The 144,179-nt window shown below is 43.0% G+C and overlaps 2 protein-coding genes and 2 long non-coding RNA genes across 4 annotated transcripts in view; 3 read left to right on the forward strand and 1 right to left on the reverse strand.

Annotated features, from left to right (window-relative positions):
* Positions 1-2,791, forward strand: part of LOC131697946 (uncharacterized) — a 3,300-nt gene extending 509 nt beyond the window's left edge. The window contains exons 1-3 of the long non-coding RNA XR_009307571.1: positions 1-14; positions 1,165-1,398; positions 1,546-2,791. The exon at positions 1-14 is cut by the window's left edge and continues 509 nt beyond it. This is a non-coding gene — a long non-coding RNA (uncharacterized LOC131697946). The remainder of the gene's footprint in view (positions 15-1,164; positions 1,399-1,545) is intronic.
* Positions 2,792-13,465: 10,674 nt separating this feature from the next.
* Positions 13,466-16,225, forward strand: LOC117423022 (uncharacterized). Its single transcript, XR_004547720.3, has 3 exons — positions 13,466-13,535; positions 14,336-14,403; positions 15,603-16,225. It is a non-coding gene; the product is annotated as an uncharacterized LOC117423022 (long non-coding RNA).
* Positions 16,226-16,643: 418 nt separating this feature from the next.
* On the reverse strand, positions 16,644-112,378 carry acsf2 (acyl-CoA synthetase family member 2). The gene is made up of 16 exons (XM_058989996.1): positions 112,047-112,378; positions 88,815-89,010; positions 87,491-87,619; positions 86,574-86,627; positions 86,013-86,131; positions 85,438-85,600; positions 85,050-85,145; positions 84,688-84,836; positions 83,847-83,938; positions 81,777-81,853; positions 33,615-33,722; positions 26,689-26,840; positions 26,206-26,347; positions 25,237-25,347; positions 24,927-24,995; positions 16,644-17,140 (listed from the first exon to the last, which is right to left on the reverse strand). Exons 1-16 carry the CDS (start codon positions 112,157-112,159, stop codon positions 17,090-17,092), a joined length of 1,821 nt encoding a protein of 606 aa, XP_058845979.1. The 5' UTR covers positions 112,160-112,378; the 3' UTR covers positions 16,644-17,089.
* chad (chondroadherin) lies at positions 61,294-78,942 on the forward strand. The gene is made up of 4 exons (XM_034038862.3): positions 61,294-62,149; positions 73,058-73,221; positions 73,997-74,142; positions 76,393-78,942. Exons 1-3 carry the CDS (start codon positions 61,370-61,372, stop codon positions 74,136-74,138), a joined length of 1,086 nt encoding a protein of 361 aa, XP_033894753.3. The 5' UTR covers positions 61,294-61,369; the 3' UTR covers positions 74,139-74,142; positions 76,393-78,942.
* Positions 112,379-144,179: the final 31,801 nt, after the last annotated feature.

A 144,179-nucleotide genomic window follows, 5' to 3' on the forward strand; every position in this document is an offset into this window, starting at 1 on the left:
CACCAATGCTGCAGGTAAGACTACAGTGTACACTCCATTGCTGTTCCGCTGTCTGGAATGTAAATACCCAGAAACAAAGGAAAACACTGGGATGCATAGCGCCTTGTGTGTTTACGTTCCTTTTCTAAACACTGTATTAATAAATGACCTCGCTGTCGAAGTGGACTGCATTGTGTTGCACATGTCCAGGAGACCCTCCTAAACATGACCTCAGGTACTTTTTACTGCTTTAAAAAACAATTCAATATATTGGCAACATTTTACCATATATATTTGTAAATCCACACCCAAATAGATAGGAACCACTGTTTAACAGTGCCATGGGAGGATGCTGTAGATGAGAGGCGTATGAGAGGAAGAAACTGCGGTATGCTCAACTAGCCACTGAAGTGGAACAGCGAAGATGGAGAGTCCGGGTTTGCCCAGTGGAAGTGGGTTGTCGAGGATTTGTGGCACACTCTACAACCCGGTTTCTCAGAGACGTCAGATTCAGTGGCCAAGAGTTACGTCGCACAGTGAAGAACTTATCTGAAGCAGCAGAGAGGATCAGCAACTGGCTGTGGTTGAGACGGAAAGATTCTGGCTGGGGATCTCAAGCACAATAGAAAGAAAGAAACACTGATGTACAGGTAAGTAAGCTGGGCTGAGTTAAGTGGGGGACGGAGGGGGGTGATGCTGGGATGCCAGAATCACCGTCGAGCCCTCTTGAGGTGTCGTGGGCTAGTCGACGAAACACTGAGGATGGAAGGTGCCCACTTGAAGACCCCAGAGATGTACCCTACTTAGCTCAATCCAGACGGTTGTCATGCTGATGCGCTGGGGAGGCCGCACTGTGCTTGATCCCCGGAGCCAGCATAGCCGTTGTGTGTGCTGATGCGTCAGGGAGGCAAAATAAGCTGATCCCTGGAGCCAGCATTACACTTCAGCCATTAACACCAGACAGAAGGATATCTACATCATCATATGGAAGGAAACGCAAATGGATGGAGACACATATGGATCACATTAGTTTACTGTAAAGCTACGTCTTAGTTGGTGCTTATCTTGGCGAGAGCCAAGTTCAAATCAGCATGAAGTTTTAACATCTACTCTCGTGTAATGGAAATCATTTTTAAACCTTACTGTAAGGCCACCTGTGACAAAGAGAATGAACTCTTGTTTTAGATCTCCCTCCCGACCGGTGAGGGCGCTAGGGAGGAGGAGCAGACATCCCCAGGAAAGGTGGAAGTCGGCCACCTGGAAAGGGGGCGGAACCACGGTGCGCAACGTCATCAACCCAGACGGGAAGCGCTGTGGCAATCGCGTATTGGCTGACGGCGGTTGCCCTCTCTGACCAATGGGGACAGGATGGAGCGTACAAAAGGGGGCGTGGCACAGGGTTCTGTTCCTTCTGGCAAGGTACTGTGTGTGAGAGAGAGAGAGAGAGAGCATTTGAATGCAAGAGATACAAGCAGGGAAATAGAGAGAGGAAACGGAATACGGAGAGTTCTTTTAGTGTGTGTGTGGATATACCTGCTAACCCCTGCACCTTTTGTCTGTCCATAGAGCACTAACGGGACGCTCCGGGAATACGTCGGAGGAGCACGGACCCGGAAGTGCCGGACTGTTTACTGTGGTTCACCTCGTTTGGATTGAGGAAGGACAGACTGTGTTTTGCTGATTCTAGTTGTTTTGGTTTTTCGTTTCATTTGGGACTGCAACCCTTTTCCCCTTTGTTTGGTCGGGTTACACATTGTTGTGTATCCCGGCACTATTATTATTATTATTATTATTATTGTTTGATCGGGTTACACATTGCTGTGTATCCCGGTATTATTATTGTTGGTTTTTTTGTGTGACGAATTAAAGCCGGGAGCTTATACCAACAAACCTGGACTGGTCTGACGATCAACTTTTTAAATCAATGTGACAGGTAGCTGAGTGGGTGACGTCACGGCAGAAACAGGAACACAAACGACAGAGAGAGATGGAGTTTGGTGGAGCTGAGCGAATGCTTTCGCTCAGCATTTAATGAATAAACAGACAGAAAATAAACGGTTGTAACAAAAACACAGGACACGGCACTTTAGGCCAAAATAAAATAGATAAACAAAACAGACTATACAGACAAACAGACACGGACAGACACACAAACACGGTGAGTGAAACAACTATCAATTTACTTTGCTTTATTTTACTCTTCTCCACACCCGTTCTCCACTCACCGAACACCCAACCACCAGCGAGTGAAAACATGCAGCTTTTATGCAGTTGTACCGAGACTCGATTGCTAGTCAATCATTCAATTGGAATCTCGGTAGAACTGCACGTGAATTAATTAAAGTGCAATTCCCCGTGCTCACATATTATTACTTTTTACTTGCACGTGATGTGATGTGCCATCCCCGTGCCTAAATACAAATATACAATTTACACACACGTGAAACACAGATCCGCTTATATCCCGTGTACCAATGCCTATACACCAACATTTACACACAACACGTAACATATAACATACACAGGGGGGCACTTTGCCACAATCAATAATATTATATATATATATATATATATATATTACAAGCAAGTCTATATTTTGATGGTCCCTTGACTGGGCTTAACACTAGAAGCCCTGCCGCGGCCATTTTTGTGGTTTTTTGTGTAACACATATGAGGCTGTGCGTTCATGTACCTTTCTGTCTGTATGTATTAAATATTCTCACTAATCATGAAACATGGGAGTGCAGAAATAAAGGAGATATTACATTATACCTAAAAGCCCCGGGAGCAGTCACATTGACGGCCACACAGAAACCAGTTGTATTTTCATTATACAGAACTGGATGTTCAGATGTTTTACTTACATTTTCTTATTTTGATTTGTAAAATAAATGTTCATATGTGTGTGTGTGTGTGTGTGTGTGTGTATATATATATATATATATATATATATACTGTATATATACAGTATATATGTAATATGCTTCAGTTTTTCAGATGTTTATACTCAATAAAAAAAAAAAACTATTATATCCGACTGTTTCTCCTTTCGTTATCCTATTGACAGTGTTTTGAATACAGCCGTCAGAAAGACTGCTGTGGGGCTTCTAGGTATGAGTATATCTCCGGTCCTTCTAGTGTTAAAGGTGTAGAGAGTCTAACTCTTGCAGGTTCAACACAAACCAGGCGTTGTTGGAAATAACATACCTTGCTTATAAATTACCTTGTTCCGGTCTGAATGTGGTGTGCTATATCAGAGTTTGACTGTACTTTCTCTTTTGTAGAAAAGGAGAAACACACCCAGAAGTTAAGGACACTGGAAGAAAAGCATCCTTGTCTAACAAGTGAGACGGACTCCGGTTTACAGGCTGATTAAAAAAAAAAAAATCCTGGAAAAAACGTGAAGATCTATTTAAGTGGACTAAGTGCTTCAAAGAATTGTACACAGCAAATTGGCCAGCGTTAAATCAGTAGGAGTCAAACCAAACACTTTTCCAGTGTGCATGTGGCTCCACACTCCACAGTGTAAAAGTTAAAAGAATAACACTTTCATAAAAACATGTAACACTATGGGAGTTCAAACTGACATCTCTTTCAGTGTATAACTAGCTCCCCTTTATTGTAAAATTAACTACCTAAGTTTTGGTAAATAACACTGGGAGAGTGACACTAACACTGCTGTACTGTCAATTTAACTCATACGAGTACACAACTGTACTCTCTGTAAATAAACTATGTACACTTAGCAAGTGTAAACTAATATCTTCATAATTTGTCATATATTGTTCCATTGCCTTGAAAGTAAATGAAAATATTGTAGCGAGTACAGGAATGATCAGGGAGGCACTTGCCAAGGCTCACAGATACAACATGGTTTATTTAGGGAGCCTACACCTGCACCATCCAAAGACTCAAATGCACACACAGACCGCCCTTTCCCCACCCCAGAGCACTACCCCGCCCCTCAAGGTGACATTCACATAGTACATAAAACAACACAGGAAGGGTTCAACAGTTGCAAGGTATGGTAATAACGAATAAGGGCACTTACAATAATCACAACATTTATAAGAACAATAACAGCAGTATTTCCCTTGCCCTATTTCCCACTCCCAGTGTCCTCTGCTGCTAATTAACATATTTGTGAAGGCCAGCCCGTTACAATATATTAGCCTACCTTGAAGTTCTGCAGCACAGACAGAAGTGGTGCCATTACAGAATCCGCGGACTGAAATCCCGGATGTTGATAATATTACTCTGGATTAGTGTACAGTATTTTATTTTACACTGTGAATCATACCATGGTTTAGATACGAAACAACGCCACGTGGTGTCAAATATGAAAATCTAGCATCTAAAATCAACATTAAACGTTAAACTGGGATTTCAACACTGGCTGTGTTTGTTATTGTGACAGTGTACCCCACCCCTGTGTGTATTTTGTGTTTTATGTTGTCAGTTATATGTGGATATTGTGGTGCACGAGTGATTTAAAATATATAGTTGTATTTAGGCACGGGGATTGCACAATCACTTCACGTGCAGATAAAAGTTAGTTATACAGTAGTTATTAGTTTAATTTTAGTTATAGTTATCATTACAGTTAACAGTTAAAAATAACTTGTGTAATGCCAGGCTGTACACCTCTTAACAGGAAACACATTGAGGCAGCGGTAAAAATCAGCTAGGTACATTTTTTTTAAATAATGTGCCCACTTACATTTTTAAGACTGGCATATAAAACTGGCATTTAATTTGCCATGTCTTCGTAACATTATTATGATCTTAGGCTGTATATAAATTTGACCACCGGGGTATTGAAATTTTGTGCCAAACAGATATGTTCGCTTTGCGTTCTCATTGGTCAGTTTCCCTAGTTACGCCGTGTGTAGCTCCAGAATTGGATCCAACATCTGTTTATGACTCCAGTGAATTCGGATCCGATCCAGTTTTTTGTGCTCATAACTATGAAAGTAGATGGCACAGGCAGCTGATACTAACACTGAAATGTGTGTTCTATTGTCTGGAACTCAACCATCTTGTAATTTGAGGTCAATTCTAACATAAAGGTTAGCACATATTTCAATTTTTTTTAATACCCAAAGTAAAAAATGTATATCTTGTTATTTATGTTATAACTCTTAGTAGTATTGGAGTTTGTTTGAACTGATGGCCATGTTAATAGAACCAGATACTGGCTATTTTTGGTGTAAAAACAAACCCAGTAGGTTCTCCCAGTTGTACTGAGGTAATTCAATTATCATGTAAAGTCTGGTTGGGGCAGGTTCTCACATAGTTTTTGGGGTTGATTGTCACATGTAAATCCTATAGGAAGAAGTCTTATATTTTTTTTTACACCCACATGTGGGATGTGTCACCATATAATGCTTATTTAAGTTATTTACTGTTTGTCCTTCGGTTCTGTGGAGGCTGTGGTATTATTTTGTAGCATAGGTCAACATTTCAAATATATATATAGGTCTATATTTTTTATGTTCACATAAACAGTAAAAATACAACTTTTTCTGTCATTGTACACAGTAGAAACTTTATGTTATTTAAAAAAAAAAAATGTTGCATTGTAGTCTGCTGTAAAACCAAGAACATACTTTGTGACAACCAACCCCAGTATGGAGCAGGTTGTGACAGGTGACCGGCGCATTTTCAACCGTCTAAATATCATATTTGGAATAAAGTTACACTGAAATAAAAAAACATCAATTTGTACGTGAAGAGTTATTCTTCAATATAACGAGGAACAGAACCTCGCAGAATGTCACCAGATTGAGGAAAATAAAAAACAGTAAAAAGTGTGACAACTAGCCCCAGACTCCGCTACTGAAAGATGAAACGAAGAAACCAATCTGTAATGCATTTCTTTCAGAAGAAGCCAACTCTGAGTAAGAATATTTTGTGATTGTATTTGTTATATTAATATTGTTTTTCTGCTGACAGTCCTGTGCAATGTGATGTTTAGCTGTGAAACGTTTTCATAAATCGGTATTTTTCTTGCGCAATGGCAACACCTTCCCTCTCCCTCGATATAACGATTCATAGCTGTAGTGCTTTTCATGTATTGTATTTGATGTCATGGGCTAGAAGAATTTATGATGCTGAAGTTGGCTTCTTATTCGCATCCCAGCTTCTTATTCGCATATAGCAAATGTAAATTGAATAAGTAAGCTCTGGGTTACACAGAGGGGGAGCCCCTCTACGTCACCCATGTGTATTTATCCCAGCACAGGAAACAGGTTTTTTTTTTTTGTTTGTTTTAGTTGCAGTAAGTGCAGTTGATCTGCGCTGTGTGCTGAAATCAACAAATATTTAATGTCTAGTTGTTCAGCGCCCATATCAAATATCAATGTAAATAAAAAGATTCAATGTGCATTTTACTATTGTATCGTCATGCTGCCTCGCGGTAATTAAGCAACACTATCAATGTAGGGAAGGTTTTACACTTCATTACAGACTCATTTCATTCAGTTTAGGGTCAATTTTACAAACTTATCCTGTCTTAAAGAGTCTCTGGGATTATGGGGCCAGTTGACTTTAAATTTACCTCTGTCCATCACGGTGCTGCTTAATTACAGTTGAGCCTGAAGACAAACACAGACATTCATGAAAAATGGGGCAACTAGCAAAAGCGGGACAAAAATAAGATTTGACTAAACTTGTGGGGACACCGGAATATTCTTCCTAAAATGAGGACGCTCCTGGGAAAACCGGGAGGGTTGATAGCATTACTACTACCAGTACTACTACTGCTACTAATAATAATAGTAATCATATTATAATAACAATAACTTTTGAATATTTCTGAATATTGTATTTCTCTACCCCGTTCACCTTTTATGCCTTATTGGATATTGACAATAATTGATAGTTGTACGCACCTGAATATAAATAGCACAAAGGGGTTTATGTCTGTCTGTCAGTCTTTCATTGTGGTTTTGTTTGTGCAGAAGTGGGAACACATGTAGTGTTTGGAACGGAGAGTAACAGAGAGAAGTGAAACAAGCCTGGGCTTTCCTGATGATAAGTGTTCAGCTGGTGTACAGTTTTAGCTTGTCAGTAGCTGACTGGAGCCTATGGTATGGAAAGTAAAGAGATGTTTTGTGATAGAGATATTTTCCCTCGCTCTGAAGTTCCCTTCCCCGCACAGACAACGTGTCAAATGTTTGTAGGTTTTTTTTAGCAGTTTTTTTTTTTTTTTTACAGTGGTTTGTTTATCTTGTATTTTAAGCCTGGTTAACAAACAGTACCTTTCCTAAATGCACTCAGCAGTATTGCAGTTTGCACTGTGCTGTTGTGATAAATCTTAATTGTGATGGAAAGTCTAAGTGACCACTTGTATATTTTAACAATGTGTTGTTCCTACTTTTAACCGTGCAGTCCAATAAAAACCTTCTCATTGCTTTTATATGTGTCTTTAGACTGTTTATTTTCTTTTTTTTTCTTGGTGACATTGTTTCCCGTGTTTTAACTCTGTATCCGAATGAAAAGAACCTCATCATTTATCTAATATTCTATATCACCCATGGGATAAATACCCATGGGTGACATAGAGGGGTTCTCCCTCTGTGAGAATCAACCTTTAAATAAGTGGCCCAAAGTGATTTCATGCACGAAATACCCCAGTTACTTATTCGATTAGCGTTACATTTACTGTATGTGAATAAGATGCTGGCCGAATAAGAAGCCAAATCAGTGGCCGAATAAGAAGCCAACTTCAGCATCATCAGGCCAAGTGACAGTGTGACCTGTACATGTATCAGAGACATTGACTTAGTAAACTGTGCGCCCCACTAGTCTATGGAAGGCGGGGGGGGGGGGGTCCTATTCGCAGACATTCGACTGATACTTACCACACCCGACTCTGCAGCCAGTATCCACCAGGGAGCCACCGACTTTTACTTACCTGTCTGCATAGACTGTTCTGGAGAACAGTGCGCCTGCCGGCCCTGTGAAAGAAGTACAAACTGATTACTTTGGTGTTTTTTACACTATCCTGTGGATTATGAAAAAGAAAAAAGAAACCGAACACAAGGAAACAAAATAACAGTTGGTTAAAGCGTTTACTTACCTTAAAAATCCAGTTCTTGAAGGGAGTGTTTGAACTGTGGAAGAGGCTTACATCCACAGGACTATAAAATAAAACTGTTTGTGTTATTTTATTTCATATTGAGCCCTGAGTGTTTTCATGTAATAAAACTGGTTGCACTTAACCCCTGGTGTCCTGCTCAGTACTTACCGTCACACTTCATCACCCTTAGATACCTACAACACAGTGAACTAATCCTTCTGCCCATGTATAAACAGTTTGCCATGCAGACAAATGACTGCATAGCCCCAGACTCGGACACACTCAATAACTTGTGCTAAACAATGTCCAAAACAAGTTTCATCTCAATTGATGAACGACTAGGTTTTTTTCACTTTATTTCTATCTGTAGTTCTGGGAATGCCATACATACATTTTAAAATATATCATTAACATGGGAGGGATTTGAATAAAGTAATTTGGACAGGTAAGTCAGTTCTGCAGCTAGTTAGAAATAGTTTGAGGGATTTTGAATTATGTCATTACAGGTCAGTTTCCTACCGAAGCGTCCTAGTGCCAATTAAAAAAAAAATCATTTTTATTTTTTTATTTTTTTATTTTTTTAATTGGCACTAGGACACTTCTGCAGTTTCCAAATCCCACCTGCATGTCACTGACTTTTATTCTGAAGAGCTGCTGATTTCACATGCAATTAACCCTGAGAGAATCCTATTGCAACACAATAAACCGTGATCAATAAGACACCTTGCATGATCTGCACAGTGCACTTGTGATCAATAAGAAACCTTGCATGATCTGCACAGTGCTCTTGTGATCAATAAGAAACCTTGCATGATCTGCACAGTGCTCTTGTGATCAATAAGAAACCTTGCATGATCTGCACACTGTTCTTGTGATCAATAAGAAACCTTGCATGATCTGCACAGTGCTCTTGTGATCAATAAGAAACCTTGCATGATCTGCACACTGTTCTTGTGATCAATAAGAAACCTTGCATGATCTGCATAGTGCTCTTGTGATCAATAAGAAACCTTGCATGATCTGCACACTGCTCTTATTTGTGTTTCATGCTAATGTATGTCTACATGGTAACCCCCAAACACTTTGTTTTAACTACGAAAACAGATAGCTAATGCCCACTTACCAGTAAATAGCTGTATGATACAATCCAGCCATCTCCTCTATTAGCTAATGTGTCATTTGCATGGCTCCCCTTATCATTGTGTAGTTGAGCTTTTCATTTCTGACACATTTCATGACCTTGGAAAGCAGTGGACTCTGTCAGGTAAGACAGCATGAAAACTCCAATACTTGTGGATCAACAGAGTTTTGTCCACATGATTTTTCTATTTGCAATGCACAATTCAAATGTTGCCTGAATGATACAACCGACTTACCGATCAGGAGCACTGAAGCTCACCGAGCGACTTTCCTATTTTCACTGGCTACTGAACCCTCCCTGTTGTAATTTAAAAATGAAGTAATTGAAAATGAAGAAGTTGTGAATTTTTTTATTCATTTATGAGTAAAAATAAAGTAAGTCGAAGGCTTGGTTGCAAAGTTACAACATAGATTATTTTAATATGTTCTTTTAATAGAAAGTTGGGAACTCTGTCCCTCCAAGCACAGAGAAGACACAAATCAACAAACAGTACATTATTTGGATTATTAGTCTTTTTCCCATGACATAATTTTTTCCTTTATCCCAGTCAGAGGATTATAAGTTTATTTTAGTTAGTTGTACAAATCTCTTCTCAGCCCTTGAAGTATCTGTCTCTGTATAGATCTCCCTAAAGGGGCTAGCTTTCATGACCCCCTCATAAATCAACTGTATTTTCTAAGCAAAGCCTGTTTATATCTAGTTTACAGTGGTCTCCCCGAAAGGCAAACATATTTCATGTTAGGGCTGGACATCAAAGGACTTGTTTTTACAACATTGTCCTGTTGGTCAGGCTTTTGCTCACAAAAGCCAGGATACAATCAGCTTCCCAGGTTCTAACCTGAATTCAGGAGACTAAGAGATGTTAATCAGAGCCCTAGTCTCATTAGAAATTTAACCAGAACTCAATTTGCTCAATTTGTGAGTTGTATTCTTAGACCTAACATTTTATTTATCTCAAAATAAAATGAGATGCTGAGGCCAGCACAAGTGTGTGTCTGCTCTGATGCAACTTTCCTAAGGCTGACACATACTGCTGGCATTCTTCTCCTGTACTGTTGGGTACTTATCAAGGGGAACTCCAGTGCGGAAACTACAGAAGTAAGAGACAGATTGAACCACAAGCAGAGATTCCCAGTGTCTAATTGGGGCTGAATAGCCCATATAGTATTAACTATGGAAACAGCTATGGAAGCACCTGCCAACTGAGCACCTATGGTCACTCCCATCTGCATTGCTGTCCCATTGTGAGTGAGACTGGGAGATGCAGCTTCTATATAGATACATGCATGCTAATTTAACTAGTCATGTGGGGCAACGCATTTACACACAAGTATGTGCTAGATATTGTATGTATTCTGTTTGTTAGTCTGTGGCAGAGGCTGTTGCAGTTCTTCATTGTGGAATGGTAAGTGAACTGTGATAGTGACTGCGTAATTATTGGAAATGATGAAAAAATCAGGAGGCTGTGTGGTCCAGTGGTTAAAGAAATGGCCTTGTAACCAAGAGGTCTCACGTTCAAATCCCACTTCAGCCACTGACTCATTGTGTGACCCTGAGCAAGTCACTTAACCTCCTAGGCTCTGTAAGTTGCCTTGGATAAAGGCGTCTGCTAAATAAACAAATAATAATAATAACTTCTTGTGACAGGCTGGCTGCAGGGAGGAACTCAGACCAGAAAGAGAAACACACACAGACGGTGGTGATGAGAAGCTGAGTGCAAATGGTAGCACTCAGCGTTTATTAACAAAATAAAAGGTTTAAACAGAACACAAAAACAGGACACGGCACTTGAGGCCAAAATAAATAGACGAACAAAAACAGACTAAAACAGTAAACAGACAGACAAACGGTGAGTGAAGCAAAACAAACGTTTCTTTCTTTCTTACTTTCTTTCTCCTCTCTCTCCCGTTCTCCACTCACGAACACCCAACCCCGAGTGAGTCAAACGTGCATCTATATATACTGTTGTGCTGGGATTCAATTACTAATTAATTATTCACTTGAATCCCAGCACGTGAATTAATTACGTGCAACCCCGTGCTCATATATTAATTACTTTAAATGCACGTGAAGTGATGTGCAATCCCGTGCCTAAATACAAATACATCTTAAATAACTCGTGCTGCACACACCCATTTATATCCCGTGCAGCCATCTCTATACACCAACATTTACACACAACACGTAACATACAACATATAACACAGAAATGCACACGGGCGGGGCACATTGCCACACTTGTACAGACGTGCTCAAATTTGTTGGTACCCCTCCACAAAAAAAAGAAAAATGCACAATTTTCTCTGAAATAACTTGAAACTGACAAAAGTAATTGGCATCCACCATTGTTTATTCCATATTTAATAGAAATCAGACTTTGCTTTTGATTTTTTATTCAACATAATATTGTAAATAAGAAAACAAATGAAAATGGCATGGACAAAAATGATGGGACCGCTAACCTAATATTTTATTGCACAACCTTTAGAGGCAATCACTGCAATCAAACGTTTAGCTCTCAATGAGACTTCTGCACCTGTTAACAGGTAGTTTGGCCCACTCTTCCTGAGCAAACTGCTCCAGCTGTCTCAGGTTTGATGGGTGCCTTCTCCAGACTGCAAGTTTCAGCTCTTTCCATAGATGTTCGATAGGATTCAGATCAGGACTTATAGAAGGCCACTTCAGAATAGTCCAATGTTTTGTTCTTATCCATTCTTGGGTGCTTTTAGCTGTGTGTTTTGGGTCATTATCCTGTTGGAGGACCCATGACCTGCGACTGAGACAGAGCTTTCTGACACTGGGCAGTACGTTTCGCTCCAGAATGCCTTGATAGTCTTGAGATTTCATTGTGCCCTGCACAGATTCAAGGCACCCTGTGCCAGGCGCAGCAAAGTAGCCCCAAAACATAACCAAGCCAATCCATGTTTCACTGTAGGTATGGTGTTCATTTCTTTGAAAGCTTCATTTTTTCGTCTGTGAACATAGAGCTGATGTGACTTGCCAAAAAGCTCCAGTTTTGACTCATCTGTCCAAAGGACATTCTCCCAGAAGGATTGTGGCTTGTCAATATGCATTTTAGCAAATTCCAGTCTGGCTTTTTTATGTTTTTCTGTCAAAAGTGGAGTCCTCCTGGGTCTTCTTCCATGGAGCCCACTTTCGCTCAAAAAGCGACGGATGGTGCGATCAGAAACTGATGTACCTTCACCTTGGAGTTCAGCTTGTATCTCTTTGGCAGTTATCCTTGGTTCTTTTTCTACCATTTGCACTATCCTTCTCTTCAATCTTGGGTTGATTTTCCTCTTGCGGCCGCGCCCAGGGAGGTTGGCTACAGTTCCATGGACCTTAAACTTCTTAATAATATTTGCAACTGTTGTCACAGGAACATCAAGCTGCTTGGAGATGGTCTTGTAGCCTTTACCTTTACCATGCTTGTCTATTATTTTCTTTCTGATCTCCTCAGACAACTCTCTCCTTTGCTTTCTCTGGTCCATGTTCAGTGTGGTGCACACAATGATAGCAAACAGCACAGTGACTACTTTTCTCCATTTAAATAGGCTGAATGGCTGATTACAAGATTGGAGACATGTGTGATACTAATTAAAGAAACTAATTAGTTTGAAATATCACTATAATCCAATTATTTATTATCTTTTCTAAGGGGTACCAACAAATGTCATTTTAGAATATCTTTGTAGAATAAGCAATAATTCATCTCTTTTCACAGTTTCTTTGCTTAATTCTATGACATACCAAAGGCATGCAAGTATACATGATAAAATAGCTTTTAATTTCATCACTTTTCAGGAGGAATGAAGCATTATTTCAATGAGCTGTAAGGGTACCAACAAATTTGAGCACGTCTGTATATACAGTATCTTGTTTTTGTTTACCAGCTGTTTGTATTTGCATCAGTGATTTTGCAGTTTTCCCATGGGTATACTGGGTTGCCATGTTTTTAGTATGCCTTACCATATCTCTCTGCACTTTACAGTGCTTATCCATGCTCTCAATGTTTAAATAATTTTTCTAGGCTTTACTCTGGAAAAATGTTATAAGCGTGCCTGTAACTAGCTCCATCGTCACAGTGAATCATGTTGCACAATGCTGGGGATTCAGCTGTTTCTATTGTCCGCTTGAAACAAGGAAGTAATACTGTGGCACAAATATAGAATTTCCATAAAATGAAGTTGTGGGCGAATAGTTATTTAGACGGAGTTAGTGCAGCATATATAAAAGGAACCAAACGACAAACATTGTTGACTGTAGACTGTAGACTGGTGACTGTAACTTTGAGAACTGCAGAGAGGTTGTGTACAGAAGGGTATTGAAAAGGTTTGTACCTGTTTATTTTTATTTATTTCTTTTAGATCAATCCAAATTAACAAGGAATAACACAAGCTGACGGCATCCACTGAAGCTACTGAATATGGGGTAATCATGACTATATTGTATTGTCTCCTTACCTACTAATGATTGAGTAACTTACAGTCTTAATAATGGGGTATCACAATAATATCACATGTGATGGGGTGGCTACCTGATGTGTAAAATGATCAAATAGACATGCAGAGGTGAAGGGGGTGGGAGCAGGGTTAGACTTCTACAGAAAATAGTGAGTGGACTCTGTAGGGTTACGCAATGTGGACCAACGCTGCTCGTTTTCCTTTGTGCAAGGGGTCTGGGACCTATAGGCCCCCAGCGGGGTCCAGGGACATTTCCAGTGTCAGTGCAGTCAATTTTACACCTAAAAAGATGACGATATTAATAATCGGGGAGACAGGTTCATGAAAAATCACACTGTTAGTTGGATGGGGAAATGCAAATGCGCTTGTAAAAAATTATATTATGTGAAGACTGTTTTAGGCTACATAATTAGAACTAATGGTAGCACATGCTAAACTGGAAAAAGCTGCAATCTCACTGTTGGGTAGATTGTCTATGGAAAGTTTCCAGCCCAGAATAAAGAAAAGGAGACACTCTCTAAACTAGATCACAAATAAAAAATAACATGACACAATGTATGCAATATAATAAAGAACAGAAGGGTTTATATTATAGCCTAGTACAAACGGGTGTGCAGTGTCTTATTAAACAATTATATGATATTAAATAACTTTCACAATTATTTTCAGCAAATCAAGAGATCTTGCTAGGAACACAGGATCGATGATGGAGGCAGTCTTGGAAGGAAAAAAACAAGGTCAGCTGTTATGCTAATTTTCACTGAGTTTACTTTAGAAATGTCTTGACTGACTCAGCACGTTATCATGTGAGAACATTCTTTACAAAAAAAAAATGTATTTCGCCCAAAACAGTTGTCATGTCAATTTCAGTTCATAGTGCCTCCAGAGAGCAGACGCACACGCAATACAAGGAGAAGCTGCGTTGGGAACATTATAGGATGAAGTATTGGGGAGAAATAAAATAGGCTACTGTTCAAGATATATAACAATGACGAGAGTGTAAAAAATGCTGTTTCATCAAAAACAGTGGGTGGACTGAGTCCACCCTTCCAAAAAAGTATGTGGACCGCGTCCACCCGCCAGTCTAACACTGCTCTTGTGTCTCTATCGTCTTACCGACAGGAACAAAAAAATCTTCTATACTCCTCCCCGTATATTAATGGTCATAACAGTTAAATATTCTAACGTTCATAAAATACACGATGCCGGTTTTATGGTTGTTGACGAAAATTAAAAAATGGACTGTTCTCTTTCTTATTGGTGTGTGTGTAAAGGGGGGGGGGGGGGGCGTGTTCACTTTGTCAAGACTCATACAGAAGTCAGCATGGAAAATAGATGCAATTTGAAGTTATTTATGGTGGGGGATGCACTTCATATAGTGTTTTATATTTTATTAATTGATTTTTGTTAAAAAAAATCATAATGAAAAATTGCACTCACCCCCTAAAAAAGTAGGTGGCGTCCACCTGCGTTCACCCTCGAGTCTAACCCTGGGTGGGAGCTTTACTATAGCCTTCTGCAGGGGAATCTGTTCAGATCTAGTGGGTGAATAACAATCACAATTGTGTGTAAACGTGTACTGCAGGGTTAGGGACAGCAGAGGAGATAGATAGCAGTGGGTTTGTTATAAACAGCACAAGAGCTCCCTGAAATGAAAGATGAATCCTGGAGGATGGAGGCTGATTGAACACAGTCAGGAGGCAGATCTGCTCATCTGGCTTCCTGAGTTCAGCGGGCAGGTACAGGGATGGCATGAAGACTCCTACTGCAGTTTGAGCCACTCCAGGTTTTCCAGTAAACTCAATATAGCTCTTCTGCGCCTCTCCTCTGTAAAACCTGGCACGGCTCAAGCAACTATACAATGGGAGTCTTATTTCCATCTCTGCATCGCATCTCAAGAACAGCAGAACTGTAAATTTTCCTTCCTGTTTTGTAGGTTGCTTCCTGAGCTCATCATGGACCCAACCTGGCCTCCATAGGCAGGACCCACCTTGAATCTTGAAACTCTACTGGCCATGAGACCAGACTTTATTACCATCATGTGCAAGAGGCAGCATGAGCCCAGTCAGCAGAGGAGCTGTCCGTGATGTGCGAGAGGCGCAGCAGAGTGTGCGGAGATCTCAAGATCACCAGGGCGGGGCACTGTGAGCAGGACGCTCTCCGCTCCAGTGTGTGATGGTTGGGAGAGGACGGCAGTGTGCTCCCTATAAAACTCCTTTGCAGCTCTCCAATCAGAGAGCTCAGAGGACTGACGTCCAGTTATAGCCATAGAGATCGGGAGCCAGATCAAAAAATCACAGACATACAAAATAATCCCACTAGATTTTACCTAACGTGTATTACATCATTTCATAGATCTCGCTATTAGCTATTATTTTACTAACACATATTAAAAACATATCTTTCAAAATAAATACACGTTTAACATAATGTGTACATCTTCCCTATAGGAACAGGTTTGGTCTATGAAGTGACACCGCATACCAGGTGAGACTTACTGGGATTGGTTCGTTAGCTGTGTACTTTAAAGATCCTGAATATTGATTGCAGCTTCCTCATCATTATGACCATATATATATATATATATATATATATATATATATATATATATATATATATAACTATTTGCATTTAAATTATTATTTAACAAATTATTTTTAAATGCCTATTTTGTTTGTCTTCAAAAAAATAATAAAAAAAACATCTTTAGAAAATGCTTCACCAAAAGGCATCCCTGACTTACCTTCTTGGTTACACTACAAAACTTACCACAAGTATTTACACTATCGCCACCTGCTGCACATTTTATTATAGTATACAAATAAAAAGAAAAGCATCTAGACTTATTGAAAACATTACAACTTACTAGAAAGCAAACTGATTCTAATAAATGTGTGCATCATTCCTACTAAGATGCACAACATACACTCAGATACTAAAATATAAATAAAAGCCCTGAAGAAAAAAACAACCCCGCTTAACTTGAAAAGTCATTTATTTTCAAATCAATTGTATAGAAAATCTGCAGTAAAACATTTAAATTTTGTATTTGTAGCATGCGACAGTTATCATTTAGGAGGAACACTTGATCATCTAATGTTTAAAAAGGTGCTGGAATCTGAGAGAGTATCAGGTTTATGACTGTCAATTGTAGTGACAGATTCTGCGCAAGATAAATGAAGAATAAAGCTACTGTTGCAGTGTATATTTAGTTAGTCCTTACTGAATTGAAATGAGCACTGATAACAAACAGCAGGATTTCACCCTCCTTAGGATACACTGATTATAAAAAGTTTAGGAGCTGGATTCGTGAGAGCTGCCCTGTCCTTTTTAACGCTGGTCTGGGTGGGCTCTGATAGGAATGGGAAGACATGTCCAAGCAGACTGGTTTCTCTTGAATCCACAGAAGATGGCCGGATGCGCTCACAGCCCCAGATCCTTTTCCACGCTCTCCCTTAGTTTATACTTCTGAACCTGGAAGAAGAGCAGACAGGATTAGGAATATTGCAAAATGATACTCAAATGTTTTTTTTTTTTTTTTTTTTTAAAGTGTGGTAACTTGTGTTGTGTAAATCAGTGTTAATTAAGTCCTTTAACTAAAAAGGCAAATTACATTTCGAGAAGAATTACTTAAATATACAGTATAATAGTGTCTACTCTGAACACAGCACACTGTTCTGTACATAGTAGTATCTGCTCTGAACACAGCACACTGTTCTGTACATAGTAGTATCTGCTCTGAACACAGCACACTGTTCTGTACATAGTAGTGTCTACTCTGAACACAGCACACTGTTCTGTACATAGTAGTATCTACTCTGAACACAGCACACTGTTCTGTACATAGTAGTATCTGCTCTGAACACAGCACACTGTTCTGTACATAGTAGTGTCTACTCTGAACACAGCACACTGTTCTGTACATAGTAGTGTCTACTCTGAACACAGCACACTGTTCTGTATATTAGTAGTGTCTACTCTGAACACAGCACACTGTTCTGTATATTAGTAGTGTCTACTCTGAACACAGCACACTGTTCTGTACATAGTAGTATCTGCTCTGAACACAGCACACTGTTCTGTACATAGTAGTATCTGCTCTGAACACAGCACACTGTTCTGTATATTAGTAGTATCTACTCTGAACACAGCACATTGTTCTGTACATAGTTATGTCTACTCTGAACACAGCACACTGTTCTGTACATAGTAGTGTCTGCTCTGAACACAGCACACTGTTCTGTACATAGTAGTATCTGCTCTGAACACAGCACACTGTTCTGTACATAGTAGTATCTGCTCTGAACACAGCACACTGTTCTGTATATTAGTAGTATCTACTCTGAACACAGCACACTGTTCTGTACATAGTAGTGTCTACTCTGAACACAGCACACTGTTCTGTACATAGTAGTATCTGCTCTGAACACAGCACACTGTTCTGTACATAGTAGTGTCTACTCTGAACACAGCACACTGTTCTGTATATTAGTAGTATCTACTCTGAACACAGCACACTGTTCTGTACATAGTAGTGTCTACTCTGAACACAGCACACTGTTCTGTATATTAGTAGTATCTACTCTGAACACAGCACACTGTTCTGTACATAGTAGTGTCTACTCTGAACACAGCACACTGTTCTGTACATAGTAGTGTCTACTCTGAACACAGCACACTGTTCTGTATATTAGTAGTGTCTACTCTGAACACAGCACACTGTTCTGTATATTAGTAGTGTCTACTCTGAACACAGCACACTGTTCTGTATATACAGTATAGTAGTGTCTATGTGGCAAACGGGAAGGCGGTTATGCTAACGACATTCATTCGGGTAAAGTTCAGCAGATAAACGGAAACATGTATAATGATTTTTGCAGCAGCCCACCTGAAGGAGCTCTCACAAGCAGAGTGTTGCTGTGGGGTTGGTTCAAGGAGGAAAAAACAGTTTAAATAAACAGGAAAACAGCGGGGCCTTTGAAAGTTGTTCTTATAGGAGTGATGCTGCTGCTATCTGCTGCGGGTTTTGCTAGATTGTATCAGTGTGGAAATCCTCTCTCCAGCAGTGCTGCACAGACATGGGCTTTTACGGAAATGTTCTGTAAAAAATAAAAAGGCTTTTTTCCCAGTCAGGGACGCCTCACTGTCACAACAGCAGCGGTCCTTCAATCTCTTTCATTGCTCCCACACACTGTCACAACAGCAGCGGTCCTTCAATCTCTTTCACTGCTCCCACACACTGTCAAGACAGCAGCGGTCCTTCAATCTCTTTCATTGCTCCCACACACACTGTCATGATAGCAGCGGTCCTTCAATCTCTTTCACTGCTTCCACACACTGTCACGACAGCAGCGGTCCTTCAATCTCTTTCACTGCTCCCACACACTGTCAAGACAGCAGCGGTCCTTAAATCTCTTTCACTGCTCCCACACACTGTCAAGACAGCAGCGGTCCTTCAATCTCTTTCATTGCTCCCACACACACTGTCACGATAGCAGCGGTCCTTCAATCTCTTTCACTGCTCCCACACACTGTCACGACAGCAGCGGTCCTTCAATCTCTTTCATTGCTTCCACACACTGTCACAACAGCAGCGGTCCTTCAATCTCTTTCACTGCTTCCACACACTGTCAAGATAGCAGCGGTCCTTCAATCTCTTTCATTGCTTCCACACACACTGTCATGATAGCAGCGGTCTTTCAATCTCTTTCACTGCTCCCACACACTGTCACGACAGCAGCTGTCCTTCAATCTCTTTCATTGCTTCCACACACTGTCAAGACAGCAGCGGTCCTTCAATCTCTTTCATTGCTCCCACACACACTGTCAAGACAGCAGCGGTCCTTCAATCTCTTTCATTGCTTCCACACACTGTCACGACAGCAGCTGTCCTTCAATCTCTTTCATTGCTTCCACACACTGTCACAACAGCAGCGGTCCTTCAATCTCTTTAATTGCTTCCACACACTGTCAAGACAGCAGCGGTCCTTCAATCTCTTTCATTGCTTCCACACACTGTCACGACAGCAGCGGTCCTTCAATCTCTTTCATTGCTCACACACACTGTCACAACAGCAGCGGTCCTTCAATCTCTTTCACTGCTCCTACACACACTGTCACAACAGCAGCGGTCCTTCAATCTCTTTCATTGCTACCACACACACTGTCACAACAGCAGCGGTCCTTCAATCTCTTTCACTGCTCCCACACACTGTCAAGACAGCAGCGGTCCTTCAATCTCTTTCATTGCTTCCACACACTGTCACGACAGCAGCTGTCCTTCAATCTCTTTCATTGCTTCCACACACACTGTCATGATAGCAGCGGTCCTTCAATCTCTTTCATTGCTTCCACACACACTGTCACGACAGCAGCGGTCCTTCAATCTCTTTCACTGCTCCTACACACACTGTCACGACAGCAGCAGTCCTTCAATCTCTTTCATTGCTTCCACACACTGTCACGACAGCAGCGGTCCTTCAATCTCTTTCACTGCTCCCACACACTGTCACAACAGCAGCGGTCCTTCAATCTCTTTCACTGCTCCCACACACTGTCACAACAGCAGCGGTCCTTCAATCTCTTTCATTGCTTCCACACACTGTCATGATAGCAGCGGTCCTTCAATCTCTTTCATTGCTTCCACACACTGTCATGATAGCAGCGGTCCTTCAATCTCTTTCATTGCTTCCACACATGTCACGACAGCAGCGGTCCTTCAATCTCTTTCATTGCTTCCACACACTGTCACGACAGCAGCGGTCCTTCAATCTCTTTCATTGCTCCTACACACACTGTCACGACAGCAGCGGTCCTTCAATCTCTTTCATTGCTTCCACACACTGTCATGATAGCAGCGGTCCTTCAATCTCTTTCATTGCTTCCACACATGTCACGACAGCAGCGGTCCTTCAATCTCTTTCATTGCTTCCACACACTGTCACAACAGCAGCGGTCCTTCAATCTCTTTCATTGCTTCCACACACACTGTCACGACAGCAGCGTAACTGCACAAACTAATTCTTTAAGATGGCTAAAGCTTCATTAAGGTGGTAAGGCAAGCTGAATCTCCTTGTGATTTAATTTATCAGTGCTGCCGTCCTAAATCTGAAGGTATCGCAGCATCACTACAATATAGATTTTCTTAAACAAGAATGTTTATACGAATTCACATTTTATTTGTATACTTCTACTAACACATATAATAGGGAATGCATTTATCTAATTTCTGCAAGTATTTCCAGTGTCTTTCTCCATCCTGTCTGAATGCTTTACTTTATGTCTGTGTGCTAGAGGCTTAGTTTGTGTTTGGGTCCACGGTTGTAGTTGATGTGCTGTTGCTGTCATCTTTATCAGCATTTTAGCCATCTAAAATTTGTTTGTAATAGAAGAATTTCCAAATGCTCTTTTCATTGCATCATGAGGACTATTGATTGAATCAGACAGCTGTGAGGGAGATGCAAGTCTTGTGACTTAGTTTCCCTATTATTCCAGTTCCCACTCGACTACACCACTGCACCCTAGTGGACATCAATTTGGCCTGCAGCTTGCTGGTCCCTTCCTGATTCATCGACTTCATGCTCAGCTGGATTTAGATCAGAGATTGTTAGGTTATTATCATAACCCTGGTTCCCTGAAATAGAAATGTAACCATTACCCTTCAAGGTCACTGCGTCCATGATTGCAGCAGACTTGAAGAAAAAATAACACTGTGATCTGTGCATGCTGTCCTTTTGTACCTTTGGGAGCGGGCATGACTGTGTCACAGGCTCGGCTGAGCAGCTTTGGTATACAATATTCAAGTTTCAGGAGGTTAAAACACCAATTAGGTAATGGTTACATTTCCAACTTTTCATCCTGTCAACATAATACATTAGGGCCCGTACTGGACACAGCGTGTAGAGCTGCTCCTCTGTGTTTGACTGGAAAGGAGCTGGATTGAAGCCTCTAATTCCACAGACTGGGTGACATGAAATGCTAAGAAAAAAAAGCAGGATTGGTACGGAGCGTAACCTTTGTCCTGGCTTCTGAAAGAATTAAGCAGGCTTCCGCAGTTGAGAATGCCTGCATCTCGCTCATTCGCTTGCAGAGATGATTGCAAGCAAGAAAGTTGCTTTGAGCGATAAAAATGTCAGCTCAGCTGAATGCAAGGACTCAAATGGAGGCTTCATAAGTGCATCAAGCACCAGGTTAAGCCTCCAGCGAGGAACAATATCCGTTCAGGGGCCAGACCTAGGTCCCCCGTGCCTGACTGAGCAGGTCGTGGCTCTTGAGCAGTCTCCGCTGCATCAGGGTTGAAAACCAGTCTCCTGGGCCAATACAGGGCTACTAGGAGCACCTAGGCCCGGTCCTGCCAGACACAGCGGGAGCAGGGCGAGCGGTGGGAAGGCATATAACAGAAGCCTCGACCATTGGTGTGCCAAGGCATCTACTGCCACCTCCTATTATGGAGAACCAGAGGGGGCAGTGGGTCGATTCCTGGGAGGCAAAGAGATCTATCTCTGCTCTCCTGAACCTCTCCCAAATGTGGTTCACCACCTCAAGGTGAAGCCTCCACTCTGAGGCACTGGGAATTCTCCTTGAGAGGAGGTCTGCTGCCCAGTTTGTCACCCTGGGCACTGCCCGCAGTGAGAAGCAAATGCTTGTGGGCCACACCATGGAGACTGGGTGACCTGAGGCCGTCCTGGTGGTTGATGTAAGCCACCACTGTTGTGTTGTCTTTACGGACAAGCACATGTCTCCCTCGAACCTCCTGCAAAAAATACTGCAAAGCTACTTAAACTCTTATGTGGAGACCCTGCCAAGGGAGGTTCCACACACCTTGTGCACCCCTGCCATTCTACACAGCGCCCCAGCCCAGGCTGTATGTGTGTGTGGTGACAACCTCCCTTCTGGTGACACTGCCCAGCGCTATACTGAGGCGCAGATGGGACAGTGGTTTCCACCAAGAGAGTGCCTTTAGACAGTGATGAGGCACAGTCAATAGTCCATCACAGTTCAATGCAGGCTGAAAAACCATGCTGTTGTACCAGGATTGCAGAGAGCGCTGTGCAGGAGTGAGGGACTGTGACAAAGATCGAATGAGTCTTAGTGTTAGATCTCCCTCTCGACCTGTGAGAGCATGGTATACGAGGAACAGAGTACCCTTAATGAAATGGCACGACAATTTATTCCGTAGGGTAGATGGAAGTCGGTCAGTTCGGAAGGGGGCAGAGCCATGGCACCCGAGCTCAGTGACCCAGACGGTAAGCGGCGTGGCATCCGAGGACTGGAGGAGCGGATGCGCTCGTTAACCTCGGGGTCATGGGCGAGGGTATAAATAGGGGGCATGGCTTGAGTGATCTGTTCCTTTGCATATGGTTAAAACATATAACCGAGAAGGGGCCCGAAACGTGAAAGCGACCATGAGTGTTTTGTGTCTGTGTCCTAACACTGTGTGTCTTGTGTGTTGTTGTCTCACTAAGATTACTGAGCATGATCCGGAGCTGCAGCCGCAGGCCAGCGAAAACCCGGACTTCACCACTCACCTGTCTCACTTTCGGAACTGTCTCTGTGTTTGCACCTTTTAACACTTGTATCACGCACTGTCTTTGTGTTCGTGTTTAGTGTGGGTGTCGGAACGGGACTTTGGGGTTGCGGGTCAAACCCGTAGGATTACAATTAGAAGTGATACACGCCGCTGTATCACTTCCAGCACTATTATTATTTACAGGTTTTGCCTTGAGGCTCTGGACATTTATTAAATTAAATAAACACCCTTGCACCTGTACTAACGTCTGTCTGTGTAATTATTCTGCACTGCACTCACCTGCACGTCATTACCACTTTGCCACAGGGACGCAGAGCGCTGTGCAGGAGTGAGGGATGCAGAGCGCTGTGCAGGAGTGAGGGACGCAGAGCGCTGTGCAGGAGTGAGGGACGCAGAGCGCTGTGCAGGAGTGAGGGACGCAGAGCGCTGTGCAGGAGTGAGGGACGCAGAGCGCTGTGCAGGAGTGAGGGACGCAGAGCGCTGTGCAGGAGTGAGGGACGCAGAGCGCTGTGCAGGAGTGAGGGACGCAGAGCGCTGTGCAGGAGTGAGGGACGCAGAGCGCTGTGAGGGACACAGAGCGCTGTGCAGGAGTGCGGGACGCAGAGTGCTGTGAGGGACGCAGAGCGCTGTGCAGGAGTGAGGGACGCAGAGCGCTGTGCAGGAGTGAGGGACGCAGAGCGCTGTGCAGGAGTGAGGGACGCAGAGCGCTGTGAGGGACACAGAGCGCTGTGCAGGAGTGCGGGACGCAGAGTGCTGTGAGGGACGCAGAGCGCTGTGCAGGAGTGAGGGACGCAGAGCGCTGTGCAGGAGTGAGGGATGCAGAGCGCTGTGCAGGAGTGAGGGATGCAGAGCGCTGTGCAGGAGTGAGGAGTGAGAGATGCAGAGCGCTCTGTAGAGTCGCGGGAGAGATGTTTGCATGCGTCGCAGGGATAAAACCCAGGCATGATGCAAGTAGCAATGCAGTGTACAGGAAGCAATGAACAAGCCGGTTTGGTGACTGTAGCACTGGGTCGGAACCGGGACTGTATCAGGCTGGTCGGTTACCCGTGCGGTCCAGTGCGATAACCTCAATTCCGGGTCCCTGGGGCGCAGTCACCATGGGTAGCACTTTACAGGGATACCCACCTGTGAAAGCTACTGGCAAAACCACTCAATCAGTACTCACACGAGACTGAGGGAAGCCTGCTTGTTAGAATGAACTAACAGCCCTCTTAATGGTGATGCAAACGCTGTCACCAAAACATGTTTGTCTGAGTTCCACTTTCCCTTAGAAAGGTGTGCGTTGCAAATGATCCTGCGTTTCAGTTAAATACCCCAGTTTAAATGCAATTGAAGAGTAAGAGGAAAACGAGAAGCAGGCATCATTACACAAAGTGGGATTATATGGTAATTTTGGATCTTCCTAAATTAAATAAACCCTGCACAATGGAATATAAGGCCCCATGTTCTGTCTTATATAAAACAACTTTGTATTCATATCCTTGTTGCCAATGCTGTGTATTGTGTTCTCCAAAACATTCTGGCTCGTTTGAGTGGTACATTAGCAGCATTGCACAAGCCCTGTTCTCAAGCCTAAACACCACAGACTTGCCATTGTGCAAGACAACAGGATACCAGTCTTCTCAGGTCAGGCCGCACGGTCCTGGTCAATGTGGCTCAGTGCATTCTCTAAGCACACTGACCAGAGACAGCGTGGAAGCCTCCAGACACGCAGAAGCAAGGAGGACCTACCTTTCCAGACACTGTGAGCGGGAATTTCTTCATGAAAAGCACGTACCGAGGGATTTTGAAATGGGAAATCTGCATAAAACACAGGAACATATCAGTGAGCACAAAACTATTAGATGATAAACATGGTTTCAGTGTTCTAAAATAATAATTACAGGGCTGTTCTTATGTTAAGCAGTTTGTCATAGATGAAGCTGTGATCAATTGAAAGGGAACCTCCTTCAATCACAGTGTGGAGCAGACTTTAATACACAAGAATCCAACATGGAAATGATTGTCTGATTACACTCCCCCCCCCCCCCCCCCCTCTCACCTGCCCTTTGCAGAAGGCCTTGATCTCCTCGGCTGTGCACTCCACCCCCTCCATAAGCTTGATGCAGGCACACACCTCCTCTCCCATCCGCTCGTCCTTCACACCAATCACCTGGGAAGAGTGATGAGAGAGTTATCTTAAGAAGTGCCTTCAGGATCTCCAGTGACTCCTTCAGTAAAGGCACGCCCTTGCTGGAGTACAGAGGGAGTGGCACAGTAACATTGAAATCATTAAGGCGCAGCACTGGCCTTCCCTAATCACTGCACTGCACTTCAGTGCCCCCTACTGATCAGAATGAGCCTTAACCCCCCAGGATTCACACATTTTGCTGCTTTGGTTGGATTCTGCAGCTTAATGGTAGCACAGAAAATATGAAGTTATCGTCTTTTAGTAAGCTTTCCAAAAGCAAACATGTCTTAGTTTTTTTGGACACCAAAATAAAAAAAAAAAAAAAAAACATTTAAAAAGTTTAGTTACATGTGTTATTGCAGCTCTATCAGTTCTATGCCAACGCATCGGCCGCCTGACAGACTCTGCACAGAGCAGCTGCATTCCAGACCTAGAGTCTAACCTTAACCCTCCTAACAGACAGACTCTGCGCAGATCAGTCCTGCTGCTTTCCAGAGCTACAGCCTCTCTTAGCCTGGTCTATCAGTCCTGCTGCTTGGTGCTATTGCTGTGTTTTGTCTTCTTATAGGAGAGATTTTTTATGTATTATATGAGTGCAGGACAGCTGATGCCAGGCTATTACTCCATGGATGGATTTTCTTTAATGGCTGAAATCAGAGCATGGCACATTTACGTCTTGTAAACAACACGACAGTCCAACACATATGAAGCTCAGCAGTCCCTGACCCCCTTCTCACTCCTGAGCAGTCGGCTGGGCAGAAGCAATGAGGATCTGCTTTTCTAGACACTGTGAGCGGGTATATCTTCATGATAAGCACCATGCAGTAAGGATTCTCTTACCTGGGCCTCATGGACCTTGGGGTGTGTGTGGAGGAACTGCTCGATTTCGGCTGGGTAGATGTTCTCTCCTCCACGAATCATCATGTCCCGAATGCGGCCCTCGATCTTACAATAGCCATACTCGTCCAGGGAGGCAATGTCTCTGCAGGAGGGAAGCACAGTCACCAATGCAGCCCGACAGCAACACGCTTGAGCAGATCTTACATCAAGAGCTGCCTCCATCTCATCACAGCTCATTCCAGTATCCAATCTGGGGCTGCAGTCTACCTGCACCACTGTCTATAATGTCTATAATGTCTGTATATCAGACACAAGCACAGATCCACAAGGGCTTCAACAGAAAATGTGATAAAATTGACTGTGTGGACAAAGATTAAAATAACCTTGGTTCGCACTCCTTTAACTACTCAGGACTGTGGGGCTTTTAAAAATGAGTAATAAACAATGTAACTTGCATTTCAATTCCTGCCCTCTGTCACTCACCCGGTTTTGTACCAGCGATCGGTGGTGATGCTCTCCGCTGTCTTTGTAGGGTCGCCCCAGTACCCTAGCATGACGCAGTACCCCCTGATCAGCAGCTCTCCGGCAGTGTTCAGGGGCACAATCTCTCCCGTGTTGGGGTTCACTACTTTAGCCTGCAACACAGCGAGGTCAGGAAGGATTCTGTTCAGACACGGGCAGGAGGAGGCCTCAGGATGCCGGTAGCTCTATGGTTTCACCTCACAGACAAACTTTTTCATAATGCTTTCCTCCGTGCCATAATACTGTACACCAACTCCCAGTTTTACTTCACAATGTATGTTTGTGTGTTGGAAGCTATGGTTGTACTGAAGACTCAACAGGGAAAAGTAACCCTGTTCTTCACTGCACTGCACAGAGGCACTCACCACGATTCCACAGCCAGGACTTCCTTCACTGCACAGAGGCACTCACCACGATTCCACAGCCAGGACGTCCTTCACCGCACAAACAGAGGCACTCACCACGATTCCACAGCCAGGACGTCCTTCACCGCACAAACAGAGGCACTCACCACGATTCCACAGCCAGGACTTCCTTCACTGCACAAACAGAGACACTCACCGTGATTCTACAGCCAGGACATCCTTCACTGCACTGCACAGAGGCACTCACCATGATTCCACAGCCAGGACGTCCTTCACTGCACAAACAGAGACAATCACCACGATTCCACAGCCAGGACTTCCTTCACCGCACAAACAGAGACAATCACCACGATTCCACAGCCAGGACATCCTTCACTGCATAAACAGAGGCACTCACCACGATTCCACAGCCAGGACTTCCTTCACTGCACAAACAGAGACACTCACCATGATTCCACAGCCAGGACATCCTTCACTTCACTGCACAGAGACACTCACCACGATTCCACAGCCAGGACGACCTTCACTGCACAAACAGAGGCACTCACCATGATTCCACAGCCAGGACGTTCTTCACTGCACAAACAGAGACACTCACCACGATTCCACAGCCAGGACGTCCTTCACCGCACAGAGACACTCACCACGATTCCACAGCCAGGACGCCCTTCACTGCACAGTGACACTCACCATGATTCCACAGCCAGGACGTCCTTCACTGCACAAACAGAGACTCTCACCACGATTCCACAGCCAGGACGTCCTTCACTGCACAAACAGAGACACTCACCATGATTCCACAGCCAGGACGTTCTTCACTGCACAAACAGAGACACTCACCATGATTCCACAGCCAGGACATCCTTCACTTCACTGCACAGAGACACTCACCACGATTCCACAGCCAGGACGACCTTCACTGCACAGACACTCACCACGATTCCACAGCCAGGACGACCTTCACTGCACAAACAGAGACACTCGCCATGATTCCACAGCCAGGACTTCCTTCACTGCACAAACAGAGACACTCACCATGATTCCACAGCCAGGACGTTCTTCACTGCACAAACAGAGACACTCACCATGATTCCACAGCCAGGACATCCTTCACTTCACTGCACAGAGACACTCACCACGATTCCACAGCCAGGACGACCTTCACTGCACAGACACTCACCACGATTCCACAGCCAGGACGACCTTCACTGCACAAACAGAGACACTCACCATGATTCCACAGCCAGGACTTCCTTCACTGCACAAACAGAGACACTCACCATGATTCCACAGCCAGGACGTTCTTCACTGCACAAACAGAGACACTCACCACGATTCCACAGCCAGGACGTCCTTCACTGCACAGAGACACTCACCACGATTCCACAGCCAGGACTTCCTTCACTGCACAAACAGAGACACTCACCATGATTCCACAGCCAGGACGCCCTTCACTGCACAGTGACACTCACCATGATTCCACAGCCAGGACGTCCTTCACTGCACAAACAGAGACTCTCACCACGATTCCACAGCCAGGACGTCCTTCACTGCACAAACATAGACTCTCACCACGATTCCACAGCCAGGACGTCCTTCACTGCACAGAGACACTCACCATGATTCCACAGCCAGGACGTCCTTCACTGCACAAACAGAGACTCTCACCATGATTCCACAGCCAGGACGTCCTTCACTGCACAAACAGAGACTCTCACCACGATTCTACAGCCAGGACGTCCTTCACTGCACAAACAGAGACACTCACCACGATTCCACAGCCAGGACATCCTTCACTGCACAGAGACACTCACCACGATTCCACAGCCAGGACGACCTTCACTGCACAAACAGAGACTCTCACCACGATTCCACAGCCAGGACGTCCTTCACTGCACAGAGACACTCACCACGATTCCCCGGATTTGAAGAGCACCATTTTGTGCACAGTGGGTTGGGGAATTATTTGTGTATTTTTGTTTGGGTTTTCAAGCCCGTCGTGTTCCCCCCCCCTCGATAACATTGCTGGTACAGAGACGGCTCTTATGTTTTTTTTTAATAAACATGGACGTTTTGGGAGAAATATTGTCTGGACAGTCAATTTATACACTACACCACTGGCATCGGTTTCACAGTTTGATAAAAAAAAAACAAAATTAAAAAGCCTTCTTCAATGCTTTGAAGCCCATGACAGGTCGAATCACAGCCCCGTTTCCACTGGGTGCTGCTGGTATCAGTGGATACTGCAAGTGGGTTTGGGAAGCTTCCCTTACATGCTGACTGTGTGCATCCATAGCCTCCTTCTGCATTCATGTAATCCCAACAATGCATTCCAGCTCTCACAGTCCTTACCCCTTAACTCAAAGCCTGCTCACAAGTGCATATGCTTTTCTATATGAATTAAGTGCTATATAACAAAGATAAAAGGGAAAAATCATATATATTGAATTTCTACCCCACCCCACCCGTAAAACAGTTGAGTGTAAATCGCTGGAAAATGTTCGTTTCTTGTTTGGTAATGTTTCGTATTTTGCGGTTGTCACCTCCATCATGGAAATGTTCCTCTTCTTCTGTTTAATAAAGGGAAGTGCCCCTTCAGAAACTGGCAGTGACATGGTTTAGTATGCCAGAATACAACAAAAAGAAATGAAGTCTTCCTGAGAATGGCTTTCTTGTGGATCACTCCTCCACTCGTCCCTTTATCAAACAGAAACTGAGTTTAAAATGATTCCTTTTGGCTGCGGATACATCCCTGGAGTGAAAAGAATCAAAGAATCAGTAGCATGCCGGTCATTGCAGCACCACAGCGCCACCTACTGACTGAAATCAAAAGGTGTCTAGACCAAACCCTCCAGCAGGATTTTCAAAAGGTCGTAAATGATAATGAATAAATCGGTATGTAGCATTGATTTTGGCACTTTCAAGGGGTCGTTATGTCTATTTCGTTATTAAATAATCGTGCCAATGTGATTTCCGATATTATGTTGATTTATGAAATAATGTTAACATCTTAATGAGCAGGGCTTCTTGTGACTATTTCTTTATGTTTGCTTGGGAATTTAAAAGCAAATCTGTGTTAATTATCATAATTGACCAGGAGTTAATTTGGACATGGAAAAGGAGGGTTTTAATTAACGAAACAGGATATAACTCACCTTGAAACAGAAATGTAACAGACGATAGAGAGAGAGAGATTGTACAGGACCAGGGTTAATTTCTTACAGACTACCTAGATAATCCAATAGTTGTAGTTATAAACATATTTAAACCTTTTCTATACTTGTGGTTATGAATGAGATTTATTCACTTGTTTGAATCATTTGTAACTTTATGGAACGTTTGTTGTATTGCTAAAATGATATACCGTTATTTGCACCCAGTGTACTGTTACAGAAATGATCAATGCAACCCTATTTGAACTCTGGATACGTACATTATGTGGCAACTGACCTCTACTGTAGATTGTATATAATGTAGTGTATAAATATGTGTTACATACAGTGCCTTGCGAAAGTATTCGGCCCCCTTGAACTTTGCGACCTTTTGCCACATTTCAGGCTTCAAACATAAAGATATGAAACTGTAATTTTTTGTGAAGAATCAACAACAAGTGGGACACAATCATGAAGTGGAACGAAATTTATTGGATATTTCAAACTTTTTTAACAAATAAAAAACTGAAAAATTGGGCGTGCAAAATTATTCAGCCCCCTTAAGTTAATACTTTGTAGCGCCACCTTTTGCTGCGATTACAGCTGTAAGTCGCTTGGGGTATGTCTCTATCAGTTTTGCACATCGAGAGACTGAAATTTTTGCCCATTCCTCCTTGCAAAACAGCTCGAGCTCAGTGAGGTTGGATGGAGAGCATTTGTGAACAGCAGTTTTCAGTTCTTTCCACAGATTCTCGATTGGATTCAGGTCTGGACTTTGACTTGGCCATTCTAACACCTGGATATGTTTATTTGTGAACCATTCCATTGTAGATTTTGCTTTATGTTTTGGATCATTGTCTTGTTGGAAGACAAATCTCCGTCCCAGTCTCAGGTCTTTTGCAGACTCCATCAGGTTTTCTTCCAGAATGGTCCTGTATTTGGCTCCATCCATCTTCCCATCAATTTTAACCATCTTCCCTGTCCCTGCTGAAGAAAAGCAGGCCCAAACCATGATGCTGCCACCACCATGTTTGACAGTGGGGATGGTGTGTTCAGGGTGATGAGCTGTGTTGCTTTTACGCCAAACATAACGTTTTGCATTGTTGCCAAAAAGTTCGATTTTGGTTTCATCTGACCAGAGCACCTTCTTCCACATGTTTGGTGTGTCTCCCAGGTGGCTTGTGGCAAACTGTAAACAACACTTTTTATGGATATCTTTAAGAAATGGCTTTCTTCTTGCCACTCTTCCATAAAGGCCAGATTTGTGCAGTATACGACTGATTGTTGTCCTATGGACAGAGTCTCCCACCTCAGCTGTAGATCTCTGCAGTTCATCCAGAGTGATCATGGGCCTCTTGGCTGCATCTCTGATCAGTCTTCTCCTTGTATGAGCTGAAAGTTTAGAGGGACGGCCAGGTCTTGGTAGATTTGCAGTGGTCTGATACTCCTTCCATTTCAATATTATCGCTTGCACAGTGCTCCTTGGGATGTTTAAAGCTTGGGAAATCTTTTTGTATCCAAATCCGGCTTTAAACTTCTCCACAACAGTATCTCGGACCTGCCTGGTGTGTTCCTTGTTCTTCATGATGCTCACTGCGCTTTAAACGGACCTCTGAGACTATCACAGTGCAGGTGCATTTATACGGAGACTTGATTACACACAGGTGGATTCTATTTATCATCATTAGTCATTTAGGTCAACATTGGATCATTCAGAGATCCTCACTGAACTTCTGGAGAGAGTTTGCTGCACTGGAAGTAAAGGGGCTGAATAATTTTGCACGCCCAATCTTTCAGTTTTTTATTTGTTAAAAAAGTTTGAAATATCCAATAAATTTCGTTCCACTTCATGATTGTGTCCCACTTGTTGTTGATTCTTCACAAAAAATTACAGTTTCATATCTTTATGTTTGAAGCCTGAAATGTGGCAAAAGGTCGCAAAGTTCAAGGGGGCCGAATACTTTCGCAAGGCACTGTACATGGTATACATGTATAATAACTAACAACTACTAACTAACAACTACAAACACAAATGGCACTTCAAACATAAAGCCTACAATCGTACATACTAAAATACATACAAAAGTAAATGTCAACATGCGAAAATAAATTCCAAGCAATATACAAAGATGGCTTACCCCCCGTCCCATCCAAAAAAAAGGTATTTTTTTCTTTTTAACCAAAAAAAGATTGCTAAATGCACATTAAAAGAGTTGTATATAGTAAGCTGTGTCAAAATATCCCCCCAAATGAGGGGAAATGACTAGTGGGGCTTAAGGTTTTTTTTATTTTTTTTAATCCGTGCCATCCGAATTTTACTCACATGCCAGTAATCGTAAATCAGCATTCTATATAAATTTATATTCTGGATGACAAAATGCCCAGTTCACAAATTATACACAAAATAGATATTCCCATTATTTTTTACTTCCATTTGGATGCTGCTCACTGGTGGGAGAGCCATCTCCCTGTACGCTACTAGTTTCCATAACAGCAAATTAAAATCATTAATTTTTCTTGATCTCGTTAACATGCATTTTGATTAATGAGTTCCCCTTATCTAGTCATTGAGACAGGAAGTGATGTACGTGACCTGCGACAATTAAGCTTTAACGAGAAATGCATTAATTAACAAAGCATTTCAAAGCATTAACGGATTGATTTAATTATCACATTCCGTTTGAAAATCACTTGCTACTAAAGCTGTCATTACTACACTGCAAGTTCAATACAATAACACTGGTTTTGAAAATCAGTTGCTACTAAAGCTGTCGTTACTATACAGCGAGTTCAATATAGTAACACTGAGTCTTCCCTGCTGGAGAAAGTAGGGTAGCAGTGCCCTTCCTGAGTTCCCTCTGCAGTGAAAGTCGCCCCTAGAAGATGATCATTGGGTTTGAGGTGCACCACTCACCTCAGTGTGCGGGAGGACGTATCCCACAGTCTCGGAGCCGACCCCGACACCACTCACCTCAGTGTGCGGGATGACGTATCCCACAGTCTCAGAGCCGACCCCGACACCACTCACCTCAGTGTGCGGGAGGACGTATCCCACAGTCTCGGAGCCGACCCCGACACCACTCACCTCAGTGTGCGGGAGGACGTATCCCACAGTCTCGGAGCCGACCCCGACACCACTCACCTCAGTGTGCGGGAGGACGTATCCCACAGTCTCGGAGCCGACCACGACACCACTCACCTCAGTGTGCGGGATGACGTATCCCACAGTCTCGGAGCCGACCCCGACACCACTCACCTCAGTGTGCGGGAGGACGTATCCCACAGTCTCGGAGCCGACCCCGACACCACTCACCTCAGTGTGCGGGATGACGTATCCCACAGTCTCGGAGCCGACCCCGACACCACTCACCTCAGTGTGCGGGGTGATGTATCCCACAGTCTCGGTTTTCCTCTTAATTTCATCCATTGGGAAGCCCAAGAAGGTCACTGGGCTGTTTTCGGTTGTCCCGTAACCAATCTGGAGAAATTAAAAACAAGAAAACTTTCTTTAGTATTTGGTGATTAATGCGATGCATCAACCCCCCCCCCCCCCCCCCCCAATAATGGACTCATAAGAATGGTGCAGTGTGGTAAACAGTGTCTTTATTGATATTGTAATCATCTGGACGTGTTTAAGGCAAGGCATTCTATCGGAGTGTTCTGAGTGTTCTGCTGTCATGGAACATATGGTAGTACCCTCAAATTAAGCTTCCTAACAGGTGGAGAAAAAAAGTTCATAACGTGGCTGTAAATGCAAAACTGGCTGTGAGTGTTACCCCCATGACCTACCTCTATATACTGTACATGTAAAAATAAAAGAGATGTCAATAACCTGAAACGTGCACAAAAAAATTCTGTACCTAAGGGTTACTAATCCCTAGATATAAGTACAAATGTAAGCGTGACAGTAAAGACAGATGGAAAGACACCTCCTTACACTGAAGCCCCATAATCTGATACTCTTAAAAACCTATGCCAAACATTTCCCAACCAAGGTTTATCACAACTGTAACAGTGGTTCTCGAGATGTGTAAATCTCTTAATGAACCTGTGACAGAGATCAAATGATTCTTAGTCTTAGGATCTCCCTCCCGACCTGTGGAGCAGCTGCATAAAGGGAACAGAATACCCTGCACAAAATGGCACGACGGTTTATTCCCAGGGCTAGGTGGAAGTCGGCCATCTAGTAAGGGGACAAAGCTATGGTATACAAACTCAATGACCCGGACAGGAAACAGTGTGGCATCCGCGGATTGGAGGAGCGGATGCGCTCGTTGACCAAGGGGTCATGGGTGACCTTATAAAAAGGTGACGTAGTGATGTGATCTGTTTCTTTGTGAATGGTTACGTTAAATGACCAGAAGGAGAACCTGTGCTGTGAAACGTGAGTGTTTTATTTGTTTTTGTTTGTCGTTAATAATATTGTTTGTAATTATTTGGACGGCTAACACAATCCAGAGCTGTCACCAAAGGCCAGCACTAAACCTGGATCAACAACACTGCACTTTTGTTGTCACTAAAAAACTGTATTCATCACGAGCACTAGAGCACGCACTGTGGACCGGTGTTTGTGTTTGTGTTTGTGTTACGTGTGGGTGAACTGAAATGCAGATTATAAATAAGCAATACACGCCGCTGTATTGCTTCATTAACATTGTTATTGTTTACTGCCTTTAGCCATCAGGCATTGGATTATATAATTAAACGTTCATTGCACCTGGATTATCGTTGTTTGTCTGATTATTGATCACCTGCACATGCACACTGTTAACCACTTTGCCACAGAACCCCTGCCTGCTGAGAGTGTGTGTGTGTGTGTGTGTGTGTTATGAAGCGGGAACCACAGCTGCACTCAGCATTCAGAATCAGTACACAGCCCCCACCGGACAGACTAACCTGCAGCTGTTCAAGGGACCGTACTGTGATGTGCTGTGATGCACTGTGATGTGCTGTGATGCACTGTGATGTGCTGTGAAAAGATGTACTGTGATGCACTGTGATGTGATGTTATGTACTGTGATGTTCTGTGATGTGATGCACTGTGATGTGATGCACTGTGATGGTGATGTGCTGTGATGCACTGGGATGTACTGTGATGCGATGTAGTGTGATGCACTGTGATGTACTGTTATGTACTGTGATGCACTGTGATGTATTGTGATGGTGATGTACTGTGATGCGATGTACTGTGATGTGCTGTGCTGTACTGTGCTGCGCTGTGATGCGATGTACTGTGATGTGCAGTGCTGTGCTATGCTGTGCTGCGATATGATGTGCTGTGCTGTGCTGTGATGCAATGTACTGTGATGCAATGTGCTGTGCTGCGATATGATGTGCTGTGCTGTGATGCGATGTACTGTGATGCAATGTGCTGTGCTATGCTGCGATATGATGTGCTGTGATGTGCTGTGCTGTGATGATATGATGTACTGTGATGCAATGTGCTGTGCTGTGCTGCGATATGATGTGCTGTGCTGTGATATGATGTGCTGTGCTGTGATATGATGTGCTGTGCTGTGCTGTGCTGTGCTGTGATGCGATGTACTGTGATGTTCTGTGCTGTGCTGTGATGTGATATACTGTGATGTGCTGTGCTGTGCTGTGCTGTGCTGTACTCTGATGTGCTGTAATGTGCTGTGATAAGATGTGATAAGATGTACTGTGATGTGCTGTGATAAGATGTACTGTGATGAGCTGTGAGTAGGCAGGTAGGCCTACTGTATAATGGAATGAACCCAACAACTCAACAGAGACAAGGAACCATTGCTTTCTTCACACTATAGAGATGAGTCTACCTTGATGTAATGTTGCTGACTTTTTACATTTTTCAGTCGCACTGAAATTCACAACGAGCAGTCAAACGGGGAGGCAGCGGGAATGCTATAGAATGAGAAGAGGGTGAGGCATGTGGTGGCTAACTGAGAGATGGCACAGCTGGGCTCCAGAAGCACAGGGACCCACTGCACTCTTAGTTACATCTGAAACAAAAACACACTGAAAATGTGAAACAACACCAAGTTATCAAAAGTGCCCAGCACAAAGCAAATAGACACAACTGTAAAACCGATGGGGACCAAGGTTGCCCCAATTGTTTCTACTAACTTTGCTTGTGTTTTTCATGCACTTGATCCACTTTTATTGTGCTTGAAAAAACAAAATTTAAAAGAACAATACATTTAATTTAATTTATTGTTTGCTTATTAAAAATAAATTGCACATGTCCGTTTATTGTGAATTTCTGCATCAAAAGTGGCATCTCACTAGAAACTAGAGGACTGAGCACATGCTGAAAATGGGTGAAGTTTCAAATGACACAGAGCAAGTAAGGGGAGCAGCTGCCATGGATGCTGAAGCCGTGTCTGCAGGTGAGTTTGTGTCCCCGTTATATGCAAGGTACACATATTCAAGTCTCTTTTCATCCTTTCGGATCTCAAAAGATGTTTTTGTTAGTTGTCAGTCACCCTCACGTCCAAGTCTGGCCTTGTCTTTACTTGCTTTTCTAAAAGTTTTCATGGCTGACAGGAATACGTTCTTGTTGATTTTATACTCACTGTCAGCAGTGATGTTAAAACTATTCAGTCGAGCTCAGCGTTATAAAACTGGAGACTTAATACTGGTCCCAAGTTGAACTTCTTGTTTTTTTTAGTGTTTTTTCAATCTTTTTTCTTCTGTTTCATTTTGCTGTTCCTCATCTACTCCTGACAGTTGCTGGTGCACTTATTTTATTTGTATTTTTATTTTCAGGTGGACTGCTGTCTTCACTCAGAAAGTTGGTGTTGTACCAGTTATCTGGAGTTTCTTCCTCAAATGTATTAAAGGAAACAGGTGGAATGTCACTCATTTTTTTGCAGTGGTTTTGTAACTAATAACAAATAAAATGGCATCATGTTATTTACATTTTAAATAGTGAGCAGATAGGTTTGTTGATTGCTTGAGTAATATTGTTCCTTGGGATAACAAAATACTGAGCTCAAGAGTCATGTGGTTTCATAAAACCGCCAGGTGCTCAGTGTTTGATATTTGAGTTGAGTTCATTAAGAATCTGTAGAATGAGCCATTCAAAAAGACATGATTTTAATTAACGCAAGAGCAGTGAAAGACACGACCGTGCCCCGCTTGAATAATGAAGATCGCCTGGTTGCTATCGGCATGATTGAAGGCAGCCTGTCTGTGAGAGAAGTTGCCCGGAGAATGAGATGTTCTGCTTCAACAATCAGTGGACTAGTCCAGGGAAATCAGGAAACCGGCTCTGTTATGCTGACTGTTGCTTTGTTGAAGCCATCCAGTGGGGCAACCACGACCAGCCAACCTTCACCAGCAAATAAAAGTCTACATCAAAAAAGTGTGTCAATTATTCATACTGTATTCATTAAAACAAGGTAAAAACAGGTACGCTGACGTGTTTCGACATGTTGTCTTCATCAGAGCATATTGAAAGCAGGACTCATTAGATCTATTAAATGCACCCGGTACTCATTGTCATTTAACACCTTATCTGATTACTAGAAATAGTAATCTAACAATCAATGCAGTTTAAAGCAGTGAAAACTGCTATTTTTACTGAAGCGTTGGATAGACTGCTCCAGGACACACAGCTACATGAAAGTCATTGTATTGATCTTGCTCTTAATTGTATTATTACTTGTACTGTGATTCTTGAAATGTATTTTTGTTTACGACTGCAAGTCGCCCTGGATAAGGGTGTCTGCTAAGAAATAAATAATAATAAAAATAATAATGAAAACCACAACACGACCCTGAGCTCCACGCAGGCAGATCCTAAATAGTGATTCCCCCGAGCCCTATCGGCTCACACACACAGGGGTATGTTTACATACACACAGTCAAATCACTCAGACTCTCGGTCCCGCGCAAACAGCTGGTTGGTGGAACCAAGCACAAATCACAGTGCAGCCAACAAACAAAGACCCCCATCTACATACTGTGCAGGTGACACCCCAGGCAGCTTGCCAGCACTGCCTAGACACTTCTACTCACAGCAATACACTAAACAGTCCCAAACTGACCCGCCGTTACACCGCCCCCCACTCAAACGCTTCCCAGCCCGGGAAGCACTGACCTGGTCCCGGTGTTGCAGCCTGTGTGGTTTCCAGGGCAGAGGACAGCAATGGTCGGTTCCTGGCAGCATGTTTGAGGGAGACACAATGTGACGACCACTTCAGGGTCTGGGCCGCATCACGGGGCTCCAGGGCAGCCACCAATCCCAGACCCCCGTGCCAGTCCTGGATGGCAGTCCCTCCTGGGTCAGTGCTTCCTTGGACCGCTGCCACCCTCCACACAGCGAGGCAGAGGCTAGCTAGCACAGCCCCAACAGCAACCTTGTAACCCAGCTGCTGTTTGGCAAGGGCTGGGTACTGCAGCTACGGCCTGGGGCACACTCTCGGGCGGTGATGCTGGGATCTCTCTGGGTCTCTGGTGGTGCAAGACTCTCTCACTGGGGCTCTGGCAGCACGGGGCTCTCTCTCTCTGGGGCTCTGGCAATGCTAGGCTCCCTCTCTGGGGCTCTGGCGACATGAGGTACTCTCTCTCTGGTAGCGCAGGACTCTTCCAGGTGGCGGGAGGTACTCTTTCGCTGGTGTTGCTGTGCAGTCTCTCACTGGCGGCGGCGTAGCGTGCTCTCACTGGCAGCGTGGGGCACTTTCTCTTGGGCGGCGTGGGACACTCTCTCCCAGGCAGTGCAGGACACTCTCTCTCAGATGACGGTTGTAGAGCACAGCTCTCTGGTGGCAGCTGTGGCGCAGGGTTCTCTTTCTCAGGCGGTACCGCTGGGCACTCTGGCGATGCTGGGCTCTCTCTCTGGGGCTCTAGCGCTGGCAGCATAGGATGCTCCCTCCTTGGCGGCATGGGGTACTCTCCCTCCGGTGACGCGGGGCTCTCTGGCAGCGGCTCTTCTGATTCGCAGGGTGGTAGGAAGACAAACAGGAAAGAAAGAGCCGCCGAATTTAAAGGCGTATCTCCCTGCCTGTGCTTTTGGTCTCCATTTTGTCATGTATGTGTTTTTAAACTAGTATTTTAAAAGGCATTGGGGTTTTAGAGGAGTGCTGGAGACGGGCTGTATTGGTTTTATTGCTGTTTTTTTTTCGTGAGCCCCATCTCTGCCCTTTAGTTTTAAATTGTTATTCTGTGTTTAGTTATTGTTTTAATTAACAGGCAGTGCAAACCGTTTGCTGGGACTGTGTATTCTAGATCTACCCTGTTTGTTGAGAATAGTTTACCACCTGTATTTAATAAAAACAATGTTAATTGCCTGACATAGTAGTGCTGTCTAGTTTATATTTTCCTTCTGGTATTCTGCCTGGCTGATCCCATCCTGATCAGAAAGAATGAGAGCCCTCCCCAGTGCAACATATGTTCAGCAGCAATCTGCCACATAAATTAAAGTGTATTTTTTTACATAAATATAATAATTGATTCAGCATAATGCAATTGACATATCCAAATTTGACCCATGATTTCATATTATTTCATCAACAGTATACCACAAGTACATTCAAGGAATGATCACTTTTTAGTACCTGGCAATGTTTTAAAAATATTCCCTTTATATCGTTAGACAAATAATTAAATTCAGAGGTAAAACACACAGTTAGATCACTTTTAGCGTTTTTCACTTTCTTTTTAAGAAGTATCTCTCGATCACAATCTTTAGCTTTGTACGTTGTTCTTTAGAATACAGTCGTCATATCCTCGGGTAATAAATTTGGAGAGCATTTCTTCAGATTTTATTTCAAATTGTGACTCTGTGCTACATTTCCTTCTTGCCCGTAAGAATGGACCTTTCGGTATATTTCTTATCAGTGAGCGAGGATGTTGACTTTTTACCAGTAAGAATTCCAATCCAGTGGTTTACTGAATACAGTAGTTTAAAGTGCTGTTCTTACCTTTAGATATTTTAAGTCTAAAAAATGTTTTCTATCTAGATCAGATTCATATATAAAATTTTAAATGACTACACTATGTAACACAATTTTTGTTCCTGGGTAGTAAGTGTTATTTCCTAATTGCTTATGCCTCAAAAGAACATGATGGGAGACTACATTTGGGGGCTGATTCGTGAAAGTGATTTACAGTATAATCGTAAATCTCGAAAAACTACTCACTTCTAAATCTTTTGTAGTCATTTTTGTATTACTTTAGTATAAATACATGTTAATTTGGATTCATATGTTGTTTTTTTCTGACTTTATGTGAATGAAAAGACACAAATTTGCCCGTTTTCTCATTGGAAATAAGTAAATTTCAAAATATCACTGTCCTGGTCACAAAAGCAAAGTTTGTGGGGAATAATAGCCATTTTCTATACTTTTGAGGCATAAGCAATTAGGAAATAACACTTACTACCCAGGAACCCCAAAAAAAAAAAAAAAATTGTTACACGGTGCTATTTGTGGAATTAATAATCCACAAAATGATCAAGTTGAGTCTTTCATTCTAACCATATTGTTAAGACATCATCAATGTACCTAAACCACAGAGAGATACATGGTCAAAATATATTATTGTAGATTAATTTCTCCTCCCAAAATCCCATGTACAAATTGGCATAACTGGGAGCAAATGCTGCACCCATTACTGTACCCTTTATCTTGGAAAAATATTGACCTTCAAAACACAAAATAATTGGAATTTAAGCACAAATCAAGTACATCTATAATTAATTGAAAGGTGGAATAACCTTAGTGGGTCTGTAATTGTATTAGAAAGTGACAGCCTCAATGCCTCCTGTATGTGGGATGTTGGTGTACAAACTAGTGACATCACGTGACACAAGAATATTAATCGGGGAGCACCCTGATTTCATTAATACGGTTAAGAACATCACATGCATCAGAAACAACTGAAGGGAGTTTACAGACAAAGGGTTGTAAATAAAAGTCTGTATATTGATATAGTGGTTCAATAACTGAACCTATACCTGTGACAATAGGTCTTCCGAGAGGATTAGTGTAATATGACAAATGCATGATGCTGAATCAACAATAAGGTTAATAAGATTGTTAAGTATCTGGAATGTGAATTGAATGCTAGATTACTATTTAACGAGTACCGCATTTAATAGATCTAATGAGTCCTGCTTTTAATTAATACGCTCTGATGACAACATGTCGAAACACATCAGCCTACCTGTTTTGACCTTGTTTTAATGAATAAATTATGATAATTGAGACACACATTTGAGATTTGCCATCTTATCTCTTCGGTGGTGGCAACATCTAAGTGTTTCCTATATAAGTTATGTGTGCAGAAGTATGTATGTTCAATCAAAGTATCATTCATATCAACACATTTTTTTTCACATACAAAATGTTTGTTACACCGTGGCGGAGTGTCCCGCCCCTATATATTTATTATTATTTGTATTTTTGTTTGCGGCGCAGTTCAAAGCGCTGCGTATTTGTTGTTTATTTTTATAAATTAAAAGCCTTGTGAGGATGCGTGGCTGATCAGCTACTGATTATTTAACTAGCTGACAGTCACGCATCCTTACTAAACACATGCAGACTGTGGCCGAGGGGTAATAAGATAATTAACAGCTAGTTAACCCCTTGACCAGAGTATAAGAACCTGCAGCTGTCCGTGCTGCGGGGAGAGCGTACAGAGGAGAGTACGGGGATCGGAGAGAGCGAGGAGAGAGAAACTACATTTAAAAACAACTGCTAAGTATCGTGCTGGTGCTAAAACCAACACGCTTATTTGTTTGATTATTTGTTTGGCCAACGTGCCCTTTTGTTTTGTGCAAGTGGTTTTGTTTTGTTTAAACTATTTCTTTATTATTTAATAAATACACTGAGCGCAGTTGCGTTCAGCTTCACCCGCCCATCCACTGTTTTGTTTCTGGTACTTCCTGGTCCGTGATGTCACCACACACGCCACTCAACAGCTGCTCGGTCACATACACATAAATAAAATACATAAAAAAAAATGTTTAAAGTTTGCAATATAAACCGTGTGTGGGAATCAAACCCAAGACATGCTTCCAGTGCAGCTTGCAATGCAGATGCCCTGGCTTTCACACCACAGTTTGTCCTTCCATTTCACAACATTTGCAAGTAGTATAGCAGTAAAGTTTTTATGAAGTTTTTATTAACGAGATGAACAAGATTTTGTAAATAATGATTATGTATTATTCCAATTGTATTGAAAGCTTTCATCTGATTTTGCAAGCTATCATAATAAGCTTGATCTGTTCATTTATTATTTTGTAATGTGTTCATGTTTAGAAAGTAGTACTCGGTAGGGTTGTCACCTTTTCCACAGACTGGTATTTCTCAGAATATGCCTTTACTGTTAACAGAATGCATTATGCTACATTTATTATTTTACTGAACTAATATGAAATCACGGAAACATCATCATTTATAACATATTTAAAAGTTCAATAATTGCAAACAGCATCCATCTACCTGTATTCTTCTTCTTCTTCTTTTTCTTATTATTTGTTTATTTCGCAGACACCTTTATCCAAGGCGACTTACAGAGACTAGGGTGTGTGAACTATGCATCAGCTGCAGAGTCACTTACAATTACATCTCACCCCCAAGACGGAGCACAAGGAGGTTAAGTGACTTGCTCAGGGTCACACAATGAGTCACTGGCTGAGCTGGGATTTGAACCGGGGACCTCATGGTTACAAGCCCTTTTCTTTAACCACTGGACCACACAGCCTCCAAAACTGAACAGAAATCGTTATGCATCGTCATGCATGTACCTTACATATTGTTAATGTTGTACTCCTTTTTGCGCAGCATAGTCATTTTAGTAGTCTCCTTAGAGAAGTTGATTTTATAGGAAATATACAGATTCTAGTTCCTGACGCATCGTAGAACAAAAGTTTCTTTTTTTTTATCCCCGTACAAAGTTATGATACTCTTATACCAAATATGTCATACATTGTTTTAACTGTGAGTCTATTTAACAAAAGATGTTAAACGTTTTCCATTTTAAAACAGAAATAAATAATTTAATAAAAATAACAGTCGTCAAAATAAATGCATTCCCCATTATATTTCCATAAGTTAATTGTCATTCAACGTGTATGTTCTGTAACATACATATGGGTGGATAAAAGTGCCTGGGGTCTGTAAAAATACGGTGGAAGAGCAAAAAAAAGAGAGAGAAGGAGATGGACATGTTTACTTCCTTTGGTGACTTATTTCTCTTACTGTATGACAGGTATTGACTTGTTTTTGTTGGGAACAACACATTAAAAGTGGAGTGGAGATTTAGTTTTGCCTCCCCAATACCCCAAAAACACATATCCGTGCTGTATAGACAGTCACTGGCAGTTCTCGTGCTTTGCTGTGACTTGGCGCGAAGAACTACCATTCCTCTCGATAATATTAATGCCATATTATTAAATGGGTAGAAGCAATTGGCAAAAACATTAGATTCTGATTGGCCTATTCCCTAGCCATTAGATATCTGGTGATCACACAATGGTGCTGAACTTCTTTCCTGAAGCGGCCTCATCACAGTAAACAAAATCAATAGGCCAACTGCAACTGTACGCCTGGGTAAACAAAACCACTCGAGTCAGTCTGTATGACAGCAATCCCTGAGATTAACTACAAAACCACTCGAGTCAACATGACAGCAATCCCTGAGATTAACTACAAAACCACTCGAGTCAGTCAGCATGACAGCAATCCCTGAGATTAACTACAACACCACTCGAGTCAGCATGACAGCAATCCCTGAGATTAACTACAACACCACTCGAGTCAACGTGACAGCAATCCCTGAGATTAACTACAATACCACTCGAGTCAACATGACAGCAATCCCTGAGATTAACTACAACACCACTCGAGTCAACATGACAGCAATCCCTGAGATTAACTACAACACCACTCGAGTCAACATGACAGCAATCCCTGAGATTAACTACAATACCACTCGAGTCAGTCAGCATGACAGCAATCCCTGAGATTAACTACAATACCACTCGAGTCAACGTGACAGCAATCCCTGAGATTAACTACAAAACCACTCGAGTCAACGTGACAGCAATCCCTGAGATTAACTACAAAACCACTCGAGTCAGCATGACAGCAATCCCTGAGATTAACTACAAAACCACTCGAGTCAACGTGACAGCAATCCCTGAGATTAACTACAACACCACTCGAGTCAACATGACAGCAATCCCTGAGATTAACTACAAAACCACTCGAGTCAACGTGACAGCAATCCCTGAGATTAACTACAAAACCACTCGAGTCAACGTGACAGCAATCCCTGAGATTAACTACAATACCACTCGAGTCAACGTGACAGCAATCCCTGAGATTAACTACAATACCACTCGAGTCAGTCAGCATGACAGCAATCCCTGAGATTAACTACAACACCACTCGAGTCACTCAGCATGACAGCAATCCCTGAGATTAACTACAACACCACTCAAGTCACTCAGTATGACAGCAATCCCTGAGATTAACTACAATACCACTCGAGTCAACGTGACAGCAATCCCTGAGATTAACTACAATACCACTCGAGTCAACATGACAGCAATCCCTGAGATTAACTACAACACCACTCGAGTCAACATGACAGCAATCCCTGAGATTAACTACAAAACCACTCGAGTCAACGTGACAGCAATCCCTGAGATTAACTACAACACCACTCGAGTCAACGTGACAGCAATCCCTGAGATTAACTACAATACCACTCGAGTCAGTCAGCATGACAGCAATCCCTGAGATTAACTACAACACCACTCGAGTCACTCAGCATGACAGCAATCCCTGAGATTAACTACAATACCACTCGAGTCAACGTGACAGCAATCCCTGAGATTAACTACAACACCACTCGAGTCAACATGACAGCAATCCCTGAGATTAACTACAACACCACTCAAGTCACTCAGTATGACAGCAATCCCTGAGATTAACTACAATACCACTCGAGTCAACGTGACAGCAATCCCTGAGATTAACTACAATACCACTCGAGTCAACATGACAGCAATCCCTGAGATTAACTACAACACCACTCGAGTCAACATGACAGCAATCCCTGAGATTAACTACAAAACCACTCGAGTCAACGTGACAGCAATCCCTGAGATTAACTACAACACCACTCGAGTCAACATGACAGCAATCCCTGAGATTAACTACAACACCACTCGAGTCAACATGACAGCAATCCCTGAGATTAACTACAATACCACTCGAGTCAACATGACAGCAATCCCTGAGATTAACTACAAAACCACTCGAGTCAACGTGACAGCAATCCCTGAGATTAACTACAATACCACTCGAGTCAGTCAGCATGACAGCAATCCCTGAGATTAACTACAACACCACTCGAGTCACTCAGCATGACAGCAATCCCTGAGATTAACTACAATACCACTCGAGTCAACGTGACAGCAATCCCTGAGATTAACTACAACACCACTCGAGTCAGCGTGACAGCAATCCCTGAGATTAACTACAACACCACTCGAGTCAACATGACAGCAATCCCTGAGATTAACTACAACACCACTCGAGTCAACGTGACAGCAATCCCTGAGATTAACTACAACACCACTCAAGTCACTCAGTATGACAGCAATCCCTGAGATTAACTACAACACCACTCGAGTCAGTCAGCATGACAGCAATCCCTGAGATTAACTACAAAACCACTCGAGTCAACATGACAGCAATCCCTGAGATTAACTACAAAATGAGGTAAATGAAGCAGATTTAGACAACCTAGAAATGACCAAGAGCCAGACAAAATCGGCTATGAAAGTTTTCTGTGACTGGTCAACTGAAAAGAACATTGACATTGATTTAAAAACAAAACGTCACAGCAGCAGCTCCCTCTACTGGACAAAACCCAAACATACATGTTGAAACAATGAATGGTAACACCCACTTCAATATCTACAAAGCCTAAAGAAGAAACTATTATTGAAGCCCCAAAAAGTTAAATATTATCCAAAACAGTTTCAAATCAAATTTGTATTGTTAAGATAACAATTTTAGTTACTGTGGAGCTACTTTTTCTCTCAGTGGAAGGATACACGAATAGAAATTATAAAAAACAAAGTTAAAAGTCTTCTTTATTTTACCAACAACAACACACTCATAGACCCATTTAATAATAGCAATAATACACTCCAGAGTCTGTGTTATCATGAGATATCACCACTTCTTGGGTGGTTGAAGGCATGAGCACACTCACCCTGTCGTATATTATTGCTTAATTAGCAGGGCTGGACAGTTTTACAGTGTGGCTAATCACTCCTGGTTATACAGTACCATATGAACGGGCTGTTTGGTTGAAGAAACACACTAACTTCCACATCCTCCTCTGCTGGGTTTAATACTGTACTTTTACTACAAAATAAAACCACTTTTGGAACGCCATTTGCATGTAGGTGATCCTTGAATACAGGGGTACAGATAAACTCATTACCTGAGGTGGGTAATGCCAGCAAGACAGGACCAATTAAATCAATTCTATGAATATATATCTTCAGCCAAACAAAGTGGAGCTGTGCGTCTGTCCTTCAAACTGCGAATCTCAGTCATGGATGACCTTTTCACTCACAAGGACTAAGGGAACCCTTTGACTTCCAGGCCACGGTCACAGACACTGGGCTAATCCTCTTGCTCTATCTCCAGTCTTTTTAAAAAATGAATGAATTGTAGCGAATAAATCTTATTGCAAATCTCACCCATTCTGCACTTCCATTAGCTACACAGGTCTCAAATGTACAGTCTTGGGGTTAGGGTTAGGGTTAGGGTTAGGGTTATAGGGTTATAGTGTTAGGGTTATAGGGTTACAACAAACAATTTGAAAACATGACATTTGGCACAGCACCCGATTAAAGAAAACTGCCTTTGCCTTCCAGGAAGTCTGTTACTGCTTTACTTCCTTGGTCATTTCCTGCCAGCAGTGTCTTCTGTCAAAGCACGTTACTGGCTGAAACTGTCAGTAAGGGAAGCAGCTGATTGGTTTTGACAGGAAAAAAGCCAGTGAAGGGGTGGAGACAATTTCACCCTCCAGGGGACCAAGGAAATGCCAGCCAGTCTAAAAGCATGACTTGTAAACAGGTTTGCTTCACCTGGGGCAGTAGCAGGGAGCACGTTTGAATGTTTTAAAAGGAAAATCCATGTTTGACAACAAGAGTTCCTTTCAAAAGTGGTGGAGAAAAATCTATGGAACTATTCTGTTAGCTACAATTACGTTAAGGAATAATTTGATTCAGGCAAAAAGAGGTTCAATGCTCTGTTATAGATATCTTGCCATCCTTATTATCTCATGTGTATGTGAACCACAGCCCGCTGTCCCTCTTCCCATCACGCAGACACTGGGGGTCATAAGAAGACTCTCCACATTTATACTAAATCAGGTGTATGTAATCTGCTACAGAAAGGAAACCTTATATCATGCATGGTCTGATCAAGAGCGGCACATTGCACAACTTCACCTGTGCCTCGTCAACATTGCTAATGTCTTTATATATTTTTTAACTCCGTTCTACCCCCACCCCCCGTTTAGATTGCCATGTGACATCTTGTTTGTAGTCTCACACTTTTATACACTCATAAATAAGCAGCTTTTGCATTTCAGTGATTTTATTGTCACAAATGACTCTGAAGTTCCTCAAGCTGTGCTCCTCCTATAGCCCTGGAGTGTTGCTGGCTTGCAGTTTAAAATTTCCACTTCCATCAGCCTGCTGGCAAAAACAAGAGCGAAGCACAGTGATCCAGCAGGGCCTCGGTCAGGGCAGCGCACACAGAACCTCATTCCCATACAAACGTTACATCTGTTGACTAAATACCAGATTCCACCAGCCAGCTAGAGGCCAAGCAGCCTCATAAACACAGACATCTGAGTCCGAACACCTGGGAGGGGAGCCAGGAACCGCAGAGCAGACAGGCCTTTAACTCTTAATGGCAATGTAGCGGGCATTACCGGAGAACACCAGCTGCCTTAGTGTGACCCAGATGGCTTGTGGGTGATGTCAGACCAGAAAGAGATTGACACAACAGGCAAGTACCACGGGTGAAGCGATGCTGCGCACGTTTAATAAATAAAAAGGTTGAACAAAACAAAAACACTTCACAAAACAAATAGGCACAGTGGCCAAAACAGACAAACAAAAACAGACAGGGAACAAAATTGCAATTGTGTCTATATTACTCTCTTTACCTCACGACTCATGTCTCTCGTTCCGCCTCTGAACACACTAAACCCCAAGTGAGAAATTTGTGCTGCTTTTATCTACAGCTGTGCCGGGACTCGATTGATAATTAACACCGTGTAACAATTTTTTTTTTTTTTTCTTCCTGGGTAGTAAGTGTTATTTCCTAATTGCTTATGCCTCAAAAGTATAGAAAATGGCTATTATTCCCCACAAACTTTGCTTTTGTGACCATGACAGTGATATTTTTAAATTTACCTATTTCCAGAACATTCCAGATAGATTCAGTGCTGCGTATACTTGGAGTAACTTCTAGAACTTTCTAGGACTTTCCAGTAATATAAATAGTAGTATAAATACAGGGGCCTTAAGCCCACCAGTTCAGTTAGTTCCAGCTGCCTAAGTGGATACATATCTGCATTTTTCTGAGATGGCATCAAGGTCATAGGAGACTTCAAAATGGTGGCATTCCTGATGGGTCTCCAAGGCGGTTTTACCAAGTTTCCCTGCTATCTTTGCCTTTGGGACAGCAGGGACACCAAGGCGCACTACCACAGGCGGGACTGGCCACAGCGGACCGAGTTCTCTGTGGGGAGGAACAACGTCAAGTGGAAGCCACTGGTGGACCCCCGGAAGGTGCTGATGCCACCACTGCACATCAAATTGGGCATTATGAAACAATTTGTCAAAGCTCTAGATAAGGAGTCGGCAGCCTTCAAGTACCTTCAAGACTTCTTCCCTAAGCTGTATGAGGCAAAGATCAAAGCCGGTGTCTTCGTCGGACCACAGATAAAGAAGATCCTGGAGTGCAATGAATTCCCCAAGAAGCTCACTAGTAAGGAGAAAGCGGCTTGGAACAGCTTTGTCGCAGTGGTTCGGGGCTTCCTGGGCAATCACAAGGCCGAAAACTATGTGGAGCTGGTTGAGACTCTGGTGAAGAACTACGGCTCAATGGGCTGTAGGATGTCCCTCAAAGTCCATATCCTTGATGCTCATCTTGATAAATTCAAGGAGAACATGGGAGCGTACTCGGAGGAGCAAGGCGAGCGCTTCCACCAGGATATACTGGACTTTGAACGCCGCTACCAAGGACAGTATAACGAGAACATGATGGGAGACTACATTTGGGGGCTGATTCGTGAAAGTGATTTACAGTATTATCGTAAATCTTGAAAAACTACTCACTTCTAAATCTTTTGTAGTCATTTTTGTATTACTTTAGTATAAATACATGTTAATTTGGATTCATATGTTGTTTTTTTCTGACTTTATGTTAACGAAAAGACACAAATTCGCCCGTTTCTCATTGGAAATAGGTAAATTTCAAAATATCACTGTCCTGGTCACAAAAGCAAAGTTTGTGGGGAATAATAGCCATTTTCTATACTTTTGAGGCATAAGCAATTAGGAAATAACACTTACTACCCAGGAACAAAAATTGTGTTACATAGTGTAATCATTCAACTAAATCCAGGCATAGTCTGCACATGAACTAATTTGTGCATTCCCTGTGCCCAAATACCAATATAACCTTTAAATCACCCATGCTACATAGCCCAACAAAATAAACCAAACACACGCCGGGGCGTGGGTACCCTGTCACAGGGCCTCATGCACTAAACTGCGTAATGGTGTCTTGCTTGACCCAAAGACTCACAGCGTCCTGCGAGACAGTCAAAGCGGAGAAAGTAATTATTAATTATTAAACGTATATGTTTAACTCTGCAAATCAAATAAATATGTGTTTGTTCAACTTGATCTCCCTCTGATTCATTTTGTAATATCAAAAGACAGCAAAGCACTCGCTCAGTCAATTAAAAGTTCACTATTTACATTTCAAAAGGTGTTTGGCGAAACGTCACTTCTTTAAATGTTAATCATACTGCAAACTAATACATCAACAATATCTAAACAACCCTTTCAAACTTCCCACCGCTGACTCGCATGTCATTGTACAGTCTGAGGAATTCACTAATCATGAAGCCGGTATTTGTTTTACCCCGTTGCCGTAGCAACCAAATGCACAGCATTGACGCCGGATCGTGTACAGCTACTGTAGCGCCGCTTCCACTTGATGAAAGTATGACAGGTGAAGAGTAATGGAAAATACTGTAAGGAAAATAAAATGCATATTTTGCACGGTAGGTAGTCAAATACACGATTTCTATGAAATTCGTGATATTGTGAATTGTCCAGGGCCCTATCGTATATATAAGGCTAGTATGATCTGTGCTCAATCTGTATCTAGTTATTACCTCCTCCTAACACAGCCCTAGTAACGTCTGCCTGGTCTGAAATACTCTCTCCCTGACTCTTCTTCTCGCTCTCCTGTGCAGCTCTTCTGCTGGTTCTGTGACACCGCCTGGTTTTAATAAGCGGTGCTTTTAACACACGCTGAGGCACCTAGTAAAGTTAGCGCCCTTAAGTGAATATGGTTTGCATATCAAATACCTCCCTCGCTGTATTTTGTGACATAATTTGATAAACTTCCACCCATTAACCTTATTCATTCTATTTAAATGACTCGAACGCAGTACTTTTTCCACACGCTAGGTTGCCTGCCACTGGTTAGTGAATACAGCAGGTGTACAAAGCATGCAGTAAAAGAGCTTACTCAGTGCAAAACACGTTACCGCTGTTTAGTGAATGAGGCCCTGTGACAAAGAGAGAATGAATTCTTGTTTTAGATCTCCCTTCCGACCGGTGAGGGCTGTGGAGAGGAGGAACAGGCAGAGCCACGGTGCGCAACGTCATCAACCCAGACGGGGAGCGCTGTGGCAATCGCGCATTGGTCAACGGCGATTGCCCACGCTGCCCAATGGGAGCGGGACGGAGCGTACAAAAGGGGGCGTGGCCCGGGGCTCTGTTCCTTCTGGCAAGGTACAGTGCGTGAGAGAGAGAGAGAGAGAGAGAGAGAGAGAGAGAAACCGAGCAGAGAAACAGAGGAAGGGATTTGGATAGCAGGTTCTTTGCTATTTTGGATTTGTGTGCTAACCCTTCTGCACTTTGTATTTTTAGAGCACTAACGGGACGCTCCGGGAGTACGCCGCAGGAGCGACAACCCGGAAGTGCTGGGTTTATTACCCCCCCCGTGTTTTGGATCACAAGAGGAAGACGGATTGGTTTTTGTTGTTTGTTTATTTTTGGGACTGCAACCTCTTTTTCCCTTTGTTTAGTCGGGTTACACATCGCTGTGTATCCTGGCGTTATTATAATTATTAGTTTAGCAGGTTACACATTGCTGTGTATCCTGGCGTCATTATTGTTGGTTTTCTTTGTGTGGCAAAATAAAACCAAGGCGCTTAACGGCATAACGGACTGGAGTCTCTTGATTTACACCACATTACGCCTGTCCTAACATACCCACTCAGCTACCTGTCACACGTGGTGTCAGAAGTGGGATGGACCCCGCTGCTTTATCGGCGATTCTGGAGGCGTTGGACAGCCGGAGGGAGGCTGAGGAACGGAGGAGGGAGGAGCGGTACACAGCCCTCATCGAAAGGGTCGGGATGGGGATGACGTCGGCGGCAACCGGCCCCGTGATGGTGGCCCGTACGGGGAATGTGAGTACCCACGCATTAGTGGACACAGGGTGTGAGCAAACTCTGATTCGAACAGCTCTCCTTGGCGGTATGTCGTGGCAGCCACAAGGCCAGGTGGCGATCTCCTGTATCCATGGGGATACGGCGACATACCCCACTCTAAAAGTATACTTATCGGTAGGTCCGATAAAGCGCCACCTAGTAGTGGGGGTGGCCGAGAAGTTACCACACCCAGTTATTCTGGGTCGAGACTGGCCGCAATATAAAGATTTACTAAAAGTACCGGCAGTCTCGACCACACGTGTAAACACGGCAGATTCCCGAGGAAAGGAAGTCATTGGTACCGTTTTTCCTTTCCACGCCGAACTGTTTTCTCCCCTTTTCCGTCCTAGGAAAACACGTAAGGAGAGACGGAAGGAAAAGTGGGAGGGCGCATCGATGAGACACGGCTGGGGACTGGCGGGGGAAGGTTCTGATGGTCCCAAACGCCAATCGAAGGGGGTGGGGACACAGTGTGACCGGGCGGGCGAGGTTACTGGACCCTCGAGGGCAGACACTACTCCAGCCCCCGTCGATATCCCGGACGTGTGGGCCTCAAGCGCGGACCTAGTGTGGGAGCAAAACAACGACCCCACACTGGTGCACGCTTGGGAACAGGTCCGGTCTATTGAGGGTAAGGATGTTGATGGCATTGGGGCGCTGGTATATCCTCATTTCGTTGTAGAGGGGCACTTGCTATATAGAGTAAACCCCGCCCCGGGCACAGGACAGCCTGTCAAACAGTTGATGGTTCCCCCGTCCTGTCGACCAGAGGTCATGAGGCTGGCGCATGACGTCCCCTTTGCAGGACATCTTGGTGTTGACAAGACGAGGGACAGGATACTGGCTCGATTTTATTGGGCAGGGCTCTACACCGAGGTGGCGAAATATGTAGCTACCTGCCCGGACTGTCAGAGAGTAGCGCCGGGTCGAGTGCGCCCCGCCCCTTTGGTCCCACTGCCCATTGTCTCCATTCCCTTCGAACGCGTTGCAATGGACATAGTTGGGCCAGTGCTGCCTTCTGATTCCGGGTACACACACATATTAGTAATGGTGGATTATGCGACGCGGTACCCGGAAGCAGTTCCGCTGCGGTCCACTAGTGCCACTGCAATTGCGAAAGAGTTAAGTCAGATTATGGCTAGAGTAGGGATCCCAAAAGAAATATTAACTGATCATGGAACGAACTTTTTATCGAAAACGCTACAGCAAGTGTATAAAATTCTAAAAATACGTCCCATCAGGACATCGGTTTATCATCCCCAAACGGATGGACTGGTGGAACGTTTTAACCAAACTTTGAAGCAAATGTTGAGACGGTTTGTAAGTCAGGAGCAGAAACATTGGGCTACTCTTCTTCCTTATCTCCTCTTCGCAGTGAGAGAGGTGCCTCAGAGCTCAACGGGATTTTCCCCCTTTGAGCTGCTGTATGGCCGGCAGCCACGGGGCATCCTCGACCTGTTGAGAGAAGGTTGGGAAGAACACAAGGGCTCCTCTAAAAATGTAGTGCAGCATGTGCTCCTACTGCGGGATCGCCTCGATTTAATTGGTCGATTGGCTCAAGACAATCTTAGATCGGCTCAACATCGGCAACAGCAGCATTACAATACTAATGCACGAATTCGAACCTTTCGGCCAGGAGATAAAGTGATGCTGCTTCTTCCGTCATTGGAGTCGAAACTGTGTGCTAAATGGCAGGGGCCATATGAGGTGATACGGGCTGTAGGAGTAGTGAATTATGAAATTAGACAGCCCGATCGCCGTAATAAAACAGAAATTTATCACGTCAATTTATTAAAGCCCTGGAAGGCAAGGGAGGTCTTATTCATAGCCCCAGGCGAGGTGGAGGATGACTTAGGACCCTGTATAGAGGCCCCTAGCCCCAGCCAGATTTCAATGGGGGAACAGTTACTTCCAGATCAGCAAATAGAATTGCGTAAGTTGATCGGGAAATTTGGGGATGTGTTTTCTGATGTGCCCGGCAGAACTAACCTTACCAAATATGCTGTTATTACTCCGCCAGGGGTCACTGTTCGGGAGAGGCCCTACCGGATCCCAGAAAGCCGGCGGAGTGGCGTCCAGAATGAGGTGAGGGCGATGCTTGAACTTGGGGTCATTGAGCCTTCCAGAAGCGAGTGGTGCAGTCCCATCGTTATAGTGGCCAAAAAGGACGGCACTAATCGCTTCTGTGTTGATTTTCGAAAGGTCAATGCTATCGCCAAGTTCGACGCCTACCCCATGCCTCGGATCGACGAACTCCTCGACCGACTGGGAACAGCCAGGTTCATCTCAACTCTGGACCTGACGAAGGGATATTGGCAGATCCCTTTGACCCGTGATTCATGTGAAAAAACGGCATTTTCAACTCCGGATGGGCTGTTCCATTTTAAAACCATGCCGTTTGGGCTACATGATGCGCCCGCCGCCTTTCAGAGACTGATGGACGAGGTGTTACATCCCCATCGTGAGTATGCAGCAGCGTATATTGACGATGTGGTTATATATAGCTCCACCTGGAGAGAGCATGTAATTCGACTTGAAGCCGTCCTTCAGTCTCTAAGGGCTGCCCGGCTGACAGCTAACCTGAGAAAATGTGCGTTTGCTAAATTAGAAACGCAGTATTTAGGATTTATCATGGGAAATGGACGGGTGAAACCTGTAGCCACCAAGGTCCATGCTTTGGTGGATGCAGCTGTCCCCAAGACCAAGTCCCAGGTGAGGTCACTATTGGGATTGGCTGGTTATTACCGCCGCTTTATCCCCGAGTATGCCACCGTGGTTGATCCCCTGGTGGACCTCACTAAGAAATGTGCGCCAAATTTAATCAAGTGGTCAGAAGAGTGTCAGGGGGCGTTTGAGACCATTAAACAAAAACTATGCCAGGCTCCTGCGCTGATAGCACCAGACTTTAGCAAGAGATTCCTCCTCCATACCGACGCGTCAGAAAGTTAACGGGGTGGAACACCCCATTCTCTACATCAGCAAAAAAATGCTTCCTCGGGAGCGCAACTACTCGGTTGTGGAGAAGGAGTGTTTAGCCATTAAATGTGCTACCCACTCCCTCAGGTATTACTTACTGGGACATTCATTTGATCTGGTCACGGACCACGCCCCACTCAGGTGGTTAAGCACTATGAAGGATAGCAATGCTCGAATAACTCGGTGGTATTTGGCATTGCAGCCTTATATGTATCATATGGTGCATCGTGCGGGGAAAGATCACCAAAACGCGGATTATTTTTCCCGGGAGGGGGGAGTAATGGGGATGGTAGGTTTGGCCGAGTGTTCCTTCGGCTCCACTCTGAGCGGTGGGATATGTGACAAAGAGAGAATGAATTCTTGTTTTAGATCTCCCTTCCGACCGGTGAGGGCTGTGGAGAGGAGGAACAGGCAGAGCCACGGTGCGCAACGTCATCAACCCAGACGGGGAGCGCTGTGGCGCATTGGTCAACGGCGATTGCCCACGCTGCCCAATGGGAGCGGGACGGAGCGTACAAAAGGGGGCGTGGCCCGGGGCTCTGTTCCTTCTGGCAAGGTACAGTGCGTGAGAGAGAGAGAGAGAGAGAGAGAGAGAGAGAAACCGAGCAGAGAAACAGAGGAAGGGATTTGGATAACAGGTTCTTTGCTATTTTGGATTTGTGTGCTAACCCTTCTGCACTTTGTATTTTTAGAGCACTAACGGGACGCTCCGGGAGTACGCCGCAGGAGCGACAACCCGGAAGTGCTGGGTTTATTACCCCCCCCCCCCGTGTTTTGGATCACAAGAGGAAGACGGATTGGTTTTTGTTGTTTGTTTATTTTTGGGACTGCAACCCCTTTTTCCCTTTGTTTAGTCGGGTTACACATCGCTGTGTATCCTGGCGTTATTATAATTATTAGTTTAACAGGTTACACATTGCTGTGTATCCTGGCATCATTATTGTTGGTTTTCTTTGTGTGGCAAAATAAAACCAAGGCGCTTAACGGCATAACGGACTGGAGTCTCTTGATTTACACCACATTACGCCTGTCCTAACATACCCACTCAGCTACCTGTCACAGGCCCACACTTGGGTATTGCACTTAGTTATAAACCTCAGAGATTGTCTTGCACCGTACTCACACTCAATGTGTGAGGAACACACAACTTTCATTCCAGGATCAACGAGCACAGCCTCACTGTGTGACCTGCATTGACATTACATTAGTCGTTAGCCATAACACAATCACAAAAAATAATAGCGTATTAATCACACAATTCGAGTCCCAGCTGCATGCATTATTTAACCACTGACACTTGATAGAGGTCGAGAAATACACAAAGGTTCTTCTATCTGTGTAACACAAAAATAACACTATGTAACACAATTTTTGTTCCTGGGTAGTAAGTGTTATTTCCTAATTGCTTATGCCTCAAAAGTATAGAAAATGGCTATTATTCCCCACAAACTTTGCTTTTGTGACCAGGACAGTGATATTTTGAAATGTACCTATTTCCAGTGAGAAAACGGGCGAATTTGTGTCTTTTCGTTCACATAGTCAGAAAAAAACAACATATGAATCCAAATTAACATGTATTTATACTAAAAGTAACACAAAAATGACTACAAAAGATTTAGAAGTGAGTAGTTTTTCGAGATTTACGATTATACTGTAAATCACTTTCACGAATCAGCCCCCAAATGTAGTCTCCCATCATGTTCTCGTTATACTGTCCTTGGTAGCGGCGTTCAAAAGTCCAGTATATCCTGGTGGAAGCGCTCGCCTTGCTCCTCCGAGTACGCTCCCATGTTCTCCTTGAATTTATCAAGATGAGCATCAAGGATATGGACTTTGAGGGACATCCTACAGCCCATTGTGCCGTAGTTCTTCACCAGAGTCTCAACCAACTCCACATAGTTTTCGGCCTTGTGATTGTCCAGGAAGCCCCGAACCACTGCGACAAAGCTGTTCCAAGCCGCTTTCTCCTTACTAGTGAGCTTCTTGGGGAATTCATTGCACTCCAGGATCTTCTTTATCTGTGGTCCGACGAAGACACCGGCTTTGACCTTTGCCTCAGACAGCTTAGGGAAGAAGTCTTGAAGGTACTTGAAGGCTGCCGACTCCTTATCTAGAGCTCTGACAAATTGTTTCATAAGGCCCAATTTGATGTGCAGTGGTGGCATCAGCACCTTCCGGGGGTCCCAGACGTACTCATCATACTTCAAGGCGTCCAGCAAGGTCCTGATGCTGTTGTAATCCTCTTTAAGGTGCACCGAGTGAGCCAGGGGAAGAGACGGGTACTTGTTACCATTATGGAGCAGCACGGCTTTGAGGCTCCTGGATGAGCTGTCAATGAAGGATAGTATAACGAGAACATGATGGGATACTACATTTGGGGGCTGATTCGTGAAAGTGATTTACAGTATAATCTAAATCTTTTGTAGTCATTTTTGTATTACTTTAGTATAAATACATGTTAATTTGGATTAATATGTTGTTTTTTTCTGACTATGTGAACGAAAAGACACAAATTCGCCCGTTTTCTCATTGGAAATAGGTCAATTTCAAAATATCACTGTTCTGGACACAAAAGCAAAGTTTGTGGGGAATAATAGCCATTTTCTATACTTTTGAGGCATAAGCAATTAGGAAATAACACTTACTACCCAGGAACCAAAAAAAAAAAAAAAATTTGTTACACGGTGTAATCAATGAGTGACCAGAGACATAACCACAAAGACAGAACCACAAAGACAGAACTACAAAGAGAGAATCACAGACAGAACCACAAAGAGAGAATCACAGACAGAACCCCAAAGACAGAACCACAAAGGCAGAACCACAAAGAGAGAACCCAAGTAGATGTTTGCGTGACCCGTACACATGGTCGTAATTAGCTACGAGGTTGTGTCCTCGGTTGGTTTTTTGCCGTGTCACACATAGATTTGCAGGTGGAATAGTAAATACCAGGCAGTCATATAAACACTGCCAGATTCAGCTTGAAACCTCAGTTTGACCTCGGTAGAATGTCAGCTCTGGTCACGACGCTGCCCGTGCACAATCAAAGTGTTTTCTCTTTATCGAAAATGTACGCAGATATTAAAAGCTGTGCCTTTTTCTACTTGAACTTCAGGAGTTAAGGCAAAAATACCAGCTTACACATTGCTTTAATCCGAAACACCCACTGAAACTCAGCTAGCTAGTATTTGAGACAGCTTTTCTTCTCAGAAGCGGAACATTCCGTTTAGGGAAGATAATTTGGCTTTGGAACCTACATGCAAAGGATATGATATAATCTGACAGCAGGGTAGTTAAAGATGTATATTTTATAAACAGGCACAGTATTTTACTAATGTATAACAAATAATGTTCAATGGCACTGCAGGCAGACCATGGTACTGCAATGATTATACAGCAGTTCTGTATCAAGGGGCAATGGTACCACACAGACAGCTACATTGTAGGAGGCTGCCATTGAGAGAATGGCACCATAGTTGTAACACAGTGGTAAATCAGTGGTATCACAATGGCATGAGCCAATGCACACTGCTGGCAATTACAGTGCCAGGCATACTGTACATACTCTGGGGCCTGCTAGTGGTCCTGCTAGGGTTTCATCAGGATAATACTGTTGAAAATTGTCTTTACACTGGCTCCCTGAGCAGTATAGAATTGATTTTAAGATTTTGCTATTGATTTACAAGGCCCTGAATGGATTAGCACCTAGTTATTTGCAGGAGTTACTGACCCCGTATCTTCCAAACTGCACTCTGAGATCTCATAATGCGGAGCTGTTGGTTATTCCTAGGGTCAACAAAAGCAACAAGGGAGGAAGGGCTTTTTCTTGAAGAGCTCCTACATAATGGAATGCTCTGCCTTCGTTTGTCAGGGACGTTGGGACCGTTACAGTTTTCAAGTCAAGACTGAAAATGCACTTTTATAAAATGGATTTCTTATCTTAGTGGATTTTAATGTGACTTTAAAATGTATTATTATTATTTGCATACTGTTATTTAATTATGTTATTTCAATTGTCTGACTGTGGCAGTTGTATGTGTGACATACTATACAAATGTATTGTGGTTTGTTCTTTTTTTCTGCTATGTACTGTACAGTGCTTTGCGATACTTTTGTATAAAAGCGCTATATAAATGCTAAAAAAAATATAAACTTCTAAAGACCTTGGCAAAAGGGCAGCTAGACGGTATCCCCAATATTTCACAATATCTCAGACTACAGAAAAAAAGACTGAACTTGCAACATGTGCTCATCGGCAGTACTGCAGGTTTATTGTATCATCTTAGTCGCAAGCAGATTTTTCTTTTTATTCAACGTATTTAATTTCAAACCGTATGAGAAAATTAACAGCTATATTGTACTTTTTCTTTAGCTAACTAAAATAACATAGCGCTCAGTAAGTTACCTTTGTTAGTCTGAAACTAGAAAGCCTATGGTTTACCAAAAAAAGGATCTGTTAAATCCATTGTCCTAGGCCGTAGTGTGCCTGGTAATTTACAGTAATAGATACACTTGATGTATTTTTCATTTTTTTCTTTTAGACATGGCATTTGGCTGAAGGAAACGTAAACTGGCAGTACACATCAAAAGAAAATGTCAGATTTCATCACTAAAAGTGATTACTTGTAATTGTCTTTCAATACAATTTCATATCTAGAAAACAGGTGTGATTAATCGATTTTTTCGATCAATAGAAAATGTCAAGATTAAAACCCCTAGATAATGCACCAGAATCTGGATTATAGTTAATAAAAAGAAATGTCATTATTTATTCCGATTCAGTTCTGCAGGAATCTGGTCCATTACATTCTGGAGTGTAGAACATATGTAAAAAAAGACAGGAGAAACTATTCCCTGTGTTCTGCAAAGTTTTAAATCCCAGCCCTTAGGATATTGGAATATCGGGGAAACAAAAGAGTAATAACAGATTAACAAACAAAGAAAACTCCAATTATTTCAGTACGGCTGCCAGCATCACGGTTATTTCAGTGCAGCTGCCAGCATCACAGTTATTTCAGAATGGCTGCCAGCATCACGGTTATTTCAGTACAGCTGCCAGCATCACGGTTATTTCAGTGCAGCTTCCAGCATCACGGTTATTTCAGTACAGCTGCCAGCATCACGGTTATTTCAGTACGGCTTCCAGCATCACGGTTATTTCAGTACAGTTGCCAGCATCACGGTTATTTCAGTACGGCTTCCAGCATCACGGTTATTTCAGTACGGCTGCCAGTATCACGGTTATTTCAGTACGGCTGCCAGCATCACGGTTACTTCAGTACGGCTGCCAGCATCACGGTTATTTCAGTACAGTTGCCAGCATCACGGTTATTTCAGTACGGCTTCCAGCATCACGGTTATTTCAGTACGGCTGCCAGCATCATGGTTATTTCAGTACAGTTGCCAGCATCACGGTTATATCAGTACAGTTGCCAGCATCACGGTTATTTCAGTACGGCTGCCAGCATCATAGCTATTTCTTACTAGTTTTGTTAAATTACCATAAATCTTTTTCCCTTTCAGTTGTCTGCACAGAATCTTATTATCTTGGAACGATCTAGAAATAGTGTTTGTGAGACTATTTTGGCTATTGGTACAATGTGTTGGAAACTGAAATACTTGTTCTGTGTCCTCCTCCCTCTCTCTCTTGTTCTGTGTCCTCCTCCCTCTCTCTTGTTCTGTGTCCTCCTCCCTCTCTCTCTTCTTCTGTGTCCTCCTCCCTCTCTCTCTTCTTCTGTGTCCTCCTCCCTCTCTCTCTTCTTCTGTGTCCTCCTCCCTCTCTCTCTTCTTGTGTCCTCCTCCCTCTCTCTTCTTCTGTGTCCTCCTCCCTCTCTCTTCTTCTGTGTCCTCCTCCCTCTCTCTCTTCTTCTGTGTCCTCCTCCCTCTCTCTCTTCTTGTGTCCTCCTCCCTCTCTCTTCTTCTGTGTCCTCCTCCCTCTCTCTCTTCTTCTGTGTCCTCCTCCCTCTTCTCTTGTTTTTCTTCTACAGTCTATTGCATTTTGCTTTGCTGCATTGCATCGTATTCAGTTTGTTTGCATTTATTTATTTTCTTAAATGATGATGTTTCTTTTTAAATAAAATGTTACAAACTATAAAGAAGTAAAGATGATGAGAGAAATGCAACTCAGATGCACAATGAAAATCCACACCAGGGAGGTTTCCCTTATAAAAACAATCACAGAGGTTAGTCTTTAGCAGCATGGAAACTGTTAACACTCAGAGAGCAGGCACAACCCTTCGGTTCCACGTAACATGTTGGCTCTGCTTTTAGGTGTTTTCATAACGTTATAAGTAGTGCTGTGTTCTGTCAAGCCAAAGCACATTCCTTCCTCTCTCTCCTATTTGCTCAGCCACAGACCAGACAGAGCAACCAGCACCAGACATGCAGAGAATGAGCTTCCTAGTTGCCTCTTTGCTAGCCCTGGTGGCCAGCGTCTCTCCTGCTCCGAGTCAGTGCCCCAGCCCCTGCCACTGCCATGGTGACCTGCAGCATGTTATCTGTGATAATGTGGGGCTCAAGAAGATCCCAGAAACATCCGACGCCACACGCCTCCTCAACCTGCAGAGGAACCAGCTGCCTGTGATCCCCAGCGGTGCCTTCAGCAGCTCGCCGGGGCTCATCTCCCTGCATCTGCAGAATTGCCACATCAAGGAGATCTCGGGCAAGGCCTTCAAAGGGCTCAAGAAGCTCATCTACCTCTACATATCCAACAACGAGATCAGCATCATCAAGCCAGGAGCCTTCGAGGACCTGACCGAGCTCACCTACCTCTACCTGGACAGCAACCGCATCAGTGACCTGCCCCGCGGCATCCTGGCCCCCATGATCAACCTCTTCACCCTGCAGCTGAACGACAACAAGATCCGCGAGCTTCGGGCTGGCTCCTTCAGCGGCGCCAAGGACCTGCGCTGGCTCCACATTAGCGGCAACGACATGACCTCCATCCAGCCCTCTGCCCTGGAGGACGTGGAGAACCTGGCCATCCTGCACCTGGAGCAGAACCGGCTGTCTTCCTTCCCCAGCGCCGCCCTGAGCAAGCTGCGCGTGTTGGAGGAGCTGAAGCTGTCTAAGAACCCCATGAAGAGCATCCCAGACAACGCCTTCCAGTCCTTCGGGAGATACATGGAGAAGCTCTACCTGGACAGCATGGGCCTGGAGCGGGTAAGCACGTCTGCTTTTTACAGGGGGTGGGGTATAGTCCAACACAGTGGTACTGGTACTCGCTTGTGGCTCTTTCAAGCAATGTCAGTCCAGGATTTTTTTTTCCAAGCATGTCCATAATTACTGAATTGAGCCATACACAGGTGTATTCCAGCCAGGTCTTGACCAGATCCAGGGAGTGTTGGAACAATGTCCTGCACTGGCATGGGCTGAACTAAAAGTACCACAAATGCTCTAATCTTTGGCAAATAGCTGATTATCTATATAACAAAGTGGTTATGCGTTTGCCAAAATGTTGTGCTAAATACCTAAGCCTTTTGTTAAAAGACCACAGATGTAATCACAACTGATGTAGTTAAAGTATACCTTCCATACACCAATTTCCATAGTTTTGTATATTAAAGTTCCATCTCTAAAGAAGCTGCAACCTTTTTTCAGCATTGTTACTACATCTTGCCAGCTTCTTGTTACAGTAATAACAAAGGTAAATAGATATTTTTTTTGTTTAAATATTTGTTTTCGTTCTCTAAGTACCACCTAATAAAAAATGCAAAAGTACCACCTCTAACACATCAGCATTTACTCTACTGTAGGAACAGTATAGAGCAGAGCAATGTTATTAGCCCAGCTTTTTATTAAGTGAGGTTGAGGAAGAAGCCTTACAAGGGAAAATACAATCCAAGCTAAAAATTGAGGTATAGATAGGGGGATTGAAAACAACAGCACACTACAGGCTGCTCTCTCCAGAGTTTCACTTCAGCCTCCTTTCATCTGGAGTATACTGTGCATGTGTCCTTGAATGCGTAAAACCAAACAGCAATAAAATAGCCTAGATGCATGCTTTAAAAAAAACATCTGTACTGCTTTTGTGGATCACATCTGGCTCTAGAAGGTCTATATGTTGTTAATTATTTATGTTTGGTTGTTTTATCAGAATCTTTCAGCACAGTGGTTGCTGCGGTAAAATGTTTCTCCACAGCAGAAGTGGCAAACTGACTGCCAAATTACACTATGTACTGGAGAGAGATTAATTTATCGATCTGATTACTGTTTTCTAAATTGTGCCTATGGGACCAATTACTGTGTTATCAATATATTGTATTTCTTCATAATCATGATTTCCCTTCAAGAAAATGCAATCTTGAAAAGAAGTGCCAAGTTGTTGTTTGTTAAAGCAGCCCCTGACTGCTCCACACTGTCTGCAGCACCCTAGCAGATAGTACTGAATCTGGAATCCTGGCTAGGTAGAATCATGTTCCTGTCTGCATGCAACTCAGTGCTGATCAAAGTGACAGAGATCACTCTGTGGGCAGGACCCCTTTAATACAGGTTCCATTAGTAGCCCCTAGACCAGGCTGGGTGGGCTTTCTCCCTGTAGCGAATGAATGACCAGTGTAGTCCCTGCAGTGGCTAACTGGTCGGTTCTAACCAAGCTAAAGGGCATCATCCAGTAAGTGGTGAAGACAGTCCTACTTTGCGGTCATTTGCGAATAAGCCAGACATTGGTTGTGGGTGGAGGCACACAGAATTTGCGTGCATTTGCATGACATTCATGGCTATATGCTGTTGCAACAGCAGCTGCTCAAGCCTGAAAACACAACACCGTCACAAAAGGTAAATGTTGCATTGCAGCTTGTGGGACATGGTCCAGAACTCCATTAGTGAAGCTGAATTGCAGAATTGTATAACCCAATGTAGAGGCAGTGATTGAGGATGGAAGTCCAGTATCTGGTTCAGAGACCAATGCGCTACCTGTCTGTCTGAGGTGGTATAAGAGCAGGACGCAGTTTGTGGAGGAGACAGGCAGGACTCAGTCAGTAACTCATCAGAGTCTAACACACAGACCTCAGGGATGTCAGTCCCTCAACACATTTAGAAAAAGCACAGTCCCCTTAAGATTCATAAAGGCCAACTGAAAAAAGGCTTTCCAGACCAAATCATGTATTTTTAGGCATGCTTACTGGCCGCCATCCAAGCGTGTCCAAGCTGAGTGTTATTTTCAGATGCAGTTTATTTTCTCAATAGAATCCCCTGTAAACAGGCCACAGAGGGCTCCGGGTGGATAAATATAAGCACAGTGTACTAGGCTGCATGAGAAGAGGTAGTTTTAAGTTGCCATCAGCCTGCTGAATAGACAATCAGGTCCTTTGCAAGGCTGCTGGCAGGACAGTCTGAGAGGAGACAGAGAGAGAAACAGCCGGGAATCTGGAGAGCCCATCTCCCAATCCATCACATGATCAAGCAATCCCTCTCACTGAGCCCTCGTTCTCATGCAGTGGAATTTTCCATCTTCTCTCTCCTTGGTCTTGCATAAAACGTTTTTATTTCTCTTTTTCGTTTTATAAGAAGGGAATCACACATCTTGCAAAGATCCAATCTCTTGGCACTACCCCGAGAGGTTTCGCATTTTAACGTTAAAAATGTTTGACGGCCAGTGCCAGGGGGATGATCTGCTCTCATAAAGAACAACGAGCAAAGTCTTAACCCTTTATAAACAGGATGCACGGTGGGATTTGCATTACCTGGTAACTTTCATCGATACTGTGTTCTTCAGAGCAAATGTATTTTTTGGAGATCTTGTCTTATAAATAGGCTTGTTCTTTTTAAATGTTTATTTCAGTAGCTCAAAAAATGAATCGCTCACCTTTTAGATGCATTTGACTGGGTTCTTATTTGGAACGAGGGATGCAATTCGGCTCATCGGTTCAGTTTTTTATCAACTCTTTCAGCTGCTTCTGACATCCAGACGGTTTTCAGTAACACCAAAATCAAAGTTTAAAACCGAAAAACCGAACTGCCTTTGTGCAGCCAAGGGAACGGGACATAGCATTATTTTTTTTTTACTGTGACAAATAAACCAAGCACAGTTTTACTGCATCACTAAGACCAATGAATGATGCAATTAGAAACCCTTTTCAGTCAGTTTATTTACATTGTTAGGTGACATCATTTATTCAACGTTTTAAATCTCTGCCATTTGCAAGTGACTTCTGAAATGATAGTGATTTACAGTTTAGTTGTTTTATAAGCAAGGTTATAAAAAAAAATACAAAAGCTACTACAAAGTAAACAATGCAGCCCTTTGCAATAATTCAATAAATAAACAATGCAGCCCTTTGAAAAGTACAGCAAGGTTTGTTTATTCTTTATACTTTTATTATTTTCATGTTTTATTATTTTCTGTCCCTTAGCACTAGAAGCCCCGCGGTCATTTTGGTGGTTTTTGCTTTTAAAATGTAATTTTCTCCAGTCCTGTAACACATATGGGGCTGTGCGTTCGTGTACCTTTCTGTCCGTATGTATTAAATATTCTCACAAAGCATGAAACACGGGAGTGCAGAAATAAAAGAGATATATTACATTATACCTAAAAGCCCTGGGAGCAGTCACATTGATGGCCACACAGAAAACAATTGTATTTTCATTATATAGAACGGTATTCTACTTTATTATTTTTATTTACCAGTACTTTCAGTACTTTCTGCCTGAGTGAATGGCTGACAGTCTATTGTTTTTCGATCAGCCTTTTGAAGGCTGGCGCCTGCTTGCCAGCTGCGCTGCTTTGGTCAGTCAATTAGCATCGTGACTAGTGAAAAGAAATACCAGAGACCGTGGAGTTTTACAACGCAACAAAATATGAAATTGATGTTTGGATCAGATGGCACAGAAGTATTCAGTGAAAGCTGGCTCCTGACGGTGGCCTGTTCAGGTGTTTTACAATGTATTGGACCTAGCAGCCATCAACTCCTAGGTATATTTTACAATTAGCACAGGAACTAAAGAAGCATTTGGAACAGAGAGAAACTGCCAAGCGTGTACCCACAGCTGAAGCTGGCAACCCCACTGAGAGCCGCAAGAGATGGCAAGGTTGGCAAGTGCAATAAAAATAAAACTTCTAACAGCTGTGCCCTGTGCAGAAAGGCGGCGTGGAGAAGCGCATTATCTGTGTTGATTGTGAACAGCCTTAGACTCAAGGTAAAGGAATACCATTTTGTCGAAAAAAAGAAAAATAAATTAGAGACTTTGTTTTATAACTTCTTGTGCTGTGCGCTTCTGTAAAACATTTTCTTCTAAGTTTATTTATCTACGTTGTTCAGTTGCTTTGCGCATCTGATAATAAACCGATTGCTGTTGAAAAGTAAAAAATGTATTGCTATCGTTTCAGTTTTATAAATATGTATGTTGTAAACCGATGTCTGTTCAGATGTTTATTTACTTACATTTTCTTGTTTTGATTTGTAAAATAAATGTTTGTGTGTGTGTGTGTATAATATATATATATATATATATATATATATATATATATATATATATATATATATATGCTTATGTAACATACTGAATAAAAAAAAAATTCAAAAACTATTACATCTGACTGTTTCTCCTTTCACTATACTATTTATAGTGTTTTGAATACAGTCGTCAGAAAGACTGCTGCGGGGCTTCTAGGTAAGAGTATATCTCCGGTCCTTCTAGTGTTAGCAGTAATAAAATATGCAATTCATGTTACACTAGCCTTAAGTAGCATCTATCATGGGTACCTGCCAAGAACAAAAAGCCTGTTATACTCCAAAATGTATTAAATTAGCAGAGCTGCAAATTAGTGCCAGAGGTCTCCTATAGTATTGCTGTGGTCTACCTCAGCACCAGGCTTGAGCAAAGATGAAGTAAAATCTCTTAAACCTAATTCATTCATACGGCAAGATTTATTTCGCAAGAATGAAAACATGAAAAAAAAACATGTTGGTTACAAGAATTAGTTGAAAGACAAATATGGGGCTTAACTTTAGCGTGCTGCAAGATGTACAGAACGAAGTTCCAGAACGTTACAAAAGCACTCAGGTGGATTACCATGCACTGAGGAATATGTTGAACTCCTATAGGCTGCCAATATACTGGACCCACAGTAACAAACAATAACACAACATTCTACTGGCGAGATTGCGGGATTTGAGCTCAGTTTGTAGACTACCATCAGAAATGCTGAATCTATATGTACATGCTGAATCTAATTTCTCACCCTAAAAGAAAACTTCATGTAAACCCAAATTTCCCGAAAGGTACGACCAAAATAGCAAGACAAAAATATGAGACTTATTTTTGCATGTAAACCAAGCCACTGTTACCTGAATCGAACTCTTCCTACCAGCATCTTCTACCATAACATTACTTTCCATCTGCATCATTAAACCCTTCTGTAAATAACATCACTTTCCATCATTTCTATTTACTTATTTATTGCTTTTATATAGCGCGTTTTATACAAAATATCACAAAGCACTGTACAGTACTGTGGCAATGTGCCCCGCCCGTGTGCATGTGTGTGTTAAGTGTTGTATGTTGCGTGTGTGTATTTAAAAATGTAGATTTGTATTTAGGCACGAGGAGGGCACAAATAATAATTAATAATTAATTAGTAATTGAATCCCAGCACAACAGTATATATAGACACATTTTCATTCACTCGGGGTTGGGTGTTCGAGAGTGGAGAACGGGGGAGAGAGAGAGAGAGAGAGAGAGAGAGAGAGAGAGAGAGAGAGAAGGAGAAGGAGAGAAAGAAAAAGAAAAAGAAAAATGTGAAGTGTCTGTTCTCACCGTGTTTGTTTGTCTCCGTGCACCGTTTGTTAAGTGTTAGTTCGTTTTGTTCGTCTATTTATTTTGGCCTCAAGTGCTGTGTCCTGTTTTGTGTTTAAAACCTTTTATTTTCTGTTTAATTATTAAATGCTGAGCGCGATCACGCGCTCAGCCTCATCAAAACCCCAAGTCTCTGTCGTTTTATTTCCTGGATCTGGTCTGACGCCACCCACTCCGGCCGTCTTTGTGACACGTGGTGTCATCGTGGGATAACAGCGCCTCCAAGCGTCAGACCAGGAGAGGGGGTTTTGTGTTTAAAAAAAAAAAAAAAAAAAAAAAACACAGGACTGTTCGCCAAAAAAAAAAAAAAAGGAAGGCTGGAGAGACGGCTGCCGGGACCTGGAGGACCTCCTCGGGGACCTCGAAGACCAAGGCTGGTGCATGGCCTGTGGGGTCTACGGACACACAGTGGCGATCTGCCCCTTCCAAGGTGAGGAGGAGGAGAAACCGTCCCAGGAGAGGAAGGTAGGGAGGAGGAGTAAGAAGAGAAGGGGAAAGGAAAGCTGCAACAGCAACCATATCACCAGCCGGAGGAACAGCAGCCCGGGTGTAACTGCTGCTCTGAGCCTGGGCATTCCAGCACCAACTGCCCCTGGTACCCCCTCGGACAGCTACCCCAACTATGCCCCATCTGCAGAGGTGAGCACTTCGTGGCCCGCTGCCCTGTCCATCAGGAGAGGGAGGAGCAGGGGTCACCTCAGTCTCCACCACCAGCAGGGGGAGGTAGACTGCTGCTCCCACCGCCCCAACCACAACTGCAACAGCGGCCAGAGGAGCCAGAGAACCTGTTCCCCTGGTGCACCTGGTGCGGAAAGGTGGATCACCGCTGGAGGGACTGCTCCGAGGTGCCACCGAGCTGGTGCGGGCGATGTGAGGAAGGGGGACACGACTGGTCGGGATGCCCCTATGCCAGCTCGCCAGTACCTGAGTGGGAGGAGCCTGAGTGTCCACAGCCCAAGCGGGAGGAGCCTGAGCGTCCACAGCCCAAGCGGGAGGATCCAGAGCATCCTACGCCTGAGTGGGAGGAGCCCGAACGTCCTACGCTGAGTGGGGGGAGCCCGAACGTCCACAGCCAAAAAGGGAAGAGTCGGTGCGTCCAGAGCCCAAAAGGGAGGAGTCGGTGCGTCCACAGCCTAAAAGGGAGCTGTCGGTGCGTCCACAGCCCAAAAGGGAGGAGTCGGTGCGTCCACAGCCCAAAGAGAGGGAAGTTGGGGCTTCCACAGCCCTAGGACCCAAGCTGCCAGCAGAGGGAGAATGCCTGCTGTCCCCATCTCCACCAGCAGAGGGAAAATGCCTGCTGTCCCCATCTCCACCAGCAGAGGAAGAATGCCTGCTGGTTTCCCCTTCAGAGGCAGAGCCGCACCAGTCCCCTGCAAGAAAGACAGAGCTGCACCAGTCCCCTGCAAGAAAGGCAGAGCCACACCAGTCCCCTGCAAGAGAGGCAGAGCCACACCAGTCCCCTTCAAAAAGGGGAGACTACACGCTGCTCCCACCTCCGTCGCCAGGAGACTACACGCTGCTCCCACCTCCATCGCCAGGAGACTACACGCTGCTCCCACCTTCACCGGCAGGAGCAGAGCAGCCGGAGCTGCCTCTGCCTCCGCCACCTTCACCGGCAGGAGCAGAGCAGCAGGAGCTCCCTCTACCTCCGCCACCTCCACTGCCAGGAGCAGAGCAGCAGGAGCTGCTTCTGCCTCCATCACCATCAGGGGGAGAGGAGCAGGAGCTGCCTCTCCCTTCACCAGAAGGACCAGGACTAGATGCTGGCGGTCCTCAGCAGCCCTTGCATAGGCTGCTGAGGGAAGCACGGGGAAGAACCGCCCGGCCGCAGAGGCCGAGAAGAGGGCCAACACCCGCACCCCAGCTTGTCCTGACTCCCTGTCTTGCTTCGCCCAAGGATGCCTGCCTCGCTTCGCCCAAGGATGCCTGCCACACTTCAACCAAGGATGCTTGCCACACTTCGCCCAAGGATGCCTGTCTGGCATCGCCTGGGGTTGACAGCCGCTCCGCATCGCCTGGGGTTGCCAGTCGCTCCGCATCGCCTGGGGTTGCCAGCCGCTCCGCATCGCCTGGGGTTGCCTGTTGCTCCGCATCGCAGCAGGAAGTACTGTGGCCGGAACCCCACCAAGGGGAGCTGCCGGCCACGAAGAAGGTGGGGGAGGTCAGGAGACCTGCTCCCACTGCAGCAGTTTTGCTGCCGGAGATCGTGGGGGAGGTCCGGAGACCTGCTCCCACTGCAGCTTCTTCGCTGCCGGAAGTACTGTGATCGGAGCCCCACCAAAGGGAGCTACCGGCTACAAAGACAGGGGGAGAGGTCAGGAGACCACTTTCCCCAGCAGCAGTTTCGCTGCAGGAGTGGACCAGCATGCTGTCAGCCGTGCCACTACCGGCAGGGGTGCTGACAGCATTGCCAGCCATGGGCCCACTGAAGCCTCGCATCCCAGCCCGAGACTGTCCTGGACTGCTGGGTTTTTAAGGGGGGAGGTGGCCGTTGAGGCCATGTGTACTGCGTACAAGGGGGGGTATATGTGGCAATGTGCCCCGCCCCTGTGTGCATGTGTGTGTTAAGTGTTGTATGTTGCGTGTGTTAATGTTGGTGTATAGAGATTGGTACACGGGATATAAACGGGTCTGTGTTTCACGTGTATTTAAAAATGTAGATTTGTATTTAGGCACGAGGAGGGCACAAATCACTTCATGTGCTGGTTAAATGTAATATGTGAGCACGGGGTTGCATGTAATGAATTCACGTGCTGGGATTCAAGTGAATAATTAATTAGTAATTGAATCCCAGCACAACAGTATATATAGACACATTTTCATTCACTCGGGGTTGGGTGTTTGAGAGTGGAGAACAGGAGAGAGAGAGAAAGAAGGAGAAAGAGAAAGAAAAAGAAAAACGTAAAGTGTTTGTTCTCACCGTGTTTGTTTGTCTCCGTGCACCGTTTGTTAAGTGTTAGTTCGTTTTGTTCATCTATTTATTTTGGCCTCAAGTGCCGTGTCCTGTTTTGTGTTTAAAACCTTTTATTTTCTGTTCTGTTTAATTATTAAATGCTGAGCGCGATCATGCGCTCAACCTCATCAAAACCCCAAGTCTCTGTCATTTTATTTCCTGGATCTGGTCTGACGCCACCCACTCCGGCCGTCTTTGTGACAAGTACATAGCAGAAAAAAAGAACAAACCACAATACATTTGTATAGTATGTCACACATACAACTGCCACAGTCAGACCATTTAAATAACATATTTAAATAACAGTATACACATTTAGTCTTGACTTGAAAACTGTAACGGTCCCAGCTTCCCTGACAAAAGAAGGCAGCGCACTCCTTATTTTAGGAGCTCTACAATAAAAAGCCCTACCTCCCGTGTTACTTTTGTTAACCCTAGGAATAACCAGCAGCCCAGCATCCTGTGATCTCAGAGTGCAGTGTGGAAGACACAGGGTCAGTAACTCCTGCAAATAACTAGGTGCTAATCCATTCAGGGCCTTGTAAATTAACAGCAAAATCTTAAAATCAATTCTATACTGCACAGGGCGCCAGTGTAAAGAGGCCAAAACAGGGGAAATATGTTCACTCTTCCTGGTTTTAGTCAGAATTCTAGCGGCGGTATTCTGAACAAGCTGCAAGCGGGATACCACACGTTTTGGGACACCAGAAAAAAGTGCATTACAATAATCAATTCTAGATGAAACAAAGGCATGCATTAGTCTCTCAGCACCAGATACGGAAATAAATGGTCTAAGTTTAGCTGTATTTCTCAAATGGTAAAAAAGATATTCCCTAATATGAGTCTGAAATGAGAGATCAGGATCTTAATTTCTAGTTTAAGTTTTGCAAGGGCTGAGTTTATGTAATCCCACATTTCCTTTTAATTGGTTCTGTGAGCCCACTAGCATAACCTCTGTTTTATCTGAATTCAAAATTCTGTGACATCCAATGCTTGATGTCTAAGGCAAGTAGCTGATAACACTCAGGCAGAAGAAATTCCTGGCTTTAGGGAGAAATATAGCTGGGTATGATCAGCATAGCAATGGAAGTTCACTCCGTGTCTGTGGATAATGTCACCTAACGGTAGCATATATAATGAAAACAGCAAGGGACCTAGAATGGAGCCCTCTGGAACACCACAGACAACTTCCAATAATGCCGATTTTACCTCCCCAATAGAGACGAACTGAAACCTATCAGAAAGATAAGATTTGAACCAGGATAGGACAAGGCCAGACAGTCCTACTGTGCTTTTAAGATGAAGATTCATTAAACCCTTCTGTAAATAACATGACTTTCCATCATTAAACCCTTCCATAAATAAAAATAAAGCCATTCTCATCTTGTTCCAATAAGCTGGGGTATCCATTGGTTCACAAAACAGGAGTTTTCAAGCGTCACAATTTTGTATAGTTCCCTTTTAACAATGTTTCCATGATAATATCAAATTAAAGCTAACAGTTTTTTTCTTAAGCTGGTGGCTTAGAAAAGTAACGCTACTGATCTATCAGAGTGCGTTTGAGAACAAGATTTCTGACAAACAAGACTGATTTCAAAGCGTGCCAGTGGCTGATGGAAACATAGATGGACCTTGGAGAGATCAAAGGGCTTGTACCTAACAAAATCATTTCACAAATCTTACCTGCTCGGCACTACTTTTAGCTACATAGGTCTGGAATGTGCATTTTCATTTGAAAACAGGACAGCCCAGTACTACTTGAGGTCAAAGAAATATCTATGTTTCTATGTCTTATTCTCAGGTTATGTGCACTTCCTGGCCAAAAGCATGCCAGTCAATAGTGGAAGCAACTGATTGGTTCAGGACAGGAAAGGAGCCAGTGAAGGGGGGACAATTTCACTCTCCAGGTGACATGACCCAGGAAGTGCAAGGCACTCTAAAACAGTTTCTTTGACCTCGTGTAGTATCAGATATCATGTTATTTAAATGAATATTCGTGTTTGGTAGAACAGGTGTTTCCATTAAAACTGCGCATTTGAGACGGATGTAAATGGCATGAAATGTTATGGAACAAGATGCATTTTGTTAGCTGCAATCACTTTAATTCAATATAGTGTTTTAAATACGGGTAACTTCCTTTAATTTTGCTTTTGGAAAAGGTCTGCCGGTTAGCAAGCTGTGCCCATAATGTCTGCCTGCCCTGCACTGTGCCTGCCTGCCTGCCCTGCACTGTGCCTGCCTGCCTGCCTGCCTGCAGACAGTACCAGGGTCCTGGGGAGCAGTGCAGACAGGCCCCTCCCTATCATCATGTTCCTGCTCAGTTTTCAGACGGCGCGTTTAATGGAGTCACAGCCCTCAAGTCCCTGCATTTGGAGAACAACAAGCTCAACACCCTTCCCAGCAGCCTCTCCTTCACCACCATCCAGAACATGACGATCGCCAACAATCCCTGGATGTGCAGCTGCCCCCTCGCCCCACTGCGCAAGTAAGTGACTGCAGGCAGTGCCAGAAACACACTGAGCAATACTGCCTGCAACCCTCCAGCACTTACGGTAGTTCCACGAGCCAAGTTATCAGCGATAACTGCTATACAGCAAGGATAATTTATGTGTTTTCAGGGCATTGGTGCAGTAAAAGTAAATCAGTCAAAAGCACCATTTCACTTTTAATCTGTAGTTCACAACACTCTTAGGTGAACTGTAGAAAAGTCAATACCAAATAAATTGCTGAAATAAATAATTCTTGTAACTTTTTTCCCTCATCCACAAAAGCAAAACTTTTGATACAAAATATTTTTCCTATAATTAGTTGTTTGAGAAATTTCTAGAAATTTTGACTACAACTGTATATAAACTACAGCCTCAACCCGTCCAGCTCCGGTAAAGCAGAGAAAAAACATATATAAACTACAGCCACAACCCGTCCAGCTCAGGTAAAGCTCTACCTACAGCAGAAAAGTTGTGCATTGAAATTTGGACACTATCAACCTTGATATGCCTCAAATCATATTAAATCTGTAATCACTAGGTTACGAACAGTACCAGAGACAATGCACAAAGTTAACTACTGTATTTTGTTTTTAAATCAATGAAACTTATTCACCTCAACTATTTACCACAAACTATGATGCCACTCTCAATTTTACAGTCTGCGTTGTAGTAACAACGTCAAAAGCCAATTATTAAAACTGCCCTATTACAACCAAATTGCAACTTGCATCCCCACAGTGTTAGAATGACAAGGCTGTTCTGTGCTTGCAGGTGGATGGACTCTAGCCGGCTCCGCCCAGAGGGTGCCTGTGCCGCCCCTTCTCAGTACCGAGGCCAGCAGATCAGGGACAGCGCTGCCTTCAACGGCTGCAGACAGAAGACAAAGAGGGCCAAAAAAGGGACGCGCTTTTAAAGAGGTACAGGGTGGGCCTCTCTCAGGGGGCTACTGCAATGCACTTCATATTACATTAGCATTCAGTTACAGTTACTGCCAATTCATTTTGTAACACAGTACATTTCCGTACACATTTATTTAAAAGCATGCACATTCTTATTACACCTTGCGCACCAAGTCTATATTGCACAAAAGTAATGAGATGAAAATTATTCTAAAATAATTTTGACTCAAAATCAGACTGTTGCAGAGTGAGAGCTCCGCCTGTAAATATTGTGGTGGTGTGTGTGTTTGGCGGTGGGGTTAATTCCAGAGGTACAGTGTTTGTGATCCACTTTTAAACAATAAATGTCTGTGTTTTGTTTTACCAGGAAACAGCTTAGCTGTCTGGTATAGCTTAGACCTGCAACAGTTTTGTTAGCACTCCTGGAAGGAGTTAGGTTTTTGGTTTTGTTATTTTGGAGTTTAAAATAAGCATGCAGGCCTGTCCTGTTGAAAACCTACCTGTGCTTGTGTGTGCTGTTGCTTTTACACAAAAGACAAGTGAAGACGGTCCTGCATGTGGCAAGCTCCCCCTAGTTTGTAAAAGGAACAGAACTCCACACAAGCACAGGTTGGTTTTCAACAGGGCAGGCCTGCATGTTTAGGAGCAGCCACATTCTCATGTGTTTTTGTCAGGAACAGAAATTAACCCCATCCCTGCCAACCACTACCAAACACACAATATTTACAGGCAGAGCTCTCGCTCTGCCACACAGACCAGCAATATATATAGTAGGGAGACACCTGCCCTTTATACAACAGTAGCGTTGTTTAAAGCAGCCTTCTTGTGTGCAATCAGTTTACATGCAGCACACACACGACTCATTATGGATGGTACAGGGCAACCGTGTGGAGTAGTGGTTAGGGCTCTGGACTCCTGCCTGGAAGGTCGTGGGTTCAACCCCAGGTGGGGTCACTGCTGTTGTACACTGTCTTGAGCAAGTAAAAACCCAACTGTATAAATCGCTAATTGTATGTAAAAAATGTCATATCTTGTAACAATTATAAGTCACTCTGGATAAGGGCGTCTGCTTAGAAATAATACAGAAATATGTCTGATTTAATGGCCTTAAACTCGCCGAGTAGCAGGAAGGAGCATATTGTTCTGATGAGTTTCTTGCGAGCCTATCACTGTTGCAAACACTTTATTCCTTTCTATAAATGTGCCTTTGTACTCGCTTCGAAACTGTCTTTTCTTCCTCCTCCCTTTTAATGTGATCCAGCTGCTGCTAAGTCCTGCGAAATGAATCAAGATGCTGCTGTGTCCTAGTGATGCTTTTCTCATTCGCTGGCTCTCAGATCTACGTTTCTGGCTTGAGGACCTGCACAGGCTGTCTGCTCTGAATAGCACCTTGGCTCTGCTGTTCGAGTGTGGATTCTTCTGGTTAACTCCCTTCATTTTCTTCCAAAAGCTTAATAATTACCAGACAGCACAGAAGCACGGAGTTAAGTGCAATGCAAAAAGGGTGCATTTTGTTTTATTTTGAATACATGCACTGCCAGGTTACTAAGACCATGAAGATCATTACGCAAGGTTCTGCAAAAACCCATTCACAGCACACCTCCCTAAACCCACTGGTGCAGATTATAAATCCAGGTTGTTACTCATATTACCTTTTATCCATTTGTAATGACTATTTAATCTAATTGCACAAGTAGCAGCCCATTAGTACCACTGCATGCACAGTGAATTGTATTGTAATCTACAGTGCCATGAAAAAGTAATTTTCCCCTTGTCTGATTTTCTGTATTTTTGCACATTTTTCACATTGTATTTGGTCAGATTTTTTATGGGTTGTAGTAGTATATAGAGGGAGTCTGAGAGAAAAATGACACCAAAGTTTGGTGCTTCTTTTCATTTGTTTGGTGTGCAAGGTAATCAAACATGCAATCTTCAGATGTGAAAAAGTTATTGCCCCCCCTAGTTAACTCAACCCAATTAAAGGGATAATTAGGGCCAGCTGTTTGAGTAATTTGGTTAACAACCAGGCCTGATTTAGGCCAGCCCTGCCCAATATAAATCTGACTAACTTTGGCCCTTACCATCAGAGTGAAGTTGTCAGCATACATGACTCTTGGGAAAAATTCCCCACATTTGCCCCACTGACCCAGGAGTATCCAAAGGGGTGGTGCAGAGGCCTCTAGTCCTTTTCCACCCTGGCCCTCCACCTCCTTTCTCCCCCCGCTGCAGGCTGTTTGATTTGGCTTTTCTCCTTGTGTTTTTTCACAGGAGACAGTGAAAAAGTCTGTCCAGGTGACCGGCTATTTGTGTGAAGAAAGAAGCCATGCCAACTGCTACTCTCAACTCAGCATCTCTCTAACCCCTCTTTCCCTCCCCTCTCTCCACAACCCTCGCTCTTTCCCTCTCGCCCCCACCACAATGCCAAAGAATTTCTGACCCCATTGCCAGTCTCCACAAATTCCTCATCCCCACGACAGCCCCACGCTTGCCAGACCCACTCGCTGTTTACTCTAGGACATGACTTACAGCCTAATAAATAAGAACTCCATGGATTAGCAAACTGGGTGCGAGGGTGAGAGACGGGAGAGGTTTTATTGAGGGGATGCTCTTCGTTTTCCATTGGGAAATCCTTTTTGTGCATTTTGTCAGAGGTTTTCTCAGATATTCTTCACCTCTTCAAGGGTATGATATTTTCACACAAACATAGATTAGCGGATCAACTGGGGAAGGATTATAGCAGGACTGGAACAATCTCTAACAGCGTTTTCACACTAGGATTTAATAATTCAGGGCCAGATTACCTACTGGATATCAGGGAGCAAGTTCATGTAACTTATCCCAAGTTAACCCAGTTGCTGTGTAAGCATTAACTTGGTCGATAGAGAGGGTATGCAAGAAGGTATTGTGTGTGAAAACGGTGTTAGAGTCCAGACATCAGAATTACTCATCCTGTAAGTGCAAGTGAGTGCCAGTAGAACCGTCACGGCCAACCCCTTTTCATTGCTGTACAGCCAGTAGAACCTTCACGGCCAACCCCTTTTCATTGCTGTACAGCCAGTAGAACCTTCACGGCCAATCCCTTTTCATTGCTGTACAGCCAGTAGAACCTTCACGGCCAACCCCTTTTCATTGCTGTGCAGCCAGTAGAACCTTCACGGCCAACCCCTTTTCACTGTTGTACAGCCAGTAGAACCTTCACGGCCAACCCCCTTTTCATTGCTGTACAGCCAGTAGGCAGAAGCACCTCAATACTTCAGAACAAGCATCCTTCAGAACTCTGGCAGTATATATGATGTAGCTTCCAACGAGTGTGAAGTTGCAACGGATTATGTGGGTGGTAATAAAGCCATTATTAGGGGTTTTGAGGTATCATTTATTGCCTATAAAAAGTTGACCTATTTGAAGAGGCGCAATATCGAGTGAGCAGGAGGTCAGACAAAACGACTACAAGGTACAGATTCCAGCCCCAGGGATTTGGGGCTTTCAGACAGAATTGGGGTGGGTGTGTAGGCACAATGAAGTGTGGGGTGGGGGTCAGGGGTTAGAGTTTGGGACCAATCCTGACTGGCAATCCCGTCAGTAACTCTGTAGGCACGTCTCCATTTACAACGTGAACCAAACTTCGGAAGATTAGGTTAGGGCGGGTCACATAGCGGTGAACCAAAGCCGCTGGGCATTTTAATGTCAGGACGAATATATTTGAAATCAACCCTCTGTACAACCAGCAGCCAGTATAGGTGAACTGATATCGGAAATATACTCAGGTGGCAGAAGAGTAATGTTTAGCAGGGAGTTTCAATAGCCAGCCAGGAAACAATGAGTTTCAACAGCCAGCCAGGAAACAATGAGTGTTGCAGGCTAACTCACTCACCTCTCGAGGCCTGGCTTCAAAGCTCGTTCAGTGCCGCTGACTATCGAAGGGGAGACTACCTTCAGCTGGGCTTTGCAATGCAACCAACAGGGCTGAAGTACAGGGCCTGCATTTACCTTAATGGTAATTAGAGATTCAAACTGATGCTTGAGACTCACTCACACCGCAGTCTGATTCAAATTGGCCTCCCTCCACCAGTTTAGCCACAAAAAAAAAAAATCGGTAAGAAATGACAGTGTGTTCCAGCGGCCAGAAAAATAAAAACATGTTGTAAAGAAACGATTGTACATTTTGCTATAACTATTTGAACCATTTAAAGACATTTTTAGAAAAGTGGAATGAATGTCCAATTTAATTTTATGAAATCCAAGCCCATTTAGTTGTGTTCCTGGCTTCTCTAGATTAAAATCCCCCCAACCTCCCCATCACTGCGGTAAAGTCAATACAAAGTGTAGTAACCCATTGGGAAAGCATGGTAATGCAGACAAAAACCAGTGAAAAAACAGTCAAGCATGGGGTAGGCATGGTGGAGTGTATCTTTACTGTGCCAATGCATAGCAGGGTAAACTTTTCAAAGGGCACAGCACATGGGAAAGACCTGTTTCTGTGCAGTCTCTGCTGTGCTTGGCTCTCCTCCAGCAGGTGTAGGGTTGCTGCTCCATGCTGATGTGGATTATGTGAGGATGGGGCTGTAGGTTGTGCAGGTCACTTTACTATACAGCTCTGAGAGGGCTGTGAAATCCATTCATTCTGTGTTTCTGTTTAATACCATTTAATAATGCAGCAGGTGCCCCCAGTACATCAGTCTTTATATAACTCTCTCTGCTAAGATTCTGTTCATTCTCATTCTAATCTTTACATTTGGTTCTAGTAATAAATACCTTTTTGTTGCATTTTATTTTAATAAAGTTTGTATGCTTTAATAATAAAAGTGTGTTGCACTTGTATTGTTTTCGTGCCTTTCTGCTGCCACACAAGCACCATGATCTGGACAAAAAATTAGAAACACCGGCCATATGGAGTACATAGGACGATCCTGGTCTGGAGTTCCTTCTCTTGAGTGCCTACTTTAAGCAGTTTAGTCGAGAGACATCCCATTTACACAGAAGTGTGTGCTAAAGTACTTACTGCATGTGTTCCTCATTGTTCTGTCCAACCCTGTAAAACACATCATTTATATCCCTCTGTTTGTAAAGGGTTGCCACCAGAGGAGGTTTCTCAGGGGAGGCTTTTTAAAATATGTATGTGTGTGCGTGTGTTAACAGTGCAAAAATAGAGATTGCAAGCAATATATCGCCCTTTGCAGGTGCAATTCTAATGGTGGCGCTTCCTCCATGGGCTTTGCCTATCTCGGTTTCTTCCCATTGAAATTACATAAGACACGTGGTACTTCAAAAGCGTTCTCTTATTGGATTAAGCGCAGTAATTTTTTTAGTACAGGGAGACAGCGCCATCGATCCTGTATTGCACATGTGCGAGAAAGCGAGCATTGAGAGAGAGTGCGAGAGAGCGCGGAACAGTGAGAGAACGAGAGATACAGACAGAGTAAGCTAGATGCAATTGGAATTTTGAACTAGACAATTTTAATTATCGCAGTTACACCAATTAGGAAACATTAATATATTTTGAGGAAGCCTTAATAAGTAGGGAGGTAGGAGAGGAGCTCCTTGTTTTTTTAATCAACAACTTAACTATTATAAATTTAAAATGGTCATTTTTACTATTAGATTCTTAATAAAGCCAACTTTTGTTTGTATAAGTCAGTTAGTTTTCAATGTTGTCATAACATTTGTGCTTAATTGTTATGTTTACTATTTATTATGAAATGATTACAATTCTACTGAGATGATAAAGGATACAGTTGTATGCTTATTTCTGGACATTTGTATGTGATCTACATTATAGTTCAAATACATTTATAACTGGGGGATTCTCTTTTTTTTCTTCTAATTACATTGGTGGTTAAATGCAGAACAAGGAAGCACTAGCTATGGTGTAGCTCATGTAATATTAATGTATCATTTAATTATACTTAATTAACTATAATTCTCCAAAAAACTATTTAAAATTGCCAGCAGTGAAACAGTAAAGAAAGGGAGAGAGAGAGAGAGAGAGAAAGGAGGGATTGAAAAAGACCTTTGAGTAGACCTCAAACAGCCATCCACCCAGTCTGCCCTGCTGTGTGATCAGAGAAAGGGAGGGAGAATAATACGTCTTTTCCACACTAACACCATCAACCTGTGAGCTGCTCTGTGACACCCTTATATACACAGGGAGGCTCCTCTGACACACACCAACACACATAAGAGTGCCGTACAGCTGGGTTCAGCAACAACTCAAACTCACTAATTCTCCACTTGCGCTCCCGCCTCCCCTGCCACAGACCTCACCAGCCGCCACTGGTTGCCACCTCACTGTCTGTGTAATACTGTTTGCAGCTCTGGTTCACAATATATAGTTCTGGAACTCCACCTAGTGGCCAAACAGGTGTTACACAGGTACACAAAAAGGGCATTCATAGAAAAATTTTCCAGGAAAAAGCAGTTTGGGAAATTATAAATTCATTCAACTGAACTAATACAGGATAATGTGTATGAATGAATTAACACATTGTGAGCAGTCTCCAAAGTGTTGCTTTTTCAAGAAGACTGTCCTTCACAGAAGATGAATGTTATTTCAGGTTTTATAGTATAGTGAAGGAGTTACTGGCTGCATATCAGTATCAGGAGTCAACACTCCTTCACTGACTGGGAGTCATGTCAACACCACTACTGTGCTTGCAAACTGCACTTTACTTGCTACAAGATCACTCAGGTAAACATTCATATTGGTGCTATCACTATTGAAGTTAATAATACTAAAACATAACTTGGAAAAGGGCAGGTAACAGTGAAAATTCTAATGTTTGAAAGGAGAAAACCATCTATTCATTTAGCAAAATCAGAACCAAACAATAAACAAAAGTGATATTCAACGAGTCCTTAACGCTTTGAAAACATGGCAACAACTTTCTAAACAAGCACTTAACCAAAACTGCTCCCCAGTGTTCTACAATTCCCACAGTACAATTACATCCTGTTTGTGATTTATAAAACCTGATCTCTCGCACTGTCCATCCCCTTGCTCACATCTCCCGTATCCCCTCCCTACCAATAGCACAATGGAGAGGTTATCCCTGCTGCTGCCTGACCACCTTGAACCTGGCTGACACTGCATGTACATGATACTCACGTACTGTATGCTGGCTGAAAGCATATTCACAACCCTGCTACTGCCCCTCTGAACCTGTCCGGAGCGAGCAGGCAGGACAGATGAACCAATCAAAATGTTCAACTTTGAGACGTCGGGAACCAATTAAATGTTTCTGATTGAACAGGTTGGATTTTAGCAGATGTTATGAATTTAGAAGACATTCTGATAGGAAGACACTATGCATTACCGAAGTGAAACAGCAATAGCTGGGTATGTTAATAAAAATATCAAAACATCACAATTATGTAATGCACTGTTTTTAAACTCTACAGCCTGGTCAGTAACGCTTATGTTACTGTAAAATTCAGTTTCCACTTGAGTATCCATTAGAATGAACTGTATGACCATGTAGCTGCTCTGACTAGCTAAGCCCAGCAATGCATTGCTAAAACTCAGGTGTGGATGAGGAGACTGGCTCCAGTGAATTCAGTGTAATGAGGTGCTGCAGGGGGTGTGCTGTGGATGAGGAGACTGGCTCCAGTGAATTCAGTGTAATGAGGTGCCGCAGGGCCCCAGCGCTGGTACTCACAGACAGCTCTGGCATGTTCATGGTGTTCATCACCTTCTTCATAACCTCTGCAGGGCAGGATGATCCGGCCATTATGCCTGCAATCACAGACAAGAACTCTTTCACTCCTCATTCCTGATCTCTACACGATCCGTCCACTGTACAGACACAGCTACATATCCCACTTATTTTTAATGCTGGGGAACACACAAACCCCTAACATACAGGAATTCTGTCCCATGGGTAAGTAACACTCGACCCCCTCCGATTCACACCAGGGTCAAGGGGTCAAAATGTGGATGATTTTGGACCCCCATATCTTTAAAAAAAACGACTTGCGCTAGAGACTTGTGTTAGGTGTCTTTTTATTGGAAATTGCAGTAGTTATCCAAAAACAAGTGTGAAGATATCGTGGTCAGGTGTAAACAAGTGTGAAGATATCGTGGTCAGGTGTAAACAAGTGTAGACAGGAAGTAGTCAGGAGACACAAGTAAAGCGCAATGAGAGGGTTTTTTTAAGGCCTTTGGAGCAATAAAAAAGGTCAGTTTTCTGATTCAGTTTTCCAAAAACATTAGTTTTCGGAAAAAGCTTTGTCATGTAAACGTACTGAATGTCTGTTCACAGAGTACACCGCTACTCTTTCACAGGTCTTGTCAGAACCTCTCTCTCTCTGGTATGAGTAATATACCTTATTTTTAAATACCTGGATTTGTCACTTCACAATAATCAATTACTTTCCCTTTAGTTTTTAAATCTTGGTAAACATACTAAGGCGGTTGTGTGGTCCAGTGGTTAAAGAAAAGGGCTTGTAATCAGGAGGTCCCTGGTTCAAATCCTGGCTCACTCACTGTGTGACCCTCAGCAAGTCACTTAAGATCCTTGTGCTCAGTCTTTCGGGTGAGACGTAGGTGTAAGTGACTCTGCAGCTGATGCACAGTTCACACACCCTTGTCTCTGTAAGTCGCCTTGGATAAAAGGCGTCTGCTAAATAATAACACTATAGCTATAATTATAATATAACTAGGAGCTCCCAAGTGGCGCATCTAGTAAAGGCGCTCCAGGTGGAGTGCAGGATGTGCCTAGTCTGGACGTCGCGAGTTCAAGTCCAGGCTATTCCTTTGCTGACCGAGGACGGGAGCTTCCAGGGGGCGGCGCTCAATTAGCCAAGCACCGCCCGGGGGAAGGGAGGGTTAGGTTGGCCAGGGTGTCCTCGGCTCACCACGCACCAGCGACCGTTGTAGTCTGGCCGGGCACCTGCGGGCTTGCGTGTAAGCTGCCCGAGAGCTGCGTTGTCCTCCAACGCTGTAGCTCTTGGGTGGCTGCATGGTGAGTCCACAGTGTGAAAAAAAGCGGTCGGCTGACGGCACACGCTTCGGAGGACAAAAAATAATAAAGAAATAAATAAAAATAATTGGCAACGATTAAATTTATATAAAAATTTATATTTATATATATATATATATATATATATATATATATATAAAAAATACAACTCATAGTTTTAAGTCCCATAAAAGGGATGCAAATCTGCGCATACCCTCTCATCAGGCCGGTTTGCATCTAAACCACTGTAGTAGCAGCAGCATCTTTTAAATGCAAGCAAGCGATTTCATTGATTTTTACCCTAATAAAAACACCTGACTTTCAACTCTGTCACTGGTAACAAGTCCAGTTATTGTACACATTGCAAACCAGAAACAATGTCTCGCCACTCACCCCTACGGGTAAGTTATTCACTGTTCTTTCTTTTACTCAAAGTGATTTGTTTTGGTTGTTTTATGTTTTCAGGTTTACACAGGTTAAAATAACACTTAAAAGAAACATTGATTTGCACAACATCCTTAGGTTAAAACAGTGATGTAGTGTGTTATTTTCTCTCCATCACACAAGTTAAAAATAAGTTAACAAAGGTTTTGACCTTTGACCTTTGGGAAAACCCCTAATAAATTATCATCTTCACATATACAGAGTTACAGGACTGTCATATTTTTTGTTTTGCTGTGGAAAAAAAAACATCCCACCCCCCCCTCATTCCAAAGAAATACAATTATTTGTTATCATGTGTTCTCCTGTGAATGAGCAGCCCCTCACCTGCAGACAGTGAGGAGAAGTCAATGCTACCAATATCTGGCTGCCCAAGCATATCGATGAACATGGTGGGGGTGCCGCACAAAAGGTTACATCTGGGAGGGGGGGGGAAGAGAACTGGTTAGTGACAGAAAAACAAAACAGGTGTTGCTTTAATAATGGGTTCCAGAGCTGTACTCATTCCCCTTGTCTTACCTCTCAGTGCTGACCCCCCTCCCCTCCCCTCTCAGTGCTGACCCCACCCCCGTCCCCTCTAGGTGCTGACCTCACCCCCCCTCCCGTCTCTGTGCTGACAACCCTCCCCTCCCCTATCAGTGCTGACCCCAACCCCCTCCCGTCTGTGCTGACCCCCCTCCCCTCCCCTCCCCTCTGTGCTGACCCCACCCCCCTCCCCTCTCAGTGCTGACCTCAGCCCCCTCCCGTCTCTCTGCGGACACCCCTCCCCTCTCAGTGCTGACCCCAGCCCCCTCCCGTCTCTGTGCTGACACCCCTCCCCTCTCAGTGCTGACACCCCCACCCCTCTCAGTGCTGACACCCCCTCCATGCCCCTCTCAGTGCTGACCCCAGCCCCCTCCCGTCTCTGTGCTGACACCCCTCCCCTCTCAGTGCTGACACCCCCACCCCTCTCAGTGCTGACACCCCCTCCATGCCCCTCTCAGTGCCGACACCCCCTCCCATCCCCCCTCAGTGCTTACCCCCCCCGCCCCCCTTCAGTGCTGATCCCTCCTCCCCTCCCCTCTCAGTGCTGGCACCCCTCCCCTCAGTGCTGACACCTCCTCCCCTCTCAGGGCTGACACCCCTTCCCCTCTCCATGCTGACCCCACCCACCTTCCCCTCACCTCACCTCTCAGTCTGGATGGCCTCCAGCGAGGCACGCCCCTCGAAGCTGGGGGAGGGGAAGACGAGGGTGCAGCCATGCAGAGCCATGACCATGGCGCCGCCCACCATGGCGAAGCAGTGGTACATGGGAACCGGCAGACATACACGCAAGTCCTGAGAGAGGATTATACACAGAACAAGCATCAGAACTGTCATGACAGAGTGCATCGCTATCACCTGCACCAGCATGTACATGTACAGAGACAGTCTCCTTTCTGCTGTGTCACTGTGTTCAGATAAAGCCCTGTGCTGGGAGCCGGTCTCCTTTCTGCTGTGTCACTGTGTTCAGATAAAGCCCTGTGCTGAGATCGCAACTCCAGAGCTCACCTTCCAGTGGTAGCCCAAGCGCAGGCCGATCAAGTTGGCGTTGTTCACGATGTTGTGATGGGACAGCACGGCTCCTTTGGGGCTCCCCGTGGTCCCCTGTATCAGAGTCACACACACAGGGCAGGGCATTACAACCACAACATCACCACGAGCCAACACTGCACTGTGCAAAACCATACAGACCAAGATGGGAATTTGCTCGAATGGACCAAGAATATCATACAATTGTATCCGGTTCTTAAAGCTTTGCTTCAAATCGTCTTTCAGAAAGAAGTAGCACACCCTCTGCATCAGTGAACGTTTGTAATGTTTGCAAACCCTGTAGGTAAGAAATGGGTGTGTGGCTGTATGGGATGTATTGTGTGCAGGGGCACTCGGGGGTGTGTACCGAGGTGAACTGGATGTTGATGGGGTCGTCGCAGGACAGCTTCCTCTGCACAGTGCGAAGCTGCTCCAGGTGCTTGCTGGTCCCTGCCTGCATCACCTCCGACATCTGGAAGGCTCCGGGCTGCTTACTGTCCAGAATGATGACCGTGCTCAGGTCTGGCAACCTGTAACAAACACACAGACACACACAAACACAAACACACAGACAGACACGCACACACACACAAACAAATAGACACAAAACACAGAGACACACACAAAACACAGAGACACACACACACAAAAACAGACACACACACACAAAAACAGACACACACAAAAACAGACACACACACACAAAAACAGACACACACACACAAAAACAGACACACACACACACACACACACACACATACACAAAACACAGAGACACACACACAAACACAGAGATTCACAAACACACAGACACAGACACGCACACAAACACACACAGAGTTTAGAACAGTGAGTCTGCACTTCATGTGATTCAATACAATAGTCGCTTCATGCCACAGATATGCAGGCTGGATTAGCACTCTGTGCTTTGCTGTACCGTACCTGCTGCTTTTGAGGCCCCCGGGAGAGGCCTTCTCCAGCTCAGGACAGACCTTCTTCAGCATGTCGTAGTACCGCTGGGTTTTGAACTGGGTCGGGCACACCACCGCAGTACAGCCAACCTGCACACAGGAGCAGTCAGGCACTATATTATAGCAGCAAAGCAAAGACAAGATCATGAACCACACCCTTCTAAATGTGTACTGCCGCACACCCTGGTGAAAGCACAGCAACGTGTAGGAAAGTGAAAGCATGGTCAATGAAAAGACCTGGAACAACTACTTGATCAAGCGTAATGCTGTTTACAATTGTAGTTACTACTATCCCAAGAGAGGTGTGTGGAGAAGGAGTTGAAGAGTTGATATTGTTTATTAGATTAACAGTGATATGCAAACACTACAACTCAAAAGGGTTTAATTTCAGGTGTATTTTCCACTTCCACTTTTTGACATCTTGAATGCTAGTGTTTGCATTTCACTGCCTATCTATGTGGGCATCACAGTATCAACTCTCCCAATCCTCTTCAATACTGTACTAAATAAAAGTCAAGAGAACGACCCCTACCTTCTGGAGAACAAACTCTAGCTCCTTGACCTGGTAGGCTGGATTCACAGAGACCTGTGGGAGGAAGTGGAGAGACATGCTGAGGCAGCCTCTTCCATTTCAGTGCAGTCAGTCAGTGTACCCTGAAACACAATGAGCCCTGAGCCTCGGACAGGGGCTCATAGTAATGAACCAACACCGCACCCGAGCTACAACACTGCACCCGAGCTACAACACTGCACCCGAGCTACAACACTGCACCCGAGCTATAACTGCACCCGAGCTGCAACACTGCACCCCATCTATAACACTGCACCCGAGCTACAATGCTGCACCCCATATTCCTTCCTAGTGAATGACCCTTCGAACACAGCCACTTTTTGGAACTCAGAAGATGAAATCCCCCCTGTTGCCTCAGGGAGGGCTTTCAAGCAGGTCTACTCTCTAAGTACACCTGGTACACCAGAGTGGAACCATTAATCTGCCCCCCTGCAGCAATGTGTCCACTGTGGAAGTAGGAAGTACAGTACAACCGCAGAGTTACGAACCCCTTGGAATGGAGGTTGTTCTTAAGTCTAAAATTCCTGTAACTGTGAAAATGAGTTTTCAATGGTTTTAATACATGTGTACACCTGCTATCTACACCCTCAATCTGAAGAATAATACAAGGATACAGCACAGTAATGCAATACTCATATTGTTACAGTTCTAAAGTCATTAAAACAGTACTATAAACGACTTCTGAGATACGACTCTGTGGCAGCTTTGTAAAATGACTGCTGTGAAGTTTCTCTGTACGATACCGCTGATCGAACTTGACCAGGAATCATGAAATCCAGTTATGTATGGGACACAGAATGAAGCCAATAGCTAAGCTTTAGATATTAGCCGAGGTGTTGGTTTTACAAGAACACAAAACCTGCAGAGCAGCTTCTCACCAGGATGATCCCGGTCTGCGCCGTGGCAAACTGGATCAGCAGCCACTCATAGGTGTTGGGGCCCCACATTCCCAGCCGGGCCCCTCTCTTCAGCCCCAGGGCCAGCAGCCCTGCAGCCAGCTGGTCCACCTGCCAAGAGACAAGGAGGCCTCAGACAAAATAGTGTGGAGGTGTCCCTAAACCAGGGCGGCCCTAGCTTGGATGCTATTTGCAATACTGGGTTGCAGTTTCATTCCTAGTGTGACCACAGAGGACAGGAAAAGGCTATGCAAGAAATCACTTGTCACAATTATGAAATTCGCCATTTGCTGTTTTTTGTACGTAAACCAATGTAAAATGTTAGAACCACACAATTCCTCTGATTTCACCATAATCAGGAGTTGACGTATGTCCGAGATGACTTGCGTGTGATTCGACTGTGATTTGACAGTGCTTGGGCTAGCCTGGTTTTGGGAGGAGTTGTTAGTATTAGTTAATAATAAAATAATTTGATTTTACTTGTAGGTTGCTATATATAGTATTGGAATGTTCTGACATACAAAACCTTGCAGTGTGTACTGTACGTCTTTTACATGTACAACAACGTGGACAGTAATGATTTAAAATACTGTACATGAGTCATAAGTTATTCTAATCACTGCAAACCGTAACACATCTGTGTTTATCTGATCCAGTCTTAGTCTCATATGAAGTGTGTTGAGGATGTGACTGTCAGGGTTGGGAATCGAGCTGCACCTACCCAAAGGGGTTGTTTCTATGGCAGCCCCTGACTCACGAGACTAGTGGCAGCTTTGTGTGTGTGTGTGCCAGTGAGAGTGTGTCAGTCTGTGTGTGTCACTGTGTTTGTGAGTGTGTGTGCACGCATGTGTCAGTGTATGTGCATGTATCAGTGTGTGCGTGTGTCAGTGTGTGTTCCTTGTTGAAGCTCTGAAGTGATCAGTCAGGAATCAGCAGTTTAAAGTTTCAAAATATTACATTGTACTTGAAAATCTACACATATTCATGAACACAAAACTTTTTAATCAAAAACAGACTGAAGCCAAGAGAGGCACAGAGCTTTGGGTCAATCCATTGGGACCTTCTCAGACCTTATAAAAATGGTAATAAATAACACAGGACCTCCTAACTGCAACTGTGTAATGTCTTTCTTGTTCCAACGTTGTATAATGTCACATTCAAATATGTCATTTGTTTTTTATCCTTTAAAGAAATCTTTAGTTGAACTGATGTTATGCTGCCTGAGTTCTGTTTACCACCTATATCACGAAGGTAAGGCTGCCAGCTGCTGGGCGTGGCTTGCTCTCAGCTATCTCCCTTCACTCACGTCCTGTTTGAACTCAGCGAAGGTCTTGCGGATGCCGTCTCTCATGAAGACCAGGGCCTCGCGCTCAGGGCGTTTCTCCACCATGTCGTCCAGGCACTGACCCACCGTCTTGGGCAGGAGGGGCCAGCTGGAGGTGCCATGGATGTAGCTGGTGGAGATAGTGGGTCTCGTGGGAGAGATGTCTGCACCGAGAGCACTGGGGGAACAGAGACACAAGAAAACTCCCTCAGAAGAGTTTACCGCCCTATTGTTACACAGTATTCTTGCAGTTTTACCATGCTTCTACTATGCATTTACCACAGTTTACCCTGTGTGACAGGACAGCCGTGTGATGACGTCCCCAGACCTGGACAGCTGACAGAGAGACACACAGGCAGGTACTAGGGGTGAAAGCGCACTGGTTTTTATTGAAACTAAAAGGAAAAGGGTTATCAAAACACTGCTCACAGAGCAAAATAAAAGAGTAAACAAAAACTGACACCCAAGGGGGATCACGTGACTTCTTGTTGCAATGGCAGCGTAGAGATCTCTCTCGTCTTTACCCTTCGCCTTTTCTACTTTTTCATGTCATTTTAACTATCGTTCTAGTCACCTCATTGCTGGTCCACTGTATTTTGGATATCCCAGGAATGTCGGGTCCCCCAAAAAAACTACCGTCTCCACAGGTTTCTTCAAAAGACTGGAAGCACCGACCTCTAAGCTTTTTTGACTGCCATGATAGAGGCCTGTATGGAGAAGAACAGGCAGCTTTTCAAGCATCAACTCTCCCAGCTGGAAGAAACGGTGCTGGAGTCGGAACCGAGTTTGATTCAAGCAGAAATTGCTGCCTTTACACTCAAGCTCAAGGAAGTCAAGGCCGACATGACTCTGGGTCGCTCTACGGCAGATGCCCTTATGAAAGCGATCGCTAGTGCTTATTCCAGGATCGATCGCATGGAAGCGAAGATGGCCAAATTAGAAGATAGAAACCGGCAAAATAATTTACATCTCGTGGGCCTGGAGGAAGGATCAGAAGATGAAAATGCCATCGATTTCTTACCCAATATGCTGCCAAGGTAGTTTCCTTCTCTCATGGGCAAGAACATCGAAATTATGAGGGCACACCACATGTATACAGACAGGTCCAGGATGGCAGACAGACCACGAACACTCATCTTTAATCTTCTCCGCTATACAGACCGCCAGCTCATTCTTCAGGCTGCTAGGAAGACATTTCTCCATCACACTGGGAAGGGCATTAGGCTCTATCCCGACTACAGCAATTACACAGCTCAGTGCAGGCGATCCTTTTCACAGACGATGGGTCTAGCTCGCTCTGAGGGTTTGCAGGCCTTTCTGGTATATCCTGAAGATCACTCATGGTTCACAAACCCATCTGTTTCAGTGACCGGCTGAGGCGCAGGATTTCCTCAACTCGACTGGCATCTCCGGTTCTCCTCGGCTTTGCGGTACAGCTGACCTGTCCCCTTCCCATTCTGCCAAGGAGATGGAGTCTGACGGGGCGACGCGGAGGTCTGCATAGCGTCAGCTGGAACTATGATAAATCCTGCTCTCTTCACTCGGCTTGTCTTGTTGCTGTCTTGGGATTGCGACACTAAGGCATTGGTTGCTGGACTATCACCTGGTTACAACATCAGGGATCTGCTCTTCTGGGCTGGAAGGTTTTTTCCTGTACTTTCGCTGCACCGGGATCATCAGTGATTGTTATGCTCTTTTCTCAATCTGACTTGGCAGCCGCTTAGCTACAAGCAATGCCGGTGACGATTGGACGGGCAAGTAGGTTTTTATTTTTATTTTATTTTATATCATTTTTTCATTTATGGGACTCTCCCGTAGGCCCTGCTGGACTTAACTTATTTTGAACTATTTTTATGTGTCAGAAGCTTATATAGGAGGTGAGCGAATTCTGCTTCTGTTATATGGATAATTCTGTGTATGCTCTATGAGGGAGGGGGGGGGGGGGGACACGCTGGTTCTTCTCCAGTGTCTTAGTTCTGGGCTTTGTGAGGGGGGGGGTTGGTGGTGACCCATGGAGGAGGGGGGTGACCCTGATAACTCTAGCACTGTTTCATTGCTCTGCATCATGATGTCTGTGTTGTATCACTGCTCGGCATTGTGTTCACTATTTATGCATTTGGATTAGGTACATGTTATCTTGCATATTTGTCTCTGACTTCTGAATTTGTTTTTCATACCCTTGACTGATATAAAGGGGTTGTCTTGGAATGCATGAGGGCTTAATTATTATTAGTTGCCTTGATCTCTTGCAAAGAAAGAAAATAGATGTAGCCATGATAAAGGAATCTCATCTTAAACAACAAGATGTTCCCACATTTGCTAACATATTTTTATGTGTCTGTTTCCTCCTCTGCAGACAACAAAACAAACGGCTCACTAATTTTATTGCACCACCTTTTTCAGATCACTATTTTGGGCACGGAGGGAGACTGAGAGGGGAGGGTTGCATATCTAAAAACCAGCATCTTGAGTAAAAACATTACCTTTGTTTAAGATTACGGGCCGACGACGTTTGATCCAGAATTTTTTTTAACTCCTTGTCTAAAATTATTGTTAGATTTGTCTGACTTTAGTTTAATTATTGGTGCTGAATGTGGTGTTGAACTCAGTGCTAGTTACCGTCCCCTTTCGTTGATAAACGCAGACGTTAAATTGTATGCCAAGGTGCTCTCACGTAGACATATGGACATTGAAGCCCCATGTGATGTCCTTTCATTAGACGCTGAAAAAGTCCCATTCCAGATGGTCAAAAACTCTGGGATTTAGGGCAGAGTTTATTAAAATGATAAAAATGTTATATGCAAAATCGCTCGGCGATGGTGCTCACAGGCACTAAATGCTCTCCACAATTTGCTATTTCCAGGGGCACTCGTCAGGGATGCCCTCTCTCTCCTCTGTTTTTCAATCTCTCACTGGAGCTGCTCAGTGTAGAAATCTATCCCTCCTTACACTCGACTGTACTAAGTAACTTGAATAAGGTTGAGGGCGATTTAAACAGGTGGATGCAGCTCCCTAATTTGCTCCAAGCCCGAATTCCCATAATAAAAATGAACTCCCATGCATCAACTTTTCCAGTTCGATGCCCCCACTCCCTCCCCTGTTGCATATTGGGATAAATTGCACTCTGTAAATCTCCAAGTTTGGAGGCAGCCACGTATCAAAACTCTCTATATTGCACTGTGAGAAATCCTCGGTCAGGAGGCGTGTCGTTACCAAATCTCAAATGTTATTTTCGTACTGCGGCCGATCACAGCGTGGCTCGATTCTAACACTCCTGTTTCATGGGGACAGAAGAAAACTTAGCATTTCCACATAGACTTCAAGACTTGGTTTATTCTGGCAAAACAGCACTCTCTCATTTTGATAATTCTGTGCTCTTATCAGGCGACCGCCCCTTATCTTTTCCACAATGGAGAGATAAGGGTATTTATACTTTGGCGAATATTGCTAAAGACAACTGCCCTTGCACATTCCAGGTGCTACAACTGTGTTATAAATTTACCAGGTACTTCTTTTTTTATTTAAATCTCCGCTCTACTGTGCGTGCCTATGGGGTTCCCTGGGGGACAGACCTGCCATCTCATGCTTTGCATAATATACTGAACACAGGGGGTACGAAAGGGCTGGTATCCACACTTTATACTCACCTATTAAAGACCCAATAGCATCAAATTTGACCCCACTTTTTATTCATGGAAAGTGATCTTTGTATTATTTAGGCCAATAAAGGTTAGCCTCACTCAATGACCTTATTCCTTTTTACATCCCCATTGCTTGCCAGAACCACACTGTACTGCTTCATCAGACAATGCTCTTGTGATATTATACAACCCAACAGAACTACAGCAGCAGAGAGTATAAACTGTGTGTTGTGGCAGGAGAAAGGGCTTCATGACAGACTCAGGCAGGGCTGCAGAATAGTTGCACACAAACACAAATTACACCAAAGGATTTGGTCGGGACACGAAAATGCTCTATAAAAAAAAACAATAAACAATTTTCTACGTGGTCCTGGCCAGATTTAGCAGTCTCTTATTGTAAATGACTTCTTTGAACAAGAATTCACTTAACACAAATGTCCTGTTTGTGTATATTATTTTATTTTTTGCTTTAGATTACATTTAGATTTCCCCCTGGTGTTTTTATACAACAGATAAGGGCCACATTTACGAAAGGGCATGTAGTTAGCGTGCATGTGAAGTAAGCATAACATGCACAATAAATCTAAACTTACTGCCCCATTTACTAACAGAGAACGCATTCATTTATATGCACAGTATTTGTCTAATTTACAGACCATACCGTGCATGCTATATGTATTGTGAGCGATAATTTAATGTGCACGATAATGTCCGAGACTTACCATGACCACTGTGATATCAAAAGCCCCAGCAATCAAGTTCCTTTTGTTTAGCTGAAACCGAGAAAGGAGAACTGTGATTTAACCATGAGTGTTTTGTTTGTTTGTTGATCTGGAGCTGTTGCTACAGGCCAGCACTAAACCCGGATAACACTGCACAGCTGTGCACAAATGAACTGTATTTCACCACAAGCACTTTAGCACTCACTCTGGACATGTGATCGTGTGTGTGGGTGTGTGTCTTTGTGTGTGTTCTTTCAAACTGTGTTTATTACTGAAAATCCATCATTTGGAACAGCGCAATAAACATTGCTGTGTATTGCCTGGGATTATTCTTTGTGGTCGCCAGACCGGGATTATAAATAAACATAATGTTTGGACCGTGAACTTTGTTGGCTGTCTTCTGTTTCATAATCACATCACCACTACACCTGTGCACTGCAAACCACTTTGCCACAGAGGCCCAAAGGTTGTGAGCATTCACAGTAATGTGCAGGTGTTAAAACAAAACCTACCGTAGTAATAGTACAGTAAGTCCTAATGGGGCAGACATTGTTTTAAAGAATGATGTTTGTTGTATAAGCAGAACAAGTTTCAAATCTATAAATGAAACTGCAGTGTTTTTCAGTTAGTTATTCTTTGCACACTTAATCAATTCTCTTCTCAGATTTGAAGTGAAATAGAAATATTAATCCTAACCAATAACTGCTTGGGTTAAAAAGACATGATAGTTCCATTCTTGTCAGCTCAAGTTCCAGTTTGGAATTGTTTTGAGATCACTGGACATTCTGCCCGCATGTTCCTGACGAACCTGAACGACACATCTGTCATCACAATCCTTTGCCTTTCTCTCTGCACCAACTGCGTGAAATGTTATTGGATTGGAATGGATTAACATCCTGTAGGAACACCTTGTGAAGTTTATTCCATGTTGTGTCATGGCTGTAATCAGGGCAAACGGCAGCTCGAGTCGACATTAGGCATAAGTCCTAATAATGTGTCAGGCAGTGTATACTGTAGTGTCTACACACACATCATGAGATACAAATCAAATGGGCAATGCATTTACTCAGGAGTGTTGAAGGAGAAAAATAATCTTTTCTAAGGGTCGCAATGTATCCAGATCACACTGCCTCCTGCAACATGCTGGTTTTCTGTTCGCACGATGCACCACTCATTTCAATCACAGCCCCAGCGTTGTTGCAGGAAGGAACATGAATTGGGTACACTGATGTTTAAAAGAAAATGATCTTACTCCTAGAGAATGTTCCAGAGTAAAAGTTGAATGTAAATCCATAGTTGATTTACCTACGATGTATGAATTAAAACAATATCATAACAATGGTGAATGTGCTGAAAATAAATGCTGTGATCCAGAGAACACAGGCTGCAGCGATAGTAATGTGTTTCTTGTAGACACTGCAGGGGCTTCAGGAACACTGGAACATGTTTTTTGCTGCTTGGTGGTGTACATTTCCACGTTGCTGATAGGTCAGATTCTGTATCTACAGTCTGGGTCTACGACACCGACATGCTTGCTTCCTTCCTGCTGTGTTTGATTTCCAGTCACAACAGCTTGTTTAACTCTCTTAATGTTAGGTGATGTAACTTAAAAAAGAGGATGGTGAGTAAGTAGATTCAAGAAACTGCACAGAGTCCTTTTCTTCAGTCAGTTGTTAGGTTTATTGAAATATGCAGGGAGTCTGGTCCCAGGTACAGGACACAGAATACTCGTTCTTACAATTGTTGCATGACAATGCATAGGTGTCTCTCTCCTCCTCTTTCTCTGACACTTAACCAATAGAAAAGGTACAACTCATTATCATTATGTGTGTGTGTGTGTGTGTGTGATCTAGTGTGAAGATCTCTGAACTCAGTGCAGTCTTTAGACCCTAGTGCCCCAAAGGTCCATACATCTGTTTGTCATCTTCCTTGTTCCTATCTCTCCGTTTTGCCTAAGACCCTGATCCCAGTGGCATTATCTCTTTGGATCTCTCTGAAGTCTTAGAGCCTGGTCTCTTCGGTCCCCTTGAAAACTAGCTTTATGACCCAGTCATAAACCAGCTGTATTTTCTAAGCAAAAACCTGTTAACTAGTTTTATAACCCAGTGGATTCCCCGAAGGGCAAGCTTCTTTCATGTCAGGGCTGGAGATCAAAGGACTTGTTTGTACAGCCGTGTGCTGCTGGCCAGCCATTTGCTTTGACACAAAATAATCTTAACTTCTCTACCATATTGCAGCCTTCATCTATCACAGCAGTGCTTGCATTTTTGGAACAGTTTTTTCTATCCAATGTTAAATCACTTTTCAGAAAAATAACATGAATACAGCCGTCATTCCTCATGCGTAGCAAACTGCTATTCAATACTTGTTCCATGTTTTCCAACATTAGGTATCATCTATTACTTCATCTTCTTGATTAACCAGCGGCACTTGAGGACTGTTGATGTTCAGACTCAGGGTGTTGCTTATTTTAACAGCCAGCATGAAGAATTGCCTTTCCAGTTACAAGGATGATACAAGCATGGTTAATCATCTGTGTACGTATGGCTCACAAGATCATAGCTGGTTAAATATTTACAAAATTAACAAAGTTCAAGTGTAATACCCACAGCCAATGAAATTTTACTGGCATGATATTCTTAAGAGGGCATATAGCTGAGAGCAGGAGGAGGCCAGGGCTGTAAATACAAATGAGCTTATCAGTATCATAAAAGAAAAAAGTAGCATGAAAGAGTAAAGCAGAGCAGATGCTCAATGAAATCATGTCAAGTGCAGGTGGAGTAAATCACAGTGCTGTAAAAACCCTGTGTGACCAGTCGACTGGCTGGTGACATCCCTAGACCAGGAAGCTGAAAGGTTGAAAGCACTGGTGCGGGTGTTCATTAAAAATAAATAAAAAGGGTACACCAAACAATGCTTACCGGGCAAAATAAACAAACAGTTTGAACAAAAACAGTAGTGTAGCACAAAATAACCTTCACCCCACAAGTACCGTGCTGGTGCTTCCAGCATGAGTAGCATGTTATTGTTATTTCTCTTTTACTTTCATTTTCTCTTGCTCTCCTGCTTCTGCTCTCGTTCCTCCTTTTTTTTTTAATATAAAATTTAGTCATTGACAATTATTTTTATTATTTTCTCCCCAATTTGGAAATGGCCAATTATTTTTTAGGCTCAGCTCACCGCTACCACCCCTGCACTGACTCGGGAGGGCGAAGACGAACACACGCTGTCCTCCGAAGCGTGTGCCGTCAACTGACTGCTTTTTTTCACACTGCAGACTCACCATGCAGCCACCCAAGATCTACAGCGTCGGAGGACAACGCAGCTCTCGGGCAGCTTACAGGCAAGCCCGCAGGCACCCGGCCAGACTATAGGGGTCGCTGGTGCGCGGTGAGCCGAGGACACCCTGGCCGACCTAACCCTCCCTTCCCCCTGGCGGCACTCTGCCAATTGAGCGCCGCCCCCTGGAAGCTCCCGTCCTCAGTCAGCAAAGGAATAGCCTGGACTCAAACTCACGACTTCCAGACTATAGAGCGCATCCTGCACTCCACATGGAGTACCTTTACTGGATGCGCCACTCGGGAGCCCCCTCTTTCACTAACTTCCACTGCAAGTGCACCAAAGCAAAACCAACTGACCGAGGCGCAGCAGAGAAGCGAAAGCGCCATAGTTTCACGTGTGGGCCTTCGCATTCTATAAGCAAAAATATCAAGAATTTTTGTAAATTTTTTTTGTTTTTGTTTTTTACAGATCACGAAATACGCACACTGCTGTCTCTATATAAAGAGAACAAGGACATTCTTAATTCTAAGCTTAATTCGTAATTCTATTTAGTCAGAATGCGGCAGCATTCCTTTGGTTCATCTATTGAAGGTCATCCTGTATTTCATCGATAAGATGAAGGAGGTTCTGTCTTGGTAATCGATAGCGCTGATAGAGATCAAAGATATCCAATGGATTAAGTCTGTCCCATATGATTCTTTCGCGACGCATTGCACGGTGGGACTGTATCATCAACCAATGGACTATACCACACATCTTTGGCTTTTGCTAAACTAAATGTTATTTTACAATATTCAAAGCGGATTTGCTTTTAAATTGAACTTTCTGCCTCTATCCGCTATGTTATTTGCCTGTCTACGCCAACCTTACACCTACCCCCTAGCAAGCGTACAGTTACAACCCCTTTACAACCTGAATAAGTCTTATGTCTGCTTGATGCACTCCGCAAAAAATGCGCCCATCACTTATGCCATCGTAACACTTATGCCTGTTTAGTGCATTCCTCCCCAGGTGCATGCCATTAAAGTAAGATTAAACTATTGTAATTATTAATACACAAATGAGCTTACTTGATTTGGAAAACAAGCAAATTCCTACTTGGTTTGCTTTAATGAGTAGTACACAACAAGCTTCATTATGAACGACATATTTAAAAATGAACGACAAGTTTTTAACTTGTAAAGAAATATAGGCCTACAGGGGATAGATAATAATGTAACACCCATTACACAAGCCCCAGTGCTCTTGTAAATGTGTCTTTGTAGCCCTGGTGGTGCAAAGTCTAACCAACACACCCTGAATACCACCCTCCAACAGATCTCCTTATACTTGTTAATGTTGAGAAACAGCCAAAACACCAGGCTGTCTGAAAGCACAGGCTCTGATGTCTGAAGTTCAATAGTCCAATCTGCTCTGTTGGTTTGCACTAAGCTTTCTCATAAAAAAGTAATTAAAGACTTGCAAAACAAGCTGGCAGTCACCTTTCAGTAGTAACTCTAGAAAGGTTGCACTTTGAAGAGGTAAGACACCTGTAATGAATGTGTGTACTGTACTGTAATCAGCAGCTGTTAAAGCTTACATCCAAAACTTTATTCCACCACAATAACTTCAAGCCTTTAATTCACTTTAATCCTTGAATGTTTTTTTTTTCCCCCCAAAGTTCAGCGAGTGCTTTCTCTCCTTTCAGGTTAGGCAAGAGAGAATATGAGGCTGGCAATTACGTAACAAATGGCACAGGTGTTGTGTGTTTCATTGTTTTATGGCCATTCATCTCTCTAGTTTCACACAGTGCTTTAATTGGGCATATTTCCAAGTGTTTTAGCATCTCACACTGTGATGTCAGGTGTAGAAATGGTCTTTCCTTACCCATATGTAACATTTCTGCACAAAGCCAGACTGCCAATACCTGCATGCTTCAAACAGGGGCAAAGCAGCATACAATCTAGCTAGGAAAAACAAAGCACAAAGTAAAAAGCAATAGAAATTAACCAGGGAAAATATCAGGAGAGATTTCATCTTGAAGCTAGCCACAGTGCTTCGGCAGAAACATTTCGACCAGAAAACTGCAAAGCAGCAGCTCAACCTGGACTCTGTGCTGCATCAGGTGACACACACGCTAGGGGTAGAATGACTACTAATTTTATAGAGTCAAATAGTTAAGGGTAAGCTAGTCGAACTAGTCGACCAGTCGGGATGTGCACACAAGAAAGAAAAAACACATCACTGTTTTTTGTTTTTTTTATTAAGTAGTTCTCTGATGCATCAGAGATTAAGAATCTTACATAAGATCTCCTCTTTACCAGAAACAATCACTTATATTTTGATGATTAAAGCGGAGAGAATTGAAGTAAACATGCAGTTATGTAACAAACTAAATTGTGTGTCATTGTAAAACCAACCGGTAGAAAAGACCTTCATCTATAGTATAGTACCGCATGGCTATAGCGAACAGCAACAAAGGCAACATGTAAAAAGAAAACCAAACTCATTGCTGTTTAACCGCTGTTTTTCATAGAATTACTTAGCCTATGATCATAATTATTGATTCATAATTTTTTTTAATGGATTTGAATCATTAGTTCAGGCAATATGCTTATGTGTTACAGCAAACAGAAACACTCATATTCTGTTCTGATGCAGTAGCATAGCCTACCATGGAAAATAGTAACACAATAAATAAATAAAAACTTACCCTAGTGATTTTTTAACTTGGGTAACAAAATCAAAGCCTTTCATATAAGAAACACAATATTATATTGCTGGCATTAAACTTATAAACAAAATAAGGGTTTTTTTCCCCAGCATGTAGGAAACTGTCAATATCGATCTTTACTCAGACTCACCAGATCCATCATTCCTTGGTGTCGGTTCCTTTTCACTTGTTTTTAAATTTACGTTAAGGAACACAAGGACATCAACATGATCTGGGTGGAGACTTGATCTGTGTCGGTTGACGGTATTTCCAGCAAGAGAATATTCTCTCACTGAGAGTGCTCGTGCAGGGGGTAGCAAGATATTTCCTCGCTAAAGCTGCCAGACGGGGTTATCGGTCTTTCCTTTTCTTCCACCACAGTAACGGGTTGTTCATTGTTGGAATGTGAGGGGTTGCTGACCATGGTTGTCTTCCTTCCTCAAAGTGATATCCAAACATTTCTGCACAGTCCATTTCAATTTTGGACTTTTTCGTTTGGTTCCGCGTCCACGGCAGCACTTTGAGGCATCACCATCACAGTGCTGGCAGGTGGCAGCAGCAGAATCACAGGATCTTGACTGGTTCAGATTCAGAACCAATTCTGATGGTGTTTGGCTGCCTCTCTCACATCATTCTGTAGAAATTGCAGGTGCTTGAAACGTGGGTCCAACAGGCATGCCATGATGGGAAGTGTTTCCGCAAGTCCTTGCTGATCCAGTTTCAATCTTTTCATTAGTTGCTTGCTGACTTCTGCCTTAAAGGTTCGTGTAGCTCCCATGTCACTGTCTGTTAGCTTGAGGTTGCTGTCCAACAAATTCATAAATGACAGTGTAAATGAAAGAAAACCCTACATGCTGTTCTGCATACATAATAGTGGTTGCTTTTGCCAGCCGTCTTAGTACAGTACAACTACTCTATCAGGTCCCAGGCGTTATTTTTCAACGACAGTGACTTGCGAGCGGCCGCTTTTGTGACAGTTTCATCAGGCAGGACAGTCTGAACAGCCAGTCGTTGCTCAAATAAGCGCTCCAACGTGAAGAGCGTAGAGTTCCACCGTGTGGCGCAGTCGCTCAGAAGCTTGTTTTGTTTGTAGTCGAGCTGAACTTGCTGTTTTCTCAGCTCGCTAGTAGCCAATGCAGATCGACAGAAATGCCCCACAACTCGTCTTGCTGCTACTACTGCTTTGGGGATGTCAAGACCTTAAACCTGCCTTGATCGCTAATTGTAGTGTATGGCCGGAACAGCCCAGGTCATTCAGGAACGGATCACAGATCTCCATTGCCAGATTCATATTGCTGGCATTGTCATAATTGCAGTTTGCAATACTTTAGACTTCAGCTGCCATGATTCAGTTATGTAATGGGCAGTTACAGTAATGTAAGCATCCATTGTGACGATGTCCAGAGATCAGTTATGAGAGAAACACTTTGTGTTTTAAGTTCTGCAGCAAGCTGGCTTTTTACATTGTCATACTTGCATTGAAATTGTTTCCAGACACTAGCGCGGGATGGAATTGTGTACCCGGGTTCAAATAAATGGAAAAGATCCTGAAATCCCTGCCCATGAATTGCTGAAATTGGCCATACATGCTATTAGTATTTCTGTTATTTCCTGTTTACGTCTTTCATTTATTGGACACTTCGAAAATTCTAAAATTTTTGACTGCCTTTTCTGCGTATCACTTGCCTTGACTGCAGTACCACTCGTTGCTTGACTTTCACCCGAAGCATGTTTTCCTCTGAGGTGTGCATGCACAGACGACGTGCTTTGGTTGAATTTTAGCACTTTCTGACAAAGTGTGCATTGCACTTCACGTTTGTCTTCTTGTTTTTTGAAGTACCTCCACACTAAACTAGTTTGTTCCTTTTCTTTTGATGCTGAAGTACTCATATCGGATGCACCATCCGCCGGTGTGAATGGTCACGTGAAATTTCCGGTTGGTCGAATACCAGCGCTGAGGTCGAGTGCACTCAAATTGAATCGACCAGTGGACCACTTGGTGCTACTGTTATATACACACACACTATATATATATATATATATATATATATATATATATATATATATATATATATATATATATATATATATATATATACACACACACACATATATACACACACATATATACACACACAGTACTGTGCAAAAGTTTTAGGCAGGTGTGAAAATGCTGTAAAGTAAGAATGCTTTCAAAAATAGAAATGTTAATAGATTATATTTATCAATTAACTAAATGCAAAGTGAGTGAACAGAAGAGAAATCTAAATCAAATCCATATTTGGTGTGACCCCCTTCAAAACAGGTGCTAATGATCATCAATTCAATATGTAGGTTGAAACACAATCATTAACTGAAACAGAAACAGCTGTGTAGGAGAAATAAAACTGGGTGAGGAACAGCCAAACTCAGCTAACAAGGTGAGGTTGCTGAAGACAGTTTACTGTCAAAAGTCATACACCATGGCAAGACTGAGCACAGCAACAAGACACAAGGTAGTTATACTGCATCAGCAAGGTCTCCCAGGCAGAAATTTCAAGGCAGACAGGGGTTTCCAGATGTGCTGTCCAAGCTCTTTTGAAGCACAAAGAAACGGGCAACGTTGAGGACCGTAGACGCGGTGGTCGGCCAAGGAAACTTACTGCAGCAGATGAAAGACACATCATGCTTACTTCCCTTCGCAATCAGAAGATGTCCAGCAGTGCCATCAGCTCAGAATTGGCAGAAAACAGTGGGACCCTGGTACACCCATCTACTGTCCGGAGAAGTCTGGTCAGAAGTGGCCTTCATGGAAGACTTGCGGCCAAAAAGCCATACCTCCGACGTGGAAACAAGGCCAAGCGACTCAACTATGCACGAAAACACAGGAACTGGGGTGCAGAAAAATGGCAGCAGGTGCTCTGGACAGAGGAGTCAGAATTTGAAATATTTGGCTGTAGCAGAAGGCAGTTTGTTCGCCAAAGGGCTGGAGAGCGCTACACGAATGAGTGTCTGCAGGCAACAGTGAAGCATGGTGGAGGTTCCTTGCAAGTTTGGGGCTGCATTTCTGCAAATGGAGTTAGGGATCTGGTCCGAATTAATGGTCTCCTCAATGCTGAGAAGTACAGGCAGATACTTATCCTTATCCATGCAATACCATCAGGGAGGCATCTGATTGGCCCCAAATTTATTCTGCAGCATGACGACCTCAAACATACAGCGAAAGTCATTAAGAACTATCTTCAGCGTAAAGAACAAGGAGTCCTGGAAGTGATGGTATGGCCCCCACAGAGCCCTGATCTCAACATCATCAAGTCTGTCTGGGATTACATGAAGAGAGAGAGAAGCAACTGAGGCTGCCTAAATCCACAGAAGAACTGTGGTTAGTTCTCCAAGATGTTTGGGCCAACCTACCTGCCGAGTTCCTTCAAAAACTGTGTACAAGTGTACCTAGAAGAATTGATGCTGTTTTGAAGGCAAAGGGTGGTCACACCAAATCTGGATTTGATTTAGATTTTTCTTCTGTTCACTCACTTTGCATTTAGTTAATTGATAAATATAATCTATTAACATGTCTATTTTTGAAAGCATTCTTACTTTACAGCATTTTTTCACACCTGCCTAAAACTTTGGCACTGTATATATATATATATATATATATATTACACACACACACACATACATACATATATATACACACACACACAGGGACGGTGTCATAGGAAATAAGTTGATCGCACAAGTGCAGTAAGACAAAAATAGACAAAAGTAAGGCGGGGCTACAGTTTGATTAAAGGGGAGGTTCACTGCATGGCTTTTTATTTTTATCTGGACGTTTTATTTACTAGACTGTATATTGGTGAACGTTTGTGCCACCGTCTTTTCGTATGAACTTTAAAATGTGTGATCGCCGGCTGTTTATACGGTAAAATGTTTTAAATCCCTGTCTTTTTATGTTTCTATAACATTGTTGTCAATCAGATGTAGTTTATGTGTGATTTAATATATAGTTTACTTATATATTAAATTATTTTACACGTCAAAATGTTGTCAATCTTTAATCAAAATTAAAATGTTTCAGTAATATAATCTGATGACATGCTGCATCCATCATATTTTTACATTTTAATATTAGTATAGCTGTAACTTTACAACAGGTTTAGACGTGGCAAAACCGCCAGTTTAAAAAAATGAATAGTATATACAGTACCTTGATTTGTCTGCATGTCTTATGTTTATTTAAAAAAGGTTCTATGTTTAGGGTTGTGGTTTTTAAATTGGGATAGAGTGAAGAAAATTAACCACAAATAGCCAGACGAAAGTTTTTTTTTTAGAAAGGAATTGTGTCGTGTACTCAGGTTGGGAATTAAAAAAAAAAAAAAAACCTCTCATGTTGTTTGCACACAATACATTAACATAAATGCCATATTCTTTGTAAAAAAGGACCCTGTCAAATCCGAGGTATGAAACAGGCCCGGTTTTTGGGATGGAACCGCATAACAGTCTCGCATTTCGATTGGTCCATGTCTGTCACGTGAATATGTCGTCACACGAGTGGAAAAGCTTGCAGACATTTTTAACATTGTAATCAGAGTGAGAGAGAGAGAGAGAGAGAGAGTGATCTGCTTTCCACAACCTTTCCGTGAAAATATAATGTGGCATTACGCTGTACTGATATAACAAACTATGGGTAATTACTTTATATGAATTATCATGTTATGCACGAATGTAAGAATTGGCTATCTGTGGTGGTGTACTTTTTTCTTTCAAGTAGCATATATCTATAATAGTTTTTGCGATATATTTTAATATAAAATGTATACACTATTGCAGTTTTGCAAGAGGATACATTCGTTTATCTCTAATGTAATCACAGTTTTACATATAGACTGCCCATTTCATTTACGTCGCAAATTCTGGGCCACTTTGCTTTTCAGATAATGTCCCAAATTCTGGGCCGCTTTGCATTTTCGAATTCAGCACAGTTTTGGGGACTCAGCTGACAGCGATTTTCTAAGTCATCCATGCACAGTTTACCATAAACTGGATCGTGAATTCATTTGAGAGTAACCCTTAGTACATGAATCAAAGTTAATGTATTTTTTACTCTACCCAGAAATCTTTTTTTTTTTATGAAAAAACAGAAATAAAATGTAAATGTTAAAAAAAGTAATATCCTTTTACATGAAGAAACTACATTGCACTGAAATAGATACATGACAATTAATTAAAGCAGTCGTTTTCCTTTATTAAAAGCTAATATTAAAACACATTTTTAGGAAGGAACATGGTATTCCGAAAAAAGGACATCTCATTTTCTTATGTAACGACCATCAATATATTGAAGTGTTTCAGGTTCTTTTTGAACAGAAATGAGACTGCAACTGAGTAGATGAAGGCAGTTTATTTTGACAATAATTAATCACAAAATAAAATCATAAAGTGAGGGAAAGGAGACTGGGAGTCGAAAGTGAAAATAAATGATTGTAGTAATTTCTTTTACCCTACCCTTCCCAGTCTTTTCCCCGCCCCTCTTTTGCGCAAAACCTGAACTCCAATTCCCCTCCACACACGTGTACCACCATGCAACCCCAGCACGCACACACCACCATGCAACCCCGGCACGCACACACCGCCATGCAACCCCTGCACGCACACACCGCCATGCAACCCCTGCACGCACACACCCACCGTAGCAATTCTTTGCAAAATATATTTTCAGGTATTCAGCCCCATTCATGTCTATGGCAGTGTTAAAAAACACATTTCATATCTCTCGAACCAGAGCACCTACAACCACCATTCGAAGGGTTCTAGACCAGACTGAATGTAACATGCCCAGTTTCGTAGCAATTCTTTGCAAAAAATATTTTCAGGGCGATCAGGGTGTTCAGCCTCACTCATGTCTATGGCAGGGTTGAAAAACACATTTCAGGCATATCTCTCGAACCCGAGCACGTAGAACCACCATTCAAAGTGATATAGACTCAGGGGAGCACCCCAAACCACCCCCTAAAACGGTGTGGTGGGTCACGCAAAAAGTCATGTCATGACGAAAAAATTCACTTTGCCAAGCCGTCCTGGCATCTGAACCATGAAAATGGCGACTCCTTGTGTGGGGCCCCATGGGGCCCCACCGCAAAAAAAAATCAAGTTCCTAACCCCCACAGAACCCGAGATACGCCCTGTCAAAAATGTTTAAAAAGGGGGTGGTTTGGGGTGCTCCCCTGAGTCTATATCACTTTGAATGGTGGTTCTACGTGCTCGGGTTCGAGAGATATGCCTGAAATGTGTTTTTCAACCCTGCCATAGACATGAGTGAGGCTGAACACCCTGAAAATATTTTTTTGCAAAGAATTGCTACGAAACTGGCAACGAAACTACATTCAGGCTGGTCTAGAACCCTTCGAACGGTGGTTATAGGTGCTCTGGTTCGAGAGATATGAAATGTGCTTTTTAACACTGCCATAGACATGAATGGGGCTGAATACCTGAAAATATATTTTGCAAAGAATTGCTACGGTGGGTGTGTGCGTGCAGGGGTTGCATGGCGGTGTGTGCGTGCAGGGGTTGCATGACGGTGTGTACGTGCAGGGGTTGCATGACGGTGTGTGCGTGCAGGGGTTGCATGGTGGTACACGAGTGTGGAGGGGAATTGGAGTTCAGGTTTTGCGCAAAAGAGGGGCGGGGAAAAGACTGGGAAGGGTAGGGTAAAAGAAAAATTACTACAATCATTTATTTTCATGGTCGACTCCCAGTCTCCTTTCCCTCACTTTATGATTTTATTTTGTGATTATTTAATTATTGTCAAAATAAACAGCCTTCATCTACTCAGTTGCAGTCTCATTTCTGTCCGAGAAGAACCTGAAACACTTCAATATATTGATGGTCGTTACATAAGAAAATTAGATGTCCTTTTTTCGGAATACCATGTTCCTTCCTAAAAATGTGTTTTAATATTAGCCTTTAATAAAGGAAAACGACTGCTTTAATTAATTGTCATGTATCTATTTCAGTGCAATCTAGTTTCTTCACGTAATAAGAAATACGTTTTTTTAACATTTACATTTTATTTGTTTTTTCATAAAAAATAAAAAAAATTCTGGGCAGAGTAAAAAATACATTAACTTTGATTCATGTACTAAGGGTTACTCAAATGAATTCACGATCCAGTTTATGGTAAACTGTGCATGGATGACTTAGAAACTCGCTGTCACCTGGAGTCCCCAAAACTGGGCTGAATTCGAAAATGCAAAGCGGCCCAGAATTTGGGACGTTATCTAAAAACCAAATTGGCCCAGAATTTGGGACATTATCTGGAAAGCAAAGTGGCCCAGAATTTGCGACGTAAATGAAGACAGGGGCAGTCTATATGTACAACTGTGATTACATTAGAGATAAACGAATGTATCCTCAAACAAAACTGCAAGTGTATACATTTTATATTAAAATATATCGCAAAAACGATTATAGATATATGCTACTTGAAAGAAAAAAGTACACCACCACAGAAAACCAATTCTTACATTCGTGCATAACATGGTAATTCATTTAAAGTAATTACCCATAGTTTGTTATATCAGTACAGCGTAATACCACATTATATTTTAATGGTAAGGTTGTGGAAAGCAGATCACTCTCTCCTTCTGGTTACAATGTTAAAAATGCCTGCAAGCTTTTCCGCTCGTATGACGACATATTCATGTGACAGACATGGACCAATCAAAATGCGAGACTTATGCGGTTCCATCCCAAAAACCGGGCCTGTGTCATACCTCAATCCTCTTGATAGAACAAATACAGAAATGAAAAACATATGCCATGGTAGATATGATTGCTCGTTATGTCTTACATGGTTGTTGCACTACAGGAATTTATAATGAGGAATAGAGATATATAAAAAAGACATACAGACGTGCTCAAATTTGTTGGTACCCCGCCACAAAAAATGAAGAATGCACAATTCTCTGAAATAACTTGAAACTGACAAAAGTAATTGGCATCCACCATTGTTTATTCCATATTTAATAGAAATCAGACTTTGCTTTTGATTTTTTATTCAACATAATATTGTAAATAAGAAAACAAATGAAAATGGCATGGACAAAAATGATGGGACCGCTAACCTAATATTTTGTTGCACAACCTTTAGAGGCAATCTCTGCAATCAAACGTTTTCTGTAGCTCTCAATGAGACTTCTGCACCTGTTAACAGGTAGTTTGGCCCACTCTTCCTGAGCAAACTGCTCCAGCTGTCTCAGGTTTGATGGGTGCCTTCTCCAGACTGCAAGTTTCAGCTCTTTCCATAGATGTTCGATAGGATTCAGATCAGGACTCATAGAAGGCCACTTCAGAATAGTCCAATGTTTTGTTCTTATCCATTCTTGGGTGCTTTTAGCTGTGTGTTTTGGGTCATTATCCTGTTGGAGGACCCATGACCTGCGACTGAGACAGAGCTTTCTGACACTGGGCAGTACGTTTCGCTCCAGAATGCCTTGATAGTCTTGAGATTTCATTGTGCCCTGCACAGATTCAAGGCACCCTGTGCCAGGCGCAGCAAAGCAGCCCCAAAACATAACCGAGCCTCCTCCATGTTTCACTGTAGGTATGGTGTTCTTTTCTTTGAAAGCTTCATTTTTTCGTTTGTGAACATAGAGCTGATGTGACTTGCCAAAAAGCTCCAGTTTTGACTCATCTGTCCAAAGGACATTCTCCCAGAAGGATTGTGGCTTGTCAATATGCATTTTAGCAAATTCCAGTCTGGCTTTTTTATGTTTTTCTGTCAAAAGTGGAGTCCTCCTGGGTCTGCTTCCATGGAGCCCACTTTCGCTCAAAAAGCGACGGATGGTGCGATCAGAAACTGACGTACCTTCACCTTGGAGTTCAGCTTGTATCTCTTTGGTAGTTATCCTTGGTTCTTTTTCTACCATTCGCACTATCCTTCTGTTCAATCTGGGGTCGATTTTCCTCTTGCGGCCACGCCCAGGGAGGTTGGCTACAGTTCCATGGACCTTAAACTTCTTAATAATATTTGCAACTGTTGTCACAGGAACATCAAGCTGCTTGGAGATGGTCTTGTAGCCTTTACCTTTACCATGCTTGTCTATTATTTTCTTTCTGATCTCTTCAGACAACTCTCTCCTTTGCTTTCTCTGGTCCATGTTCAGTGTGGTGCACACAATGATACCAAACAGCACAGTGACTACTTTTCTCCATTTAAATAGGCTGAATGACTGATTAAAAGATTGGAGACATGTGTGATGCTAATTAAAGAAACTAATTAGTTTGAAATATCACTATAATCCAATTATTTATTATCTTTTCTAAGGGGTACCAACAAATGTGTCCAGGCCATTTTAGAATATCTTTGTAGAATAAGCAATAATTCATCTCTTTTCACAGCTTCTTTGCTTTATTCTATGACATACCAAAGGCATGCAAGTATACATGATAAAATAGCTTTTAGTTTCATCACTTTTCAGGAGGAATTAAGCATTATTTCAATGAGCTGTAAGGGTACCAACAAATTTGAGCACGTCTGTATATTATGAGGAAGAGAGATACCGTATATATGTGTATATCTACAGGATTTTAAATCGTGATAATTCACTTTAATTCAATGTACTGTATCTCTTTCTCATTATATGTCTTATTGGTTGTTGCACTACAGGGATTTACCATTTTAAAATTATGCCGATATAGAGTAGCCTACATATACTGTGTATGATCTCTCTCACAACACAAAATCTTGGTTGGTATTGAACTACAGGTATTTACCACGGTTTAGCAAAGACGTTAACTCTGTAGTTTCTAATTAATGAATGTATTGCCACATTTGTAATTGAAATACATACACTGATAACCAGTCTCCTGTTCGTTTTCTGTCCTAATTATACAAAGTACTGTATGCAAAAATAAATGAAAGAACAAATATAAAATAATACTGTATGAGCAACGTTTTTCAAGTACATCGTGTGATTGATGTGCACCATGGCCTAGTTAGTAATCGCAGCATGGAGCTTAATTTTTTCCATGATTGAAACTCATGCTTTAACTTTTAGACAATCGCTCGCATACCTGCAGTCCATACTGTAGTACTTCCCAAAACAAAAACACCTCCAGAAATGCAAAATAACGTCAATACGTAACACATTTTGCTAGTTAACGTTTGTTACACAAACAAAAATACACAATCAGAAATGTACAATCATACAATTCATTTTAAATTATTTATATATTACAGCGATATTCACATCCCCTTAGCGTAATACTGTCAAATATATCCGATCTACATGTTAATGTAAATTATATGTACAAAAGTCATTTTAAATTATGCATTTTTGTTAGGCCAATATATCGGATCTAACGCGATATTCACATCATCTTACCTAGCAGCATACTGCCGAATAAATCCGATCTACTAATTCATATAAATTATACTCACAACATTAATTTTAAATTATTTATTGTTCATTAATATATCCGATCTACTTATTTCCTGGCTCGATCTACATATTTCCTATAGGCTCGTTTACATAAGAAACAATGGAACCTCCCCTTAATTCTAGAGCTTGATCAACTTTTTTCCTGATCAACTTTTTTCCTGATCTACTTTTTTCCTGGGACACCAGATTAACGCAGGGGCTTTAGGGGCTGCAGCCCAGGGCCTCAGATTATCAGGGGCCACAAAAAATATGTCTCATTTATAATACAATATCAAAAAAATGAGTAAGTAGCGTGCGACTGTAGGTATTGTAACAACATGTCTGTTTTACCAACTCGTGTCAGGCGTGCTGCGGCGCGAACGTGATGCAGACCAGAACCTGTAAATGTCTGGCAAAGCAGCATCTACGAAGAATGAGAGCGATGCTGAAAAGCAGAAACACACCAAGTACAGCGCGAGGAAGATATGTTAAACAAAACACCAACGCTGACACGCTGTTTTAATACACTACCAAATGTATGAGAAGATACCAGTACTTCAGAAAACACATTGGAGAGAACAACAGGAGGAAACAACCTAGGTTTATATGGATTACAGTGGGGCAATCGTATGCATCCAGGCTAAAAGAATTGAATCTTGAACAAAGAAGACTACGCAGTGATCTGATTCAAGCATTCAAAATCCTAAAAGGTATATAGACGATGTCGACCAAGAGGACTTTTTTTTTACCTGAAAAAGAAACTAGGACCAGAGGTCACAGATGGTGATTAGATAAAGGGGCATTCAGAAGAGAAAATAGGAGGCACTTTTTTACACAGAGAATTGAGGGTCTGGAACCAACTCCCCAGTAATGTTGTTGAAGCTGACACCCTGGGATCCTTCAAGAAGCTGCTTGATGAGATTCTGGGATCAATAAGCTACTAACAACCAAAGAGCAAGATAGGCCGAATGGCCTCCTCTCTTTTGTAAATGTTCTTATGTTCTTAGTTATATTAAAATACCAGAGGCTGTGTTTGTGCCTTAGTTCCACTACATAAAAATAAATTATACTGACAAAATAATGTTTTTAAAATACTTATTTCTGCTAAAAACCACACTGCACATCCAAACACATCGAGCTGTTTAGTTTAGGTAAAATGTATTTATAAAAACGTAAACGTACATTTGCACTTCGATAAATAAGACGACAAGTGTTACCTTTTTAAACAGAAACATACTGTCTGCAATACACTTTGATAAATATGTCAAACGTCACATGTTTAAACAAAAAAATAGGGTCTGCAATTAAACTGCCCATATGGCTCCGTGTTCAGCGGGATAGTTTGAGGCAGTTCAGGTTTTTCAATTCACAACCCAATGCATTCTGGTAAGCGTAGTCCTGCTTCTCTTGTTACGAGACATGTAAAACGTGAGTTCAAAAGCCAGAACTGTCCCAAACTGTCCCGCTGAACACTGAGCCTTATGGTCACCATATCTGCAATATCGGTTTTCGTTTCTTAAAAGAATAAAAATGGCGTCTGTAAAATCTTGATTAAATCTCCACAGAACCCTGCCTTTACGTTCTAAAATTCGCGCGTGCGCAGAAAGGCAATCGCTAACTTATTTCCCGTAAGTATGTAAACTCCATACTGCTTGAACTGAGGCTCTGACTTTACCTGAAAATGTCAAGCACGTCACAGCCCTTTAAACATCCACGAACAAACAACAACGTTAACATGCCAGGAACTAATTCCAATAGAAAGTTCCCATTACAGTAAACAGTTAAAACTGTGTTTTCAGTATTTCTACTATGCAGCATAAATTCGCTCCCCTGGGTATCTTGAAACTGAAACCGTACGAAGCAGTAAACAGAAGTATCAACCGTTACAGATACAGACAACCCGCTCGACCCCTTTAAATAAAGGGATTCACACTTACAGGTTTTAAGAACAGCAAACATACCGTACACTAAAGAGCACTTTAAATACCGTCTGACCTATTTCAAACGTTCACTGTGAACAACCTGACATTTCATGTTTACTTTCGGTACAGCCCCTTCGGTCTATGGAGTGTCCCTATGGAGCGCATTCTATGCCGCGTGCATGTATAGCCTAGGGCTTTTTGTTTTTCAACATACAGATTCGGAACAGGGCTTAGCAACAGGGTGATCTTAACTACTGGTGAACCTGTCTGTGTGGCTCTGCAGGCATGCTGGTTTAAAAAAAGAACTCTACTCAGAAAAATGAATTCTTAGAAATGGCTAATTTGCACTTTGAGTTTCTTAGACAGTGAAACAGAACAAACCAGGTTTATCTTCTGCGTGTGGAGAATGTGATGGCGCATTATTTAAAACCACAGAACTTACTTTACATTATCATAACTTCACATTTGAATATTCTAAGAGCAAAGCAGCTTTTGCAAACGCCAACTCCCTACACACCAGTATTTACATTGCATACAAGTTTGTACTGTTACCTCGATATGTGAAAGCGTGTCCTCTGGCATGTCCAGCTGTTTTCCACGATTTTCAGGGATAAGGAAAAACGTTTGCTTTGGTGAAAACCTTTGGAAAGAACTCGTGCAGTCATTGCAAAACTCGAATATCAACACAGAAGAATAAACGCAAAACAAAAATGTATAATATATATATATATATATATTGCTTTTTTTTACTACAATAAAGTAACTTCTTTCGCCCTCCTGTTTGAATAAGAGCACTGGAGACTAGTTCGACCTGCCAAGTAGTCCAAACTTATATTGGCAAGACCAACGCCTACATTTACGTTGCGAGAACTATGCGAGTGACGTGTGTAATTAAACTTAATATGCGCGTTCACGCAGATCATTCTTGGCTAAATTGGTCAGGTTCTGCACACAATCTGCGCAGAATGATCTCCGAGAACGCCCCCAATGACACTGATAGGAATACTGACTCGGTGAAGGGGCGTAGATTGGAGCAACTCGATACCCTCGCAAAGCCCATGCAGAGCACATTCTCTGTAGTTTCACTGAAGAGTTAATGTCTTAAACACGAAAGAGCTCCAGAGTCCAAAAACAACACACCAATACATTCCTCTTAGACTGTGTTTTTGTATCAAGAAAAAAAGGATTGCGAAACAGAAAATCGCATTACATTAACAAAAACGACACATTTTTAATTCCATTAGTATGGTTTGGCGATTGTCTTCATCCCTTCTCTTTTTTGGCGGACATGTTTTGCTACTCTGAGGCTGAGGGGTTTGTTTTTTTGTTCGTTTTGATCCCTCTCGCCTCCCTGCTCGGCTGCCTCCCTGCTCGCCAGCTGTGCACAGTGTTACTCCAGCCAGAGGCAGATTAGATTTACCGGGGCCCTGGGCACAAAGAAAATGGGAGGCTCCCTCACCCGATTAAAAACGTGAATCTATCAAAATGCATTAATAAATAGACCCATTAAATATTTACACATTGCATTAATAATAAAGCAAATCAAATCACAACACGCGATGTCGAAATTAACTACTCAATTTTGGGATCATGGGATCGCCGTAAATGTAAAAAAAAAAAAAAAAAAGCTTCAGCTTTCTCTTAGCACTCCCGCTTAAAAGTAACGCCGATCGTACACAAATACCGGATGGGGTAAAACCCGGAACAAGACGGAACGGCACTTTAATGAATTCAATTGCTTTAAAAAACAGCATAGAAGGGGGCTCCCGAGTGGCGCATCCAGTAAAAGCACTCGCTAGAGTGCAGCATGCTCTATAACCGGAAGTCGCGATTTCGAGTCCAGGCTATTCAACAGCCGACCGTGGACGGGAGCCTCCAGGGGGCGGCGCTCAATTGGCCAGGGTGTCCTCGGCTCACCGCGCACCAGCGACCCACGTAGTCTAGCCGGGCGCCTGCGGGCTTGCCTGTAGGCTGCCCAGAGCTGCGTTGTCCTGAGGCGGCTGCACGGTGAGTTCGCAGCGTGTAAAGAAGCGGGTGGCTGAGTGTGTAGCGTGCATGGGGGAAGGCAGCAGTAGGGCTGGTAGGTGACGTAATCACACACAGAGACATGAGCCCGATATACGCTCCTTGCAAAGGAGCCAGCTCTTTTGTACAGCGGTATCGGCGCTATGCTTCAGTGCCTGTGTGTGGATTTCCTCGCCCTGTGTGATGCGCCTGCCTGCGGGAACCGAATACACTACAAGTGCAGGATGTGCCCTATAACCTAGCGATCACAGGTTCGAATCCAGGCTATGTCACAACCGACCGTGACCGGGAGTTCCTAGGGGGCGGTGCACAATTGGCTGAGAGCTGCCCGGGTAGGGAGGGCGTAGATCGGTAGGGGAATCCACGGCTCACCGCGCATCAGCGACCCCTGTGGCCGATAGGGCGCCTTTGGTTCTGCAGTGGAGCCGCCAGATCTGTGTTGTCCTCCTGCACCATAGGTCTGGTGGCATTGCTGTGGATCTGCAGTGCAAAAAATGACGGCTTGGCAGCAGCACGTTTCTCGAGTCGGGGGGGGGGGGATTGCGAGTGGTGAGCCGAGGATACAGATAATAATTGGGCATACTAAATTGAGGAGAAAACCGGGGTAAAAAATTGGCGACGACTAAATTAAAAAAAAAAAAAAAGCGGGCGGCTGACGGCACACGCTTCAGAGGACAGCGTGTGTTCATCTTCGCCCCTCCCGAGTCAGCGCAGGGGTGGTAGCGGTGAGCTGAGCCTAAAAAATAACTGGGCATTTCAAATTGGGGAGGAAATAATATCAACTAATTGACAACGACTAAATTAAAAAAAAAACAGCATAGAAAGTTACACACACGTGAGTAGAATATTTTAACAATCAGAACCGATTAGTAACGCGCTGTCATTAACCCGTTCCGGGCCAGAACCCTTTTTTTATCACCAAAAACCTCCCGGAACACTGGGTTCCGAAGCTTCAAAGACGACGAAAATTATACACACAATACAACTAAGTGAGGACATCATAACACTATTGAGAAAACCCACCTAATCGACCTTTAACTGCCCGTTCATTGCAATAAACAGCTGTATAGACAAAACCGCCCGGAACACCGGGTTCCGAAGCTGCACAGAGTATGAAAATTATACACACCATACAACTAAGTGGGAACAACATAACACTGCTGAAAAAGCCGCCGAACCGACCTTTAACTGCCCATTCCGGGTAATAAAACGGTGTATTTATTTTGTTTGTATATGATCTTCCCTCTCTCTCTCTCTCTCTCTCTCTCTCTCTCTCTCTCTCTCTCTCTCTCTCTCTCAAATTCAAATTCAAATTCAAAGGTGCTTTATTGGCATGACCATTATTCACAGTATTGCCAAAGCAATGCATACACAGTACATCATCTGAACATTAAATAGACAATAACACTGATGAGAATAATAATGATAATAATAATGGTAAACAAATATAAATAATAACCACGTTATTAATAAGTTAACAATAACAACAATGAAATATAACAAGACTTGAACTAATGTAGAGTGCTCACTGTTTGTCCCTCAGGCTGTGACAGGCGGCTGTGTACTGGGCTGCCAGTTGGACACAGCTGGACTCCTCTCCAAGGAGGATTGGGAGTTTTTGAGAGTCTGGCAGGTCTGGGAATGTTTTGCAGAGATGTTTTATTTGTGGGAAGAAAGTTTCCCTTATTTCTGTGTATTTTGTACACTGCAGTAGAAAGTGCATCTCTGTCTCTACTTGCTGGAGTTGACAGTGATGACACAGCCGGTCCTCTTTGGGCAGCCAGGTCTGCCTGTGTCGTCCTGTTTCTATGGCCAGGCTGTGCTCACTGAGCCTGTATTTGGTTAGGATCTGCCTCTGCTTGTTGTCTTTCACCCTGCTCAGGTATTCAGCCAGGGTGTAGTGTCTTTTTAGGGCCCGATAGCACTCTAATTTGCTTTGTGTTTTTGTGTGTGTGTCCCAATAGGTGAGGTAGTTTTGTTTGTGTTGTGTTATAATTTGGTTAACTCGAATTGTCTGTGTTGGAGCAGTGCTGTCCTGAGGCTGGTTGGTGTTAGTTAGTGCAGTGAGCTTCAGGACCAGCTGGCTGAGGGGACTCTTCTTTTGGCTCAGTTCTTGGTACTGCAGGGCTTTACTGTGGTAGGAGTTTGGGTTGCTTTGTTTTAGATGAAGCCAAAATTTAATTGCTCTTTTTTGTATTGAGATCAATAATGGATATTGACCTAGTTCTGCCCTGCACGCGTTGTTTGGTGTTTTTCTCTGTATTTGCAGGATGTTTTTGCAGAACTCTGTGTGCAGGGCTTCTATTGGGTGTTTATCCCATTTAGTGTAATCCTGCTCTGTGAGCGGACCCCACACTTCACTGCCATAGAGGGCAATGGGTTTGATAACACTTTCAAAAATTTTGAGCCAAATTCTAATGGGGAGTTTTATATAAAGCTTTTTCTTTATGGAATAGAAAGCCCTGCGGGCCTTCTCTCTCAGTGCATTCACTGCCGGGTTAAAGCTACCTGATGCGCTGATGTTTAGGCCCAGGTAGGTGTAGTGCATGCAGTGTTCTATTGTGGTGTGGTGTAGTGTGAAGATGTATCTACTTTCCTGATATCTGGGTTTTTTCTGAAATATCATGATTTTAGTTTTGTTCATGTTTACTGCCAGGGCCCAGGTCTGACAGTACTGCTCTAGCACTGACAGGCTCTGCTGCAGCCCCTGCTCTGTGGGCGACAGCAGGACCAGGTCATCTGCGTAGAGCAGGAATTTAATTTCAGTATCAAGCAGAGTGAGGCCAGGGGCTGCAGATTGCTCCAACACTGTGGCCAATTCATTGATGTAGATGTTGAACAGTGTTGGACTCAAACTGCACCCCTGTCTCACTCCACGCCCCTGTGAGAAGAATTGTGTTCTTTTATTGCCAATCTTTACACCACATTTATTTTCCGTATACATTGATTTAATTGTGTCATAGGTTTTACCTCCTACACCACTTTGGAGGAGTTTATAAAATAATCCTTCGTGCCAGATTGAATCAAAAGCCTTTTTGAAATCTATAAAGCAAGCAAATAATTTATTTTTATTTTGGTTTACATGTTTGTCTATTAGGGTGTGTAGGGTGTAAATATGATCAGTAGTGCGGTGTTTTGGAAGGAAGCCAATCTGACTCTTACTCAAGACACTGTGTTCGGTAAGGAAGGCCAGTATCCGAGTGTTAATGATACTGCAGAATACCTTCCCCAGATTACTGCTCACACAGATGCCCCGGTAGTTATTGGGGTCGAATTTGTCTCCACTCTTAAAGACAGGGGATATAATCCCTTGGTTCCAGATGTCAGGGAAGTAGCCCACACTTAGTATCAGGTTAAACAGTTTGCGCAGTGCCTCCTGCAGCTTAGGGCTGCTGTGCTTCAGCATCTCATTGGAGACGCTGTCTACCCCGCTGGCTTTCCTATTCTGGAGGGTCTGCAGTTTCTCTTTAAGTTCCTGTACAGTGATTGGAGAGTCCAGTGGATTCTGGTTGTCTTTAATTGACAATTCTAGTTTTTTCAGTTTTTCATAAATATTGTTTTGATCTAATGGTTGCTCATTGTGTGTTATGTTTTGATAGAGTTTTTCAAAATGGTTTTTCCATATATTTCCATTTTGTATGGCCAATTCTTCTGGTTTTGATTTATTTAGTTTTTTCCAATGTTCCCAGAATCGGTTTGAGTTAATGGACTCTCTCTCTCTCTCGAATTGTTTAGAATTGCTGGCAGCCCCTAACTGTAACATATGTGATTAAAAAATAAAAAATAACACGTATATATATAGCTGCAACAGTAAAACAACATTTATTTTTTGCACACTTTTTTGTTCTTACTTACAATGATAAAAAAAAGGATTTAAATGTATTTAACATATTCATATATGTACATAGGCTATATTTGATACAAAATGGATACAATGCAATTCAGTGCAAAGGCAAGCAAACACAATTAGGTAGTTTACAACATGTAAGGAAAAACGAGCAAACAAAGCAAAACAGTTTAGATTTTAATATTATGCAGGGTGACTTCAAATACAGAAACCTTGATGCATTCCCCATTTTCTTCTTCAAAAAAATTAATTCGTTTTTACATTGTGTGTCATATGCATAAATAAATAAATAAATTAAATAAACAGAATAAACAAACTAACATGTTTGTGTTTAATTTGGGAACCTCCTGTCTGAATACGAGAGAGAAATGAAACAATGTATTCTTGCTAAACGAGTTGCTGCTATATTAAACTATGAACAGTGTAATGCCTGAGAAAGCACGACTGAACCCTTGAAACAATGTATCGAATTGAAGTATGTGGCTGAAACGCTGTAACTAACAGATAGCACTAGTTTGTGCAATATGAGAATTGAAACGAAACTGTGTTTTAAATAAATTTGACTATTTTACATCCCTGGCATTTTTATTGTGTGTTTGTGTTGTACTTGGTCAAGACCTTATCCTCTGGCCCAAATGAAAGAACCTGGTGCTAACAACCTCAAAACTTAATCTGAAGGTACACTCTAAAAAGTAAAGGTTCTAGTAAGAACCTTTTAGGGTTCCTGGGGTTGATACTGTGGAGGAACCTTTTAAGGTGCTTCGAAGAACATTTTTACTGGGGTTCCCTGAGGAACCTTACAAACAAGGAGCTTTTAAGAACCTTAAGGTTCTACTTGGAACCATTTATGTTTATTTACAAACTCACATGCTATATATATATATATATATATATATATATATATATATATATATATATATATATATACATACAGTGCCTTGCAAAATTATTCAGACCCCTGGCCAATTCTCTCATATTACTGAATTACAAATGGTACTTTGAAATTTTGTTCTGTTTGATATTTTATTTTAAAACACTGAAACTGTTTTTAACTGAAAATCAATTATTGTAAGGTGACATTGGTTTTATGTTGGGAAATATTTTTAAGAAAAATAAATAAAAAAACTGAAATATCTTGCTTGCATAAGTATTCAACCCCCACACATTAATATTTGGTAGAGCCACCTTTCGCTGCAATAACAGCTTTAAGTCTTAAGGGGTAAGGATGTACCAGCTTTGCACACAGTGTCGGAGTGATTTTGGCCCATTCTTCTTGGCAGATTTGCTCCAGGTTGTTCAGGTTGGTTGGACGACGCTTGTGGACCCCAATTTTCAAATAGTGCCACAGATTCTCAATGGGATTGAGATCAGGACTTTGACTGGGCCACTGTAGGACATTCACCTTTTTGTTCTTGAGCCACTCCAATGTTGCTTTGGCCTTGTGCTTGGGATCATTGTCCTGCTAAAAGGTGAATTTCCTCCCAAGCTTCAGTTTTTTAGCGGGCTGAAGCAGGTTCTCTTGCAGTATTTCCCTGTATTTTGCTCCATCCATTCTTCCTTCAATTTTAACAAGATGCCCAGTCCCTGCTGATGAGAAGCATCCCCACAGCATGATGCTGCCACCACCATACTTTACTGTAGGGATGGTGTGTCTTGAGGCATGGGCAGTGTTAGGTTTGCGCCACACATAGCGCTTTGAGTTTTGGCAAAAAAGCTCTATCTTGGTCTCATCTGACCACAAAACCTTTTCCCATATCGCAGCTGGGTCACTCTCATGCTTTCTGACAAACTCCAGACGTGCTTTCAGAGTACTTTTTGAGTAACGGCTTCTTTCTTGCCACCCTCCCATACAGGCCAGTGTTATGCAGAGCTCTTGATATGGTTGACTGATGCACCATTACTCCACTCCCAGCCACTGAACTCTGTAGCTCCTTCAAAGTGATTGTTGGCCTCTCTGGCTTCTCTCACAAGCCTCCTTGTTTGAGCGTTGAGTTTTGAGGGATGGCCTTTTCTTGGCAGTGCCTGGGTGGTGTGATGTAGCTTCCACTTCCTGATTACTGATCCAACTGTGCTCACTGGGATATCCAAACACTTGGATATTATTTTGTGCCCTTTCCCTAATATATGCATTTGTATTACTTTATTTCTAACATCTGTAGAATGCTCTTTGGTCTTCATTTTCCTTCAGATTCACAGCCTGACCAATGATCCTTCAACAGTGGGGTTTTTATCCAGAAAATGTGACAGCAACTTTAATGGTTCACAGGTGGAGGCCAATGGTAAGGTAATTGTGTCCTCGTTAGGGCAATTTCTTTCATCGGTGTAAACTGAGAGCTTCTACAGCACAGGGGTTGAATACTTATGCAAGCAAGATATTTCAGTTTTTTATTTATTTTTCTTAAAAATATTTCCCAACATAAAACCAATGTCACCTTACAATAATTGATTTTCAGTTAAAAACAGTTTCAGTGTTTTAAAATAAAATATCAAACAGAACAAAATTTCAAAGTACCATTTGTAATTCAGTAATATGAGAGAATTGGTCAGGGGTCTGAATACTTTTGCAAGGCACTGTATATATATATATATATATATATATATCACAAGTATTTTATAAAACAAGTATTATAAAAAAATATTAACACATTTATTTTTATTTATTTATTTATTGCATTTATATAGCGCTTTTTATACAAAAGTATCGCAAAGCACTGTACAGTACATAGCAGAAAAAAAGAACAAATCACAATCCGTTTGTATAGCACATATAACTGCTACACATATAACTGCTACACTCAGCCCATTTAAATACAGATTTCAACAGTATACACAATACAAAAGCACCAATTTTAAAGTTACATTAGTAGTCTTGACTTGAAAACTGTAATGGACCCAGCTTTCCTGATAAACGAAGGCTGAGCATTCCATAATTTAGGAACTCTACAAGAAAAAGCCCTTCCTCCCGTGTTGTTTTCTTGACCCTATAACCAGCAGCCCCACATCCTGTGATTTCAGAGTGCGGTTTGGAAGATATGGTGTCAGTAACTCCTGCAAATAATGAGGTTCTAATCCATTCAGGGCCTTGTAAGTTAACAGCAAAATCACCATTTAAAACAGTGCATTACAATAATAAATTCTAGATGAAACAAAGGCATGTATTATTCTCTCAGCGTCAGATACGGAAATAATTAGAACATAAGAAAGTTTACAAACGAGTGGAGGCCATTCAACCCATCTTGCTTGTTTGTTTGTTAGTAGCTTATTGATCCCAGAATCTCATCATGCAGCTTCTTAAATGTCTAAAATGATAGATCAGGCTCAAAGATTACCCTCAAACTTTTAATTTCTAGTTTCAATTTTGATGAGAGACTGCAAGGGTCGAGCTCATGTAATCCCACACTTCCTTTTAGTTGGTTCTGTGAGCTCACTAGCATAACCTCTGTTTTATCTGAATTCAACATTAGGAGATTCTGTGACATCCAATGCTTGATGTCTGTAAGGCAAGTAGCAAATAACACCCAGGCAGAAGAATTTCCTTGCTTTAGGGACAGATATAGCTGGTTATCATCAGCATAGCTGTATACAACTGTAAGTTGCCCTGGGTAAAGGCGTCTGCTAATTAATAAATAAATAAATAAATAATAATAATAATAATAATAATAATAATAATAATAATAATAATAATAATAATAATAATAATAATAATAATAATAATAATAATAATGGCTAATCCCTGGGTCTGTGATTATTACAGCACAACCAACACCCTTATTGCTTTCCTGACCTGGCGCCTGACAAAATAAAGTTTACTATTCCCACTATACTAGGTGGAGTTTTCTGATCTTTTTGAGTACCCAAAATACATTTCTCAATTTAATATTAGGCTGTTTTTTTTTAACTGGGAACCAACAGGTATGAAGCCTTTGTCTTTAACCACTGTGCCACCTTACCCAAGCGTCATCGAATACCTAGCTAATTCACCTTTTTAACTCTCGACTCGTTCTAATGTCATTATTATTATTATTATTATTATTATTTATTTCTTAGCAGACGCCCTTATCCAGGGCGACTTACAATCGCAAGCAAATACAAATACATTCAAGTGTTACAATATAAGTCATACAATAAGAACAAGAAATACAATAATTCTCAAGTGTGACAAACCACAATTCAATAATACAGCAGATAATAGTGAAAGTTACATCAGGATATGATTAAGTACAAAATACTACAGATTAAACACTTGGCAGATTACAATATTCTGAGGTACAGGATTAAATGCAGTAAAATAGGGGGCAGATAAGAGCAAAATAAAGCATATTTAAATGAAGGGTGATAGTGTCCCAGGATACAACAGAGGAGTTCTACAGGTGCTGTTTGAAGAGGTGAGTCTTAAGGAGGCGCCGGAATGTGGTCAGGGACTGGGCAGTCATTAGACGAGTGCATGACAATTCGTCCAATAATTACACTGTAGCCTATTATATTCTGTGCACAGAGGGAGCACATTTACTAATAAAAAAGGAGGAGGGGGAGGAGGTGTTTTAGGCAGGGGTGTGTTGGAGGCTATTGTTGTTGTTCGGCGAGGGAGGGAGGGAGCAATTACTGAATGGCTGGATATTATGAGCATGGGTGGGGTTATCTGGGGGGTTTATTATTGGGCTTTGTAGTGGCCGCCGGGATATACAAATAACTTTTATTTGCTCCAAATTCCCGTTACCTTATTCATTTAATAAACATTGGCTTGAGATGTGTTGTAAAAGAAATCTGACATGCTCTGCCTCATTCGTACTCACAGGGGTTGTATCTTACATTAAAGGCTAATGAAACCCCAATCTCATCATGCCCAACAGATACCACGTTAAAAATGAGATACAGTTTAACAATCCGACCTACATCTCACTCGTTTAACTTTGCAATCTTAATATCACACATTACTACTGCCGCTTTTGCATCTCACTCTAAAAACATCAACAACACTAGCTTGTTAAAGTGAACAAACAACAATTTATATGTGGTTACACAGTCAACATCTTAAAAGTATACACACACATTTTTCTTATATTATGACTAAAATATGTACATCTAGTAATATGGACAAATTTTCTCTCTATTAGTGATGCATGGACCAAGAAGAAGCGAATGGGAACCCAGGAGCAAGCTGATGTTCTCTAACCCCTATATTCTCATCATTCAGTCTACAACATCATCCAGTGTACCACAAACTTACCAACACAAGCTTGAATGGTTGTCAACGCGAAGCACATTCAGCAGTTTACATAAGTCATGACATTTTGGAGAAATGAGTACAGAGTTCTCAGCATACTGCATGGACTATTAAACTGACTATTATAAAGTACAAATACAGAATTTTACACGTGGTTTCAATCAGCACCAGATAAACGGTTCCACATCTAAGACATAGAACCGTTTTTGCTAAATTTTGTTTTATAACACATAGCTGAAATTTGATTCTAGTGCTTAATCACAAAAAACAATATCTGGTCAATAACATGATATTCTCTGTCGTCACTGAATTTGTAGGCAAATGTAGTGTTCCGATCCAGTACTAAGTACTAATCAGTGGCCCTTTGCAGGTGTTGGCTGAAAAGTGTAGTTTGTATAGACAGTAAAAATCAGCCAACATCTCTTCGGCTGAATACCCGTTCTTGAATTTGCAGTAGATCTACTCATATTAACCCATTTCATGCAGGGAATGGGCAATTAAAGGTCGGACAATTTTTGTAAGTATGTTACTCACTGTATTGTGTGTCTTTTTTTACATCTCCTATGCAGCTTCTGGACAGCTTTATTAATCAAGCTGTTTGTTGCACACAATGGGAAATGAAAGGTCGGTTCGGTGGGTATTTTCAATAGTGTTATGTTTTTTGGGGGCTTTTACCCCATCCCCACAAATACTAATAACTGACAGATTATTAGGGATAGCCGGAACAAGACGCCGGAACGGTACTTTAATTAATTCAATTGCTTTAAAAAACAGCATAGAAAGTTACACACACGTGAGGAGAATATTTTAACAATCAGAACCGATTAGTAACGCGCTGTCATTAACCCGTTCCGGGCCAGAACCCTCTTTTTATCACCAAAAACCTCACGGAACACTGGGTTCCGAAGGTGCAAAGACGACGAAAATTATACACACAATACAAGAAAGTGGGAACAACACCACACTATTAAAAAAAAAACACAGAAACGACCTTTCATTTCCCATTCTGTGCAATAAACAGCTGTATAAATAAATAAAACCGCTCGGAACACGGGGTTCCCAAGCTCCACAGAGTATGAAAATTTAACACACAATACAACTAAGTGAGGACATCATAACACTATTGTAAAAAAAACAACGAACCGACCTTTCATTTCCCATTCCGTACAATAAACAGCTGCCTGCGGGAACCGAGATCTATACATTGGTGTCAGCAGTGGGACGCAGGTACCCCGGTACACACTCGTCGGACTGTAGCCTGGTTAGCAATACGCTCCTTGCAAAGGAGCCGGCTCTTTTGTACAGCGGTATCGGCGCTATGCTTCAGTGCGAGATGTCGCGGGTTCGCGCCCGCCCTCCGCTGTGTGTGGATTGCCTCGCCCTGTGTGATGAGCCTGCCTGCGACAACCAGGATCGCTACAATATGAATAGATCTACTGCAAATTCAAGAATGGGCAAAGAATGGGCATTCAGCCGAGGGGAACACTACATTTGCCTACAACTTCAGTGACGACAGAGAATACCATGTTATTGACCAAACACTAGAAGCAAATTTCAGTTATGTGTTATACTCTCAGGAAAACAAAATTGTAGCAGAAACAGAGGTATGACACAGGTCCGGTTTTTTGGGATGGAACCGCATAACAGTCTCGCGTTTTGATTGGTCCATGTCTGTCACATGAATATGTCGTCACACGAGTGGAAAAGCTTGCAGGCATTTTTAACATTGTAATCAGAAGGAGAGAGTGATCTGCTTTCCACAACCTTACCATTAAAATATAATGTGGTATTACGCTGTACTGATATAACAAACTATGGGTAATTACTTTATATGAATTATCATGTTATGCACGAATGTAGGAATTTGCTTTCTGTGGTGGTGTACTTTTTTCTTTCAAGTAGCATATATAATCGTTTTTGCGATATATTTTAATATAAAATGTATACACTATTGCAGTTTTGTTAGAGGATACATTAGTTTATCGCTAATGTAATCACAGTTGTACATATAGACTGCCCCTATTTTCATTTACGTCGCAAATTCTGGGCCACACTGCTTTTCAGATCATGTCCCAAATTCTGGGCCGATTTGGTTTGCAGATAACGTCCAAAATTCTGGGCCGCTTTGATTTTTAGATAACGTCCCAAATTCTGGGCCGCTTTGGCTTTTAGATAACGTCCTAAATTCTGGGCCACCTTTGTTTTTAGATAACGTCCCAAATTCTGGGCCGCTTTGCATTTTCGAATTCAGCCCAGTTTTGGGGACTCAACTGACAGCGATTTTCTAAGTCATCCATGCACAGTTTACCATAAACTGGATCGTGAATTCATTTGAGAGTAACCCTTAGTACATGAATCAAAGTTAATGTATTTTTTACTCTCCCCAGAAATCTTTTTTTTTTTTTTTAATGAAAAAACAGAAATAAAATGTAAATGTTAAAAAAACGTATTTCTTATTACGTGAAGAAACTACATTGCACTTAAATAGATACATGAAAATTAATTAAAGCAGTTGTTTTCCTTTATTAAAGGCTAATATTAAAACACATTTTTGGGAAGGAACATGGTATTCCGAAAAAAGGACATCTCATTTTCTTATGTAACGACCATCAATATATTGAAGTGTTTCAGGTTATTCATGAGACTGCAACTGTGAGTAGATGAAGGCCGTTTATTTTGACAATAATTAAATAATCACAAAATAAAATCATAAAGTGAGGGAAAGGAGACTGGGAGTCGAAAGTGAAAATAAATGATTGTAGTAATTTTTCTTTTACCCTACCCTTCCCAGTCTTTTCCCCGCCCCTCTTTTGCGCAAAACCTGAACTCCAATTCCCCTCCACACACGTGTACCACCATGCAACCCCGGCACGCACAAATCACCATGCAACCCCTGCACGCATACACCCACCATGCAACCCCTGCACGCACACACCACCATAAGACCCCTGAACACACACACCACCATGCAACCCCTACATACACACATCACCATGCAACCCCTGCATGCACACACCAATATGCAACCCCTGCATGCACACCACCATGCAACCCCTGCACACACACACCACCATGCAACCCCTACATGCACAGACCAATTACTTTTGTCAGTAATTACTTTTGTCAGTTTCAAGTTATTTCAGAGAAAATTGTGCATTCTTCGTTTTTTGTTGAGGGGTACCAACAAATTTGAGCACGTCTGTATATGAATATGTTAAATACATTTAAATACTTTTTTATCATTGTAAGTAAGAAGAACAAAAAAAAAATGTGCAAAAAATAAATGTTGTTTTACTGTTGCAGCTATATATACAATGGATAATTGCAAAGCATACGACATGGTTTATTTAGATTTCCAGAAAGCTTTTGACAAAGTCCCGCATAAAAGATTAATTCTCAAACTGAACGCAGTAGGGATTCAAGGAAATGCATGCATATGGATTAGGGAGTGGTTAACATGTAGAAAACAGAAAGTACTGATTAGAGGAGAAACCTCAAAATGGAGCGAGGTAACCAGTGGTGTACCACAGGGATCGGTATTAGGTCCTCTACTATTCCTAATCTACATTAATGATTTAGATTTCTATATCTCCAGGACATACCTTTGGGCCACCCATGGAGAAAATCTTACAGATATCCCCCCGGGAATGTGAGGCGTCCCAGCAGGTGGCCACGTTGCTCCCCGATTCTGCGTGGGGCAGGTCGAACCACTGGCGAGCTCCTCAGATGCGGATTGTCACCAGGACAGTTCCAGTCCCCATGGCTCCACTGGGTGACCTAAGGCATTGCCTACAGGGCACACCAGCAGCAAGCAACCGGGCCCAACCGACAGGCAGAGGGAACACAGGACAGGGCCAGTCCTCACATCAGCATCACAGGAGGTGTTTCCAGGGCCAGCGCCCTAAACAGCCACCCCAAACTGCCCCGCCTCAGCCTCGGCAGCCTGAGCAGGACCCCTGGAGGCCATCGGCCTCAGACCCCCTTTTCGGCACAACAGCTGCAGTACTGGCGCGCTTGCACCTCAGACTCCTGGGTGCTTGCCACCATGCAAAACGGTTACGTGCTTCAGTTCCGCTTGGGATCTGGCCGGACCGCTGGACATCCCTGCATATAAACATGCTGGAGTTGCAAGCGGTCTTCCTTGCTCTCCACCACTTTCTCCCAGTGCTGAGCGGTACGCATGTGTTGATCCGGACGGACAACACGACAGTGGTGGCGTATCTCAACCACCAGGGTGGCCTACGGTCCCCGGCGTTGCATCGCATGGTCTTAAAAAAAGACTCCACTAGGTCTTTATATACCTATAAGTGCTTGATGCTGGTAGGTCACCTTCCACTTTGAAGGTGTATTTAGTGGTCAGACTCCACTAGGTCTTTATATACCTATAAGTGCTTGATGCTGGTAGGTCACCTTCCACTTTGAAGGTGTATTTAGTGGCTATCTCTGCATGCCATGCCCCTGTAGACTCAGTGTCTCTGGGTGCGCATTTCTTGGCTACCTGATTACGCCCTCCCAGGAGGACTGTTCTCCCCGAATGGAGCCTTAATATTGTAGTGGAGGCTCTCATGAAGGCCTATTTTGAGCCCATACACTCCATAGAGTTGAAGTACCTGTCTATGAAAACAGCCTTCCTCATGGCTATCACCTCCGCTGAGTGGGTCAGTGAGCTGCAGGCGCTGTCTGTGCACAGCTCCTGCATGTGTATGTGGGAGGATGGCAGCAGGGGTTCTCTGCGCACCAACCCTGCTTTCCTCCCCAAGGTGATCACAACCTTCCACATTCCACATCTGTGGAACTGGAGTCCTTCCATCCACCTCCATTTGCTTCAACGGAGGATGAGAGATTGAATTTCCTCTGCCCAGTGCGGGCATTGAGATGCTATGTGCATAGGACAAGAGCTCTGTGTCAATCTGATCAGTTCTTCGTCTGTCACGGGACACGGACCCTAGGACCGCCCCTCTCAAAGCAGCGTCTGTCACATTGGATTGTGGACACAGTCTCGACTGTGTATAATGGTGCTGGCTTGAACCCAATCGGTGGAGGATTTGATGGACAACAACACCTGGGCCTTTTGCCAGTTCTGTTGTCAATTCAACGCTTGTTTTTAATGAAACTCTCTCTCTCTCTCTCTCTCTCTCTCTCTCTCTCTCTCTCTCTCTCTCTCTCTCTCTCTCTCTCTCTCTAAACATTGTCGTTTTCCTTTTAAACTCCCCAATCACCCCAATCAAACAATTCATGTAAACAATTATACAATTACAAAATCATTACCAAGATGGACTCCTAAGCTTCCCATCTTTAAGATGGAGTGTACGCTCCTTCCCCCAGAGTCCTAAAGCCTCCAAATTCCGGATAGGAATGTACATTCCATCACATACCCTTCCCCTTTGCTCGACCTTGTGGGGTTGTGCATACAAATCCAACTCATTTTGGGGAAATCTTGACAAAAAGTCACCATTAGCATGTTCTTTACCCTTCCTATGTTCCTTATCAAAACAATAAGGCTGTAAGGCTAAAAACCATCATGTCACTTTTGCATTTTTGTCTTTTTGTCTGTACATCAATTTCAGCGGAGCATGGTAATAATAACGTAGGCTTTCCACTGCCCACTTTACTGCCAAACTTTCTTTCTCAATTCTTGCATAGTTTTTCTCTCTTTGAATCATTTTTCTGCTCAAATACAAAACAGGATGTTCCTCACCGTCCCTCATTTGTGACAAGACTGCCCCCAATCCTACTTCTGAAGCATCGGTCTACAGGATAAAAGGTTTTCCAAAATCTGGACTTAGCAGACCGGGGTCTGAACATAATGCAGACTTTAAATCCTGAAAAGCATACTTAGCTTCTGCTGACCACTGTACCAGATTTGATGCTGACCCATTGGTTAGTTCAGCTAACGCTACTGCTCTGGATGCAGTCTTTAATGAACCTTCTATAGTAGCCAAGCAATCCTAAAAAAGCTCTGACCTGTTTCTTATTTACCAGACGTTTACAAGAGTGTACCGCTTTATGGTTTCATTAGACATTGCCCCAACAAAACCCCCAAATACTTTGTTTCCCATAGGGCAAACGCACATTTTTTTAGCCATCAAGCCTGCTTCCTTAATGAGTCCAAAACCTCTTTAATCTGTTTTAGATACGAGTCTCAATCCAGGCTGAATATGACACCATCATCCAGGTAGCCTGCGGCATACTGTCTATGTGTCTTAAGTACACAATTCATTAGATATTATTAACAGTTCTCTTTTATCAGGCATAGTGCCAGACTCCTTTAAGACTGCAGTAGTAAAACCTCTTCTTAAGAAGCCCTTATATATCTGTGAACAGGAGCATAACATATACATTTATTTAAACCATGCACAGTTGAACTTTAGTGTTCATTGACCTTGAAAAAGTATAGATTTGGTGAGCTGTGTAGAATAGTGGATGCATGACGTTTTAATGTGTGCATGCACGTAATGTGGTGCTGCCTGAGAGCAAGGAATATTCCAACCAACAGTAATATAAGGTCGTAGGGATGGCTGTCGATGCCTATTTGTGTTTTGGTTTTGTGATCACCCAGATTAAACAGATCACAAGATCCCAGCTCAGACAAAACACACCGCTGCAAAAGCAGCAAGGAACATAAGGAACATTTTACCTTTGCAGACCACACATTAGTTAGTTGTCGATGGCACCTTTCAGCAGTCTGTATAACCATTACTGTGCCCTCTGAAGGGACAACAAGCCCACCATAATCTCTAATACACAAGAGATGATATGCATTTTCACATGAAGCAGGAGGTTGTGTGGTTATGTGGCTCTGTGGTTAGTAAGGGGAACAGGTGTAGCGGTGATGCGGTGCAGGAGTGACAGGCAGACAACAGTAATCCAGTGACAAATGCTTTTATTTATTTTAAATCCTGGTCTAGTGACCGGAAATAATAAGCCCCGGCAATACACAACGATGTGTAGAGCGCGGGATGAAAAACACAGGGTACAGTCCTGAACAAAGTAAACAAAAACACGTTCACCCGTCTCGGGTGCGTGCAGTCGTGCTGGTGGTGAGTGAATACACTTTTTATTCTGTGACAGTTCGTGAGGTGGTGATCCGGCTTTTGCTGGCCCAGGGCGACAGCTCCGGATGTGCTTTAGCTGTCTGGTGGTTTCAAAAACACAGACAGTTATTTTACAGTAATAAACAAACAAAAACACACACACACTCAACTCTTTACAGAGTAATACAGTACTTCACTCTATACCATCCTTCTCGGTCCTTGGCTTAACCCAAACAAAGGAAAAGAACAGCGTTACCCTGGCCCCTATATGTAATCCCGCATTTCTTTTACCCATGAAAGGTGACCCCCCTCCTCGGTATAAAACAATTTATATAAACTGGAAAGCGAACAGACGTGCCTAATTAATATAAGAAAAAAAAAAAAAATATATATATATATATATATATATATATATATATATATATATATATATATATATATGGAAAAACCCTCAAAGAAACTAGTCTACTTAGTTTTCATAGACTTGGCGCCAAAAGTAAACTTTAACATCTCGATAATTACAGTAAAATACAAAATATATTACCTGTGTCACAAGTGATGGTTTTTAACTGCCTGTACTTTTGTTGTGTGTTCTATTAATGAATCTGTTGTTTTTAAACTGCTGCTAATTCTCCTGTGCACTGTGACTGACGTTTGGGTTAAGTACTTTCCCCACAGTCGATAGGAAGTTCTGCCTTACCTGCCAGTCCAGCCAATGACAGTCATGGGCTGACTATAAAAAGGGAGGAACAGGGATCAGGAAGAGAGAGTGTTTTGGGAAGAAGCACACAACATCTCTTGGGAGCAGTCTAAGGTTGACTGCAGGAACAAAGGAATGGGTTTGGAGTTTTGTTTTTTTTTTTCTATTTGGGACTTTGTTGCAGCGGGACTTGGTTGGGATATTTCTGTATGGATTTTTGTTTCTTTGGATTGTGTGTTTTTTTGGGGTTTTGTTTTATCACCTGCCACCGTTATACTATGTTTGAGCTACCTTTTTTGTGGTAACAGTGTAGAGAATTATTGACAATTATTTACAAATAAATAGATTTTTATTTTAGGTAACTGCCTTGCTGTGTCTGGTTGGCACTCCTTGGACAATCTATTCCCCAGTAGAGTCAAGGTCGTGGTCCCAGGAGACGGCCTGGGTCTGAGGGTGAGAAGAGATAACATTATTTCATTTGCACTTTAATCACTGCTCTAACTTATTTTAGTACTTTGTACTTACCTATGCTGAGCAATCTCTTTATAGTCCTGCCAGGACACGCTTAAGGTCCGCCAGCGTTCTACTTACCATTGTCCCAAGGTTCGAAATCCAGCATCCGGATCCGGAGATACTTACCAGTCAGCGCGGAGGGTCGAGGTCCAGCGCAGGTCTCCAGCGTGCCACGTTGGGGTTCCAGGAACAGCAGCGAGAGAGAAAGGAGACACGCAGGGTTTGAAGATAGGCTAAGGTGAAGTAACCAGAACCCCTGGGTGGAGGTGGTAATGCTACTTACCTGAGTGTACGTTTCCTGACGGACATTTCCTTTGCCCTAGCTTCTTTCCAGGTTCATCGAAGGTGTTGGCCAGTCAGCGGTTGGAGGTCCAGGCAGTGGGCGTGGTGAGGTCCACGGTGGGTTCGGGCTGCGAGGGAAGCGGACGTTGGGGAGAGGGGTCTCTTGGAACTCCCCGGAGCTATTAGAGACGGATTCCTTCTTTTTGGCTTATCTGCCATTTTGGACAGTAACCTTTCCTTTTTTTGAGAACTACCAACAGGAGGGGACTGCCTAGTGTGTTTTTTATTTTTTGTGGCTTTCCCTATCTTTTGTTTTTTTTAAATTTGTTGCTGTGTGGTTTTTAGTATTCTAGTTTAACCCTGTTGAGAAACAATAAAAATTGTTTTTACCTATCCAAACATCCATTCTGTGTATATTGGAATCCAGGGATAAAAATAACCTGCATAGGGGAAATTACTATCTACTCGGTCATCAAGGTCCTTGTCCTTGCCAAACCCAAGATGGTCTAGTTGTTACAAATTCTAAAAGCAGATTTATTACGGTTACCCCTGGTCACCCACCCGTGACACTTACACATAGTAAAACGACATAAATAAGGTTTGTATTCTGTGAGGCATAACATAAAAAAGTTTACAAATGAGAGGAGGCCATTCGGCCCATCTTGCTTCTTTGGTTGTTTGTAGCCTCCTATTTTCTGAATGCCCCTTTATCTAATCTCCATTTGTGAACCCTGGTGCTTGTTTCTTTTTTTCAGTCCCCTGGGTTGACATTGTCAATACCTTTTAGACTTTTGAATGCTTGAATCAGATCACCGCGTAGTCTTCTTTGTTCAAGACTGAATAGATTCAATTCTTTTAGCCTGTCTGCATACGACAAACCCGGGATAATTCTGGTCGCTCTTTTTTGTAACAGAGGTGAGCAGAACTAAACACAATATTCTAGATGAGGTCTTACTCATGCATTCTAAAGTTTTAACATTACTTCCCTTGATTTAAATTCAACACACTTCACAATATATCCGAGCATCTTGCTGGCCTTTTTTTATAGCTTACCCATGTTGTCTATCTCCCATATGATATTTATAATGCACATATTTATTGCCTGCGTGCAGTACCTTACACTTTTCTCTATTAAATGTCATTTGCCATGTGTCTGCCCAGTTCTGAATGCTGTCTAGATCATTTTGAATGACCTTTGCTGCTTCAACAGTGTTTGCCACTCCTCCTATTTTGGTTTCGTCTGCAAATTTAACAAGTTTGTATACTATACCAGAATCTAAATTAATTAATGTAGATTAGGAAGAGCAGAGGACCTAATACTGATCCCTGTGGTACTCCACTGGTTACCTCGTTCCATTTTGAAGTTTCTTCTCTAATCAGTACTTTCTGTTTTCTACATGTTAACCACTCCCTAATCCATGTGCATGCATTTCCTTGAATCCCTACTGTGTTCAGTTTGAGAATTAATCTTTTATGCAGGACTTTGTCAAAAGCTTTCTGGAAATCTAAATAAACCATGTCATATGCTTTGCAATTATCCATTGTTGATGTTGCATCCTCAAAAAAATCAAGCAGGTTAGTTAGACACGATCTCCCTTTCCTAAAACAGTGCTGACTGTCTCCCAGGATACTGTTACCATATATGTAATTTTCCATTTTGGATCTTATTATAGTTTCCATAAGTTTACATATAATAGAAGTCAGGCTTATTGGTCAGGCTTTATTTGGTCTGTAGTAATACCGATCTCTTTTTGTGGATCGGTATTACGTTTGCAATTCTCCAGTCTGTCGGTACAACTCCTGTGTCAAGAGACTGTTGCATGATCTTGGTTAGCGGTTTGTAAATAACTTCTTTCATTTCTTTGAGTACTATGGGAGGATCTCATCAAGTCCAGGGGATTTGTTTATTTTAAGAGCTCCTAGTCCCTTTAACACTTCTGCCTCTGTTATGCTAAAGTTATTTAAAACTGGATAGGAACAGGTTGACATGTGGGGCATGTTGTCCGTATCCTCCTTTGTAAAAACTTGTGAAAAGTAATCATTTAATATATTTGCTATTTTTTTTTCTTCGTCTATGATTTTGCCATGTGTGTCTTAGACATTTAACCTCCTCTTTGAATGTTCTCTTGCTGTTATAATATTGGAAAAACATTTTGGAATTGGTTTTAGCCCCCTTAGCAATGTTCATTCCTATCTCTCTGTTGGCCTTTCTAACTTCCTCTTTGACTTGCGTTTGCAGTTCCAAGTACTCTTTTTGTCTTCTTTGATTTTGGTCCCTTTTAAATGCTCTGTAAAGTGCCTTTTTTCGCTGAATATTTTTTTTAATTGATCTATTAAACCAATTGATCTATTAAACCACCCGCTATTTAACGGCCATCTCCCTCCACCCTTAAAAGACCACCCGCCCTCAAGTCCCATCTCTTTGATTTTCGCCCTCTCCCACGGGCGGGCTTGAGGGTGGGTCCTGGGTGACCGGAACGACAGGCACCAGTGGGCATCTCGGGACCGGCGTAGTGACATCTGGGACCTCAGGGGGAACACAGTGGAAGGAAGGGGGAGCAAATGTGACGTCTGACGCCCACGACGTGATGTCTCAGGTTCCAGGGGGAGCGCAGCAAGGGACTATGTGCACAATTGTGCCTGGCGGTGTTGCAACCTGGGAACAAGGACAAGTGGAGGGAGGTCAGAGCATTCTGGCAAGGTGTCCATGATGCTGGGACTAGGGACCACACTCGACAGCGCCGGAATGGCTTGTAGGGGTGGTGGTCGGGGCTGTAGTGGTAGTTGCCTCACCAACTCCTCTTCACTCTCTGCCGATAGCTCTCCCTGCTTCCCCTCAGGCAACAGCTCCTTCCCCAGTGACAGCTCCTGTTCTGTCACCAGCGGCAGCCCATCCTGCTCCTCTGCAGACGACAGCTCCACCTGCTCTAGCACTGTAGACAGCGGGACCTTCATGGGCTTCCAGTTCTGGAGCAGCAGGTCTAATTCAGTGGGCTCCGGTTCCAGAAGCCCCATCTCCTGCCTCCACCTCCTGGAGTCTTCCTGCTGCCATGCAGCATTCTTCTCCAGTATTTTTCTTACTTCCTGTATGCTTTCCATTTTATTTATTCTATCTGCACTGGGTCTGTAGAGCTCATTACTGCTGCCACCATATGAAAACGAGCCTTGCAGCTCGGGTTCATTTCGCCCTTTAAAATACTGCCCCAGACACAGAAATGGAGGGTTTTGAAAGCGCTTGCACGCTACGATATTTAATAAAGCAAAATAAACAAAACAGAAAACAAAATAAACACCTAGCTCTAATGAGCACTAACTAAACACAATACAGGAACCTCACTATAAAACAGGACAGCTAAGCTGTTTACCTGTAACACAACAGGTTTTTAAACCACTAACACCAAAAAGGTTTTACACAGTGTCTTTGTCTTTGTCTTTGTCTTTGTACGCTTGCGCACACTAACAAGTAGGCTTTCTATACACACCAGCCCTGAACAGACTAACTGCTTCCTTTAAATACCCTGCACCTGGCTCTAATTTACAATGATCACCAGGTGCAGGGAATAATTAATAATAAAACAATTAACAATTCTAATTAAACCATTAAACAAAACAACTAAATTAAACCCATGTGCATTTGCACATGGTTTTCTTCAGCAGGGAGGAATTTAACACCCTCCCTGCTCACAATAGCAAAACAAAAATAATGTTAAAACCTGTGCGCAGATCCCTTCTCCAGACCAGTAGTAGGATTGCATTCAATAGAACAAAACAATCTAGTTTAACAAAACAGGAAATCATGTTTTAGTCCTTTACTTCTTTGTTTTAAACTTTTGGTTAGCTAGAAAGGGAGAGAAACAAATGACATGGACTGAAACCCTTCTTACCGGTTGCAGACACATCCACATTCAAATTTCCTTCAGCCTCCCGCATTCCTGTCTTTTTTTCCAAAATTCCAACCCCCAAATAAAAAGGAAAGTTTCTAAAATATAAAGAGTCATACTGTGCACATTTGAGACAGGACAGGTTTTTAAATTGACCCTAAAACTGAAATAAATGAATGCGTAAATTGAGCATTGCTAATGTAGGACTAGGGATGGATCTCTCCCAGGAGGTAGAGGCCATGTGGCATTTGGTATTGTACATTAGCAGGAAACAAACACTTTGGAGGCTAAAACCTTAGAAAGTTTAAACAATCTCCTTCCTTCCTTATCTTTATAACATCAGGGTTTCCTGAGGTGAACATCAAACCGGCTTTGATGTTACAATCGCTTAAGGTAATAAAACGAAAGTGGACCCACGTGGTCAATGATATTCTGATAGGTTAAGGATTATGGGGTGATGTCATAAGGTTAAGTCTATATTAAACCCAACATTGTATTGTCTTGGTGATTCTTTTATGACCTGTGCTTAGGGAGAATGGAATACCCAACTGTTCGACTGTATTGAATAAAACATCTTTGTGGAAATCTACAACAGAGTTTGGAACCACAATAATTATTTATACTGATGGATGCATGAAGGAAAAAAGAACACTAGCTTCTAACTAACCTTTTATTTTATATCAACATGGTGTAACCCCAGGGACCGAAGCTCACCCTGGTGGTTCACGTATGCCACTACTGACATGTTGTCGGTACGAACGAGGACATGTCTGTTCTGGAGCACACGAAGGAAATGCTGGAGAGCAAGGTGCACTGCTGAGAGCTCCAGCGTATTTATGTGCAAGGATGTCCAGAGGCCTGTCCAGGATCCGTTGACTCCTCTACCTGCCCAGACCACATCCAACCCAGGTTGGATGCGCCTGTCGTCACCACTTGACAGCTGTGTGTCACTCCCATCACTACACCTTCACGCATGGGGGTGGTTTGTCTCCTCCAGCATAGGGCTTCCCAGCATGAGCGAGACACCATCAGTCGACAGTGTCTGTCGCGCTTGGGGTGTAGTCTGGCCCTGTTGAAACAGGGCCAGACAGTTTTGAATAACCGCTACTCTGTCGTCCGACAGGTAGGCTCGCATGGTGAGGGAATCCAGCTGCAGACTGTATTCTCACTGGTATTAATTGACTCTTGGCCACGTTGAGAGTGAGAACCAGTCTCGCTAGTTGGTTTGTCACTGTCACTGTGTGGGCCACTGCTCCGTCCTTCATCTCCACTGTTGTACACCAGTCGCCCGGCCAGAAAGACTGGAGGATGTGGCGACGTGTGACCATCTGGAACCTCCTCTCCCTCAAGAACCCATTGAGCTGTCTCAGGTCTAGGATGGGATGAAGTCCGCCGGCCTTTTTTGGCACCAGACAGGAGCTCGAGAGCCCCTCTTCTTGAGAGGTGTGCTCTACGAGACGGATGGCTTGCCTGAGGGCCACCACCTGGAGAGGGTCGTTCATGGATGTAATCATGATCCCTCGAAAGGGAGGAGGTTCTGCGAGGAACTGCAATGCGTAACCGGTGTATATGGTGGTAAGCACCAGGGAGTCTGAGGTGCAAATGCGGCAGTATTGCAGCTGATGTTGTGTGAACGGGTGGGCCTGAGGCCGCAAGCCTTCAGGGCCCCTGCTGGGGCTGCTGAGGTCGGGGCGGAGCACACTGAGATGGCTGCCTAGGGCGAAGGCCTTGGAACTGTCTTCTGGAGCGCTGCTGCGTGGTTGCACCACGTCCTGCGTTCCCTTTTCCTTGTGGGATGGTCCGGTTGCCTGCTGCCGTGGTGGCCTGCAGGGGGTGCCTCAGGTTCACCCTGCAGAGCTGTGGGGACCGGGACCGTCCGAGTTATCATGCGTGCCTGGGGGGCTTGCCAGTGGCTCCACCTGCCCTGCGCCGGAGCACAGGGAGGGAGCAGCACGGCCACTTGCCGAGACACCTCGCGTTCTCGGTGGGAGTGCTGCTGGATCTCCTCTACTGCTGGCCCAAAGGTATGCCCCAGGGATATCGGCGGGTCCAACAGCACTGTCTTATCCGCATCGGGGACCCTTTCCTGTGACAGCCATCGCTGTCTGCGAGCCACCACCAGGCTTGCCAGACTCCCATCTAGGGCTTGACCTTGAAGAACTGGAGCAGCGTGAATGAAAGGAGGCGTAACTCGGAAGTCACTGGCTCAGGGAGCGGGGCTTCCCGTAGTATGCCATCCATATAGGTGGTCAGTGTGTCACCGACTGTGCACCAAGTGCACCAAGGCACCGAAGCACCATGCACACGAGCACCGCGCACACCGAGTGCACCGAAGAACCGTGCGCACTGAGTGCACCGAGCACCATGGCGCTATATGCACCGAGGCAATGAAGTACAGTGCACAGCTCGTGCAGCGAGTACCATGCGTACCGAGGCACCGAAGTACCAAGGGCTGAGCGTGCACCGAGGTACCGAAGCACCGGGGGGCAGCTAATGCAGCAGTGCCTACCCTAACAGCATTTAATCAGCCGCCTGGTCAGCGCGCAGCATGTACCAGGGAAGACATACCGAGGTGGATGGGCCGAGGCAGCCGGCAACATCTACTCAACAGCGGGGCAGGTTAGAACAGCCCCGGTGGAGGAACATGCAGCTGACTGGCTGTTGTTGTTTCTTTCTTTTTTTTTTTTGTAGTGCAGCAAAAACCCAAGCACAGACACAGGCAAAGCGGGGTTGTGCGAGAGGGTCATCACACAAGTGGATACGCAACAACAGCAACGGCGGGAGTGGCAAGCCGAGCCCCAGCGGAGGAACGGTGATCTCCCTGAGGGTGCAGGTTGAAAGACAATACACACACACACACCAATACTGCACAGGAAGTCACTCGCATACGACAGACAGCTGTAGAAAAAAGAAGAAAGAAAGAAGGCACTCAAAATGGAGCCGCTGATTCCACGAGAGTGGCAAGCCAGCTCTCAGCATGAATGCAAGGGAACTGCAGTCGACTCAGAAGAGCTCTTTCAAAAATACACTCAGGTTAGTGACACAGAAGCGTACCTTACCGCAGGTGAGAGGCAAAAGAGGAAGTGAGCTCTGTGGAGCGACTACTTATTCCCTCGGCAGGCAGGACCGAAGACGTCACTCCGCGGAGGGGCCTATCGGCAGCTCTGACATAAAATTTAACATAGGAACTGCCCCGGAACCTTGGATTTCGTGTCGGGAGCCCTGTTTGAGTCTCGCACTCATACTTTTGTAATGTTCTCTGTACCCCTGTGATTGGATAGTTTGGTTATTTTGGGCGGTGCTTGACTCTACGTGGAGTGTTTCTCATTGATTGTTCTTGTTCCGATGTGGCCCCTTGTTCTCAATTGATCCACTATTTCGCCCCACGATGGCTGGATTTATGAGATAGACTGTTTTCTGTCCTAGGTGTCAAAGCACACAGAACTCTCTGGCTTGCAGCGCCAAAGGAGTCATTCAGCGATCGTGAAGATAAGCCATTTGTCCAAGTAGACACAGAGAATGGCTTAAAATCCCCCTCTTTATATTTCAATTCTGTTGCTTTCATACACAGAATGATATTATGACGCTACACTGAAGTGAATCAGCCAGTATCTACTGTAACAGGGCAGGGAGGGTTTAAAAGCCTCCCTGCCAGAACACATGCAAATGCACATTTATTTAATTGTTTTATTGTTTTGGCAGTTGGCTCATTATTGTAAATTAGAGCCAACTGCCAATATTTAAGGAGAGCAGTCGGTCTGCTCGGGGACTCTGCTGTGTGAAGAGCCCTGACTGTGTGTTGTAACAAAAAAAGGTACTGTGTGAACCTTTCTGGTTGTGTTTATTTTAACAGGTAAACAGCCTAGCTGTCCTGTTTTATAGTTAGGGTGTTCCTGACAAGGTTTAGTGAGTGCTCTGAATGTTTTTGTTTATTTATTTTTGTGTGTAAAAATAAAACAGCGCAATAGCGCTTTAAAAATCCATTGCTGGTGTGTTTCTGAGTGCTGAGAAATAACCCAATGCGAAGACTGTGGACCATACATTTAAATCCCAGGTAATTCATTCTTCAACTTCTGTTAAGCTTCCTGATGCATTGATCTCATTACAACTCTCTGGGTCCTCATCAGTAGATGAGCTAGTTAATACCTACAACACCACCTTGACTGGTATTTTAGATTCTGTAGCGCCAATCAAAACTCGGAGAGTGTCTCTTAAAAAAAGCTCACGTGGTTCAATGATACAACTCGTCAGATGAAATATGAGGATCATAAACGAGAACGGAGACGACGGGAATCTAAACTGCACGTTCATTACATCGCATGGAAGAGCCACCTGGTTAAATATAGGAAGGCTCTGGCATTGGCTAGATTATCATATTATTCTAATTTAATTGAAACAAATACAAATAATCCTAGATTTCTTGTTGCTACCCTAGATAAATTAATAAATCCTTCCCCTAATAGTCCTACCCTTGACACTGGCTTACATTTCTTTAAAAATAAAATACTAAACATCAGAAATGAGGACTCCAGCACAATTTTACCAACTACACCTATTAAGGCTACTATGGAGGCTTTTTCTCTGATTATCTTGCAAGAGCTAGTTCAACATATGAGAGCTACTACATGCTCTCTTAATCCTATTCCTACACAACTATTAAAAGATGTTCTTGGTTTTCATTTTAAAAATTATAAATGGTTCACTTTCCTCTGGTATAGTTCCCTCAGCACTTAAGGTAGCTGTGGTAAAGCCTATGCTTAAGAAACACAATTTGGACCCTAAAGTCCTCAATAACTATAGGCCAATCTCCAACCTACCATTCTTAGATAAGATTCTAGAGAGAGTTGTTGCAATTCAATTACAAACATTTCTAACTCTTTATGGTATATTCAAGATATCTCAGTCTGGTTTTCCTGCTGCACATAGCACCAAGACGGCCCCTGTCAGAGTTGTGAATGATCTGCTGATAAGCTCTGACTCGGGCTTTCCATCAGTATTAATTATTCTTGATTCTATGTGCTGCCTTTGATACTGTAGACCATTCCATCTTACTGAATCGTCTTGAAAGCACAGTAGGACTGTCTGGCCTTGTCCTATCCTGGTTCAAATCTTATCTTTCTGATAGATTTCAGTTTGTCTGTGTTGGGGAGGTAAAATCGGCATTATTGGAAGTTATCTGTGGTGTTCCACAGGGCTCCATTCTAGGTCCCTTGCTGTTTTCATTATATATGCTACCGTTTGGTGACATTATCCGCAGACACTGAGTGAACTACCATTGCTATGCTACCCAGCTATATTTGTTCCTAAAGCCAGGATGTTTTTAGCTACTTGCCTTCTCATTTGAGACTCATATTAGGGAAGTTACTAAAGTATATTTTTACCACTTGAGAAATATAGCCAAACTTAGTCCAATTATTTCCGTATCTGATGCTGAGAGAATAATGCATGCCTTTGTTTCATCAGAATTGATTATTGTAATGCACTTTTTTCTGGTGTTACAAAACGTGTGGTATCCCGCTTGCAGCTTGTTCAGAATACCGCTGCTAGAATTCTGACTAAAACAGTTTTCAAGTCAAGACTAAAAATGCACTTTTATAAAATGGCTTTCTTATCTTAGTGGGTTTTAATGTAACTTTAAAATTGTTGCTTTTGTATTATTATGTGTATACTGTTATTTCAATGGTCTGACTGTGGCAGTTGTATGTGTGACATGCTATACAAATGTATTGTGGTTTGTTCTTTTTTTCTGCTATGTACTGTACAGTGCTTTGCAACACTTTTGTATAAAAATGCTATATAAATGCAATAAATAAAAATATATCACAGTTTTGCATATCGGATCATGAGGACAAAATCACTTTGTCCTCATATGCTGCAATTGACCTAGTGTTTTTTTTTCTTTTTTTTAATAAATTTAGTCGTTGCCAATTATTTTTTTCTATTATTTTCTCCCAATTTGGAATGGCCAATTATTTTATTATGCTCAGCCCACCGCTAACACCCCTGCGTTGACTCAGGAGGGTGAAGACGAACACGCTCTGTCATCCGAAGCGTGTGCCGTCAGCAGACTGCGTTTTTTCACACTACGGTCTCACCATGCAGCCACCCAAGAGCTACAGCGTCAGAGGACAACACAGCTGTCGGGCAGCTTACAGGCAAGCCCGCAGGCACCCTGCCACACTACAGGGGTCGCTGGTGCACGATGAGCCGAGGACACCCTGACCGACCTAACCCCTGGAGGACACCCTCGCCCCCTGGAAGCTCCCGTCCTCGGTCGGCAAAGGAATAGCCTGGACTCAAACTCGCGACGTCCAGACTATAGGGCACATCCTGCACTCCACGTGGAGCGCCTTTACTGGATGCGCCACTCGGGAGCCTCTGACCCAGTGTTTTAAGTGTTAATAAACATTTTCTTAGGTTAAACAGTATTTAAAAAAAATGGGAATGAGCTAAAACATTTGTAAAGGGCTTCATTAACCACAAATTTTAATTTTGTATTAATAAAACTGGGCTTTATAAAAAAAGGTCCTTTACAAAACAATTCTTCAAACTGTCCTGACAATTTTATGAGCAGAGCCCAATGTGTTTTAAATATACTCTTTAATTGATTCCATGATAGAGTCACTACATCCACTTTGGCTCAGATTCTTATTGCAGGCTGCCCTTGCTTTCCTGGCACATGCAGCTGAGCTGACAATGAACACTGCAGATCAGATATGACCTACTGTGCTGCGTAATTAAGGGCACTTTGAGCTCTTTTATCTTTCTCACAAGCTGCTGATTGATTTGAAGGTGTGAACCGGTGTTCAATCAGAGTTTTTTAAAGTACATAGACCTTGACACAGAACATGCCAGTATTACCGATGTATTGCCATAGCTGCTTCTGAGAGTAAAATGTGTTATATTAAAAAGGAAAAAACATTCAGAATGTTTTTAATTTGTTTTGAGCAAAGTTTAAAGATTTTCTGCCGTTTCTTTCCTTTACAAGACCTTGTGATTTCAGTGTTGACCACGCGTACCTTTGTGGGACCCATATGAGTTTCCCTGCAGAATGATTTCTGTTTTTATATTGTCAGAGAGCCACACTGCAGTTTTCTATTGAAAGTTGCAACATGACCTGCTCCACATTTGTCACAAATTTAATTGTGGCCCACAGGGGGATGTTGTTGTACATGTCCAGTTTACAAAGATAAACAGCACACCTTATGTGTGACAGTGGAAGTTGAGATAATGTAGCGCACATCATGTGTCAACTATATTCAGGTTACCTAAAAAATCTCCTAATGTCATCTTATTATGGTATTAAATCAGTGTGCCCATCTCGTCTGTCTCCCTGCTGTCCCAGGAATGGGAACATTTGCAGAAGACCTCAAATCAGTCACAAACGGGGCACTGGGAATGGGTTTGATAAGAAACAGACATACTTGACCCCAGACAAGGCTAACTTGTTCCACACTGGACAATGGGAGCTTGGTGGTCTTACTTGTTATGAGGCTATTCTCTTTTTTCTTTGTCCAGTCAGCGTAACTCTAATTCCATGTTTCCAGTAACTTTGATGTAATTTGACCTTTGAACATAGAGCTAAAGTAAATAGGAGTTTGTGCTATTGTCAGCTTGCTCATGACATACTAAGCAAGATCAAAAGTATTAATCGATGCAGTCACTGATAACACTCCGAATCCAGAATTCCTTGGATTAATAAAGCATTCATTCAGCTTTTGCAGTGGATGCCAAAGTGAGTATTTGATATTGAAAATGCATGCACATTGAAGTGAAATGTGGAGGGCTGAACGATTGTAAAAGTTATGCATGTGTGGGCTCTGTTCACAGAGCTGTTTGGATAAATAAATCATATTTGATATTCATGCAGATTTTCTACATTGCTGAACAGCAGTCGTCTAGAAAAGTTTCATACAAAACATTTTAAACCTATTAAAATACACTCTTTAATAACGCCGGAGTTAAAGGAATGCCAGCCAAGGTTTGCAAATCCTTTTGAATCCTCTTATTAGCTTTTCTTGTATTGGAAAATATTTAGGTTCCTTGCCTTTTCACACTTTAATTTGGATTATACAATGCTGGAGATGAAATCAGAAAACTGTTTTTCCTAGTGCGGTGGAAGTTTGCAGCCAAGGCTGGCTCGCGGCTGGAATAGCAGGCAGAGGAGGCAGGAGACAGAAGTTTAAGTGCTTTCAGTGCACTTATATTATTTACAAAATAAGAGTTAAACAAACAAAATATACAAATGAAGGCAACACCCAAGTTGTGCTATACCAGTGCTAGGAGAGCAAATCAAAGTAGCAACATCGCCCTCTGCTGGTTATACCAAAAACGTTTTATTGTGTTCTTTGATTGGTCAACAATTATTTGTTTTGTGTTTTGTTTTGTTCTTTAAACACTGGTTACATTTATTGTTTTTGCTCCTGGAAATAAAATGGAATATTTTGCATCAATGTTATTGTTTCCAGATGAGTTATTGTAACAGCACAACAGCGACAAAGACCCTTCTTGCTGTTAAATACAGTGCAGCCCCTGTGAGGAAGCATATTAGGGTTGCGCTGTGCAGTGCACTTAAGCCTCTAGGGAAAGCACTGTGCAATCAAAGAGATTCTTTGGTCGTGTCAGGATGTGAGTGGTGTATAAAGAAGTGAAGGTCCAAACAGGTTGTTACAATTACAAAAACAGTCCACCCCCAATACCAGCAATGTTATGGGGGTCAAATGGCGGGTTTTCAAAAAGGTTTCACAAATAATAACAAAGCACAGTAACCCAAAGTGCATAGAAAAGTGCAGGTACAGGTTGCAGTGGTGCTGTGCTGTGCTGTGCTGTGCAGAGGTAGTGGTGCTCTGGGTGAAGATACAGGGTACAGTGGTGCTGTGCTGTGCAGAGGTAGTGGTTCTCTGGATGAAGGTACAATTTGCAGTGGTGCTGTGCTGTGCAGAGGTAGTGGTGCTCTGGGTGAAGGTACAGGGTGCAGTGGTGCTGTGCTGTGCTGTGCAGAGGTAGTGGTGCTCTGGGCGAAGGTACAAGTTGCAACGGTGCTGTGCTGTGCAGAGGTAGTGGTGCTCTGGGTGAAGGTATAGGGTGCAGTGGTGCTGTGCTGTGCTGTGCAGAGGTAGTGGTGCTCTGGGTGAAGGTACAAGTTGCAATGGTGCTGTGCTGTGCAGAGGTAGTGGTGC

The sequence above is a fragment of the Acipenser ruthenus genome, chromosome 17 (genome assembly GCF_902713425.1).
Source record: "Acipenser ruthenus chromosome 17, fAciRut3.2 maternal haplotype, whole genome shotgun sequence".
Taxonomy (NCBI): domain Eukaryota; kingdom Metazoa; phylum Chordata; class Actinopteri; order Acipenseriformes; family Acipenseridae; genus Acipenser; species Acipenser ruthenus.

Excerpts from the sequence above, each read along its gene's own strand:
- chad (XM_034038862.3), top strand. The coding sequence starts at position 61,370 with ATGCAGAGAATGAGCTTCCTAGTTGCCTCTTTGCTAGCCCTGGTGGCC. Across the intron at positions 62,150-73,057 it reads ACAGCATGGGCCTGGAGCGG|TTTTCAGACGGCGCGTTTAA; the intron begins GTAAGCACGTCT and ends GTTCCTGCTCAG. Across the intron at positions 73,222-73,996 it reads CCCCTCGCCCCACTGCGCAA|GTGGATGGACTCTAGCCGGC; the intron begins GTAAGTGACTGC and ends CTGTGCTTGCAG.
- acsf2 (XM_058989996.1), bottom strand. The coding sequence starts at position 112,159 with ATGACTGCACGAGTTCTTTCCAAAGGTTTTCACCAAAGCAAACGTTTT. Across the intron at positions 83,939-84,687 it reads GAGGCCATCCAGACTGAGAG|ATGTAACCTTTTGTGCGGCA; the intron begins GTGAGGTGAGGG and ends CCCCCCTCCCAG. Across the intron at positions 26,348-26,688 it reads GATCGCTGGTACAAAACCGG|AGACATTGCCTCCCTGGACG; the intron begins GTGAGTGACAGA and ends TCCCTCCTGCAG.